This window comes from Felis catus, chromosome A1 (genome assembly GCF_018350175.1).
Source record: "Felis catus isolate Fca126 chromosome A1, F.catus_Fca126_mat1.0, whole genome shotgun sequence".
NCBI classification, from domain to species: Eukaryota; Metazoa; Chordata; class Mammalia; order Carnivora; family Felidae; genus Felis; species Felis catus.
Window position 1 is genome coordinate 238995273 of NC_058368.1, and position 139899 is coordinate 239135171.

At 56.3% G+C, this 139899-nt stretch overlaps 3 protein-coding genes and 2 long non-coding RNA genes across 19 annotated transcripts in view; 3 read left to right on the forward strand and 2 right to left on the reverse strand.

Moving 5' to 3' along the window:
- Window positions 1–19516: 19516 nt before the first annotated feature.
- SLC9A3 (solute carrier family 9 member A3) lies at window positions 19517–63860 on the forward strand. 5 transcript variants are annotated; one of them, XM_045039537.1, is made up of 17 exons: window positions 20300–20980; window positions 44953–45255; window positions 48426–48586; window positions 50446–50524; window positions 51133–51310; window positions 51920–52140; window positions 53062–53264; window positions 53724–53813; window positions 53912–53982; window positions 54959–55088; window positions 57206–57321; window positions 57965–58094; window positions 58305–58481; window positions 58719–58791; window positions 59384–59482; window positions 59804–60047; window positions 61664–61793. In XM_045039537.1, the coding sequence occupies exons 1-17, from the start codon at window positions 20773–20775 to the stop codon at window positions 61665–61667; spliced, it is 2487 nt and encodes an 828-aa protein (XP_044895472.1). In that variant the 5' UTR covers window positions 20300–20772; the 3' UTR covers window positions 61668–61793. The 5 variants fall into 5 exon arrangements, with proteins under 5 accessions (XP_044895467.1, XP_044895464.1, XP_044895472.1 ...); XM_023239980.2 differs by having other exon boundaries at window positions 20310–20980; window positions 59369–59482; XM_045039532.1 differs by lacking the exon at window positions 59804–60047 and having other exon boundaries at window positions 19517–20980; window positions 61664–63860.
- A 4604-nt stretch (window positions 63861–68464) lies between these two features.
- On the reverse strand, window positions 68465–90811 carry EXOC3 (exocyst complex component 3). Of its 6 annotated transcripts, XM_045039563.1 has the most exons (14): window positions 90689–90750; window positions 89847–89903; window positions 89014–89204; window positions 87917–88136; window positions 79209–79890; window positions 77337–77454; window positions 76376–76501; window positions 75239–75339; window positions 73431–73541; window positions 73188–73338; window positions 71791–71913; window positions 70295–70456; window positions 69750–69877; window positions 68465–68980 (listed from the first exon to the last, which is right to left on the reverse strand). In XM_045039563.1, exons 3-14 carry the CDS (start codon window positions 89155–89157, stop codon window positions 68809–68811), a joined length of 2238 nt encoding a protein of 745 aa, XP_044895498.1. In that variant the 5' UTR covers window positions 89158–89204; window positions 89847–89903; window positions 90689–90750; the 3' UTR covers window positions 68465–68808. The 6 variants fall into 6 exon arrangements, with proteins under 6 accessions (XP_044895498.1, XP_006928189.1, XP_019668819.1 ...); XM_006928127.4 differs by lacking the exon at window positions 89847–89903 and having other exon boundaries at window positions 90689–90810; XM_019813260.3 differs by lacking the exons at window positions 89847–89903; window positions 90689–90750 and adding an exon at window positions 90327–90541.
- On the forward strand, window positions 90743–94968 carry LOC109492498. Its single transcript, XR_002146392.2, has 3 exons — window positions 90743–90824; window positions 92440–92498; window positions 93567–94968. It is a non-coding gene; the product is annotated as an uncharacterized LOC109492498 (long non-coding RNA).
- The window catches only part of AHRR (aryl-hydrocarbon receptor repressor), a 96972-nt gene continuing 52024 nt past the window's right edge, over window positions 94952–139899 (reverse strand). For 3 of the 6 annotated variants that reach the window (XM_045039550.1, XM_045039541.1, XM_045039545.1), the window contains 9 exons: window positions 116886–116975; window positions 116769–116778; window positions 116460–116545; window positions 109395–109524; window positions 107749–107864; window positions 103615–103814; window positions 100009–100070; window positions 99693–99831; window positions 94952–98825 (listed from right to left, as the gene is read on the reverse strand). In XM_045039550.1, the coding sequence (XP_044895485.1) occupies window positions 97772–98825; window positions 99693–99831; window positions 100009–100070; window positions 103615–103814; window positions 107749–107864; window positions 109395–109524; window positions 116460–116545; window positions 116769–116778; window positions 116886–116975 (1887 nt within the window). In that variant the 3' untranslated portion in view covers window positions 94952–97771. The remainder of the gene's footprint in view (window positions 98826–99692; window positions 99832–100008; window positions 100071–103614; window positions 103815–107748; window positions 107865–109394; window positions 109525–116459; window positions 116546–116768; window positions 116779–116885; window positions 116976–139899) is intronic. The other 3 variants (XM_045039553.1, XM_045039557.1, XM_045039555.1) reach the window with 2 other exon arrangements.
- On the forward strand, window positions 97587–100367 carry LOC109492505. Its single transcript, XR_002146398.2, has 2 exons — window positions 97587–97725; window positions 100330–100367. It is a non-coding gene; the product is annotated as an uncharacterized LOC109492505 (long non-coding RNA).

The window sequence follows — 139899 nt, forward strand, 5'->3', positions numbered from 1 at the left end:
CCACAGGAGGCCGACTGCTGGACCAGCCTGGGTCCCGGAGGGGAGGGGGGAGGCTTTGCTCCCCAGGCCCTGTGCTCTTATCTGTGGACACTCACTGGGCCCTTGTCATCAGACATCAGGCCGCGTGTGATCAGTGGTCCAGGTGGGCCAAGGACCTCCACAGGGCCATGCCTGCTGGGCTGGTGAGGCCCCTGGAGCAGGGGGCCGATCTGGGCTGGCGGCTAAGAATCAGCCTCGAGAAGGCTGCCCACCCAGACACGCACCACAGGCTGCCTCAGAGGGGCCCCAGCGTCTCTGCTCCCGCTGTGATGCTCGCATGGCTTCTCCACCCGCCCTGGGGCCCCATCGAGGCCGCGCTTCCAGAAGCCACAAAGACCTCGTCCACCCCGAGTTATCCGAGCAGCTAGTGGTGTGTCTGCCTAATAACCAAAAGGCGAAGTAAGCCTAAATACTTCTTCTGCAACCTTGTGGGAATGCAGAAGCTTTCCCCAGCGCAGACTGATGAGCGGTGTGAGACCCGGAGCCGGAACCCGGCCTTCCTGGCACGCCGAGGCCCAGGCGTCTGCGGCCTGGCGGGGAGCATGGCCATTCCCCTGCACCCCGTGCACCGTGCTCCCCGCGTTGGCTAGCTCCCCCTGCAGCGTGCAGGGACGCTTTGGGGCACCAGGGGACCAGCACTGAGCCAGACAGAGAAACCCTGTCCTACGGGGCTCCGAGTGAGCTGGGAGAGAGCCCGGGCGCGACAGGAAGAACAGATGCCATGTCCCGTGAGGTGGGTGTGCTTGGGGGGGCACCATCCCCACGGGCGGAGGTGGGAAGGCCACCCCACACTGCGCCCTGTCAGGATAGGCTTCGAGGGCGGATGGCTCCCACAGAGGCCAGAGTCGGGGGGGAGCGGTTAGAGAGGAGGCAGGGGGTGAAGAGACCAGGTCTCAGGTGTGCTTTGATTCCTCCAGGGTGGGGGGGGGGGCGGCAACAGGGGGCTTGTGCCCACCCACCTCTTAAGAGAATCACTGTGCCTCCCAAGGGCACCAAGAGCCTGGACCAGACCAGAGGGATGGCCCAGAAGCAGGGGCAGCTGAATGTCATGCTCCTGCCTGTCCTCGGATGGCCATGCTCTCAGACGGCCTAACACCCATGGCCAAGTTCCGCTCCTCCTTGGGGACTAACTAAACCCCATTTTCCCATCCAGACATGCTTTCTGTTGTCTTTTCGTATGTTTCTCAAGGCTTGATTTTTCTAGAGCACTTTTAGGTTCACCGCAAAATTGCAAGGAAGGTATGAGGATTTCCCACATACTGTCCCCCTAAAATGCACAGCCAACCCCATGATCAGCCTCCCCTGCCAGAATGGTGCATCTGTTGTAATTGATGAACCGACGTGGACACAGTATAATCACGCGGACCCCATAGTCCACGCTAGGGTCACTCTTGGTGCTGGGCATTTGATGGGTTTGGACAAATGTACAGTGACATGTGTCCGCCATTATAGCATCAGAGTACTGTCACTGCCCTAAAAGCCCTCATCTCCCCCCGGTTGCCTCCCCCAACCCTGCCACAACCTGCAAATGCTGATCTTCCCACTGTCTCCGGAGTTTTGACTTTTCTCGAACGTCACAGAGTTGGAACCATACGGTAAGTAGCCTTTCCAGGCTGGCTCCTCTCGGTAGTACGCATCTATGTTTCCTCCAAGTCTTCACGGCGTGACAGCTCGTTTCGTCCTGGAGCTGGGTAATGTCCCACTGCCTAGATGGACAACAGTTTAGTTGGACATTCAGCTCTGAAAGGCATCCTGGTTGCTTCTAAGTTTTGGGAAATTATAAATAAAGCTGCTGGAAACATCTGTGTGCAGGTTTTGTGTGGGCTCCATCGGGAACACAAGCAACATGGTCGCCCATCTTCTCGGGCGATTATCTGCCATCTGTATGTGTGCGGAAGCGTCTGGAAATGCCTCTGGCCCATTTTTCAATAGCATTGTTTGTTTTCTTATTGTTGAGTTTTACATAATAGTCCTTCATCATATGTGTCTTTCCCAAATATGTTCTCCCCACTGTGGCTTGTTTTCTTGCTCTCTTGACGTGGTCTTTCTCAGGCAGGTCGTGCATTTCAGTGAGGTCGGGCTTCCCTCTTTCAGGGATCGTGCTGGATCTAAGAAGTCATCACCAAACCCAGCTAGGTTTTCTGTCCCACGATCTTCTAGGAGACGTACAGTTCTGCATTTTACTTGTAGGTCTCTATCCGTTGAGAGTTCATTGTTGTGAAGGCTGTAAGGTCTGTGTCCGGACTCATTTTTCTTCACGGGGACGTCCCGCCGTCCCGGCAGTTGCTGACGGGACCGCTTTTGTTCGACTGTGTTACCCGTGCCCCTTCGTCAAAGACCGGTGACTGTGATCACATGCGTCTGTTTCTGGGCCCTCTGTTCCGTTGCACTGATCCGCTCGTCTGTCCTTTCAACGATCACCGTGGTCTCACCTGAGTCTTGAAGTCGGGAAGTGTCAGTCCTCGAATGTTCTTCAAGGTCGTGCTGGCTGCTCTGGGTTTTTTGCCTCCGTATAAATGTTAGAATTAGTTTGTCCTAATCCATAAATAGATTGCACCCTTGGATGTTAACGCCTGTGTGACCCAACCCCCCCCCCCGCCCCCCAAGGCTGCCACCTCCCTGCCCCAGCACACTTTCCCCTTCGGGGCCTGGACTCAGGAGATGGAATCCACCTGAGTATACCTTTGAACACACCAGTGACTAGCAGGGATTTCCCAGGGAATGAACACAAATTTTGCTTTGAAGCCAGCAGGCCTTGGATCCTCCTGGTCCGAGTGGGGTCAGGGGTTCACGCTGCGCAGGGAGGTCTCTGGGGCTGAGTGGGGAGCGCGACCCCGCCTGCATAACAGCGCCCTGTAGCAGCACTGCCGGCAGGACTGGGCCACAACCGCTCCCTCTGGCCTCCCCTGGCGCCAGCACCCTGAGGCGCTGAGTGTGTCCTGGGGGGTCTGGAGGTGCTCCGGCCTTAGGTCCGAGACCACCAGGTTTCTAACTCTCCCTTACTGAAAGCCATTAACTCTCCCCAGGGAAGGTGACCCAGGTCTCAGGTCCACCGGCCACAGCAAACCTCAAGCAGGACTCCTGCTGGAACCCTCGCCTCCTGGGCCCCCTACAGGGCGTGTGCGCTATCTCCCTGGAAAACCCGACCGCGTGAGGGAGGGTCTCTGAGGCAGAACGCAGACCTGCTCCAGCCAGGCGGTGCTCCCAGGCAGGGGCCCCCGGGAGGCCTGTCCATGATGAGACATATCGGGCATTTCAAGGACAGTATCTGCTTAGTCGTGGTGGGAAACCGCAGCTCGCTGGGCGCCGGCCTGGCCTGCACCGCTCCCGGTGGGACCTGTCTTTGGGGACCTGGCCGGGGCATCCAGCCTGGCGGAGGTGTGGACGGATTCAGGGCTCTCAGGGGGCGACGTGCGGTAACAGCCCGACTTCTCCCGCAATCTTGAGGCGGGTCTCTGCCAGCTGCCCCTCCTGCACCCAGAGTCATAGCGGGTGGCCCGGACCCACACTCAAAGCCCCCGCAGCCCCTTTCACCATGAACAGCAAATACAACGTGGCCTCGGGGACTCGGCCATTGCGGTGAAACAGAACGATGCATCATGATCACGTGCAATTTACCCCAGTGTCACCGGGGCTGCAGCTGACAGGCTCCGCCTGCCAGCCTCCCCCCAGCCCCCACCCCCAAAGCCTCACCATCCCTGGCCCCACCCCCAAGGCCCTCACAGCACCCCAAGACCCCAGAGAGACGGAGAGGCCGTGTGGTTTCCTGTTGGGGTCAAATGCTGGACGAGGATGTGAGCCAGCACCTGGGACATCAGTGCACCCCCCTCCCTGGATGTCCTGCTTGTGACAGGAGTGCTCTAGACTGCAGCAAGCCCTTTCTCCCATCTCAGACTTGGGGTCTTACTGACCAGCTGGTTCTCAGCAAAGGACACCCCCCAACCAGAACCTCCTCCGGTCCTCACCTTTTCTCCCTTTTCCTCCCCACCTCCCCTCCTCCAACTCCCAACCCCCCATCTGGTCCTCATCTGACCCCTAAGCCCTGCTGACCCTCACCCCCACCTGGCCATCCCCTCACCTGGACCACCTCACCTGCCCCTCCCTCCATGGGCCTCCAGCCCCAGCAAACCTCCTGACCGGACACAGCAGCCCAGCAGGTGCCACTGCATATGCGCCTTACCCCTCAGCTCGGCCCAGGCTCAGGTTCCTCCAGAGCCATCTGGTCCCCTGTGGGTATGTTCCCCAAGCTCGGGGTGCCCCTGGCCTCAGCACGGCTCGGGACAGCCATCCAGGAACAGAGCTCTCCTCTGACCAGACCCTCCCCACCACGAGGCCGGTGCCCTTGCAGAGGCCAAGGATCAACTCTTTATGGGCGGAGATGCTCTTGCGATGCCCTGGCCCACTGCTCACCTCCCCTGCCCGGTACTGAGATTATCGTTATCACTGCGGGGAAATGACAGCGTGTCTGGGATGCTTTCAAAACAATCAGAGACGTGGGGAGGGACGCGGTGACTCTGGCGGAGCTCTGGTGACTTTGGGGGCAGCAGGTCAAGGAGAAAATGCAGAGTGTGGAAGTCAGGGCCGGGCTCTAGAGATTCCTGCAGGGAGGGAGGAGAGAGACACCGAGGGAGGACCCAGAGTCCAGACATGGGCCTGGAGCGTCTTCTCTGCCTGCTGCCGGAGGGGGACACAGCCTCGGGCGGCAAGCACAGACAGGTGCAGAGTGGGCCCCCCGAAATTGCTCCTCTGCTTTCAGAAGGGAGGCCCAGGAGGCATCCGGGACAAGTCTCCGAGTGGGGATGGGGGCTCAGATGGGCAGGGGAGGGGAGGGCCCAGCCAGGCTCGGGGGCCAGGGGATCGGAGCTGCCCTGGCAGGCCCGGGCCTGTGGCCTGAGTCTGGCGTGCCCTGAGCCTGCCTCTGCGTAGAAGCCGCCGTTGTGGCCGTCAAAGGCACCCTCTGCCGTAAACGGCTGCATAAACATTAATTAGCACAAGTTAATATATAATTCTGCACCCCACGGGTATCTCGCCAGCACCAGCACCATTGTTTGATAAGGATTTAACGAGAAGGAGGGCAACGCCGATAAGAGCCTTCTCTCGTTGTGAGTGGCCTCACGGTCGGGATGAGGGGTGTTGGGGGGCACTGACCCCGCTGCTCTGCCGGCCGGACAGGACCCCGCCGCAGGGAGCCTCTGGTGCTGCCCAGGCCCTGGGCACTGCCACCCACCCTTGTCCAGGTCTTTGGGGCAGTGCCCCAGCACGCACCGTGTCGCCAGTTTTGGGGGGCTTTTCTATTCTCACTATTTTGAATTTGCAGCTTCGATGAGGGGCTTGTCAGCACAGGTGACCCACAGGAGCCCGGGGCCTTCCCATCTCTGTGTGCTTTTCCCTCTTGGCTCACCGACAGCAAGCCCAGGAGACAAGGTCAGGGGGTGAGGGACTTTACAATGAGGGACCGTACATTTGCCGGTACAGACGGTTCCCTTCCTGCAAACAGGTTAACTTGGCAGGTAGGACACAGCACATGCATTTGGGGGTGAGGAGAGAACCGGGTGTGTCAGAAACTGGGCTCCTAGCCTGTCCCAAGTTCGGGGAATGCGGCACACGGGCCATTTATGGGCCCCGCTGTCAGCGGGGAGCAGGGACGGTGACTCAGCTCTCACCCGCTGCTCCTCAGAATGATTCTGCCAGGGTGGGGTAGGACGTAGTGGGTGGGGCCCAGCCTTCCAAGTAAATGGAAGAGGAATAATTCAGGGACCCCTCCCCCCACCTGCCCTCCACCTCTGGCAACTCCATCCACGCAGCCACTCTGTGCCAAAGCCATGAGTCCCCAGCTGTGTCAAGGCCACAGCACACCCCATCCCTCCTGGAGGCAGGCAGAGTCAGGCTCCCCCTGACCCTCTGGGCACTGCCCCCCTCCGATGAGCTAAGATGGGAAGAAAAGGTGGAAAGAGATTCATGAACGCACATGTCTGTCAGAGAATAGCTCACGTAGACTATTCCACAGATGAACTCCTAGCTGAGGGCCCTGCTCCAAGATGCAGGGGCGCCTGGGTGGCTCAGTCGGTTCAGCGTCCAACTTCAGCTCAGGTCATGATTTCACAGTTCATGAGTTCCAGTCCCCCATTGGGCTCTGTGCTGACAGCTCGGAGCCTGGAGCTGCTTCGGATTCTGTGTCTCCCTCTCTCTCTGCCTCTCCCCTACTTATCCTCTCTCTCTCTCTCAAAAATAAATAGAAAACACACACATATATATACAAAGATGCAGGGACACAGAAGTCATCGTCCTTGATTTCAGGACAAACACACACACGCACATGCACACAGTTTTGTCTCAAACCTCTGGTCCCAGCCTCGTGGACAAGCTTCCCATACAGATGTGCTTGGTGAGTCAGTCCCCACCCTGCCTGCCTTTGTCTCCTGTGCTCGGGCAGGTGGAGAGCACTGACCCTGGAGACACATGTGGGGCCCGGCATGGGAGCGGCATACAGGTGGTGGGAGCCGGGCTCTGGGAAAAGCCGGTGGAGAGACCTTGGGAGAAAACCTGCAAGTGCATGTGTGTTTTCTGGCCAACCAAAGCCACAACTGTCACACGCATTAGATGCACCCCTGGGGCATCGTGGCATTAACAAAAAAGCGACCATTGATCTCAACAAACTTGTAAATAGCGTGGCCAGCTGGCTGCTGGCACTGCGTCAGGAGGCTGTCCCCCCAGTGAAGCTGCTCTCCTACCCAGGCACTTCCAGGTAGGAAGTGCCTGGGACGCTCCGTCCACGGGGGTGCTGGGGCGTCCGGAAGCCACCTCATCCACACGCACGGGGGCGTGGGAAAGACTGAGCATCGTCCTGGCTCTCATCCTCTGTCTCCAGAAACCTGCCACGTGATGGGCCTCAACAGCTGGTCAAGGGCCCTCTGGGCTTCCTGGACCCCCTCCCGCTGCTGCCCCGAGTCGGCCCCTCTTAGGCTGTTGCTTCTCCCTTCAGGGACTCCAGGCTCTGGGGGGAAACGCGGACGCCCCTGGTGCAGCGATGCTGTCACATTGGGGCCTGCGGGTGGGACCCGCCAGGAAAGGGGTGACAGCTTGAGGGGGTGGCGTATTGCCCGCTAGCAGAATACCTATTACCCAGGGCCGTCCAGGGAGTCAGGAAGCCAGGACACTGTTCCCACCATCACCCTCCTCGGAGCCAACCAGCCACCCTTGGCTGCAACCCGTCTAGCTCAGTGTGTGGGGGGGGGGGAGGGGGGGGGGTTCCTTCTGGCTAAGCTCTGTTCTTGCCTCACCCCCGGGCACTGGTTCCACTGGGACCGGCACCAGTGGCCTTCCATACAGACAGACGGCCCCCCTTCTGTACGCCTGCCTCCGTATTCCCTGATCCTGGACCCTGGACACTCACGTGGAGCCAGCAGCAGGCTGGGTGCTACCGCCATCACTCCGTCTAACAGAAGAGGCACAGAGAGGCTCGGTAACTCCCCAAAGGCAACACAGCCAGCCAGCAGTCGGGAAGGGATTCCCTGAGGCTCTCTCTCTCTCTCTGCATATGCAAATGCCCACGTGCAGGGCAGCTGGGGGGTTGGGGGGGGAGGGCTGGCTCTGCGAGCCTGCGATCTGGGGCGAATCACGGAAGCCTTCAGCTTCCTTGCTTTAAAATGGGATTAGAACGTGTAGAGCGTAGATGTTAGGTCTGCCTGCTGCGTGGGGTTCCCATGGGTATCGAATGAACCCGGGGTGGGGACACAGGCAGGGGTCAGCAGCTAGAGCTGTCATTATTTTCCTGTATATTTAATACCCGATCCCCAAATAAGGAAGTGCGGGGCAGAACAATGGGCATATTCACTGGCTGCCGAGGGGCCCGGTGCTAAGTCTGCAGCCCAGCGGCCCCCAGTGCTGCCCGAAAATCGGCCGTGCCCTGTCTCTGCCCATCATGGGGTCACACACTTCTGAGAGCGGGGTGCGTAGTCTCGTGGTGGGTCTGCGTGAATGCCGGAGGCTGTGTTCGATAAGGGAGACCTTGGTCCCAACCCAAACAGAGGAGCTCAGCAGACTCCAAGGAGTCCCCGCGGTGACGGTTTGTGCCGAGGGCCTGTGCCGGCCAGGCGCAGAGCGGTTCGCGTTTGATGTGGTGTCAGAATCCAGAACTTCTGAAAGAAAACACGCAGGCGCTCTCACGCGAGGGAAGTGGCGAGCAGGCCTACGCCCCCCTCGGCTTACGGGGCTCGTGGGTCCGCAGCCGTGGCCAGGCGAGCCTCGGCTGAGACGGGCCCCGGGGACCTGAGGACGCGGCTCTTCCGCGGGACAACCCCGTGCGCACATCCAAGGAAAACACGCTTGTTTTCGCAAGCAGACGTAGCAGAAGCAGGCGAGATTGATTTTTGAAAATATTATTCCTGAAATCTAAACTTGTGGCTGGGGTTTGCTGGCACTGTGGCTCTTTGGGCATCTCGGGTTCCGGACACCAGCCTTCACCCTGGGGCTATTTTCTTCCACCCCAAATCTCAAAAGCCGGCTGTGGTGGCCTCCGTGCCCGTGGCCCAGGAGGTGACCAGAGGGGCGGGGGCAGGGCAAAGGCTCCTGTGCCTCTCACACCTTCCACACCCTGTCCTGGGCCACTAAACCGTGACTCAGACGGTGCTGGATCCCCGGTTCTTCCTCAGGATTATACTCAATAAACCTGGTAACTCCTATTTATGGAAAGAAGTCCCAGTTTATACCCAACATGGCTGTCTCCTTTACAGTACAATTGACCTCGGCCCAGCCTGTGACCCTGGGCGCCCCTGCTGCCCGGCCCTGGGTGGGTGCTTGAGGCCAGGCTGTGAGTTCTGTCCTGCAAGGTCTCAGGAGGGGTGAGCAAGCATGGGGCTCCAGGGGCAGGTCCTCTCCAGCAGAGGGGAATGGAGGCTGGAGGGGCCCGGGGGGGCTCCAGTCGGAACCCCCTGAAACTGGTGGGGGCCAGGAACCCCACAGCCCACTGCCCTAAGGGGTCTTCTCGATAAGGGCTCAGGATGTCTCTCCCTCGCCTCCTCAAGTTGGGCTTTGACAACACCGGTTGGTGTTGGCTCAAATTGCCTGGGGACATCGAGGTCCAGCATGTACAGGGCAGGGAAGGAAGGGCAGTGAGGGGCCACGGGACCGGCTGTGCGGGCATTCAGCCACGTGACCCGGGGCAGACCCTGCCGCCTCTCTGTGCCTGTGTTTCCCCATCTGCACAAAGGGAGGTGCAGTCCTTGCTTTCGGCTCCCCTTCGTCCCGCTTTCACTCCCGTTTGACAGACGGGAGACTGAGGCAGAGAAAACCCACATGCCTAACCACAGTCCATAAACCCCACGAAAGCCTGTGTCTTGTGAGCTGTGCAGTGAGCACCCAGCAAACCCTGGTGCCAGGGACACAGCGGCTGTGCTCCCAGAGACACGGTGATGTCCCTGCGAAGGACACAGACTCACACTCGCCGCCTTTCGGGACAAGCGAGTCTGCTCCCAGGTGGTTCCACGGCCCAGCGCTGCTGCCCTCTGGATGTGGGGCCCTCAAGGCCTGGAGGAGGTGTCCACGGGGAGACCCCGGAGAGGGCGCAGGGAGGGACAGTGCGCAGAAACTGTGAGAGTGGCCTCGAGGGGACGAGCAGATGTGGAGTGCCCGCGCCTTCAAAGCATGTCTGTGCAGCCCTCGTTCGGGACGGTCCTGTGCGATACGCGCCATGGGGACGAAGGCGGACCCACTGAGCCGCCCACAGGGGCCTGGCTCGTCCCCATTCCTGCCTTCCGCGTCCTCAGGAATCCAACACACACCCCAAGAGGGTAGGATCCCTGTCCGGGCCGAGGCTGGGTCAGGGAGCCTGGAAATGAGCATTCAGATGACTAAGGACTGCCCTTCCCTCTCGCTCTGCCCCTGACCTCTGACCCTTCACTGAGGAGGCCAGAGGGCCGGTGCATGCTCCCTGACCTCTCCTGGCCCTGTGGCCCACAGTGAAATGCCTGGGTCTTTAGGGACCAGGCGGCCCCTCTTGGGTCCTCTTCTTCCGGTGGGGATGGGCTTCTTGAGAGGGCTCATCTGTGTTCGGGTGTCTCTCTCGAGTGTCTGAGCAAACAGGTCTGCTCAGGCCTGGCCCAGCACAGGATGGCCCCTTGACGGGCGTGCTGCACTTGTTAGCGGGGTAGGCCTCCGTCCCACGGCCGCCCCAGGCCTGCCCAGGGACAGGAGTCTCTAGGGGGTCTCAGAGGCCTGGAAGTCCCAGGTAGCAGCAGAGGCACAGACTGTGGGGGACAGAGGCATGCCCGGGGCTGCGGGCCCCTCCCGCCTGGGCACCGACGCGGCCCCCGCGCGGAGCCGGCCCCTGCCTAGAGGCCGGGTTTAGGGCTCTGCCAGAGCCACAGGGGCAGCGGGCACAGGGCTCTCGCGTGCGGAGCTGGGCTGATGGTGAGAGGGATTCCCCCTTTCCCAAAACAGCAGCGGGAGCCAGGGGGAGCCGTGCTGGCACACGGTGTCCTCAAGGGTGGGAGCAAGCGGGTCCTCCTCTGCCCTTCTGACGAGGGCGGCCCAGCTTCTCTGGGGGCAGGAGGGCGCCCGGCGGTGTGTGCCGGGACCTTGACTCTGTGCCCCAGGACAGTGAGTCCCCCCAGAAGCCGTCCCGTGCCAGCCAGGTCTTGCATGAGCGACATTCCCATCTGAAAGGCTAATTTGTGTAAATGCATGCTCTCCTAGGAATGTGCCTTCCCCACCACACACGCTCTGCACATTCCTCTCTGTGAAAACTTTCCACTGTCAGGTGAGTGCTGCTGGGCCCGGGGGGAGACCGCATGCTTATTCCCCCAGGAAGCCCCCTCCCACGCCTCTGTTCCCCATGTCTTTGGGTGTGGGTAGTACCTGAAGTAGTCAGAGTCCTTGGTGGGGAGGTCAGGGACAGAGCGGCCCTGACCACAGGACCTTGGTCGATGCTCTGAGGCTCAGCGAAGCAGCAGAGGATTGGGCTGCACTCTCACAATCAGTGGGTTTCCGAACTCAGACTCTAGCCACTGATCCTGCCTGTGAAAAGCCTCAGCTCCCACCTGAGCCCCTCTGGGGCCCTGACGTGCGCTTACTGTGAAACCCCTGAAGACAGGACCCTACAGTGGGGAGCACATGGCATGCTTCCTAAATGGGGGGGGGGGTCCCATTGGTGCCAGTGACAGGCCTCCAGGGGCAGCAGTGGCAAACCAGCCATCCTACTCCTGCACTTGCCAAGGACAGTGCTCTGGGCTATGCTGCTTGGTGACGGGGTTCCGGCTTTGGCCATCACTCTTCCCGGCAGTGCACAGTGGAAGCAAAACGGGTGGAATGAGATTCAAATGGGGCCAACGGTGACCCTGCCGCCTGCCCTGCTCCTGTCCACACCATCCTTGCCTGAGCCACGGATGGCCCCAGGGCCTGCACCCCTCAGGTGCCCTTCCCTCCCAGCAGGATCTCCAGCGGCAGGAGGGGGTGGTCAGCAGGGGGCAGGTTCAGGGCAGGGACAAGTGTCCACCTTGGCTCCTCCCCTCCGCGTCCCCTGGATGTCCCCAGCACCATCTGGGGTGCTCAGACCCATGGCTCACTCCGAGACCTCCCGCCCTCCACACGCCTGGGGGCTGCCGATCAGACTTCAACCTCTGCTTCCACTGAAGAACGTGACTCGAAGGACAAATGCAGGGAAACACATAAGGGCCAGTTTTCAGAGCACGATATTTATTCCCATCAACAGCTCTAAAGTTATTCCCATCAACAGCACTGCCATTCTTTGCAGAAATCTCCCCGGATTCCTTTTAGAAGAAATGCTATCAGGAGTGAGTATGTGAACAGAAGTACGTCCATCCCCGTGAATAGGGGCTCATCCCAAGAGCACCCAAGGCCTCCGGCTCAGGTGTGAGCAGCAGTCTCTCAGGAACACAATGTGCATTGTCCTTCCCCCGGCGGGCAGCACCGGGCCCCGAGGCCCTGGGAGCCTCCTAAACCCTCAGCACACACCCTATCAGCCCTTAGACAAACCCCAGATGCCCCACTCACCCCTGCCCGGCTATTGTCATCAGCCTTTCGGTGTGTGTTTGCTCTGGGCCTGTCCTGATACTCACTATTGATCGCCAGGAGAGGTGGGGCTGGGGCTGGGCAGGGAGGCCAGTGGCTCGCGGGCCTACGGGGAACTGGCCCACCTCCAGCAGCCTCAGTGAGAGCCCTGCAGGCTTCCGGTGCTGACGTGCCAGCTGTGTGTCGCTTCCATTTGGGAGGTCCGAGGAGTAGGGAACAGGTTGGCATACCTGCCCCGGGTTACCCCCGGTTTCAGGGATCGGCATTCACTGTGACGCCAGCGGGGGGTACCGATGGGTCCAGCTTGGAGCCCCGCCCACTGTGTGCGCCACAGTGGTGGCCACTTGGGAGAAGCTGAGGCTCCTCGATATGAATAAGACGGTGCCCAAGGCAGGCGGGGGGTCTGGGCCAGGCGGGCCCCCAGAGCTTGCTCTCCCTGATCAGGCTTCTGATCACAAACACCTGGGGGCTTCCGGGCTCTTCTGGTTCAAGTGGAAGTAGAAGTGGGAGCATCTGCGCTAGGATGGGGTGAAAACGGCGTGGTTAATCGACTCCCTCCTCCTTCAATAATGTCTACAGAGCCACAGTGAAGGGGCCTCAGAGGGCAGACCTGATGGTGACAGGGCCCAGCTCCTGCTTCCCACAGCAAAGGGCAAGAGTGCAGGAGGGTGAACTGAGCACCAGCCTGTGTTCAGAGGGCCGTCCACTCCCGGCATGCACAGCCCTGCAACCCTGGACGCACTGTCCACACCATGCCAAAGGGCATCTGCACGCAGCGAGGGTGGGCCAGTCCCCAAGGTCTGCTGCACATGGGCGGTGGGGTGAAGCGGGCTCAGTGCACGCGGGCGGCAGGGTGAAGCCCTCACTCAGCTGCCTGCTCCCGCTTATGCGCCCAGCTGCTCTGCCACCCCCTGGATGTTTCCAGGGCTCCAGAGTCCTCAGCCAGCTCTCAGCCTCGGGGTCTAGCTGCAAGGACTGCTGCGCTGTCTTTAGGGGTGAATTAGCACTCGGGAGGGTGGGCTTGCAGGACTGGAAGGGGAGCCAAGAGCAAGTCTCCTGCAAAGCGGGCAAAGCCATGGATGAGGCAAGATCCAAAGGCTCTGTATGCCGCCGCACACACCTCAGAGCCCCGGGGACCCCTGGGCTTGGGCGGGGAGCCCAAGGAGAAGACCTGGGTGATCAGTCAAGTGTGAGACGCTCCAGGGACACCAGCTGCTGAACTCTGCATGAACAATGACTTCCAACACAGTGATGCAGTGGGGTGGGCACACTTGGATCTCGGGGAGGTGGGTGAGATCCAAACTGTGAGGTCATCTGTGTCTCCAGGCTCAAGACTCATTTCCCGGCATTTACACACGGGGGTCCCCTTCCCACGTGTGGACCGAGCAGTTCGAAGGCACGTCTACGCTACATGCAGAACTCAGTCCAAATAAATGTTTGCTGAAGGGGAGTGAATGTAAAAGGAACACTTGGGGAAACTAACAAGGCCGACGAGGGAGAAGGAAACATTGGAGGACGTGGGTACAGAGCAAGCTTACTTTTCTTTGAGCAAAGTCTGGGTAAGTGTCGACACACAGGAGTCGCGTCCCTGGCAGGAGCGTTGCACCTGCCGCGGGATAGCCGTGTGCTGCCCTGGTGGAGAGTGAGCCCTGCCAGGCCCAGGGCTGTAGGCTGCAGGCCGCACACCGGCTAGCTCAAGGCAATAGTTAAGAAAGGACGTGTGAAGACAAACCCTGTCACACTTGATGAGAAAGCAAAAAACACACTTTCAATAGACGACTAGATTGAAAGCAAAAGAATGGAAAATGATGCACCTGTCAGGTGCTGACCGAAAGAAAACTGGGACCACTGTATGAATGTCAGCAGACATCAGGCAAGTGTCTTTGAGATAAATGGGGACAGTCCATACGACAAAGAGCCAGTGCAGCGTGAAGACACAGCCATCCTGTTAACACAGCCTAAATCACAGAGAGCAAAAGCAAATACACCCGAGACGACACAGCCACCGGCACAGATGACGATTTTAACACATCTCTTCGTTACTGAAATCAGTAAGGATGTAGAAAATTCGAAGAACGCGATGAAGCAGTTTGGCCAAGTGGGCAAATATGAAACCCCAGAGCACACGTCCTCACCGCGGGCACGTGGAATAGTCCCCGTGAGAGCCCAGACTCTAGGTCGCAAAGCAGGCGTGAGAAATGCAAAAGGGTTGGAGCCATGCACGTTCCCTGGCTGTGCCGGAGCGACACGGGTCTCGATGGCAGAAAGATCACAGCAGCAACCTGCGAGCATTCCGGAGGCAAATGCTGGCACGCACAGCACTTCTGAGTGACCCACGTCAAAGGGGAAATCGCAACAGAAAGTGGAAAATATTTTGAACTGAATGAGGCAAACCCAACATATTACAACCATGGGGTGCACCAAGAAGGTTGTCAGAGGGGACTTCACAGCTTCTTGGAGAAGTCATGGATTTAAGAAAGAGAAACACTGAAAACCAATGACCAGGACTTCCAGTTCAGGAAGCCAGAAGAACATCGAAATTAGAGCAAAGAATGAAAGGAGGGGAAAAGGCGTCTATGACACAGAGACATACAGTAGAGAGAATCAGCAAAACCCAAACCTGGTTCTGTAAACAACAAGAACAAAACAACCATTACCAGCGTGAGGCACAAACAGGGAAGCAGCACATTACAGACACAAAAGGATATCGTGAACTTGACAAACATGAAGTTTAGGTGAATTGGGCAAATTCCTTGAAAATAAAATTCACCAAAATGGATACAGCAAGAAACAGAAAGTCTGAATGGCCGTGCATTTAATAAGGTAAATTCATAATTGAAACTCCTTCCGCCTAGAAAAGCATTCACTGGAGAATTCTCCTGTGTCTTGAATATCTTTTGTTGGATTTTTTCCCCTATGTACTTCATATTTTTGATGCTGTGTAATAGTGTTTCTAAATTAGTTTTTATTTTCTGGAAAGTTTCTTGCAGAGTATAGAAAGAGAACTGATTTCAGACCGGTTTTGAAGCCAGTGAGCTTGCCAACCTAACTCATGAATTCCAGTAATCCGTCCCCAAGTCGCGGGTGTCGCATGTAGGCGACAACCACACGTGCATGACTGACCCTTTCCTCCATCGTGCCCGGACGCAGAGTGAGGAAGGGTCCCTGACGGAGACCCCTGTGTGGCTGGGCAGCACCTGGGGGCACTACCCATGTCCGCAGGAGTTATTTACCAGTTTGCGAAGAGACTTCCTCCTTGTGTGTGTTGTGAGTGGATTTTCAATTTTACCGAGGGCTCTTTCTGCCTCCACTGGTACATCCCTGAGCTTCCTTCTTCAGTCTGTTCACAGAGGAGCTACAGGAATGGCTTTTCCAATATCAAATCCCCCTTTCTTTCCTGAGGTGCTCAGCTTGCTAAGTCCCTGTTTCCTTCTCCACACCTTTCTGGGTTCAGTTGTGAATCCTTGTGTTTACGATGGTTCCAGTCTTATGCCTGAACGGGGTGGGTTTCTCGGCCTGGCTGGCAGGGCCTGGGGGGGCGGGGGTGGACTGGTGACCGGGCTCTGGTGGTCTGAGCCTGTGACCCCATCTGATGGGTTTTTACGGGGCCCCAGAAAGGAGCTCAGGCGGGTGGTCTGCACTGGGTCTGTGCAGGCGGCACAGGGTCCCAGGGCCGTTTGTCGGGAGGGGGCACTGTAGTCCCAGGAGAAAGTCACAGCCTAGAGACAGCACGGGGATGTCAGGGGGCACGGTCCATGGTTGGGGTCCCTCCCAGAATGGAGGTCTTGCTTCCAGAAAGGAGAGGGGAGCCTGAGACCCTGCAGAGTAAGAGGCGGGGCCCAGAGATGGGGGCCCCCATGAAGGGGGGTCACCTGTGTCCGGGGATGCCTGGATGTGGCCAGAGTCCGTGTGAGGTCAGTGGGCAGAGGGGCAGGTGGGGGACCAGGGAGTGATCAGATGTGGTTGGGGGGAAAGGCTCCTGCAAGAACGCAATGGAGTCCCCAGAGCCACGGTCATAGAGGATCCCTGGTGTCCCCAAAGGCAGGGGAAGACAGGCCAGGCTCCCCGACTTGGCCAAGCCAGTGGTGTGGAGTGGGGTGTGGAACAGGGGTGCTGATGGGGTCTCTGACGGGGGTCAGGATCCCAAGGGAGACAGGGATCTGGGGCCCTGGGGGGGGGTGGCTGGGACCTTGCGGCAGTGCCCTGCCCCCAACCTGTCACCCCAGGCCCGGGAGCCTCACCACAGCTGACCCCATGGTGCACAACCCCATCAGTGGACCGGTGTCCTGGACGCACTGCTGAGGTGGAAATGTTGGAGCTGCTGTTTGGGACGAGATCCCAGCCTGCAGTTTGCCCCGACGCTCCTTACCTGCAAGCTGGGCTCTAGGTTACAAAGACCCGAGGCTCATTCGGAGTCTCGACAGACAGACCACAGAAGACCGGTTCCTCCCAATCTGTGAGAAACACAATTTCAATGCAGCAATCACACAAGAGACAATGAATATGCCGTCGTGATGGTTTGGGCCGGCTCCATCTAGACGGGCCCTGGCACACAGCAGGTCCTCAGCAAACAGATGAAGAGCAGTCCCCGCAGAATTACCGGCTTGGAAGGCGGTTACACGGTGTTCCTGACCCTCTTTGGGAAGAGCTGCCGTGTGACCACTTGGGGCTAGAAGATAAGCTTTGGGGGATGAGGAGTGTGTGCGAAGCTTTAGAGTGCTTCGCCTCGTGTGTGTCGTCGGCAAAAGCAGAAACAGATCCTAAACCTTGGTTTCTTTGTGCACAAGATGTTTTCAGAAATCATACGAACGAAATGCGTAACCCGAAATTACCGTGATGGACTAGATGGGACGTTTCTCACTTCTAATTTCTTGATTTCGAAGCTCATTTGCTCCAGAAGCTTAGGTAGAATGCAGGTGGTTTGGGGCTGGCTACTTGCATTATTTTAATTGTTTTGAGCATGTTGTGTGGCCATGGCCCTTCCGTGGGTGCCATGGACTGAACTGTGTCCCCCCCCCCCAAATTCATAAGTTAAAGTGCTAATGCCCACTGTGATGGTATTTGAAGATGGGTCTTCGGGAGGTAATAGGGTTAAATGAAGTCATACGGGTGGGGCCTAATCAAATAGGGTTGGTGGCCTTATAAGAAGAGGATGAGAGAGACCTTCCCCTCTCTCCCTCCCCTCCTCCTGTGCTCTGGGGAAAGACCTGTGAGGACACAGCCCTCCACAAGCCAGGAAGAGGCCGTCACCAGAACTGGAACTCGGGCAGAACCTTGCTCTTGGACTTACAGCCTCCAGAAGTGTGAGAAAAATAGATTTCTGTTGTTTAAGGTCCCCGTTCCGCGGCGCTCTGTCCTGGCGGCCCAAGCAAACGAAGACAGTGCACGTGCGGGCAAGCCCGCAGGTGACCCAGGCCGCCGGGAGGGTGGGGGCAGGGCGGCCACCGCACGCAGGCCTGCCCCGTGGCCATGGTGAGTAAGGTGGTTATCAGAACGTCAGGCGCAGGCAAGTTCCTGAGGACACTGCCCCAGACACCCTGCCACTCCCCGCGACCCAGGGCCCCAGGCACATTCGGCCTTGCTGTTGTGTGCGTTGTGCACACCACAACTCTGACAGGCGCACTCACGATTCTGCCCGCTGTGGCCTAGCGTGCCGCAGCCCCGTCTGAAACCACACCTCAGTCAGAGGCAGAGAGGTCGTGGGGGCACCCGAGGGGGGGGCACCGATGGACACGTGGTGTCCTCACCATCCTCAGGCACAGGCACCGCTGCCCCAGAGCCTTTTAGGAATCTGAAGCACAGGTCTGTTCACCCTCTAGCGCCCACAGATCCCGCCACACAGCACTGTCAGGTCGCACCATTTCCGGGGCTTGCTTCCTTCTGACCGGGCCTCTCCTGCCCTTGTCCTTGGGCATCCTGTGGCCACCTCTGCAGCATACCATCTGAGGGACGGTCCCCAGCGCCGGCACTCACACCGGACCCGTGAGTCCACACGATAATGCTCAGCTACCCTGCCCTTTGAAGTGCTTCCTGGATCTCAGAAGCAGCACCCTCCCCCCGCCACCCCACCCCAGGAGAATTGCCGTGAGCTCTTAGGACAGGCTCTCGGTGAAAACCCCGGAGGGTGGAGTGGCCAGAGGGTCATCAGGCATCATAGCACATGCTGTTCTGGTGGGAATTTGGCCTTCCTGTGGAATGCAAGGGCACCATCTTCAAAGAGGACATTCTCCCTAAGGGTTTCACTCAAGAACCAGGAGAAAAGAACAGGGAAGGGTGTCTGGGCTAGGGGTGACCCCAATCTTGTCCAGCTGGCACTATCTCTGGGACAGGAGGCTTAGGATTCCTGGGGAGGGAAACAGACACGGGTGAGCTGGGAACAACTCTCCAGCTCTCCTCAGCCCCCTGCGCAAGGCCACCCTAGCAGCTAGTCACGTGCTCCCATCACAGATGAAGTGCTCAGCTCAGTCCGCTCCCCCTGCCCCTTGACCCTGGCCCTCCTCCCCTACCAAGGGTCCCTGGGCTACTGCAGAGGACCTTACAGCTGGCAAGTCCTCAAAGGACACCCAGTGAAGACTGAAGCCCTCTGCTGTATCTTCCCAAATAGTCACCCACCCATTTTGTGCTCAGCAGTCCAGCCAATTCACCCTGTTGGGCATGATTTGAATGCACTTTCTCTCTACCACACTACTGATGACCACCTCCCATCAGCCAGAAACCGGGGAGAGGACCCAAGGAATAAAGCCACCCAGCTCAGCACTGTCCAGCTCAAGCCTCCGGGCACCCGGACATATATTCTGGTGTTAGAAGATGCATGCATCTGTCCATCTGCCGATCAGCCCACCCATCTGTCCACCCACCCACCCGACTTCTCCTGAGTGCTCCTGTATGACAGGTACTATTTCAGGAAGGGGGGTTGCAGCCATGAGCCTTGTGGGCTTTGTGGAGCCCCTCACCCATGGAACAGACACTCCACGGATGGGCAATCAGCAAACAGACTGAGTGGATGATGTCGGAAGGCATAGAGGAACACGACCGGGAGGGAGGGGAGTTGGGATGTCACAACCGTGAGCTGAGAGATCAGCTATGGGAAAAGGAGAAGGTGACATTGCAGCAAAGACGTTGGGAAGCAGAGGGGGTGTGCCAGGGGAGGTGCCCAAGAGGGCAGCTTGGAGGTCAGAGAGAGGCCTGAGTCCTGGGAGGACTGGGCCTTCCCGCTGAACTGCAGGCTCCAACAGGAGAGCAGGACAGAGCAAGTGGGGGGGGGGCGCACAGGCAAGTGTGGGGGGGTGCAGGCAATTGGGGGGGCGCAGGCAAGTGGCGGGGTGAAGGCAGGTGGGGGTGCAGGCAAGTGGGGGGGTGCAGGCAGGTGGGGGGTGCAGGCACGTGGCGGGGCACAGGCAGGTGGGGGGTGCAGGCAAGTGGTGGGGTGAAGGCAGGTGGGGGTGCAGGCAGGTGGGGGGGTGCAGGCAAGAGGAGGGGGTGCAGGCAAGAGGAGGGGGCACAGGCAAGAGGCCTTTGCAGCAGCCCGGTAGCGGCTGGACCTGCTTGCTGAGCAGTGGCTGGGCTTCCTTTGTATTTTGAAGGCAGGGCCCACAGGTGTACTGAGAGACTGAAGGAGTCAGGCCTGCGTCCTGGGTCTGGGGCAGGACAGCAGGAAGAAGGGGCCGCCCAGCGCTGAGGCCGCAGGGTGGGCTGGGGAAAGGAAGAAGGGGGGCATTCGCCTGGTCAAGTCTGAGGTGCCCATATGAGCCATCACGGATTACTGCTCAGGCAGGGGGGCTGTGGCTAGTTGCCACTGGAGGCCAGGCCCTCAGGTAGAAAGGGCATTGGGGTCTGAGCCTCCCAGCTGGGCTCTGAGGGCCGGGGTGGAGGGTCCCTCGGGGAAGGAACAGGGCCACCATGCAGGGGGCAGGGCAGAACCACTTGGATCGGGCACCACCCCAGGTTTGGTGGGAGAGGACCTGGTTTCGGATGACTTGTTCCAACTGTTAGGAAATGCAGGTGCATATTGAAGACATAGCTCAAGGCTTGCGCCTGGCCCCCTTCTGGACCCTGGGGCCTCCAGTGGGGTCCACAAGCCCCAGGCCCTGCATCTCTGGATAAGCTTGGGGCCAATGTGCCCGCAGCTGCCCCAGGCAACTCGGGAGCGAGCTAACGCCACTGAGGGGCGCCCGAGACACCTGGAGCCCACCAAGCCCCCAGCCAAGCCCGCAGGGACCGGTCGCTGCCGCGATCCCCACCTCACCCCGCTCCGGGGAGTCGCGCGCCTGGACCTCCCGGCCCGCGCCCTCCAGCCCCTGGACAGGGACAGGGTGGAACGGGGAGGCGCGCGGGCCATAGAGGAGGGAAGTAGAGGGGCCCCGCTCGCGGGAGTTCGGAGAGGAGGTCAGGGAGACCAGTCGGCCCCGGGTGGGCGTGTGCAGGCTGGGCTGGCGTGCCAGGAGCGTGCGACGGTGTCCGTGCTCGCGTGCGCGCAGCGGGGGCGGGAAGGCCCCGCCCCGGGGCGGGAGGGGGCTGCTGGATTAAAGGCCACCGTGGCGGGCGGGGACCAGGACAGGAGCCCGCACCCGGCGAGCGCTTGGCTCCGCGCCGCCCTGAGAGAGTCCCTGGAGGGGGCGGGGGGCGCGCCCCGCACGTCCACCCGCCCGGGAGCAGCAGGACCCACACGACATGCGCGTCCGGAACGGGCGCTGAACGGTGGCGGCGATGTCGGGGCGCGGGGCTCCGGGCCCCAGGTGCGGGCTGCTGCTGGCGCTGCTGCTGGCGCTGGGCGCGCTGCCGCGGGCGCGGGGCGTCGAGGAGCAGTCTGGGGGCGCGAGCCAAGGCTTTCAGGTGGTCAGCTTCAAGTGGCACCACGTCAAGGACCCGTACATCATCGCGCTGTGGATCCTCGTGGCCAGCCTGGCCAAGATCGGTAAGAAGCCGGGGGTCCCGGCCCCGCCGCGACTTCCTCCCGCGCTTGTCCCCGCCGGGTCGCGGGGTGGGGCGGGGCGGGGCGGGGCGGGGGGCTGTCTGCGCGACCCCGCCCGCGAGTACGGAGCTGTGCTCCCGCGTTCGCGCTCCTGCGCCGGCTCCGCAGTCTCCCTGGCCCAGCGGCAGCCACCCCGCGGTCGGGCCTGGGGAGCGCCCCGTCGGCCCCACGTAGGCAGGCCCGCGGGTCAGGCGGGGCGAGGCGGGGACCGCGAGCCTGGCCGGGCCCGCAGCGGCCACGCTGGTCGCCGAGAGCGACCTGATCCCCTCCAGGCGCGCGCCGCCCCGGGTCCCGGGGTCCCGCGGTCGGGGCTCCCTTGTGCCGCACCCCGGCCTGGATCCCCGAGCTCCCTCGGCCAGGGGTTGTGTGTGTCGGGCTCGTCCAGCTGTTTCGTGCGGGGAGGCAGCGCGAGCTCTTGCCATCGAGCCCTGGGGCGATAAGGAAAGTGGGGCCGCTCGAGATTCAACCCGGCAAAATCCTATTTGCGGGAGCGATTTTTCCGTTGACAGTGCTTCTCCTCCCAAACCCCTGGTCTGTGGGATTTCTCATAACTCGCTTCAGTGAGCCAGCGGGGGGGGGGGGGGGGGGGGGCTGCTGGTCGCTCCCAGCCAAGGTGACAGGAAGGTCAGCTTCTTAAAAGCTCGTGGGGACCAAAGTTTCAACGCGTTGGGCACCGGCAGGGAGGGTCTGGGGAGGCGGTGGACGCGCCAGTAACTGACTGGGCGGAGTCAGGGGAGAGGACACCGCCCCAGGGATCAGCGGGAGGCTGGGATTTGGGAGTGGGGAGGGGCAGGAGAGGGGAGAGGGCTCTCCAGGGCCTTGGGCTCTGACCTTTTCAGCCGGCTGGAGCGTCGTCGGCTCCGGGGACAGCGTGCGACAGAATTTGAACCTGGGGTTTGGATGCCTGGAGGGCGGGCAGCACTGGGTTCCCCGGGTGCCCACCCACCGGCCGGCCGCCTCCCTGCCCTTCCCTGTCTGCTTTCTGCTTCTTGAGGGCACTGTCCATCCCTCTGCCTCCTCCTGTTTTCTCAGGCATCTCTTCCCTGGCCCTGGCTGCCCGGTCTGGTGCTCACTCTGTCCCACGCTGGGCTTTCTGGGATACCGGAGTAAACCTGAGCACCAAGGTCTCATCCGTGTGTCTCCTCCGGACACCCCTGCTGGGGGCAAAGGACGCTGGCCGCTTTCTGCCGGTCATCTACTGGACAGGTCCAGTCCCGGGCCGGGGCTCTGAGAGGCCTGTCCTGACTAACACTCACACTGCCTGCACCACCACCACCCACCCCTCCCCCCCAGGAACTGACCGTTTCTGGGGCTGAGTGGGGGCTCTTGTCCTCTGCCACCTTTTCTCTTCTGTGAAACCACCACCGTAAAGATGACAATGTGCGCGGGGTGAACCCGTGACAGTCTGGGGAGCCACACAGGGACATGGAACACCCTTGTTTCCTGAAGCAAATGCTTTCTTTGCAAAGCTGGGGCTTCCCCGAGTCCAGCCGTGGCATCTGACATTCCAGTGACAGCCGCCCGCCCAAGCTGCCCGTGGCCCTGAGGGGAGGCTGCCGGGAAAGGTCTCACTGAGCAGAGTATTGGCCCCAGGAGTTCGTCACCCACCTGGGAAGAGCTGTGGACCTGTGAGTCTCCAGCGCGGCCAGACTTGTCCTGAGGGGGACCTCTCCGGGGCAGGGTGGCCACCCGCTCCAGCCAGTTCTGCTTCACAGTCAGAGCAAAGCCCAGAGTTCGTTTTCCTGCCCACACTCACTTAAAAGGGCTTGTTGTGCAAGCACCACATGCTCATTCCATTGTTGTCTGGGATTGCTGACCCCCCTCGAAGGGGGAACAGTCAAGCCTGGAGACCAGGGGTTCTAAGGACAACATGGAAAGGACCCCAAGGGAAGGCCTGTGGGGCTGACCCAGCCTCCCCCCTTCAGGGCCGTCCTGCTCTGGGCCAAGCCATGCCCCGGCCCTGCCCACACCATCCGTCCCTCGGGCTCAACCCCTTAGTCCTGTAGCCTGGAATCTGCTGCACTGACCCTGCCCAGGTCCTCAAGGTCCTCCTGGTGGCTCAGGATGGTCCTCGGGTGACCCCCACCTCGGCCCTTTCCTTTGCAGTCCCCCAAGCCCCTCCACTCTGTCCCTTTGCCCATCGTCCCTCAGACATCGTTTCTCCATCCACCTTGGGACCCCACCCCCTGCTGCCTCTGGCCTTCCAGGGCTCAACATCCAAACCAAATCTTAGCAAACAAGCCGGCCCTACAAAGCAAGATCTACATCAAAGAAAGCGGTCACCTCACCTCAGTGGCCTGCATTCACTCTTGACCAGATCCACTGAGCTCCAGCTCCACCTCCTCCCCGGTCAGGACCCCCACCCACCCCACCCCCATGATCCATTGTTCTCTGCAGAGAGAAGCAGAGACCTAACCTGGTCCATGGTTATACCCCAGGGGTTCCCCAACGACTGGCCCACCTCCCTGCCCTGTGGCATCCCCCACTTCCCGACCCACATACCTGGCCCCAGATCAGGACGTCACCCAGGCCCCTCCCAGTGCAGCCAGCACCTGCGCACAAGCCCCACAGAGCACTCCTAGCCACGCCTTCATATGCATCCAGGTTGGGACCCGAGGCGGAGGCCGTGTGGTGGTGTGTCCAGCGTGTGCACAGATGAGGGCAAGCTTTGGGTCCCAGCGTCCTCCCTTCTTGACTCCGCAGTCCAGGGCTCATGTTCATGAGATTCTCAGGCCCCTTTGGTCATTGGAAACGGTCAGGCTATTTCGATCTCAAGGTGCAGGAGCAGGAGAAGAGAGGGGTTTCTACTGATTTCCAAGCATTTGCCAAATGTCTTACCAATGGTTCCAGGTGTTTATTTTAGTTTCGGTCAGATTTCTTCCAGCCACGGGTGGTCAGGGCAACAGGGTGAAGGGGCCTGGAACAGACAGGACAATTAGGTGCGGGGACGAGGGACAAAGCAATAATTCATGCCAATGTTTTGAGGCAGCTGCTCCCCTCAAGCAGCTTTGGCCAGAGGGCAGGGTCATGGCCACCAGAAAGCTGGCCCAGGAATCTGTGGGCCAGGAGTCTGTGGGCCCAGGAGTCTGTGGCTGCTGAGGTCACGGACCCACAACCCCTAAGACCCCATGTCTAGGGCTCAGCAAAGGACTTACTGTTTGCATCTGGACCTCCAGGGGCCCCCTGCCCATAGCTGCATCTTTAGGAAATTCAGAAGGGGAGTAGGGTGCCACTGAGGCCAGGGAGCCCATGCACAGGTGAGGCCTGCAGGGCCAGAGAGGTTGAGGGACCCACTGCAGCGGGACAGTGTCTGCCCCTGGGTGGGGGGTGATTCCCTCCTCTGGACCCCTGGGGGGGAGGCCTGAGCCTGCAAAGGCCCAGGGTCTTGGGCCTTGGACCAAGCTGGGCCTTTTCCCCTTAACTGCATTCTCTCTCCTCAGACCTTCCTTCGAGGCCAAAGGCTGGGCCAGCACAAGGCCCACGTTGGCCATGCATAGGTCGTGAGGCAGCAGAGCATGGGGTAGAGGGCCCGCTTGGGTGGTGGGGATCCAGGTGGCTTCGGGAGACAGAGCTCTGGAGTTGCCACCAGGAAAGGTGCCTTCTAGAGGAAGAGGCAGGTTAGAATGTTGGAGGCCAGAGGGGAGACCAGAGGGAGGCAGAGGGGAGGCTGGAGGAGGCCAGACCAGCACAACCAGACCCTGGAGAACTTTGACCTCTGCCCGGGTGGCACAAAGAGGAGGGAATTGAACAGACCTGGGCTCTCAGATTATTGCCTTGGTCGTAGGTCAGGGAATGGACATTGGCGAGGGGGGGCGGGCACCAGAGGAGATTCTGGGGAAGGGGCAGTTGTAGGTTGACTGGGTCCATGTATTCCCAAGCATTAGGTAGGGGCTATTTCAGTGGACAGATGTGGCTCAGGTATCCAGCTGACAGCCGGGTGGGTCCAGGGCAAAAGGTGGGCAGTGAGTCAGGTCAGGGAGGAGCCTCCTGAGGGGGTCGGGACCCTGCCGGTGAGGAGACAGGCCCGAGCCATGAGACCCCTGGACAGGACGGGCTACGCTTGTAGCGGCCGAGGTGAGGGGCAGTGTTGGTGTGGGTGGGCCAGTGAGAAACCCAGTCTGAGGCCCCCTGAAAGTGCAGTTCGCGGTGTGCAGGGGCCGGAGGCCAGGGGCCCCTGACTCTGGCTGGCTGGGAAGTGGTGGCCTCACCCTCTGAGCCTGAGAATCTGTGCTGTCTACACCATGGCCTCTCCCGGGAAAGGGGGCGGCCTGGGCTCACATCCCACCCACTCAAACCTGGCAGAAACACCCCCAGGAGGACCCCAGTGGCCGATGGGACCGTCTGGCTTCGAGGGCTGGAGGCTCAGGGGTGGTGGCAAGTCGCCTCTCCCGGTCCCCGTACCTCCAGCACCCTTGAGGCTTTGCAAGCCCTCCCCTCGATGTGATGCCTCCCTCTTCACTCCTGGTCTTGGGGGAAGAGACCCCGGGGGGGTCTTTCATAACCAGTGCGAAGACCAGGGCCTGCTGTACAGCGTCCACAGCCTCGGACCCATGTTGAGCCTCCACAGGAAGTTCTTCTTCCCAGTTATGCTCCAGCTGGAGCGCAGCCCTGGGATCACGCCTTCCGGTACGCTAGCTGCTGGCTCATCGATCCAGTTTCTCGGGCCTCGGGGCCCCGTGCTCCTGGCCCCAATTCTCGTCGCTTCCAAAGTGCTTTTCCTACCGTTATGATTTCACCCTTGAGTGGGGGCACTTACGCCGCAGGCCTGGGACGTCCCTGGGTATCCACCCACATACTCCGTTGTCTTGCCCAGGCACCTGGGGAGCCGGGGCCACTGGCCCAGACACCCCGCCTAATCCACTCTTTCTCTGAGGTACAGCCACAGGGGCTGGGCCTCTGCCCCAGGCACATGCCCAGGCTGTGGGGGAAGCCAGGGGTGGGTATTTACCTCCTGGCGTTAAAACCAGAAGCTTATGGGTTTTACTTCATGTGCTCTGGTCCTAGGACCAGGAGCCCCTGGGGCTGAGCCTCACCCTTGTCCTACTCTCTCCTGTGGGTTCCAGGGCGCTCTCCATCATGCTCTCCTGCCTGCCTCCACTGAATTTGCCTTGCTCCTCTCGGAGGAATGCATGAGGGGATCTGGAAAAGGAGGAAGGGCAGGGCAGGTGCCATCCTCCCAGCGGTAGATGAGCCAGTGGGCCCTAGTGGACCCCAGTCCTGGCAGGACCCAGTAAGTGGGCCTGGAGTCGAGACCCATCATCCAAAGCCTGGAACCAAGGGCCCTCCCAAGAGCCTCTACCAGATGGAGGTGTAGAGTCTCACTTTTCAGGAACTGCCCATGGGGGAATTAGCCCCAGGCTGTAAAGCAATCCATGGGCATTTGGAGCTAAGGTATAACACTGAAATATTCCAAGGAAAGAGGGGCAAAGGTTGGGAAGTGCTGATAGCATCCAGTCCTGCTTGCTCATGGAAGGGACTCCCCAGAAAGGCTCTGCCTGGGCCAACTTCCTGTAAGCAGAGAGGTTCTTGGCCTTATTCCCAAGGCACCAAGCCCCTTTGCGGGGGTCTGGACCGTGGTCAGGGGAGTGCACGGTGCTCTGTGATCTAGTCGCAGACCTGTCTCTGTGCCCTCCTGACCTGTCCCTCACTCAGCCTTGCACTTGGTTTCTCCGCACATGTGTCAGGACACCCCCCTCCCCAGTTCTTGCCCCTCGAGGATGGGGCTGCGGGTTCCTCTATGTCCGCATGGGTTGGAGGAGAGTTTTCCTGTCACACAGGCCAGGCTCCTGAGCCGGGGGCTGAAGCTTGCGTTCCCACCCACGCCCACGCACCGTCCCCCAGTGTCCGAAGCCCTGCTGATATCGAGTTTTACCTGGAGGGGTGGCCGGGGCGGATGAGGGACGGGGCTCTGCTCTCTGCCACCTGCCCTGCCTTGGCACCTGCTCATGGCTGCCTTCAGAGAAGGCCCCTTTGGCTCCTCCTGGCTGGGTCCTGGGACAGGCCTGTTCCCAGGAGCACAGGGCCCATGGCTCTGGCCACTGTCAGGCATCGGGTCCGAGTCTCCAGGTCTTGGGTGCTTGGCTAGGTTTGAACAGAGCCTGCTCAACCAGCCTCTCCGCCCTGGAGCCCAGACCGGGTGGTTTCCCGCCTGGGCCGTGGGCAGCACAGTTGGGGTCCCTGTCCCCGGCACCTTCCCTGGGCGGGTCTCTGCTCCCACCCTGTGCCCGCGCCTTCCCTCCTATCCTGCCTCCCAGCCCTCCCTCCTGACCTTCCCTGCCTCTGCTTTCCCATCTTCTGTCTTCTCTCTCTGCTCAGGCCAGGGAAGAAGGGGTGCTGAGTGAACCCAGGTGCTGCGAGGGCCCCTCCCCACCCCGGCCCTGCCTGCAGAGCCTGTGCGACTGGAGGATGACAAGCTCAGGGGCCCCTGGGCTGGGGGGCAGGTATCCCATTAGTGAAGGCGGAGGGGCTGGTGGGGCCACAGAGGCCCCAAGAGCCGTTGGGACAGGAGCGGGATGGCCCGATGGGTGTGTGGTGGCTTCCATCCTGGCTGTGGCCCTGGCATGTGTGGCTCCCCTAGATTCCAGTGAAAACCCAGACGCCACCTGGTCACGCAAGCTACCTGGCACCTGTCCTGCCTTCCAGCTCACCCCCGCGCCTGAAGCCCCCACCCAGTTCTTTGGTTCAGCCAGGTCAGCGCTGTGAAGGCAGGCACTGTGTCCGGCTCGTGCCGCGTTCTCAGTGCCCGGCACCCCGCCTGCCCATCTGCGTGGCTGAGAGAAGGAACGCAGCCCTGAAGGCCGGCTTCCCGTTTGTAAGTTTTGCCCAGACCATCCAGGCTCTGGGCCTGGGAAGAGACTCCTTACCTGAATTCCTCCCCCGAGTTGCCACACAGCCTTCTGAGAACACCACGCCCGTGGAGGCGGGCAGACCGTGGACAAGCACTGCCAGCGTCTGCTCAGGGCACGGAGGGCGCGTCGGGGCTCAGGGTGGGGAGCTTCTCGGCCCACACGGTGCTCACCTGGGCAGGCCGGGTCCCCAGAGGAGGTTGCACCCCGCCTGCACTAACGCACACTCCCCCACCAGCTGACAGCTGCTGCCAGTTTACCCCCAGTCACGCCTTCCGGAACAGGACAGAGCAAATCCGCTGGGTCACGATGCGCGGGCTCCAGGGACACAGGCGTCTGCGTGGGTGCCAGCGCCCTCACGCTCCTGCGCTGAGCCTGGGACTTGGGTCCCGGGCGGGTCAATTCCATCAGCACAGCAACAACTTTTGGGGGGCATAACTGGTCTGATTTCCTTTATTGAAATCTTGAAATCCTTGATTTTTAGCAGCTGCAGCCCTGGCTGCCGGACGAGGCCCCCTCAGTTTAGTGCTCACTTGACAAACGTCAGGATGTGGTACCAACAGAGCAGCCCCAGACCCCCCAACAAGTGCAGGTTCCTGTGGGGGACAGACGGATGACATCATGGCACAGGATAAATGGCGTCATGTGCTATAGTGAAAAACGAATGAGGAGAGGCGGACAGTGCAGGCAGAGGAGAACCAGCCCCGTAACGAAAGCATTTTCAGGAGTGGATCAACCAGTGCAAAGGCCCTGAGGTGGGCATGTGTAGGTGTGTCTGAAGAGCAGCAGGGGGCGGGCGGGGGGAAGCCAGCCAGTGGGGTGTGGACGGTGAGCTCAGGGGGGCCAGCAAGGCAGCCAGTCACAAGCGTCACAGGGAAGAGGGGCCGCCGAGGCTTCTGAGCAGAGTTGTGCTTGGCTCCACCGAGAGCGACAAGGCTGCAGGGAGGGAGGGGTGGCAGCAGCTCAGAGCTGTCACCTCATGAGCTGGGCCTTCCCTGGGGCATTTGTAATGCTGGCACAACCCCTCTCATTTTATAAGGCTCTTCCCATAAACATGTGCAGAATAAACGAGTCAGAAACCATCCATATGCGCTCGGGTCTGATCAGAGGTTAAGGTCACAGCCTGCACCTGTGAGGGTCCATGATGTCTTGGGCCCTGAAGGGCCCTGGCCAGGCCATTCTGCTTTGGCCCCGGCACCTCCAGTGTCCCAGAGGGCACAGGACTGGCGGGCGGGTCAGGTGCAAGGAGGCTGAGGGTGCGCGACGCTGCCCCACCTGACCCCCACCGCCCATTGCCCGCCAGGGCCCTGTGTCCTTATGGCAATGACGGGTGGTGTCTGCACAGGCGAGGGCCATGCTGGCCACCCTCCAGGTCGTGCGAGGTGCCCCAGCTGGGCCAGGGACCTGGGGCTTAGCCTCACACGGGCCTTCCCTCGGAGCTCACTGTGTCTCAAGTCCACATCTACAAGCCAAGCTTTCATCCATCCACTCTGGAAAGAAGTGAGAGCCCCGTGCTTCGCTGGACACATAGGGTCAGAGTCCGGGCTATAGACTTCCCATCTGAGGGGCAGCGGGGATGAGCTACGCAGGATGGGAGGGGGCCAGCTGGAGTGAGCGGGGTTGGGAGCAAGTGGTCCAGGTGAAGGCAGCAGCCCAGGGGGCCCAGGTGGGGGTCGAGGCCACTGGGCTAAGGATGGAGTCTGGGGGTCTGTGGATGGATGTGGCCTCGGCAAGCAGATCGGCTCTGGGAGGCATCCTGTGAGCCCCTCGCTGGGACTTCCAGCCTCTGGGGGCAGGGTCAGCCCTGTGCTCAGGAGGAAGGGTGCAGGACTGTGGGGGGAAGGGCCGAGTTCTGTTTCTTCCTTTCCTGGGTGAATCAGGAAGCCTCTGAATTCACCACCCGCAGAGCTATCATGCTAAAGTCCAACCGTGGGGCGCTCTCAGCCGGGGAAGGGTTTCTTGCAAAGGCAAAATAGGAAGTTGCAAATGCCTGTTTCTGGCAGCTTGTAGAACAACATACAGGGTGGAAAACCACCAGCTCCTGGGGGTTCCGTTTCTTCTTGGGTTTAACAAGCCCCGGAGCTTGGGGTACAGTGGACGTGGGCCTCCCAGCCCGCCACCTACTTTCCCTTAGAACGCAGCCCTCACACGCTGGGTGCTCGGTGCAGCTCACCTTTGGCCCGCCAGCTAGACGTGGACCCGAACAGGGCAGCCCCACAGGAGGACCACACGTGTGCACTCACTTGGTGTCCATATGCGTGTGTGCACTGCTCCTGTGTGCTGGCTCGTACAAGGTGGCTGACGATCGTGTTCCCCACGAGGCGGTGGGCTCGAGGCTGCTTGCTCCTGGGGTCCTGTGGTACCACGTACACCTCTGTAGCATCCACACTCCCTGTGGGGGCTCGGGGAGGAGTGGGCAGACATGGCAGGTGCTCAGGGGGTATTTGGTGAATGATCAAGTTATTGTCGCCACCCCCCATGTCCGAGGCAGTGTCCCCATATGGACTGTCAAACGCTGGACAGAGTCCCAAGGGAGGCTCCTTGCCCAAACCCAACAGAAGCAGCTGGGCTTCCAGGGGGTGGGCTGGGGAAGATCCTGGGGTAGAGGAGGGGGCCGAAGCCGCCTCTTGGCCACCCCAGCGGAAGCGGCCCCCCCAAGAGCTGTGTCTTGGGGCCACAGAGGCCTTTGCAGCAGGCCCCTGGAGCAGGCCTGGGAACAGGTGTGGTCAACACCAGGGCTAGGGCAGCCGCAGCCCCCCTCCCATACTTCACAAAGGCCAATTCAGAGGCCAGACTCCCCGGAAGTCAGCTAGTGTCGCCCTGTGTGCTCAGTGACAGCAGAAACTGCATAAGCGGTCAGGGTGCAGTGGTGAAGTGGGCCGTGCCTCCGCGTGGGGTGCTGCCATCCTTCCCGCGTCCTGTGGCGGCACAGCCTTCATTCTGGTCCTTTAGCAGAGGATCGGGAAGGGGACCAGCTGCCTGTGTGACCCAGGCTGGGCCAGCCTCAGGCCTCGGTCTCTCACAGGCGGCTGAGGAGCTCGGAGGGATCAGTGAGCTCGGTCCAGCGCGGTCCCCCAGGGCTGGCTCCAAACAGCTCGAACCGGGGCCTCCGGGGGCTGGGCTGCGGCCAGGATCCAAGCTCAAGGGTGTCCAGGGTGGGAAGCAGCGGGGAGGTGACGGTCACCATTCCCGCACAGCCGCTGCCCAGCCAGGCTCCTGGCGGCTGGCCATGTCACACATCCGTGGGCAACCCCACGGGACTCCAGGGCCCTCCCGGGCCTCCCGACCCGTGCCTGCTCGGTTGCTGCATCTGGGGGATGCCTGCGGCCTTGCAGTGGGCTAGCTGCCCTCCTCTCCAGCAACCTGGCCTCCTCAGCAGGGACGTGGCTGACCACATTTCCCTCAGATGTGGCTGCATTGCGGAGGTTAGCAGGTGCGGCGCGCAGATGCATGGAGGGTCCTGCAAAGGTGCCTGGGGGACGTTCTGTGGCCTGGGCGGTCCCAGCAGGGGGCCCGGCCATAATAACAGGCCCACTGACACCAGCTGCGTGAAAGCGAAAATGCAAAGACAGCCACACGGCAGCTACAGACGCCTGTGTCCAAGACGGCAGGTGAGAGCCAGGACCCAGCTCTGGGGGCCCGCGTCCTCCCACAAGTGGCAAGCATGGGACTCGGCAGTCCTGCCCCCACACGCCCGCTGCCTGCAGGCTCCTGGTGCCGCCCTGTCCCTGGAGTGGGAACGATTTTGTGGCTTCATCCTGGTGGGCGCTGGCTTGTACCCACCAAGCGCAGCTGGAGAGGGTGTTCTGTGGGTTCCGCCAGGCCTGCGAGGGAAGCCTGTGTCGGCCCCTCACCCGTGTGCCTCAAACCGCGGCCACCAGCGTGCCTTTTCTTCCTCCTCCTTTTCCCCTCCCCCAGTGCAGTGTGGCTAGGATTGGGGTGGGGGTCACCTGACCGCCATTTACAAAATACAGTTACTGACCAGAGCAGGGGCCGGGGGTCCAGGTGTGGGCAGGTCTCAGCACAGCCCTTCCCGTGCACCTTCCCCCCAGAGCTTGCGTTTCTGGGGGTGAACCGGAGAAGGAAGGCGGTTGGAAGTTTCTGAGAAGGCCCCCAGTGTCGAGGGTACAGCCTCTGTTGTCAAAATCCTTTACTCATTAACTCAAAAACGCCGAGAACATTCCGACGGCTGGGGTGCCTTCAGCCCCGGGCCGGCGTGAGCCTTGGCCTGTGCCCTGCATTTTGGGACCCCAAAGCCTGGAGGAGCATGTCTTTGCCCAACACCCGCTCTGGCTCACCTGAGGTGCCCCACGAGAGGCATTGGCAGATGTGGGATGGGCACGTGTGGCTGGCCGCCCAGGGACAAGGATGGGCCCTTCCCACCCCCCGCCCCCTGACGATGGTGTCCAGGGCCGGGAAAGCTGAGCCCCGCGCCTAGCGCTCCGGGACCCTCTTCCCACCCCCCATCCCACCACAGAGTCCTCCAGTGGCACAGCGGGTGGAGACTACCGGGATTTGCCTCTGCACCTCCCCCTCCCCAGGCCCCCACCTTGCCCTCAGGGCAATGGGCCCTGAGGCCCCTGCAGCTGGCTTTCAGTGTAGAATCCTGGTTTTCTTGTGGCCTGAAGATTAGTTCGAGTGTCACGAGCTGCGTGAAGCTGGGGAAGCGTTATCTGTCCCTGAAGAACAATGGTGCCTTCCCAAGCCAGGGGCTGGCGGGCCACTCCTCAGACCATGGCCGGGAGCCAGCACGGAGCCCAGCGGAATCTCGGAAGTAGACTGGACACAGTGTGGTGGTGTCTGCTCCCAGGAGAGGAGCAGGAAGGAGGTTCTGTCCTGGGGTGGCTGAGGGCAGGCAGCCTGTGAGCTGAGCGGGGCCAGCACGTTCCGCCCCGGCCTCCTGCACCAGCCCACAGGGCCACGCTGTGCTGTGTTCAGCCTAAATCCACATGCCGGGCCCCAGCGCCTATCTGCGGGAAGCGGGGGTGAGTTCTCTGCTTTCCCAGAGACAAGGTCTTCCTCCCTGGCATCCTGTGCCTTCATCAAGGGGAGCAGGGGAGGGTCTGTGGTCCCCAGGCAGCCTGGCAGGAGCTGACTGTCCCGCCCACCAGGACTGCAAGGGGAGGCCACACGGGGCCCACGGAGGGTGTTTGTGGGTGCCGTGATGGAGGTGTGAGCGCGCCCTGGTGAGGACACGCGGGCCACAGCATCCTCAGAAACCTTGGAACCGTCCCCTCCCGTGGAGCTCCTGTCCTGGGAGGGCCACACGTCAGGCTGTTTCCCGGGAGCCTCTGTCCCAGCAGGGAGGGGACGGGGGCGGGGCGTGCAGGGGCCTGCGGCGTGCGCCCTGGCGGGCCATGTGGCTGCGTGGCCGTGTGGCCCCAGGCAAACCTTCCCCTCAGAGAGGCTCTCGCCTGACCCGTCACGAGGAGCGTGCAGCTGTCCGCTGAGGCCAGCTTCAAGGTAGACCTGAAGCCCCAGCCGCGCCACACTGCACGGGCGTCGCATGGGCCTGGCTCTGCCACAAGCTTTGCCACGCCACGTGGTTCCTGGGGGGGTGCTTCTCCCGCCCGCCTGCCCGCACTTGCTCACACAGCTCACACCCACGTGTGCTCACACCTGCACCCTGCACACCCACTCGTGCCCTCTCCTGGCACCTGGCCTCCTCGCTGCTCCTGCCTCACACACTAGGAAAGCTCCGGGCACCGTGGCGCCCTCCACCCTGTGCCACCCTGGCAGCCAGAACCCCACACCGCACCACCCCAGTCTGGAGCTGCCCCTTCCCCGTGGGTGGCAATAAACCCTTTTCGGTGAAACTGAACAAACTTGGTTTTGTTCAGACGAAACCTGGCAGTGTGTGAGCGCAGTAGAGTCACGACAGACCGCTCCCTGGCCGGCACAAAACCGCAGGCCGCTCACCCCCGGTTGTCCCTCGGGGCGAAGAGCAAGGGTGTTGCCTGGCCTACCCACCTCCCTCCCTCATCCCTAAAACACCCTCACGTCACCTCCGTCCCGGGCCTGGCCTCCCAAGCCTACCTCACAGCGCAAAGAAATCCCCCACACCTCAGCAATGCTGATTTTCAAAAATTAATAGACCTAATTTTTTAGTGAAGGTGAAAATGTACGCAATAATTGAACAGGTGGCACAGAGAGTTCCCCATACCCACCGGCTCCCCCTCCCCCCTCTCCCCAGCCCCCAGTGTCCCTATTGCTGACATCTGGCATTGCTGTGATATATTTGTTGCAGTTAATGAGCCAATATTGATGTATCCTTATTAACTGAAGCCCATGGTTTACATCGCGGTTTGCTCTTGTGTTATGTATCTTACAGGTTTGAACAAATGTGTCATGACGTGTATCTATCATTATAGGATCGTACAGAGTATTTTCAGTGCCCTGAAAATCCTCTGTGCTCCACCTATCCCTCCCTTCCCCCATCACCTGGCCACCACTGATCTTTTTACTGCCTCCGTAGTCTCTGCCTTTTCCAGAGTGTTGTAGAGTTGGAATGCTGCTGTATGAGGATTCCAGGAGGTAGCCTTTTCAGATGGATTTCTTCCCTTTAGCAACGTGCATCGAAGATTCATCCACGGATCTTCCTATCTCGATGGCTCGTTTATTTTAGCGCTGAATGACACTCCACTGTGTATGTAGCACGGCTTTGTGATCCATCCAGCTACTGAAGAACAATCTGGCAAGTACGAGTAAAGCTGCTGTAAACATCCATTTTCAGGCTCTTGTATGGACATAAGGCTTCAAGTCCTCTGTGTAAACACCAGGGAGATGATTGTTGGGTCGTATGGTGAAGGTATGTTTAGTTTTGCAAGAAACCGCCAAACTGTCTTCCAAAGTGGCTGCACCGTTTTGCATTCCCACCAGCGAGAATCTCCAGTCGTCTGTGTTGTGGATTTTAATAATTCTAATAGATGTCTAGTGGTACCTTGTTGTTTTAATCTGCGATCCCCTAATGACGTATGATATTGAGCTACGTTTCCACGTGCATATCTTCTTTGGTGAGGTGTCTCTTTAGGCTTTTGGCCCATTTTTAAATTGGATTGTTTGTTTTCTTACTGAGATTTGAGTTCTTCGTGTGTGGGGGACACAAATCCTTTATCAGGTACATGTTTGGCAAATATTTTCTCCCCGCTGTGGCTTGTTTTCTTGCTCTCTTGACGTGGTCTTTCTCAGGCAGGTCGTGCATTTCAGTGAGGTCGGGCTTCCCTCTTTCAGGGATCGTGCTGGATCTAAGAAGTCATCACCAAACCCAGCTAGGTTTTCTGTCCCACGATCTTCTAGGAGACGTACAGTTCTGCATTTTACTTGTAGGTCTCTATCCGTTGAGAGTTCATTGTTGTGAAGGCTGTAAGGTCTGTGTCCGGACTCATTTTTCTTCACGGGGACGTCCCACCATCCCGGCAGTTGCTGACGGGACCGCTTTTGTTCGACCGTGTTACCCGTGCCCCTTCGTCAAAGACCGGTGACTGTGATCACATGCGTCTGTTTCTGGGCCCTCTGTTCCGTTGCACTGATCCGCTCGTCTGTCCTTTCAGCGATCACCGTGGTCTCACCTGAGTCTTGAAGTCGGGAAGTGTCAGTCCTCGAATGTTCTTCAAGGTCGTGCTGGCTGCTCTGGGTTTTTTGCCTCCGTATGATAAAGTAACAGGCTGGAATTTTTTATTGGGATCGCATTGTGTCCGTGGATCGTGCCAGGAAGAACTCGCCGCGTGACCGTGCTGAGTCTTGCCATTCGTGCACGTGGACTCTCTCTCCATTTATATGGGTTTTCTTTGATTTCTTCGTCCAAGTTTGCAAGTTTTCATGTAGGTTCTGTACATATTTTGTTAGATTTCTACCTAAGATTTTTTTTTGGTTTTTTGTTTATTTTTCTTTTTTTGGTGTTGATGTAAATGGTGTTATGGTTTACATTTCGAATTCCATACCTTTATTGCTGGTTTATGGGAAAGTGATGGACTTTGTATACCCTGAAGTCTTCCATCACTTTCTGGGATTTTCTGCACAGACATCATCTAGGACTCGTTCTGCCCCTGCCCCTGACCCTCCCTGCCCAGGGGGCCAGCCGCCTTGCCTTGTGTGCCTGGCTTTGCTAGCACACGTTGGGCGTGTTAGGCTATCTTGGCCAGGACCATTCATGTGGGTGCACAAGGCGGGAAGGGGTTGTGATATGACTCACCAGCTGTGGGTCTCTGGCCAGGGGAGTTAGCACAGAAAGCCTGCCCCACCCCCACATGCTTGCTCTCTAAGTTCTGGTGTTTTCCACCAAAATTTCGGTGCTGAACGTTGTGACTACACAAACTGTCTTCATAGCCATGAGATAGCATGGGACCATTTTTCCGTTTCCAGGACATCCTTTTGTTTTACCCGAAGTCATTGACTAATCTGTTGTTGTTCGCACAGTTTTCTATGGATTTAAGTGGTTCGGCTCCAAACTCCCAGAAGGCTGCTGCACGTGGCAATGTGCTCCGGGCCCCTCCCCTCTGCGGGCACAACACCAGCTCCCCCACACTGGGCACCCCATCTCCTGAATCTCGTGCCTTCTTGTCTTGGGGAGAACCTCCGTTTGGTGGGTTCATTCTCCACCAAATGTGGTTTCTCCCTCTGTTACTTCTGGGGACTGGCTGTGCAGCAAGCTGAGCCTTGACAAGCAAGCATCAGGAGCAGACCGACCCCTCTGGGTGAAGCCTGGAAGTCAACTTCCTGCCCAGGAAGGAGGCATCACTCCAGGCCCCTCCAGAGTTGGTGTCCTGCCCCTGGCCCAGTGCCTCGTGTGGGGTTTCCTCCCTCTCCCCCCCAACCTCCTCCCTCGCGTGGGGTCTCCTCCTTCTCCCCCCCAGCCTCCTCCCTCGTGTCGGGTCTCCTCTTTCTCCCCCCCCCCCAGCCTCCTCCCTCTCCTCCCCCAGCCTCCTCCCTCATGTGAGCTCTCCTCCCTCTTCCCCCCAGCCTCCTCCCTCATGTGGGGTCTCCTCCCTCTCCCCCCCAGCCTCCTCCCTCATGTGGGGTCTCCTCCCTCTTCCCCCCCAGCCTCCTCCCTCGTGTGGGGTCTCCTCCCTCTCCCCTCCCAGCTTCCTCCCTCTCCCCCCCAGCCTCCTCCCTCTCCTCCCCCAGCCTCCTCCCTCATGTGGGGTCTCCTCCCTCTTCCCCCCCAACCTCCTCCCTCGTGTGTGGTCTCCTCCCTCTCCCCCCCAACCTCCTCCCTCGTGTGTGGTCTCCTCCCTCTCCCCCCCAGTCCCCTCTCGTGTGGAGTCTCCTCCTTCTCCCCCCCCCCCAGCCTCCTCCCTCGTGTGTGGTCTCCTCCCTCTCCCCCCCAACCTCCTCCCTCACGTGGGGTCTCCTTCTCCCCCCCCCAGCCTCCTCCCTCGTGTGGGGTCTCCTCCCTCTCCCCTCCCAGCCTCCTCCCTCGTGTGTGGTCTCCTCCCTCTCCCCCCCAACCTCCTCCCTCGCGTGGGGTCTCCTTCTCCCCCCCCCAGCCTCCTCCCTCGTGTGGGGTCTCCTCCCTCTCCCCCCCAACATCCTCCCTCACGGGGGGTCTCCTTCTCCCCCCCAACCCTCCTCCCTCGTGTGGGGTCTCCTCCCTCTCCCCCCCAACCTCCTCCCTCACGTGGGGTCTCCTTCTCCCCCCCAATCCTCCTCCCTCGTGTGGGGTCTCCTCCCTCTCCTCCCGACTTTGGGGGTGGGATCCAACTGGCCATCATGCTGAGTCCCTGGAGACAGAGTCCCTGGAGCCCTGTGCGCCCGGGGTGTTTGTGGCTGTCGGGTCAGTGCCCGTCTCCTCTGCTCTCGTCTCCCGATCGTCCCTTGTTCTTCCCCTTTTAGGTTTCCTCTCCTGTGTTTTGTGTCCTTGTCTTTTCCCTCTATCTCTGTCCCCTCAACTCTTCTGTCAAGTACTTCTGCTCTCATATTTGAAAAGAGGTTTGAAATCTCTGGATGTACTTTCTTATCAAGGGTGCGACCCTCCTTTCGTCGGTGTGGATAGCGATGGTGATACTCGAACTTTCCCTCACTCGCTTGACTGACCCGCTTGACTCGCCAGTGTCTTCGTATCTCTCCTTCCTTTTGGCCAAAAAATGAAAAATAAAGACAATGAGTGACACCCAGCCTCCCCCCTTTTCCCCTTTTGTTTTCATCAGGCTTGGGGAAGACGCACTCAGTCCACCTTCCTTGTGAGAATCTGATTGTCATCGTCCAGCTTCCCAGAAGGGTCTAGACTGTCATCTGACCTTGAGGAAATCGAGTCTGGAGGGATAAGATAATCATAGCCCGAGAAGCGGCAGGACAGGTCCCTCGGAACAGAAAGCCCTCACACATGCAGAAACCGTGGAGGCACTGCTCCGTGGGGAACCGGGCACGAGGGGTCCGCAGGGGCAGCACCTGGCCAGGCCACTCAGCAGGCTGTGCCTGTCCTCTTGAAGGGTGTCCCCGCGGCTCCATGTGCCTCCGGGAACAGCTGGCATGTGTCAGCGCTGCTGTCCTCAGCGGGGCCCTCCCGGCCGGCAGCTGCCCCGTGGCCTTCCCACCTTGGGGAGCCCTTCACCCTCCTGCAGCACCACGTCCATATCAAGAGTCAATAGTCCCCACCATTTCCTGCTGCTCTGCGTCCGGGCAGCGGCCCATGACAAAGTCCCAGCCTCAGGGGACGGTGCTAGGAACGCCCTGATAGTGGTGACCGTGGCGACACAGCAGCCACGTGAGTGGGCACAGGCTCGGTTTACGACACCTTGGGACGCTGCCCACACATTATCTGCACCAAAGATGTCCTCAGAGAAAATAGCCTCGCTGGAATTTTCACACGAAGGGATAAAAGGTCAGTGAGACCTACACCTGCTCCCCCACAGAGAACCCGTTCATAAAATCCTTGGAGCCTTTCGAGGGCCCCTCGCGGCCCCCCAGCCCCACCCCAGAGTGAAGCATCTTTGTATCTTTGTCTGGTGGATTTTACAACGAGTGTGACCATCGTGGTCGATCTCCGAGCCTCCAGGCAACCACCAGGCCAAGACTAACTTTCCATGTCCTTGAAGCGGAAAGCTCTGAGGAACAACGCCTTTCTGGTCTGTGAAGCCTCCGGGGCCACAGGTCCTGTGGAGGCGGAGGCACCAGGTACACGGGGCCCGGTGGCCCGCCACACCCTGAGCAGAGCTGGGGTTCCGTCCGTGGTGCCGGCGCGGGGATCTGCGTGGCTCTGATGTGGACCCTTTCTTCCTCCTGCCGTTGCAGCTGCGGTTCCACGAGCCATTTTGTTAAACAGGGTCTCCGTGACCGGGCCACCAGCTTCCTGCAGCAGTCACGCCCTGTGTGCCATCGGATCGGTACCACCAGCTTGATCCGTGGGGCTCTACGCAGCCCAGGCTGGGGCGGCCCCCCGCCCTTCCTCTTCTGAGGTCCTCTCCTGGCCCCAGCCCCGTCCCCGGCCCTCCCCAAACCCCGGGTGCCCATCTCATGTCCTCCAGGCGCCCCACCGCCCCCACTGCTTCTCCCTGGACCCTCAGCCTTTCTCACACTTATTCCAACTTCACTTGAAGACCGATCGATAGAAATAGAAACCAGATAGAAATCCAATCTGAGGGACTTCTCAGATCTGCAAATTTATGTCTTTCGCCAGATGGGCGACATTTGGGGCCATTCTCTTTTCAGATTTTCCCCACCCCCTCCTCTGTCTCCTGGCCTTCCAGGACTCCATTTACACATGTATTGGACCTTCCGACACTGTCCCACTGGTGGCTGATGCTCTGTTCACGTTTTTATCTTTCTCATCTTTGTTCTTTATGCTGGACAGTGTCTACTCATCTAACTTCGAGTTCACTGTCTCTCCTCTCTCTGTCTGCTGTCAGGTCTGTCTATTGAATCTCTTATTTCAGATATTGAACTCTTCGATTCTGGAACTTCCATTTGGTTCTTTTAGGTTTCTTTTACGTCAGGGGTCAGCAGACTATGTCCCGTGGGCTGGCCACCTGTTTTTGTAAATCAAGTTTTCTTGGAGCACAGCTGTTCGTGGGTGTTATGGCTGTTTTTGTGATGCAGCGGCCAAGCTGACTAACTGCCGAACAGACCACAGAACCTACACGCCTAAGCAATTTGCTATCTGGCTCTTATTGAAACCAAATCGCCAACTCCTTTTCTCTACTGAGATTTACTAGGTTTTTATTCATTACAAGTATATCTTCCTTTACACCCTTAAGCATAGTTACAGTAGTTTTTTTTAAACCCTTGTCTGCTAATTCCAATGTCTGGATCACCTTGAGATCCCCAGTGATGTCTGGGTCTCATTCTCCTGTGTCTTCATGTGTCTGGTAATTAGGGATTGTTTCCAGGACTATAGCTCATACGTGGTAGAGACTCTGTATTCCGCTGTGCTCCTCTGGAGAGCCTTGATTTCTGTGGTGGTGGTTGGTGCTGTGCTGTCATTTGACCAGGAATGGACTGAGACTCCAAAGAGGTCTCCCTGTGGTGACAGGAAGTTGGTACCTGCCTCTCCCGTGTGTAATTCAAGGATCAGCCAGGAATTTGGGACGAGTTCACACATAGAATGTTGGCCTCTCGCTGCCCAGCTGCCGTGGTCACAGTCATCTCTGCCCTCCGCTTTCTCAGCCCAGTAAGGCTACAGTTTTAACTGCTCTGGACGACCCCAGCTGGGGTCTGCTCTCTGGAAAAAGCCATAAAAAACAGGGAAGTCAGGAGAACGAAAACAAAAAAGAAAACAGGGAACTCGCCCATTGCCGCCCTTTCCCTCAAGGTTTGGAGCCCGCCAGTGTCTGCCTTCTCTCCGTCTCTCCTCAGTGCCTAAGCTGCCATTTGACATGTTTCTTCCAGAGTTCGTGGTTGTTCCCTAGGGTCGGTTGGTACAATGGTGCTACCCCACCAGTGCCCGGCCCCGAAGGTATAATTGTCACAGGTCCTGCTCCCAAACTTTGATTGAATTTAGAGCCAGTCATGAAACCATAAGAAAGCAAAGCTTAAGCATGGCATCCTTTAAGGTGGACTACCACAGGAGCAACCTGGCCCAGGAGGGCTGAGAAGGAGGGGGTTGCTCAGGGAGAAGGACGCTGCTGTGAACGTCGTCCTGGTGCTCGCTGGGCTCCGGCTCCAGCTCCCGTCCCCGCACGCCTTCAGCTCGGACATGCACGCTTGGGCTCAGTGCTTGAAGCTGGCTGGGGCCCAGCCTTCCTTCTGTCCTCACTTCTGTTCACGATGGCTCCAAATGAAAGAATCTGATGCTTTCCTAGGAAGCTATTAACAATTTTCGTTTTTTAATTTAAAAATTGACAAAGTTTGCTTGAGTTTTGTAGGCACGCAATGTCTAAAGTGTCTCGTGGCTTGTGAGCAGAAGGGCCAATCCTGAAAGGCCTCCTTTGCTCTCGAAGCTCTACTCAGGGTCCTGGAAACAGACCCTCCCTGGGGAGAGGCCAGGCCTGTCTGACAACAACTCTGAGCACTCATCTGGAACATCCTTGCAGGCAGGAGGTGTGGGGTCAGCTAGGTAATATTTGAGGACACTATAAATATCTTCAGCTCCTGCCCTGGGCTTGGCAGCTGACACATTTGCTGTAACTAACTCATACCTTGGTGCCTCTTGAGGTAGCATGGAGGTCAGAGAGGGGGGTCTGTTCCTCTCCCCGTGGGTGGTGGGGGGGGGGGTTAAGCCAGTCCCGTCCTAGGAAAGCGTGGAAGGAACCTCACGCTCGTCTGTGGAGTCAGTGCTGGGGAAGTCACGTGCAGGGGTGTGCGTGTGCGTGTGTGTGCGCGCGTGTGTGTGTCTGTGCCCACCTGTGTCTCTGAGCACCTGTGTGTGGACCCGAGTGTGTGATATTTCAGGCCCAACCCCTACACGCCTGCCCCCCAGGTGAAGGGGGTCCCCTGTGTACTCCCAGCGCTTCTCATTCTCTCTGGGAATGTTTCCACTGCTCGGTCTGGTTACTTTGTCAGGCAGCGTTTAATTGACCAAGGCTCGTGCGCGTTAAAGTAAAACCAAAGGATTTACTGTGCTGTTGCATTTGCGTGGACTCAGCTGAATCTTGCTGAGAGATCCTTGGAGGCTGTGGCCACGTAGGGCCTGACCCCAGGCCCTGGGTACCCAGCTGCATCCCGAGGGGGCGTGACACACGTCAGCGATGACCTTCCCGGGGGCCTCGGCACCCACTCTGTCCAGGGCCTGCTCCAGAAATGGCTGGCTGGCAGGCCGGCGCCTCCTGACCTTTAACATCAGTCAGAGGCTTTGTAATTAGAATGAAAAGTGTGTGTCCCCTGTGGTTACCACCCTGCAGCCAGGCCGTTCGTGCTTAATTAGCTGTAACTCTCCCGGCCTCGGCAATCAGTTACCTGTGGGTTTGGGAGTCGCTTCATTAACGTTCCCTGGTCGGAAGGGACCGGCCTCGGCAGGGGAGCTCCGGACCCGGCCTCACTCAGCTCCCCGTAGTCTGTGCATCTTGGTGCGCTTTGATTTTGTCCTCTACTGTTCTTGTCACTCTGTCTTGTCAGTCCTAGGAGTATGCACCACGTGCCCTGCCTGCATTAGCAGCTCAAATATTTGCCGAGCTGGGGTTTACGCCGCTAAGCTGCTGCTTCTCCAGTGTTCGAGGCATGTGGGGAGCCGCTTTCTGCAAAGCTTTTCTGCAAAGCTTTTCTGCCCGTGGCTGTGCCCGGGGTCAGCACAGCATGGCTGGTGCACATCCTGAATCGCTGTCTGCCCTCTCCCTCGGCAGGGCGCATGGGAAAGCCGGCTCTGTGGGCTCCTCAAAGGCTCAGACGTTCCCTGCCTGTCCAGCCTATGAGGTTTGGCTTTTCCCCAGAAAATGCCGTGGGATTTTGAGGCGGAAGTTTGCACCACCTAATCGTTTCCCAAGGTCACAGCCACCCTGTTGGCACATGGCCTTAGGACGCGGGGCCTTTCTCCATGGTCATGGCTCAGGCTCTGGGCCAGGCCAGATGTGGAGGCCCTGAGCTGTGGGTCCTGAGGAGGTCGTTGGGTCACTGCTCAGATTTGCCTTTGCCGGATCCTTCTCTAACGAGGTGTAGCAAACAAGGGTTGAGAGGGTATTGGGTCTTTCCACCTGCCGCTGGAGTCTTGGTGGCCAAGCCCACTTGAGCACGCCGGGTGCTGGGTTTTCTGGTGGCCGTGGTGAGGCATGTGCCTCTCAGATCCTGCTCCCCCTCCCTCTCTCCCTCCCCACTTCCCAGAGGCCCAGCCCCCCCTCCCCCTGTGGGGTTGCAGCAGAGGCCATGGCCGTGCAGTGAGCGTCCACCCTAGAGTCAGGGATTTTTCACAGTGACCTGATGCGGGAAGAAGGGGTCTGCCTGTGGTGACTCAGCCTGACTGGGAGCCACATCCCTGACTGCGTCCCTGCAGTTCGGGCCAGTGACCACAGGGCATTTCCCCCACAGGAACTCGGCTTACTGGCTCCTAAAATGCCCATTATATGCTTAATAGCTGAACCACCTGCAAATTGCCACTTAAGAGTCAATCAAGTCTTCCGTTTAATTAGCTCATTACAGTGCAGCTGCCTTCTGGAAGGGGTCACGGGCATGGGGAGAGCCCGCCTGCAGGGCTGGCCTCTCTCACCAAGAATTCCCAACAACCAGAGGCCTTGGCTGGTTGAAACTGTCACCCTCCCTCGTGCCTGGGCTGGGTGGCCGGAAGTGCAGAAGCCCAGAAGGCCCGGCCCTGGCTGCCAACATGATGCCAGCTGAGAGCACGGAACGAGGGTCCCAGGAGGGCGCCCAGACCACAGGACAAGGACAGCAACATCCCGCCCCAAACTCTAGCTCACGTGAGCCCATATGGGGCAGAAGCCGGAATCAGAAAGTTGCCCTGTGCCGTGAGTGCGTGTAAAGTGAGGTCAGGCACGAATAGGGCGAAGAAGCAGCTGGCGGCCATATGATGTTGTAGGAAAGAGAAGGGGGAGGACACCTGGGGTAAAATGTGACCCAAGAAATGGAAGGGAAGTCCCCACAGAGCTCAACCTCCCAGAAAAGGGCCAACACAATCTCAGTAAGATGGGCGCTCCAGCGAGGACGGCAAAACGGGGAAATTGTAAAGAGGATTTTCATGGGTCAACACCCATTGTTAGACCTGAGAGATCATTGACCAAGGGTAGGAGACCTTAGAGCGCGAGGCTGGTGGAACCAGAAGGTCTGAGAGGTTTCCACAGACTCGGGGGGAGAGGGGAGGGGACACGGACAGCAGGGAGGTGGTGCCTGGGGTGGACAGAGTGGCACGGTCCAGGGGCAGCGGAAGCCCGGATGGGGGGCTTCACTGGCCAGGCAGCTGCTGCCACCTGGAACGCATCCTAGGAATTCTTCTAACCTTTTCTCTGAGTCTTAAAATAGAACAAACACAATAGAAGGAGAAAAGGGCCCTGGGAGGTCTGTGAGCCTGCCTCACTCAGAGTACAGGCCTCTGCACCCTAAGGTCTTTGCAAGGGTGATGGGCCACGGGGCCCAGGCAGCCGGCTGTCAGCAGGGGGACCTCCGGGTCCCCCCGAGTCCCACCAGGGCAGGTTAAAAGGCAGCCGCACTTCAGGCTCCAGCACCTTGAGACAAGCTGGGTGAGGCAGCATGGAGGGATGAGGGGATGGGCCACGCGGGGCCTGGGATGAGGGTGCCCTGGGCTCAGGAGCCGCTCCCTGCAGCCCGACTGTCATGGGAGTCTCTGTCTGCCCCAGACCCACCCCTCAAAGGCAAGGAGACCCTGAGGAGGGTGTCCCAGGGGCCAGGTCCCGAGGGGACAGCAGTCGACAGTGGACTGGCAGGGCCTCCTGGCCACATGAGTGGGGCCGGAGGGAAGCGTCCACAGACGCAGACATGGAGCCTCACTTCCCAGGCCCGTGTCTGTCCTGTGGGCTGGGACAGCCCCTCCCAGGAGGCCGGCCTGTCCACAGAGCCACCAGGCAGCCCCCACTCCCAGGCGTGAACAGGGAGAGCTGCTTCTGGTCTCCGTCAGCCCCAGAGCCTGCTGCGTTTCCAGAATGAAATCTGCCCGTGTGGGAGGGGCCCGCGGTGGCCCTGGACCAGAGGCTTCGCTCGGAGGGGTCCCGGCGCCCCTGACGGCCCCCTCCCCCGCAGGCTTCCACCTGTCACACAAGGTCACCAGCGTCGTCCCCGAGAGTGCACTGCTCATCGTGCTGGGCCTGGTGCTGGGCGGCATCGTCTGGGCGGCCGACCACATCGCCTCCTTCACACTCACCCCCACTGTCTTCTTCTTCTACCTGCTGCCCCCCATCGTGCTGGACGCCGGCTACTTCATGCCCAACCGGCTCTTCTTTGGCAACCTGGGCACCATCCTCCTGTACGCCGTCGTGGGCACCGTGTGGAATGCGGCCACCACCGGGCTGTCCCTCTACGGCGTCTTCCTCAGCGGCCTGATGGGTGAGCGGGCATGCCGTCTGCAGGGGGGTCCTCGGGGTGGGGTCCCCGGTGCGGGGTCCTTGGGCTGGGCTCTGCGGGAGCAGGCTCTGGGCACTCCACTTAACAATGCTCGGTACAGAACACAGACCCAAAAAGGGGACGAGTGGTTGGGGTGACAGATGTCACCGGTGGGTCCACTTAACCCGCTTGGCATGTTTACAGTAAGGTTTAATGAATGAACAAGAGCCTGTCCAGGCAACCCCAGGCTGAGGTTCGTGTCCTGCCTGGGAATGACGTCCTGTCCAACCAGGCTGGCGGGTGGGTGGGGTGGGTGAGTCGGCCAAGCTGCTGTCCCTCCCCCTCAGCAAGGAGGTGGGGGTGGGCCTCACTCCCCTGCCAGCAAGCCTCCAGGGAGAGGGAGGAGAAGGCCCCTTGGGCAGAGGCCGGTTATGGAGCCTGGTAGACACCCACCCAACCTGCAAGAAAAGCCGCGCCAGCTTCTGCACAGTCACCGGTGCCCCTCCTGCCCCTGCCAGTGTCTCCTGCAGTTTGGGTTACTTAATTCAGCCCTGGCGTACGGCCGAGGTGCGCCCCACCCACCCGGGAGCTGGCCATTATCTACCTGGGAAACTGGAACAGGTGAGGCCAGGGGCTCAGCTGAGGCCTTGCGCAGATGTGCACGCAGCCCTAGACGCTGCCCGTTCCGGGGCTGCTGTGGCTGGCCGCTTGCATCATGGGTCTACAGGGTTAGCTTCCGGCATTGGGGGCGACCGATGAGAAGTGGGTGCTGGCACCACAGGCCCCAAACACCACCACCTGCCGAACCAGACTCCCAGGGACGGGCCCGGATCGGTGGTTTCCGTCCGGCTGAAGGAACAGCCTTGCACAGCATTCCTTGTGTGGATCAAGGCCTCAAAACCTTGATGACAAAGGACATGCATTGAGAAAGAGAGGCCAAAGGTCCCCTGACGGGAATAGTCACCTCACCTGTCCCATTTGTCACCTTGGGACTTTGTCCTCACCCCATGGGGAGCACGTATGCTTCCTGGAGCCCCCACTGCCATCTGGCACCGCCTCCAGGCTCAGCCCAGAGAAACCCCCTAAGGTTGACATGGGGCCAAACACGTCTGTCCGGGCCTTGGAGGTGAGTAAGCCCCGGGTGCATTTACTGGTGATGCCTCTAGGTGGTTGGGTACATCTAGGATGGCAGGGCCATCTCTAGCCACTGGACACAGGGGAGAGTCCCGGGGTTTAGAGCAGGAGTCCCTAAGGGGACCTGTGTTCAGTCCTCAGGATGCAGCTGGTCAAGGCTAGGCATCAGCCAAAGTCACAGATCAGAACAGCACCCAGGGGCCAATGAGCCTATCCTGTCCCTAGACACCCGGAGCAAGGCATCTGAGGAGTTGGGGAGGCAGGGACCAATCGGTCTCTGTAGTCCAATGGGCGGGGCACCCCTCTGAGGAAAAGTCACCCTAGGCCAGGCCATAGGTAGGGCTGGCAGTGGGTGTCTTGGATGGGTGTCTGGACGGGCCAGCCAGGGCTAGGCCCAGCAGAGGCTTCAGGCAGAGAGGGCCAGTGGGTGGTAGACTGTTGCCCCAAGGAGGAGAGCAGGCTGGCCCCGGGACACTTCCTGCTTGGAGTGGCTGGCTTCCAGAATGTACCACCGGGTCTGTCTGGGCCTTAGACAGTGAGAGACACACGAGCCAGGAGGCGTTTAAAGACGGGACGGCCCCAAAATGTGGAATGTGCATGTGGAGTCCCCGTGTCTGAAGCCAGGAGGGACTGTGTTCTCACCTCTGCCTCACCAACAGTGCCTGGAGGTAGAAAAGCAAACCCTACGATTCCCATTTCAAAAGGCACATTTTAAACCCTTTGGAAGCTGGTTCTAACACCTGCCACTTCTTCGGGACACAGACTCTGGAGCCAGGCTGCCGGGTTTTCAGAGCTCACGGGGAGCTCCCTCCAGGGCCACGTCTCTCCGAGGAGACAACCTTCCAGGGGGCCCTGCGTGGCCCTAAGGGAGAGCTGGGCTCCTGCGGAAGCCCTGTCCTAGACCTGGAGAGGGCCCAAGTGCCTGGAGGGGTAGCGGTCCAGCCCACGCATGGCCTCTGTGTCTCCCCACCCACGTGGGCCTCCCCGATACCCTCCAGGCCTGAGGTCTGGTTCAGTGCATTCAGGCCGGGAAGGCGGCTCAGTGCCAGGAAGGCTCCCGGACAAGGCCTTCCTTGGAGCAGCCCAGCTGAGAGCAGGTGTGAGTCCTGGACAGAGCCGGGATGAGGCAACCGTCCTCGGGTCCCAGAGGTCGTGTGTCCGGTGCGGACTGCCGTGTGGCTGTGAGTGCAGCCTGGTGCCGCTTTGGAGACTGAGATGTTGGAATGTTGGAAAGTGCATCTCAGCACGACCCTCGCCCCCAAGGGCACCAGGAACCCACTGGGCCATTTCAAGAAGCAGAGCGGAGCTCACTCTGAGGACCTGCTCCTCCAAGGTCCCTTCCTACCCCTCCCCCCACCCCCGCCCCACTCTGAGCCCTCGTCTCCCTTCTTGTCCCTCAAACCTCCCTGGTGGCCCCTCCTACTGGAGTCCCCCAGGATTTCCCCAGGCCAGTTGTGGTCCCCCAGGACCCTGTGAGGCCTGCCCCTCCCCTGCCCCCTTCCATCACTTCCCCCCAGGCTGGGTCCTGGTGGCTCTCATCTGGGCGGAGACATCACTTTCCAGGGAAGCCTTTCTCCCATGCCTGTTGAGCCCCTGACCCCCTTTCCAGCCCTAACCCTGGACCGCAGACGGCCCAGGGCAGGGGTCTGATCCCATGCTGTGCATGGCCGAGCCCCCAGGTCCTTCATCTGCTCACAGCAGCCTCCCGGTGGGCCCCCCAGGAGGGAGTAAGCAGGCCCCAGGGTGGATGAAGGGAAGAACGAGGGGCAGTCAGTCCCCAATGGGGGTGAGACCAGCCTTTCCTGAAGGCTGTGGGAGCCCATGGGAGGCAGGCAGGCAGCTCTGACCCAGGTTTCACAACCAGCCAGCCCCAGGCCCAAGAGGGAGTCCCATCTGAGAGGCTTCTGAGCCGGCAGTCAGGAGGACGGAAGCCTGAAGAAGCCCCCGAGAAGGCCAGGGGAGTCGGTGTGCGGGGCTCAGAGGTCCTCGCCCAGCCGGGCCCCGAAGGGCTCTCCTTGACGGCCCTGCCTGTCCTGCAGGAGACCTGAAGGTCGGGCTGCTGGATTTCCTCCTGTTCGGGAGCCTGATAGCCGCCGTGGACCCGGTGGCCGTCCTGGCTGTGTTCGAGGAGGTGCACGTCAACGAGGTCCTATTCATCATCGTCTTTGGGGAGTCACTGCTGAACGACGCCGTCACTGTGGTGAGCGGGTGCTGGGCGGCCCCAGGGCCTCGGTGCTGTGGGCGGAGAAATCAGCCTTGAGGAGGTGCCGCGCGCGAGAAGCCTGAGAGTGGGTGTGGGGGGTGCTCTCCCTCTGCCCCCCGCCCCCCACCGCTCTGACTGGAGGAGGTTTCCCCCGCAGCCCCATCGCATGCTGTCCCCTCTCTCACTTCCTCCCAACTCCGAATGACTGCCTGTTCAATCGGTTCTTCGAACACTCTTCTCCCGTCTTGATAACACCTCACTGCCAACCCCACCACCAGTTGCCAGAGCGGGACGCCTCTAACTCCGGGTCCAGAGTCGATGCCCCTGGCCCTGATTTCCCTAAGGGAGCCACTAAAGAGACAAACAGTGAGATCTCGCCAGAACCTAGGAGGGAAGACGATCGAGCGCTGACCGTACCCATGAAGTGCCTCAGTCTCCAGGAGGGAGGCGGAGCCCGGGAGCTCGGCGGGGCCGGGGCGGGTGGGCAGGGGCGGGAGGACTCTCGGTCAGGGTGTGAGGCCACAACAGATCCGTAAAGTGAACAGAAGGTTCATGAAATGTGGGAGCACTGTCTCAGCATCACAGTGGCCAGCACGGAGTTGTCGAAACCCAGCCTGAAACTGGGCTGCTACCTCTGTGCAAGTGCGTTACAGGTAAGGTGGAGGCATGCACAGAGCACCTTCCCTGCACAGGTCAGCCGCGTGCTGCATCTCCGAGCACCTGCTCTGGGCCAGCCCCACCAGCCTGTCGCCTCTCCCCAAGGGCTTTGCAGAACGTGCAGGTCCCTCTTGCTCTAAAAGTACCTGTGGCCTAAGAAATTCTCCCTCTTCGTGTTCCTTCAGGGTTCAGGAGAGTGACAGACCCTAAGCTTGTGCTGCACCAGATTTCTTCTGTAGCAGATAAGATGTTCTCGGGGGAATTTGAGAATTAATTTCAAACTTAATCAGAAATATCAGACACAGCTCCTTCGAGGCTGGGCTGCTCTGTGCCGTGGCTCCGTTTCTCTGGAGAAGCTCTAACTCATGCCTGAGCCACGGAGCTCTCCGCTTACAGCTGGCTTGAGCCTTGTCTCCCCTCTCACCTGCGTTTCCATGGAGGCACCCAGGCTGTGGTCCAGCCCCCAGCACCCTTGGTGACTGTGTGCCCACACTCTGCCCAGCACCCGAGAGTCATCAGGCCTGTTGTGCGCCTCCTGTTGTAGAAACAGCTCCACACCCCGCCTTTTGGGGTCCTCTGTCCCCTTGAGCAGACCTGGAGAGTTCAGGCTTGGGGCTCAGAGATCAGCTATTTCCCCAGGAACCTGCATCCTACCCTCGGCCCCTGGGTGTGGAGGGCTCAGCATAGGACACACAGCACAGCCTCCACAGCTGTGGCCTCGCATGCCCTTCCTGAGCCTTTCATCTGCAACATCTTGGTGGAATGAGGTTTAAACGTCAACATGCAAAGACACCAAGGGGTGTGATCCTATAATCGGGAGTTAACGCAACAGCAAAGTCACTAAAAATGAAACTCTGGCTTCATCTTGGAACATGAAACAGAATTAAATGTAGCGGGTTAAATTTGTGGTCACCCCTGCTTTGCTGATAGTAGGAAAGGACGACATTTGCTCGTAAAGGTTCTAGTTCCCTCTAGAATGTTCTTCTGCCTCTCGTATCCCACCCGCTGGCTCGTCTTTGGCCTTCATCTTCTTTTCCGTGATGCTCTGTGATGATTTCCTCCCGGCGATTTTTTGTTTCCTGAACAGGCCACCATGGCCTGCTTGACCCAGACCAAGTCCTCAAGGCCCGAGGCCTGAGATCAGGTGAGCACTGGCCGAGGTCCGGCCTAATGTCATGCTTGCCTCTCTGTCCCCCCAGGTCCTCTACAACGTGTTCGAATCTTTCGTGACACTGGGTGGTGACAAGGTGACTGGCGTGGATTGCGTGAAAGGCATAGGTGTGTGGCTGGTGGGTCCGCACACCTGGGGAATGTGGGGGCCATGTCTCTTCTCCAGCATGTGGATCACCTCCAGGCTTTGACACCAGGCCTGCCCCTGGGACCCACAGCCTGTGTGGGAAAAGTCTCGGTGGCCATCCCTCCTGTCCCCAACGTGTTTTATGAAAACAGTTTTGTTGGGTCCCGCCACCCTGGGGAGGCAAGGGCTGCAGCCCCGTTAGGCCCACCAGAATGTCTGGTTGGAGGACATGGGCCCTGGTGTCCTGGGTGGTTCTGGACAAACGTTCCTCTGGGCAGGGACAATGACAGCCTGGCTGTATCAGGGGTGCAGGGACAGCCCTGCCCAAGGCCCCCTTGTCGGGCTTTCTCCATGATGGGGGAGGGGAGCCAGGCCTCCCAGCTCTCCACGTGCCTGGTGGCCTCTCAGGGGGAGAATTGGACGCTTGTTTGCTGAGTTATTGGCGCCTCTGTGGGGGTTACCAGGCAACCCACGATGAAAGGAATGGTCTGGAAGGACAGCCGGTCGGCCGTGCCCACACGCAGGGGCCAGCCACGCCCGGCCACAAAGGGCCTTTCAGGCGGCTCAGCCAGTGTCCTCGGCCCCGCAGTGTCCTTCTTCGTGGTGAGCCTGGGGGGCACGCTTGTGGGGGTCGTCTTCGCCTTCCTGCTGTCGCTGGTGACCCGCTTCACCAAGCACGTGCGCATCATCGAGCCCGGCTTCGTCTTCGTCATCTCCTACCTGTCCTACCTCACCTCCGAGATGCTGTCACTGTCGGCCATCCTGGCGTGAGTCCCCCTCGCTCCCACGGCCCAGAGCGCCAGAGCCACACAGCTTGTGGGCCACGGGCCGTGCTGGTGTGCAGGGGTAGGGCAGGGCCCACCCACAGCACAGCCAAGCAGCTGTGCCTGGGAGGGGGAGGGGGGGTGACGGGGGGAGGGAGAGGGGCCCCTCCCTCCTGGGGCACAACCTTGTGGGTCTCTTCCCAGCCCCCATCCGCCTGGCCCGCTTCCCTCTAAGGGGTGAGAAGCCACTGTGGGGGTGAAGAATCTGGTCTATTCAGGTTTTAAATAAGGAGTTGGTGTTTTCACAGAATTGTCCGTGAGCTCTGCCTACACCCAGCCCCTTCCGGGTGCTCTGGGTGGGAGGCTGGCTGGCACCCCCACGACCCGAATCTGCCCTGGCACCTCCCCCCAGAGCCAGCCACCGCCGGGCTGAGGACAGACGCTGAGGCAGCCCACTGGGTGGCTCAGGGCTCAGATCTTGGGGTGTCGGGGGCCGGGACTGCACCTGGTCCTAAGCAGAGCCGAGCACGCCGACCAGTAGGGTGGGCATGTGCCCAGACACAGGCCAGAGTCTCAGCCCCCAGCCTCACTGTGTGCCCGTCCCGCCTCCAGCATCACCTTCTGCGGCATCTGCTGTCAGAAGTACGTGAAGGCCAACATCTCGGAACAGTCAGCCACCACCGTGCGCTACACCATGAAGATGCTGGCCAGTGGGGCAGAGACCATCATCTTCATGTTCCTGGGCATCTCAGCCGTGAACCCCCGCATCTGGAAGTGGAACACGGCCTTTGTGCTCCTGACACTGGTCTTCATCTCCGTGTACCGGGCCATTGGTGAGGACGCTGGGGGATGGTGGGGACCAGGGAGGGGGGAGGGTGTGGGGGGCGATGACAGGGATGCGGGGGAGATGGGGGGTGGGAATATGGGGGCGGGAGCACATGGGGGGCAGGAGGGATGGCTGAGGGACGCTGGGCACAGTGGGGGCAGGCGCTGGGGCCCGGCTGTGGAAACCAGGCACGTGGTGTTCGAGCACAGCCCTCTTGCCCGGTGAGCGGCGGGTCTGGGAGCTGCTGGGGAGCCTCACCACGGCCAGGCCGTGGGTTATCTTCATCGAAACTCCAGGCTTTGTCACGGCTTCGGCACCTTGAGATGGAGTTAGAATAGCTGGGGGTCAGGGTGGAAGGTTCTAGAACCTAGAGGAATCCATCTGGTTTCCTGAGGACTCATTGCGGATGCAGTCACTGATGAGCAGATTGAGGCTCATGTGAGGCAGGAGTCCCCCTGCCTGCTCCGGCCCTGGTTGCCACTCCCTGGTGTGCGGTGCCGGGGCGAGGCCACCACCCACTCTGCCTGAGCTCACCAGGGCCTGAGGGCTCCAGGGAGCGGCTGACAGAGCAGAGCAGGGTCCTGGTCCTGGAGGCAAGAGCACAAGGCCTCAGTGTTGCAGCCCGGTCACAGGGACACCTGCAAATTCCCAGAGCTGCGGGGAGCAGCTTCCAGCCACAAATGCGGGGTGCAGAGTATCCCCAGCGGCAGGTTGGACCTGTGGCCAGGAGAGAGCACTGGTGTGGACAAGAGGGTTTGGGGAGAGTAGGGCTACAGCGTGCAGTTTCCCTGACCCCTTGCCCGGGACAGAACCTGTCACCGTCACTGCCCTTGGAGGGGAGTCCCACATGTTGTGCCCCCAGGGCGGTGGCTGCCACTGGCCTGAGGCCCTCGAGGAGCCTGGAGCTCAGTGCGCTCCCCGCCCGCAGGTGTGGTCCTGCAGACCTGGGTCCTGAACCGGTACCGGATGGTGCAGCTGGAAATCATAGACCAGGTGGTCATGTCCTACGGCGGCCTGCGAGGGGCCGTGGCCTTCGCTCTGGTCGTCCTTCTGGACGAGCAGAAGGTGAAGGAGCGGAACCTCTTCGTCAGCACCACCATCATCGTGGTCTTCTTCACGGTCGTCTTCCAGGTAGGGTGGAGGGCACGTGGCCGCCGCGCCCCCGACCTCTCCACGCCAGCGGGGCGCTCTGTCTCTAGCCTCTCCCGCCTCCAGGCCCTAATTGGTTTTTGTAATTTTAGTAACTAGGAGACGTTTTGTAGGTTTTCATGTGGCCCCACAGGGGACGCAGCACGATTTGGCCTGAAAATGTTCTTCCTGTGCTGCCGCTGGTTAACGAAGCCCCAGTTAGGGTTTTATTGACCAGACACGCCCAGGAAGGTGTCCCACTTCTCCTTGCTTTTGGGAAGTCTAAGGAGCTGATCGGGGGACCCTCCGAGCAGGTCAGGTCTGTGGATAAGGGCGGCCCATTTCACCCCGTGTGCCTGTGGAGGGGGTGCAAGTACGGGTTCACACACTGGGGGTGCCGTGGGCCAGGGTGGGCCCTGGGCGGGAGCCTGCCCGCCGTCTGGGTCAGTACCTGTCTTCCAGGGCCTGACCATCAAGCCCCTGGTGCAGTGGCTGAAGGTGAAAAGGAGCCAGCACCGGGAGCCCAAACTCAATGAGAAGCTGCATGGCCGGGTAGGGGACTGGGGTGGGGGAGGGGGGCAGGGGCGAGGCAGGGCAAGGCAGGGGTAGCCCTCCGAGTGATGCCAGCCCACTTCTCTTTCCTGTGAAAGGCTTTCGACCACATCCTCTCTGCCATCGAGGACATATCAGGGCAAATTGGACACAACTATCTCAGAGATAAGTAAGTGGCTTTAGGTGCCCCTGGTTGGACTGAAATGGGGAAATTTGGAGGCACATTCGTCTCTGCCCTCAGTTTTAACTGGAGGACCCACTGGGTAGAAAGGGCGGCTGACATTCCCCATAAACCAACCTCACAAAGCACTGGCTGACTGAAGAACAAGGATACTTGCCAAATTGTCTGAGACCCCCTTCTCCTGGGACTCCTGTTTCCCAGGAACCCCACCCCCTTGACCCCCGACTGCCCTCGGACTCCTCCTCCCCCTGAAACCCCTCTCCCTCTGGGATCCTTCTCCCCCAGGACCCCTCCTCCTGCAGCGCCCTCCCCTTGGGACTCCCCCCCCCCCCAGACCTCTCCTCCTCGGGCAACCCCTCCCCCTCAATGTCTAGCTCAAGGCCCACTGGACCTCAGCCAGATGTTCCTCTGCAATTCTGGCCTGGCCACATCCTCTTCTGCCCCAGACCACTGGCCAGTATTCTAACTGTGCTGGATTTAAAGCCTCCTTCTGGCCAGCCTGTTTCTCTCTAAGTGTGGGAGCTCAGAGGGTCCTCCTGCTCTAGCCAGTCCCTCTGCAGGTAAAATATGTCCCTCTTACTGTAGCCAGGGCCCCAGGGCCCTGTCCTCAGCCTGCCCTACCCTTTCCAGAGTGTTAGGTAACCGTCAGGTGGAAAACGTTGCAATATTGTATCAAATGAGAGAACAGAATTCAGAATTCTAGGTTCTGACAGGAAGAACACTGATGGGGAAATAGAGCCCCTGAGGGTTATTCCTGTTATTTTAAATCTCACCCTCAAGGTTGTTACCGTAAATAAATTTCGGAGGGGAGGGGCGGGAATCTCCCGGGTCTCAGCTCCTGGGAGACCACGTCCATTACAGGTCTGGGAGTGGGAGAGGGGGCCCGCTGCTCCCTGCCCCCACATGCTGCCAGGGTCCCACGATCCTCCCAAGTGTTAACGTCTGTGTTGATCTGACCCCCCAGGTGGTCCAATTTCGATAGGAAATTCCTTAGCAAAATCCTTATGAGAAGGTCGGCACAGAAGTCACGAGATCGGATTCTGAATGTTTTCCACGAACTCAACTTGAAAGATGCCATTAGCTATGTGGCTGAGGTACCAGAGCATTCTGTCTGTTCTCTTTGTTGGGTTGGGGGCTAAAACAACACGCAGACATGGGATGTGGCCAGCCATGGGGTCTAGGGCAGTGGGCCTGCACCTCACATGCACGTCTGTCTGCACCCTGAGGCCCAGGCAGCCCCGTGCGGGGGTTGACGTGTTCATGGCGCAAAGCCCTGAGAATGGCTGTGGGAGCTGGGGCACAGAGCCCTCTCCTACAGCTCCCTGCAGGACGCCTGGTGGGTCTGAGGTCTGAGGCCAGGTGGGGCATTATGGAGTCGTGACTCCCCCCACCCCCACATAGTGCACACAGACATGCACATGCGTGCCTACACGCGCTCATCCACGTACGCGCCTGCGCACAAAGGGGAATGCAGCAAGGAGGTCTTGAGTCCTGTGGGGTCAACATGGGACATGCCTGGTAACAGGCTGTGGTTCTGAGGTGGCCTCCACATCCCCCGGCCCTGCAGGTAAGCAGGACCCTCCCGCACCCACAGAACCCCTGCCTTCCGCAGGCAAATGAGTCCGCTCCCGTGTCCCTGAGGCTGACGGGCCAGAGAAAGCTCCCCACCAACCAGTGGCTGGTGGGTGCGTCCAGGGTGTGGGGACAACGAGCGGGCTCGGGAGCATGTGGGGGGTCAGGGACTAGCCCTGCTGCACGGTGACGCTCTGGATCTTGCTGTTTCTGATGCCACATGCCCTGTGCCAACTCACAGCCACTTGGTCAGTACAGGATGTGTCCAAGTGACTCGGTCATGGCAGGGCTCAGGTCAAATCCCACTCCTCCCGCCCCCCCTCCCCAGTGGCCACATGCCTCCAGGAAGTGCTTCCTGGCTTCTCAGTGCACACATGTGACCATCTCTTGGCCATTGCGTTGATCACCCAGCTGCCTTTGCCCCATGTGTGTCCGCACACATGGCCCTTAGGCCCCAAGGTCACGGGCATCTCATCAGCTCAGGCCTACACAGAGCCTGGTGAGCTAGGGGTCCACATTTTCATCTGGAGGGACGGGGCCACCTTGGCAAACCCCACGGACCTCACACGGAGGGCACAGCCAGAGCCCTGGAAGTACCTGTCCCTTCAGAGCGGAAAGTGAGTCCTCCAGTGGGCTTGTCCACCCCAAATATATAGCCTGACACCCCAGCACAGCCTGGGGTCACCACAAGGCAGAGAGGGGCAGGGACACAGGGAGATGAGGAAAAGGAAGGGCCTCTACACTGCCCACTGGGCTAGTGCCGACCCTGGTCCCCCCGAAATCCCAACCCAGAAGCTCCAGGCACCAGCAGGGACAAGGCCATCGTCTGTCTGCACCTCTGAGCCTGGGCTGGGAAAGTTAAGAGCACGAACCTCTGCCTGGTGGGACTGAAGAGGCCTTCGTGGCCTAGAGCCTGGTGGGACTGGCAGGAGGGGCTGTCCCTCTCTGCTGGCCAAGTCCTAAGTCCCTTGGACACTCCAAGGCCCCCAGCCCCCACGTGGGATGTGCAGGCTGCCGTCAGGGCCCCTGCTGCCCAGCACACTGAGTGCCCCTGGCCCGTGACGTGGGCTCCTCCCTGGTCAGGCCTGGCTCTGCCGGCTCAGGTCACAGCAGGGGTGATGTGTCCTCCTGGGCTGTGCCTCTGAGTCTCCTGCACGGCCACGTCAGCCCCTCACTCTGGTGCCCTCACAGCCCCATGCCCTCCCCTAAGGGGCCCTTGCTTTCTCTCTGTGGCCCCCTTGGCACATGGCCCCACACTCCCACCCAAGGAGAGTGGCTGTTTTTGACTTTCATTCATGTAGGGCTCTGCTGTATGTAGTTTTGATCTGATTCAATTCTGGACAGAGACCTGGGGGTTCCCTTCTGGGGTAACTGAGGGCAGCTGGTTGGGACCCTTAGTGGGGACAAGGGACACATCCCCAGTCCTGTGGGGAGCCGCGGCGTTCCCTGGTGCGCCGTGCCCGCTGAGGGGCTGGGTTCTTCACACTTGCTTCTGTCTTTAGTTTTTCAAGCCACCAGCCACCAACCACTCGGCTCAAGCGAGCCCTTACCTGCGGCCTGAGCTCTCCAGAGGCTGGTGGTTGTCTGGCCTCCAGGCACTCCACGGTGTGGGCTGGCACAGTCTGCCTCCTCCCCGCAGGGAGAACGCCGTGGGTCCCTGGCCTTCATCCGCTCCCCCAGCACTGACAACATGGTCAACGTGGACTTCAGCACACCGCGGCCCTCAACCGTGGAGGCCTCTGTCTCCTATCTCCTGTACGTGCCCACATTTACACGGGCTTCTTCCAGAAGCCACCCCTCACCTGGGCACCTCCCGCCACGACCCTGGAGGCTGCCGTGGGCGGGGATCTCCCCTGACCTGCACTTCCCAGGCTCTCCTAGTCACAGGCAGCAGGGCCCCTCTGGGCACACACTGGCCAGTGGGCATCTTGAGGCAACTGAGAGTGTAAATGGGGTGTGCGTCGGACCCCAGGGAGGGGCGCAGAGAGGAGCGCAGGGTGTGGACACGGGTGCCACGAGTTCCCCCTGCACAGATACACTTGCAGTAAGGTTAGTGTCTGCCCTGGTGTGAGACTAAGAGAAGAGGAAGCCGGCAGGGCAGAGGTTAGGGGCTGAAGCCCCATCCCTGGTCGCCCCCACACTGGTCCTGGACTTAGGACCTCCCTCCTGTGCTGGGCTGTGCTGCTTGGCTGGGGCTTCGTCAGCTGGTGTGCAGGTGCTGGGCTGGGCTGAGTTAGGGGGTCAGGGAGCCCCGGGGGAGGGTGGGGAGTCCTCTTGGGGTCTGGCTGAAACCCTGAGGGAGAAGACTCCCAGGACAGGCCTTCCAGGAGGCTGGAGGTGTCCGGGCTTATGGGGTGAGGGGCCGGAAGGGCGGGCGATCACTGTGACCCCCGTGTAGGAGGGAGAACGTCAGTGCCGTGTGCCTGGATATGCAGTCCCTGGAGCAGAGAAGGAGGAGCATCCGTGACACAGAGGACATGGCCACTCACCACACGCTGCAGCAGTACCTGTACAAGCCCCGGCAGGAGGTGGGTGTGCGGAGCCCGGGGTGGGGTCCTCACCCTGGCACGGGGGTCCTTGTCCTGAGTGCAGAGAACACTCAGGCCCAGACGGCTGGCAGGAGGTGGGGGGGCTCAGCCTGGGCCCTCACACCCCCAGTTCTGTCTGGCTGGCTTTGCAGGGGGCACCCAGCCATGCAAGGTGTCCCCAGTGTGACCGCCCGGCTGCCCCTCCCCCAGTACAAGCATCTCTACAGTCGGCACGAGCTAACTCCGAACGAAGACGAGAAGCAGGACAAGGAGATCTTCCACAGGACCATGCGGAAGCGCCTGGAATCCTTCAAGTCGGCCAAGCTTGGGATCAATCAGAACAAGAAGGCAGCGAAGCTGTACAAGAGGGAACGTGCCCAGAAGCGGGTGAGGGCGGCAGGCACGGGTTGGCAGAGGGACCGTGGGCTCACACCAGGGCATCCCCCAGGGACAAGCCTGGGCAGAGACTGCACCACTCACCTCTGTAGCCCCCTCACAGAGCAGGAGTGGCCCTGGACGGCTCCAGGCGGCCCCAGCGGGGCCTCGCCCCGGAACGGCTGGGGCAGTCAGGGTCCTGGTGTCGCTGTGCCCACACCTGCTAACAGTTTTCCTTTTGTTTCTCAGAGAAATAGCAGCATTCCCAATGGGAAACTGCCCATGGAGAGCCCCGTGCACAATTTCACCATTAAGGAGAAAGGTACTGGCTGGGGCCACAGCAGAGCGCTCACCAGCGGGGACGCAGGGGCGTGTGATGGGGCGGGAGAGGTGTACGGAGCACCGTCCTGCCAGGGGGACCCTTCCCTGCCCGCAGGGTCCTGCCTGTCCTGCCTCGGGTAAGGAGCTGCTGTTAGGGCCCCAGCCACTCCGCTGGGCGGCGCCCTTCAGGTGGGCTCCACATCCCCTGTCCCAGTCTCCACTCATGTTGTAGCCACAAGAAGTTAGTGCCCCCCCCCACCCCGAGTAGGCCCCCTTCTCCAGGGTGCTCCGTCCTCCAAAAGGCCAGGCTGGCTGGGGAGGAGGGGCCGGGGCAGAGGGGTGGCACTCACCGCGGCCCCTGTGTAGGAGGGAAAACCTCCCGGTGTGGTTTTGCTTTGTACAGCCCTGTGCTGGCTTGGCCACCCGGGCACTGCCACCCAGCGAGCTACCCAGAGGAGGTGGCTAATGACAACCCCCGGGGCACTCTGCAAGCTGGTCAGGGTGTCAGTCAAGGGCACTAAATGGGGGCGTCTGTGCACCCAGCCCACTTCCGTCATGCTGCCTTCCCTTGCCACCAGATTTGGAACTTTCAGACCCAGAGGAGGCCCCGGACTACGGTGCTGAAATGGGTGGAGGGATCGAGTTCCTGGCAAACGTCACACAGGACACCACGGCGACAGACTCCCCCTCAGGTGAGGGGCAGGCGGGCTGGCCCTCCTCAGGTCCCAGAAGTGAGCATGATCACTGGTCATTGGATGGGGACTTCTGGGCCCATGTGGGGTGTGAGTGGCAGGCAGGGTTCTCTGCTCCAGAGAAGGGAGCCGGCACTTGCCCTGCCTGCCACGTGTAGAGGGACGGCATGGGATGCAGAGCATAGAACCCGAGACCTTCCAGGTAACCTTCCAGGTGCTGGCTGCAGGACGCGCTGGTGTGTGACCCCAGGGTGGCACCCCCCCCTCCCTGCTGCCCCGGCTTCACCTGGGGAGCTGACCAGCTGCTGCCCTTTCTCCTAGGGATTGACAACCCCGTGTTCTCCCCGGATGAGGACCTGAGCACCCTCTCCAGGGTGCCACCCTGGCTGTCGCCAGGGGAGACTGTGGTGCCCTCCCAGAGGGCCCGTGTGCAGATACCCTGCTCGCCGGGCAACTTCCACCGCCTGGCACCCTTCCGTCTCAGCAGCAAGTCCGTGGACTCCTTTCTGCAGGCCGACGCCCCCGAGGAGCAGCCCCGCACGACCCTCCCTGAGTCCACGCACATGTAACTCCCCCCCACCCCCCCTGACGCCTGCTCTTTCCTCAGCTCCTCTCCCTCAGCCGGCCGCCTCTCTTGCTCTGAACCTGAACGTCTGCAGACTCTCCAGAAGCTTTCTTCCTCCTTCTAAGCCTCTTTTCCAGCCACATGTTTCTTAGGAGATCGTCTGAGTCTCAGCTCCTCCAACTGAGATGTCAGGATCCAGAGCTGTTTCAAGATCTCTTTAACCCATGTGCTCAGCCCACGAATCTAAGTCATGATCTCAGAGGGGCCTAAGCATGGCGGGGGGGAGGAGGCGGGGCGAGGGTCGCGTGGGAAGGGGAACACACTTTTGTCCCTAAAGGCCCCAGGGATTTGCTTAAAGCCCATGCGACAGAAGTGAGTGGAGGAGAGCAACAGGCCCCTTTCAGCATCTCAAGAACTCAGGGAAAGGACACAGGCAGCGGAGGGGCCGGCCACACAGCCGGCGAGCCCACCGACCAGACCAGCAGCTCTCCCGGGAGAGGAGGGCAGAGAAGGCGGGGGCAGGGGTGAAGACGGGGCGTGAGGGGGCAAGGCAAGGGTGGTAGGCAGGTGCAGCTAAGTGCAGGTGTTCCGGCTTCCTTGCTGGGTGCCTAGAAGGTGCTGTCCTCGCTCTACTGTCCACAGGGAAGGGGATTCAGCCCCTCTGCAGGGTTCAGGCTCATTCCACATTTCCTTCTGGTGTCTGGCGGCCACCTGGGAGGAGACAGGAAACAGGAGCTGGTACCCGAGGGGCTCTCACTCAGGAGGGCAGGAAAGTCTTGTTTCTGTCTCCTGTGGACACGTGGACAGGGGCGTCTACCAGTCCGGCGGGGGAGCGGCAGTCCACCCCTCACTGTAGAGTGTTCTAGCAAATCCCTGCCTGGTGCAGTATTTGCTTTACGCACAAGCTGAGATTTCTTCAGGGACGTATGCCCCTGGGGACTCCAAGTGAGCTTGTGGGAGAGGCCACGTGGGCAGAGTCCCTGCTTTTTCCTGGCTTCTGCCTCTGAACCTCCTAACCTTCCCCTCTCTCTTCCTTGAGCCCTGCTTGTCCCTGGAGCGGGACACCGGTGTCCGGAGAAGCCACGTGGCTAGGACCACTTCCTGGGCAGGGTAGCTGTGTCTGGGGTGGGCTTTACACTGAGCACCTTCCTGCAGAACAGGCACCTGCCGAGGGGCTGCAGGGTCAGGTCCTCCGCCGACCCTGTCACTGTGGACCGTGCTGGCTACACAGCCAGGGCGTGGCCTGAAAGTGCCCCGGAACCTCTCAGGTAGTGGGGGTGGGGGTCGGGCTGGGTCTGTTGGGGACCCTCCTGGCTGCACAGCCATCCTGGAAGATTAGAGGGAAGGTTCCACGGCGTGGGCTGGAGGGTCCCTGTGATTCACGTGCCCGTTGAGGGGACGTGGCAGCCTCCAGGTGTGGGGGCGCCAGCAGTCAACTTGGAGGGTTGGCGATGGCCCCCTACCCGCAGTTTGTGCCGAAGGCCTGACGGTCTGGGATGGGGCGGGAAACCCGCCCAGCGCAGCCTCCCGGATCTCCCCTTTCCACCCCGTGCCCCCGTTCCTCCCCGAGGGCCCCTGCCAGGTGCCCTCTGCGCTCACGCCGTCTCCTCCCGCAGGTGACACGGGCTCCGACGTGCCGCTGACCGGACGCTCGTCCCCTCCCGCCGCCGAGAAGCCCCCGCTCCCCGCGCGGTCCCAGTGGCCGCACGCCCCGAGCCCCGCCCCTCCCGCCGAGGGCCCGCCCACCGAGGGCCCGCCCGCCGAGGCCCCGCCCGCCGAGGCCCCGCCCACGGCGCCCCCCGACCGCGAGCCGGGGGCGGGGCCGGAGCGCCGTGGACTGCCGGGCGCGCACGCGCGCTCGGCGGCGGCGCGCCGCGTGCACAGCCGGCGCTCGTTCCAGCGGCCCCGCGCGCGCCGCCGCCCCGCGCTGCTCAAGCTCTCGTCCCTGCCGCCTTCGTGCCACGCGCCGCCGCACGCGCTGGAGCAGGAGGAGACGCCGCTGTGACGGCCCCGCCCTAAGGTCTCCCGCATCCGGAGTCTAGGTGCTGGGATAGGGCCGCCAGCCGGACTCTGTGGGCTAGAATGGGTCCCAGGGGACCGGATGTGCCCCCGAGGCCTGACCCTGGGAATTCCTCGGAGCCACCTGCAGAGAGGCCCCCGCGGGCTAGAAGTGGACCTGGACCCGGGCAGGGCCTCCTCCAGCTTCTGGGAGGTCTGGGCTGGCGCCCTTGCCAGGAGACTCTGTTGTGGGTCCTTGTGCCCACCTGCCCTGGTTGTGAACTGACCTGGCGCTCGCGAGTTACTGTTTCCACCCTCACCCCTGAGTCGGGAAGGGCCCTGCGCCCCCAGAAGCCTGCCTCTGTGTTTGAGTTCTTGCCACTTTGTGTCCATTCTCTCATCAGCACTGCCAGGGAAACTGAGACCCAGACAAAGTGGGATTTGCCCATCCTGATGCCAGCCCATGATTCTGGGCCCAGGCAGGGCTCTCACCCCCAGGGAGACCAGGGGCCCTGGTTCCAGGAGCAATTTGCAGGGGTTGGGGATGTGGGCAGCCTAGGCCCTGTGTGATGTCTTCATGTCCACTTACCAGATCTTTGAACTACCTGTCACCTTAGGACTGTAGGTACGATTGCAGACACATCTTTTGTTTGCTTATCCTTTTTGTGCCGCGACCCGTCTGGCCCTGGCCCAGGTGTCAGTGTGGCAGCCCCTGGGCTCCAGGTGTGGCCCCACCCCCACCCCCACACACCTGGTCTCTGGCCTGAGCTGTCCCACCTGACCCTGTGAGACGCCCCCGCTGAGTTACAAGTTGCAGTGGCCACGTGGGCTCGCCCAGCTCCTGCCAAGGAGAATGGGGCCTTCAGGGCAGCTTAATGGGGCCCAGACCTTCACAGGCCTGAGGGTGCCCTGAGGGTGCTGTGGCACAGACCCCCTCCACCCCTTCCAGGGTCTCAGGGACATGGCCTTGGACAGAGTTCCTCCTCCCCCGACCCCCACCGCTGTCCAGTCCTCTGGAGGGAGACCACTGTCTGGCCGTCCTTGGGGGAGTGGTCGAGAGCCTAGGGTTGAGGAGTCTGCCACAGGGAGCCGGAAGGTGGGGGGCCCCCTGTGCCCTTGCCTGTTCCTCAGACAGGGTTTTGTATGAGAAAGAGGTGTTTAAGGACCTCAGGGGCCTCAGGACTCTCCCAGAAGCTTTTCTAAAGAGGCCAGGCTCAGCCTGTTCAGGAAAGGAGACTGTGCTGTGCTGCGACCAAGTTCTCATGCTGTAGATTCTCACAACCATCACGGGCCAGGTCTGCCAGCAGTTTGTAGTGTTGTAGTAGTGCACACGGAGTCCCTGATGGAAAAAGTCTGTATATAACCTGCTGTTCATGGCTTTGTGTTGAGAAAAACCAGGAAGAGTCCCCGTAGCATCTCTTCACCGACACAAAGCCCATCGAGATCTGCGTTCCGTAAATCACACACACAGGATGGCGCTTGCTTTCCCTACACGGTGCGACCACTTTGACCAACCCTGTGAGCACGAAATTCACCCATTATCTGCCCGTTAGTGAGCCCAACGGACTGCTCCCAGCCCAGCCTCACTGCTCAGCCACAGCCATCGATCACATCCCCAGGAAGGCACACACTCTGTCCACTCCCTGTGGAGAGTTCGTCTAGAGCAGGATGGGTCCTGGCGCACCGGGGCCCCAGGGGCCACAGCCCAGCTGGTCCGGCATCTCTAGCTGCCTTAACAACTCACCTGGACCGCTGGACCCGGATCCGATTCCCAGCTGCGGAGCCAGAGGCTGAGTCAGGGAAAGCGACTCAGGGGCACCCCACTCAACACCAGAGACAGTAAACCGCCTGGTGATGCATCTGTTTGACAAATGTCTCATGGCTCAGCTGTTGGCTGGTGTTTTCTGTGGTGGGCGGGCAGTTTGTTGAACTGCACAGGGCCAACCACATCCATAAGGGAACCGAAGTTCCAGGTCGGAAACCTCCCTGGCAGAATCTCACGCGGCAGCGCTCGAGAGAGGTCTGCTGTCTCCTCTGTGGACACGGTGTTATAAACCCTCGTGCTGTGGATACATTTCATAAATGAGAATCCTAGCTGTCCTTGTCATTGTAAAACAGAATGTAAACAAAGTCTTATGAATGTATTTCCTTAGGAAAACTGTTGTAAAATTTTTTATTAGAAAAGAATTCCTATTTATTTAATACTGAACCTTGGCCTACTTTATGGTAGACGAAGGAACATGACTGTAGGGGTCGCTATTTCTCACTTCTGTATTTTCTTGAAAATAATTTGGTTACAGTGCTTCTATACCGTGTACTAGTGGTCTTCTATTGTGAAAGGAGATTTAAAGAATTTCTTTGAAGCTGGAAATGTATGTTAATTAGGAGTGGTGAAAATTGTGTATGTTAATTTTGTGAATGTAAATTAAGTCGAATTTTGTGTAACCCTGATCACAGAACGATGTGCCTTACAGCAAGCGCTGCTCCGGACGTGTTGGGCAGGGGCCCCATCACAGACCCTGTCAAGCCTGCATGATCAAGTCTATTAAAAATGTTTCAAGGCACTTTGGGCACAAACTTTGTTTATAAACGAGAAATCATATCGAGGAGAATTTAAGCAGCAGTTTCTGCAGGCAAACACTGCTCTGGCACTAAAATGAACGTCGACACAGTTGCGTGCGGGTGCGTGCCCGTGGGTCAGAGGCAGCCCCTCTGGCTGGTGCAAGGACGTTGTTGGACAACGCGAATTCTGGCCCACCCAGGCCTCTGAGAACTGGTTCTTCCCAGAGACACGGAGACACCACTGCTCACTTGCTTACTCAAACTCGTCACTGCACACGGGGCAGGTGCCCAGAAAGGGCAGAACAGTACCCACCCAGCCAGAGTCGGGGGAGGAAGCACCAGAGACATTAAAGGAGAGGGGTGGCCCAGGGCTGAAAAGAGGTGAGCAGGGACAGCAGGGTCCAGAGCCTGGAGGCAAGGAGGGTCTCTGAAGGGTCATCATGAGGCTGATGGTGGCGGAAGAAGTGCAGGGAGACCCATGAGATGGAGCTGTGCACCTGTCCCTGAATGTCCTGGGGAATCCTGTCCCCGCCCCCCAGGTGGATCTCACCCTCTCAAGGTGGCTCCTGCCTCACCCCCCACCAGGTGGAGCCCCTCCCTGGTGGATCTCACCCCCCCAGGTGGCTCCTGCCTCGTCCCCCACCAGGTGGGGCCCCTCCCAGATGGCTCTTGCCTCCCCCTCCACCAGGGGGAGCCCCTCCCAGGTGGATCTCACCCACCCAGGTGGCTCCTGCCTCCCCCCACCAGGTGGGGCCCCTTCCAGGTGTATCTCACCCTCCCAGGTGGCTCCTGCCTCCCCCTCCTACCAGGTGAAGCCCCCCCCCCCAGGTGGCTCCTGCCTCACCCCCCACCAGGTGGAGCCCTCCCAGGTGGATCCTGCCTCCCCCTCCACCAGGTGGAGCCCCTCCCAGGCAGATCCTGCCTCCCGCTCCACTAGTGGAGGCCCTCCCAGGTGGATCTCACCCCCCCCCCCAGGTGGATCCTACCTCACCCCCACCAGGTAGAGCCCCTCCCTGGTGGATCTCATCCCCCCAGGTGGATCTCACCCCCCCAGGCAGATCCTGCCTCCCCCTCCACTAGTGGAGGCCCTCCCAGGTGGATCTCACCCCCCCAGGTGGATCCTACCTCACCCTCACCAGGTGGAGCCCCTCCCAGGTGGATCTCACCCCCCCAGGTGGCTCCTGCCTCGCCCCCAACCAGGTGGAGCCCCTCCCAGGAGGCTCCTGCCTCCCCCCACCAGGTGGGGCCCCTCCCAGGTGTATCTCACCCTCCCAGGTGGCTCCTGCCTCCCCCTCCTACCAGGTGAAGCCCCCCCCCCAGGTGGCTCCTGCCTCACCCCCCACCAGGTGGAGCCCTCCCAGGTGGATCCTGCCTCCCCCTCCACCAGGTGGAGCCCCTCCCAGGCAGATCCTGCCTCCCCCTCCACTAGGTGGAGGCCCTCCCAGGTGGATCTCACCCCCCCAGGTGGCCCCTGCCTCTCCCCCCACCAGGTGGAGCCCCTCCCAGGTGGCTCCTGCCTCCTGCCCCCACCAGGTGGAGCCCCCCCACCCCAGGTGGATCTCACACCCCCTGGTCATCCTTGAAGTCTTGTGGCACAAACACATCTTTTAATAGTTAAAATTTTAGATGTTTATTATAAAAGAAAATGGCACACCAATGCTGAGTCCATAGATACTTTTTTTATAAGAAGAATCTAACCTCTTATTGTAAATTTACAGCCGTTTCAAACCTGATAGGATGGTCTCAAGGAGTGTGGGTTCTAGGACCGCCGTAATACTACAGACGTGTTGCCTTATGACCAAGAAATCCAGGTGTGGGCAGGGCCTCGCTCGTCCAGTCCCATAGGGGAGTTCTCTGGCCTCTGCGGCGTCCGGTGCTCCGGGGCTGGGAGGGACGCCACCTGACCCCACCCATGTCCGTCAGGGCCCCACCTGCACTCTCCCAGACCTGCTGTCCAGGGAGCCCATCTCCGGGCTTCTCCTCGCCGAGTCCCGCGTCTCTTCCCAGGTGGCACTGGTGTCCCCGTGGCATGCCTGGCTGACGGGCGCCCCACGCAGGAGGGAGGGCGGGGCAGCCAGAAGCCCCCACGTGGCCCACCCTCCCTGGAAGATTTCCTCTGGACAGAAAGAAGTGTCTGTGCTTTCAGGCTCCGTGTTTTGGGGTCACAGCTGTTTGGGCTGTACAGTGGTGGGCTTGAGAGGGACAGCACCCCCGGTGAGCATCAGCTCGCAAGACTGCACCCCAGTCAGACAGACAAACCAGGAGCCCTGTGAATGAAACTTGAGAGTCAAGGAAATTTCCTCCCTGGATGCACCTTCTTCCAACTGAACAGCAAGAGAGCGGCCCCGAGACTCAGCGAGTCTGCAGTGGCCCGATGCGAACCTGTTTCCGGTACCGGCTGGAGGCTGCTGTCCCGTTAAGCCCACTTTTCCCAATGGACGCTTGGCACCAACTGGCCTGGAGGTGACCCTCCCCCGGGTGTCACCCAACCACCAGGACGCGACCCTCTGCTGTCCCCACCACTCCCACCGCATCCTGGCCAAAGTGCTGCCTTCAAAACCACGAGTCCCCAGGGTCTGGGACGCGCCGGCATCTGGCATTCACTTCAGGCAGCCAGTGCTCAGCCCACCATCGCCGCAGGCATCCCGGAAGCAGGTGTGAGCAGGGACCGCGGACACCGGAGTGACCATCACACGATCAGGGCAAGGGGACCGGCCAGAACCATGTGCATCACTGGGGTCTGCTGTCATTGTGTGAAGATTCACCCCGGATGTTTGCTGCAAAGTAACATGGAGTGAAAATTCTCTCAGCTGGTGGAAAAATAGATGTATTTTTATTATTATAGGGACAATAATTAACGATCGTTAACTCTTCGCTGTATGCGCTCAAAAAGCATTGGGCACTTGCTCCACGCAGGCATGAAGACGTCATACTTAGCATGTACACGAAGAGACAGGGCGTTACTACGCATTTGTCGAAAAGTTACGCCTCTCCTGAACCAGTAACGGTTCTAGGAACTGCATCCATGTTTAGTTATTTCATCCCGTTTAGGCGTGGATTCCTTCCAGAAAAAGTCCTACGTGTGAATTTTTTTTTATCTCGCGAAGAGGAAATAAAGGTGGTTACCAGCTTTGCACCTTGAACGTGGCTGGAGAGGAAGGGAAGCCCACGTCCCAGAGACTCAGACTCGGCTGCTCAGAGTGGCCCCCACCGCACTCACGAGGGGTCTGCAGTCCCTGGGCCCCTGAAGCGAGGGTGGGGGAGCAGGGCAACACCCCGTCCTTCATCGTGGCCGGCACCGCACGGCGCATCTGAGGAACCCCCTTGGCAAACGGCAGCGTGGGGAAGGGTCAGGACCCTTCACACCCCACATACAAGTCCCTACCGTTCACTCTGGCGTGGCTTGTTAATTTGTCACGAGATTAAAGACTAATGTGCAAACAAAGCCACTGCTGAGGCAGTTGCCGTGGAGATGGTTACACAACAGGGGTCTACAGGATCCCATGTCAGGCGTAAGCACAGACCCTGAAGCACGCACCAGATAAACGTTCGCGTTCACTTCGAGTCTGTCAGACCTGATGCTCACGACGTCTCCAGCGAGGACCCGCCCGGCCATACCCACGGGTACCAGGCTTGTTCCTACGGGAGGGCGGACCAGAGGGGCGCCTGTCCAACCTCACCCGGTAGGACTCTCAGCACGAGGGGGCTCCATGCAGAGCTGCGGAACACAGGCCCCCTGGTCCGGGCTGACACACGTCCCTGGGCTGCACACCTGTCAACCAGAAACTAGCTTCCGGGCCCTGGAACCTTACCAGGTCACCCCGAGGAAGAAACCCTTCACAACCAGGAAGCCTTCATTTTCCTGCAAGAGTTTAGACTCTTTTATTGAGCGGCAGAGTTTTGGAGGTGTTTACACCGTGCAGAAATGAGGGGAGACCCAGGGGTTAAGGGGCACAGGCACCATGAGGCCCCCTCAAACGACAAGAGAGGAGAAGCCCAGAAGAGCCATGACCATCAGAGAGCTCACTCGTCAAGAAGCCACGAGCGCGGTCCCACCAGAGGCAGGCGTGCGGGACCTGGGCGTCTCATGTCCCTCTGGCCGCCACGCATTTCCAAGGGTGGGGGACGGGCACAGCGTCACAAGGCCGGGGCCACGGGTGGGGGACGGGCACAGCGCCACAGCGAGGCTGGGGCCCACGGGCTACTTGAGGAGCTTCGCCACGTTCAGACTGGGGACCACGATCTCCTTGAAGATGGGCACGTAGTTCGGGTTTGCCTGCGTCGGGCCCTGCTCCAGCGTCTCGATGATGGTCTGCTTCATGTCCCGGCTGGTGTCCCCCCGCATGGCCAGCAGTGCACCGATGTGGTCATCCCTGTGGATGCGGGGACACCAGGGCTGCGTCAGGGGTGCACGCACAGCCACTGGCCCCCAGGCCCGACTCAAACTCCCCCAGTGCTCTCCCCACGCTGGCCTGGCTCAGCCAACCCCAAGGCCCCAGAGGGGGCTGGACAGCTGCAGACCACTCGTAACAACAGCAGAGAAACCAGAGTTCTCCTCTCACTGTGGCCTTTTCTTCAAGCTACAAGCACAAAGCTTTCTAGACTGTTCTCCTAAATTTTTAATGGACTGCCTGCTTAGAGCAGGAGGACCCTGGGGAGAACAGGACCACCAGGCCCTCCTGCTTGAAGCCCAGAACACTGGCAGAAAGGGAAGACACTGGCTGAGTGTCTTGGTCGAGTGTGGCACGTGTCCCCTCTTCTCTGAACCCAGGAGCACAAGAGGAGCTTCCTGAAGCCACCTTGCTGTGCACCTTCCCCAGCAAACAGAGCGTGACCGACGCCCCACCTGTTCACTGGTGCTAACCCCAGGAGACGCGTCCCATGTTGGGGGCCTGTGGGCTCCAGGGCCTGTGGAGGGCCAGGGGAGGCACAGAGACATTGCTGTTCTCTGCAGTCCACTCTACTCCTGGCGGTCGCCCCCCCCAGTCTGTCCCCACAGGAACCCAGACCCCCCTCCCCGCCCCCCCAGTGGCACTCACACCTGACAGCCAGGCTCTCCCATCTTCCCCGTGACCCTAGGAATGAGCCTGCTGCTCTGTGCCATGAATTCTAGCTGGAACAGGAAGGCACACTGGCCCTTACCTGATGTCTGGGTATTTGCTGACCAGCGTGGAGACTTCCAGATAGAGAAGAGACGGGTCTGTCAGCTTAATAACTTCTGCGACGGCAGTGATGGTGTCACAGTACCCATCCGCATCCTCCCCAAAACCCTGGAAGACAGGGCGCCAGCGGCTGAGGGCCACAAAGGGGGACCCCTGACGAGTCTCTGTCAAGCCCTCACTTTGGCTGGCTCCCCACCTCCTACGTAGGTGGCTCTGGATCCAGCTCAGGATCCACAGTGGAGCCCTCACCAAGCGCTCAATGGCGGTGCTAGCGGCAGGAGGGCGGGGACAGTCGACAGGGAGTGAGCCCAGGACTGCCCATGAGGGTCAGGCTAGCGTCTGGCTAGCGCTGCCCCCCAAGGGTCTAGAAGCCACGCCCCAGCGCATGAAGCCTCAGCCACAGGGTCCACCAGACCTTCCCGTTCACACAAGAGAGACCGACAGGGCGCCCGGTCCCCGACCAACTGGCCTATGGCCCTGGGGGTGGGGACGATGAGAAAGCCTCGGGGCCCAGGCGGCACTCACGGAGGCCAGCTTCCGGAACAGGTGGCGGAGCTGCGCGGCCTCCCGGACCATCCTCTCTGCGCCCTCCTTGCGCTCCTCTGCGCTGCGGAAGGAGATGCGCTTCTGCATGACGGCCCGCAGGTACTCCAGCACCACGCGCCGCTGCGCCTCTGCCGTCATCCTCTGCGGGCAGACACAGGGTCAGCGAGGTCCCTGCGGAGGTCCACCCTCTGTGGAGACCCGGGCGGGCGAGCCCTCGCCAGTCGCCGGCAGAACCCTCCAGCGGGTGCACATCCGAGGTTTCCACTGCATCACCTCGCTGAACCACAACCCCGTTCGCTACGGTGCTTTCCACTAAGTGATGAAAGGAAACTGGAAACAAGGTTCTCTCACGAGACACGCGCCCGCCAGCCGCCCGAGAGGAGCCATCCAGACAAGACCCGTCTACCATCCGGAGGCCTGCACACAGCAGTTGCCAGACACCGGCATTCAATCGACACAACAGATGTTTACGGAAGTAAACAGTGGAACCAAAAACTGTGCAAGCAACGGACGAGAGGGCTGCACGCCGACCTCTGACCGGCCAGAGGCTTCCTGGCAGGCGAGGGGACCGGTCAGTCGGGGGTTCCGACCACCGGGCCTCCCTACAGGTATCACTTTTAGTGGCTGAGTCACGAGAATTCCCTGTAAAATTAGTCCTTAGACAAGGGCTATACTGGGTCCCAGCCAACGCAGCAGGACAGGAAGACACGAAAGGTGCGAGGACCAGAAACGAAAACAGTGTCTCTGTTAAAATGACACAACCACGTACGTCTAGGTCTGAAAGGGTCCAGAGACAAATCCTAGAAACACTCACAAAGTTTTACAATATCTGAACGTGAGGTCAGTGTATTAAAACCACTTCCATAAGCCAGAAGCAAACTTCTTAAAATATATCACTTTTTACGGTACACAAGCACGGCCCAACGCCCTGGCAGGACACGCGAGGAAGGAGTGAGGAGAGACGCCCGGGCCCTGCAGGAGGACTTCATGCAGACGGCCGAGGGACACGGGGGCTCGGGCACACGGCTCCTTCCTTTGCCCATCTGCAGCAGGGCTCCCAGGTCCTCACGGGGCCTGGCCGCACGGGGAAGAACCCTTGGGCCTCTGCCGGAGTGGAAACACAGCCAGGCTGCCTGTGCCCGGGACGGGGATCCGGAGAGGGAACGGCTGCTTCACCCTGGTCCACAGCCACTGCCTCCACCCTCCCTGCCAGGGGTCCCCATCACGAGCACTGCCTGCGTGTGTGGCCTTGTGCCAAAGACGGTTTGGTGGGGTGCCAGGAGGCAGTAAGGCTAAAGGAACAATAGAAACCCCTTTAGACGCTGATGTGTCCTCCCTGCCTCAGGTTACTGAAACCACCTGTGAACACCCAGTCACAGAAGAACTGGACACTGAGTTCCACACGAGACGCCATGTGGGCTCCAACATGCAGGTGAGCACACGCCAACACCAAGTGGCTGTGCCCGCGCCCTTACCTTTTTATACGGCTTTTTAATTTTGGCAAAGTCATTGAAATAGTCTTCCACGGTAACACAGATGGTGTCCACGGCGTTGGACCCCAACAGCCACTTCCTCGTCATCAGCTCACTGAGATGTTGCTGAAAAGTGAAGGACAGAGAAAAACGTCACTTGGACGCTGTCCCCAAGTCACGTGTATCGGGAGGAAGGTGCTGCAGAGCCTTGGTGCCGTTCTGTGACAGCAGACACACTCACGGGAAACCCCACTGGCCCGCGATCCACGAACGCGTACCTTAGCTGCGGGAGGTGGACGCCACACGTGACCGTCATGCTGGGCTGCGTCCTCTACGCACGCCTGCAGTACACGTGCTGCCTTTAACATTCACGAGCATTTACTGCTTGATACTCTGCAACTCATTTACCCCAGCCTGACGGACACTTACAGTTTTTCACACTTGGCAGTTACAAAGAAGGCTGCGACGAATTTGTGTTTCCGCAGGTGAAACCCCAAGAGCGTAACTCAGTCCACAAGTGTGCAAAGTGAAGCGTCAGTAGCCCTCCAGAAACTGCTGTCTGCACGTCTGTCCCCAGGCCGGTGACAACACGGACAGGTACTGCCGTGTTTAACCCTTGCTGTCCCGCTAAGCAACAGATACCACTTGGCTTGAATTTGCACATCCTGAAGGTCAGGGAGATAGGCAATTTTGTTTTGTATTTAGGACACTTGTAAAAACCCTTTTCTGTGAAACTTGGTCATCCTTTACTTTTCTCTTAGAGTTGTTACTTTATTTTGAAATGATTTCAAACGTATACATTTCATCTGTTTTCTACGCCATTTTCAAGAAAGTTACAGACCTCACAAAACGATCCCACCAATCACCCCAAAAGCTCCTTTCCAGCTACTTCCTTCCCAGCAGGACCTGAGATCGATCACAGTTTTAGTTTGTTCAATATATTCTGATTTCTGCGAACATATCTAGATAATGCTAAGCCATCTAACCTGACTTGCTGTTCTCGGTGTATTATCCCTCAGATGTGATGCGAAACGCACTTTGTTAATGGCTTGTTTTGTGTTTTCACTCAAAGCTGAGACTGGTCTACGTGATGCGTGTGCAGTGTGCACATATTCTCAATTTGGTTCTGGTTTCGAGAACTCGCTAATGAACGTAATCCGTCTGCACACTTGCCCCCACTGAGTCACCTCACAGTGCACGGGGTCTCTGCTCAGCTGTACATTGGAAGGGCCCCAAACCTGGGCCTCTGTCGTACAGGCGTACGTCACAGAGATGGAAAAAGCCCTTTGACAGTGAGAGAGGTGAAGTCGAGTGTCAGCTGGGTGCGTGTCCCCGAGGGCACACAGGACGGCAGCCCCGTTTTCAGCCTAGAAACGAAACGGCAAAGAAGCGGCTCCCACCTCCAGGTCCAGGAAGACCTCCTCCAGCAGGCTGCCACAGCCTTCCTTCGCAATGGCGTCCAGAATCCCATCCATGCTTGGCTGGCTCAGAGACACGCCTGCTTCCGCGTCACTTTTCAAGTACTTCCTCTTTAAACTGACTATGGATTCTCTACGAGGCAACAGTTACGGCTCCGTGAAGTGGCCGAGCGCCCTTACCCGCTCCGCTGTTGTTTCTGGGCCGCCCTGTCCACGGTCACTTACTTAAAGGTCTGGCAGTTGTTGATGATGGCGATCACATACTGCACGTAGCAGTGCGGGTGCTGCCGGTCCCTCAGGTGTTGTTCTTTGTACGACTGGGTTTCGTCCTTATATCTGGAACACACAGCCCCCAGTAAACATCAGTCGAGGGGCAGGTGGGTGTGCCGGGCGCCACGCTGACATCACACCTCAAAAATACATCTGGCACCGCTCACACCTGAGCAGGCAAGTCTTTACGAATAAGGTGAGTTTTGGGATGATCTGTAAGACCAGGGAAGCTGATCACTTTAAACGGACTCTTGAAGATAAATCTTCTATCGGGCTTTAAAATATGGTTCAGGATTCTCATTACACAAATATTTAGAAATATTTCTGAGTAAATGGGAAATTATTATTTCATCGGACATACACCTTGCCTAGAAATGCATACAATAGTGTTGAGAACATTATCAAATATTAAATAAAATTTCACTTTCTGAAGAAGAACCAATAAATTACTCAAAAATAAATAACTCATTTGAGGTCAAGAAAACAAGCAAGTGAGATCACTACACGCTTTATTTCTGAATTTGTTAGATTCCCAAACACGTACAGGAGTAGAATAGCACAACGTACCGTATGTATGTTTAAAAGACCTTAAGAAAGAAGCAAACTGAAAACTGCCAATTACAGAGAAATAATTAAGCATTTATTCTGCCTTTCTGTCCGACATGTGGTTCAGGTAATCAAGCTTCTGAGGCTGATGAGGAAAGTTTCCTCTTTCTGCTAACAAAAGGACTAAACAAGGCCATGATGTGCAGGTGGGTGACTGACGGGGACTCTCAGTGAGGGGCCCAGCTGTCGGCGCCTGAGCCAGCAGAGGACACAGGGACGTGCATCTCCTCGTGTACACACTGCCTGTGCGGGCTTCTTGCCAAAGGGCAAGGTGATAAAGATGAAACCCACAGCCTTTAGAGCCAACACGTGGTTGGCAGGTGGATGGCAGTCAGGGTTAGGCACTGTGAGATAATCTGACACGTGTCCACAGGCCAGTGGCTGAAAGAGGGGCAAGGCCGCACTCGAGGACCCGAGACCTCGCAATGCAGACCCTGCCGCTACCCCGTCTGAATATGTAACTTGAAAGAGGTTTTCCTGGATCAACAGGGGGACGGGGGGACCCAAATACAAATTTGGTGTCAGATGATCCCAAGAAAGGATGCTCATGTGTACGTGGGTTGATGGCCCTACAGTGAGATAAGAACGCAGGAAATGAGGTGCCTGGATGTCTGGGATTTGCTTTAAAGTCCTCGGGGTGTACAGATGAGGTGAAGGGGGCTTTAAAGGGACAGCTTTTGAAGACGGATGACGGGTTGAGGTTTTTACACCTTTCTACTTCTGTAGAGGTTTGAAAATCTCCTTTGTGAACAATGCAGAGGGAGGGAGGGGTCCTGGAAACACACCCCGAGACGGCCAGGGCCGACTCCCAGTGATGGAATGTGGAGCCACCACCGAAGGAGTCTCCCCCTCCTGGGCCAGGGGCAGTTCAGACAACAGGAAGGACGCGTCTGGAGGAGACTCTAATGACGGCGGTCCTGACCTCACTGCCCAGGAGACCTCACTGCCCAGCGGACCCGTCCAGACTCTCAGGAAAATGGCACAGTCCATTCCAAAGGAAGACAGTAAGAAAAGGCTTGTTTCAAAATAACAAAGGTCACTATAGCAAATCCGGGCTTCAAGCATTTTTTAACACCAGGCGTATCGGGATCAAAATTTTGCTTTTAAGTTTTGAAAACATACACTTTCTAAATCAGCACGCTGGCAAAAATACATACCTGCTCAGGAAAGAATTCATTTGCTGAAGACACAGAACTAGTACCTTTGTTTTCAGGTCTTCACTTATCTGCGCAGCAACTTGGAGATTCTGTTCAAACATCTAAAAATTGGAGAACTTATCAATTGTCATATAAACTCACGAGAGTTTCCCATTACATAAAACCCCTATCTGCCAATTGGTAGTTACAGTCCACATTCAGGGAAAAAAAAAATGAAACTGCTTGAAAAATAACAAAGTTAGTCAAACAACTTTCTCACTAGATAGAAAAAAACCAAGTGAATCACTTCCTAATTACCTGCAAACAGGCTGGTCTCCGCAAAGAGGGAAATGTATATGTTCCCCAGACAGGGAGGCTGGGTGTGGCTGGGGTCACATGGGTGCCGGGGGTTGGGCTAGGATTTGCCACGGGGATTCCTTACGAAGACTTAGGAGGGCATACCCTGGACTGAGGGGAGGCAGATGTACAGAGACAGAGAAAGGCCAGACGGCCAAGCCAACTCCAGGCCCGTGGCACACGAGGCCTGTCAGGACACCAGTTTCCAAGATAAGGGAAAGGGTGGGGCCCCATCGGATGCTGACGGTGTCACCCAGAGACAGACGCCCGCATCGCTTACTTGTGCCCAGCTGGTGCCCAAGCACATGCCACTGATACGGTCCCACACAAGTATCAGATCACGGCTCAGCCCCCCTCCTGCCAGAAAGCTTCCTCCAGGAAGAAAAGCCGACAGGAAAGAAGCTGGGGGCGCCAGCAAGTGCCAGGCATCAAAAAGTAATCATAAGAAGGCATGATTATGGCCAAAACATAAAGGACCCCTTCCCAAATCCATCAGGCGATGTTCAATCAGGCGGCATTCATGAAGACAAATCTTGGACATTTCCGACATGAGGAAACGTCAAAAAGCAAACTCCTATCTGAGCACCACACGCAAATAACACGTAATTAGGTTCTAGTTCGAATCCGAACACCTCACGGAAACTAAAGCAACGGTGGGCACAACTGCTTCAGACGGAGAAGGGCCTGAAGTACGAGGTGGGGCTCCCTCTGTCTTTACTACAGGGGCGGCTTCCTGCTGATCTGCAGCACCCACAGAGCCCACGGACAGCCCAGGAATGACCCTCGATGGTGCGACAGTACCTGGAAGACAATGGCAGGGAGTGTCGTCTGGTAGTACCCGTCTTGGTCGGCTTCGGGCTCCGTCTCTTTCAGCCAGTCTTTCTTGTCTGTTTCTAGTGCTTTCCGCAGCCAGGCAATTATGTTTGACTAAAAGAAGTCCAGCATCGCAGAGAAAGAAGAGAAGAACAGGTCCCTCTGAAGCAAGGCAACGTCCTCTCTTCAGGGGTGCAGCAGCAGAAACCAAACTCAGGGTCCCGGGAGTCCCCGTTCCCACATGAGCCGTGCCACAAGCCGCCACCATGGCAGGTGGGGCCTCCACAGACAACCTTCCGGGCGAGAACCTCACTGCAGGCCCGGCCGGGCCGGTCAGAAGTACACAGAAGCACAAAGGCTGCCATGCTCCCAGCAGACCCGTCCACGAAGACCGCACACCAGCACTGTCGCTTCAGGACACAGACCCCACCCTGCTCAGCACCTCAGTCAGAATGCTATCTGCTACTCGGGCTCACCTTGTCCAAGGAAGCAGACCTTGACCTCCTCCTGTCACCGCAGGCCACCTGGGGGTCTTGGGCGGCATCTGGTCCCCAACTGCTACCACCCTCCCACTCCTGGGCTCAGCTCTAAGAGGCTGGCTGGCACCACTGCCCGTCAGCAGGACATCCAAGGGCCTCCCAAAGCCTCCAGGGGTAGGACAGACTCACTCCTCACTCCAGCCGGAGGAGGTTCAAACACGTACCTCAACCTCCAGACCCAGTGGCCAGAGGACAAGCCGCCCTCCTCATCTAACTGGCCACGTGCACTTCAAGACCCAACTTCTCAGAAACAGAGCCTGCACATCCTGAGGAAACCAACATCAAAACAGGTCTCTCCCCTGCCTTCTCTTGCCCACCGGCTTCGGTGACGGCAGCTTGACCCAGAGAGCCCACATCGTGGTCTACGTGAGGGACACAGCCTGGCTCGGGACCACACAGCACCTACTCACAGTGAGAGTCGACATGTATGTGTCAAGCAGCTCAGAGACCACATCTGGAGAAAGCAAAGGCTCCAGGGTGCTGACATCCACTTCTGGGGCCAGCTCCGCGTTCCCCATCATCTCTGCACTATGGCAAAACCAGGTACGAGAAAGAATAATTACTAGGAAGACAGAAAACACTCAGGTAAGTGCTCCTGGTCTTGTCATACACGAAGCCCCCCCCCCCCCCCACAATGCCACGCCAGGGAGGGGAGGCAGGGCTTGGGGAGAGTGCTGGGCGAGAAGGGGCCACATGAGGCGGCTCATTCCCTGGCCTCAGCCGGCTGCACCCACATCACTCAGGACAGAAACCTTGTGCGAGGAAGAACTGTTTTTTCTACCCATAGCACCTCCCCATGGGGAAGGCCAGGGCCTGGCAAATACAAGGTGCTCAGTAGACAGCTTCTATCAAACAAGGGAGTAACACCCAAGTACAATAATTTAGAAACCAGACCCTGAAGTTAGTGTTGCTAATCTATGCGGTTCATAACCTAACGTGAGTCAGCAAAAAGTGTCAATACGTTCAGGCGACTGTGCTTAAGAAGACACGGATGGGAACTGAGTTCCAGAAAAAAGTTTCCATAAAGAAGTTAGTATCTAGAAGTTAGTATCTACGTGTGGCTAGTCCTCAAAAGTCCGAGGTTTAAATGTTCAGAAAACTCACACACCTTATGCCGTGTTCCCTAAATGTGTATTTACAATGAAAACGCTGAGTACTAACAGCTAGTCCACTATGTGTAAGAAATACAAGGTCTGGGGCGCCTGGGTGGCTCAGTCGGTTAAGCGGCTGACTTCGGCTCAGGTCATGATCTCACAGCCCGTGAGTTCGAGCCCCATGTCGGGCTCTGTGCGGACAGCTCAGAGCCTGGAGCCCATTTCGGATTCTGTGTCTCCCTCTCTCTGACCCTCCCCCGTTCATGCTCTGTCTCTCTCTGTCTCAAAAATAAATAAATGTTAAAAGAAAAAAAAAAAAAAGAAAAAAAAAAAGAAATACAAGGTCTTCCTCAGTGAACTTCAGAAAATTCTGTAACTATTAAAAGACTTTTCATCCTAGATTTACATCCAGGAAATCTTAAAAAAAAAAAAAATTTTTTTAATGTTTAATTTATTTTTGAGACAGGGAGAGACAGAGCACAAGTGGGGGAGGGGCAGAGAAAGAGGGAGACAGAATCCAAAGCAGGCTCCAGGCTCTGAGCTGTGAGCACAGAGCCAGATGTGGGGATCGAACTCACAAACCGTGAGATCATGATCTGAGCCGAAGTCAGAGGCTTAACCGACTGAGCCCCCAAGGCACCCCTCACCCGAGATTCTTAGATCAACCTCAAACCAATCAAGCACAAAATAGCTCATTCCTTTTGTGAAGTGATAAAACCACAAGGCTGGAATGCAACGAGAACAGACTTTTCTCGGCTACTGGTGAGAGTAAACCAGACTGGGGGCACCGGAAGCCAGGAGGGCGGAGTGGTGCCCCCTTCCCAGCCACGTGACTATGCAGGTCCCGGGACCTCCTGTGCCCACGCGTCCCCACCTGTCCAACGGGGTGAAATCACACACTCGGGGTGCCACCGCAAGGAGGGAATGGGTCAGTGCACAGCGGGCTCAGTATCCTAGAAAAGCGCAACACAGAGCCGCTCAATAGGGCCTGGGCATCAAGGGCACCACCTAAACACAAGGGCGTTCACACAACCAGAGTCTGGGCCCTGACCTCAGGGAAAGCCCACAAACAGGCCAGAGAGGAGACTTTCGTCGGCAAGAAAACAAAGTCTGAGGGTGCCGAGCACACACCAGAGCAAAACAACTCAACTCTACGTGAACGAAATGCAAGAGTGAACCTGGAGTTACCTTGTGTAGGTGTTCAAGACCCAAGTCAACAGGCTCACGATCTCATTGGCTTCCAGGTCTTCGGACGCGAGCTCCTGCATCCGCGTGCTCAGGGCCTGGTGGTACATGCTCAGGAGGTTTCTGAAGATTTCATAATGCGGGGGGAAACACTGAACCATCAGGTTTTTGGCAACAATGAGGTCATCTAGCACGTACTTCCGTATAATTTCCAGGTGGCGGACGAGCCACATCTTGTCTGACTCCCTGGTGTCTGCCTGTGTGCCCTCAATTCTAGTGGTCACAGTTCTGTCCAAGATGGCAAACATTTTCTCCTTCCAGTTCTTGGGCCTCCCGGGAGGAACAAAACCAGTTTGCTTTTTTCGGTCGAGTATGCGCCTATCAATTTTTTCTTCCCTTTCGATGATTCTAACAACTGAGACCAGCAAGGTGGGGTCACGGCGAACAGTGACCAGTGACCTCTGCAGCACCATCCACAGCTGCTTGGCCAGCTCGTCCGAAAGCCCCTGTGTGCTCCCGAAGTAGCCGTGGATGAGGGTCATGTCACGAGTGTTCCCACTGTCCATGCGGTACTGCTCGTACATCAGTCCGTCCCGGGAGCACTCCAGGTCCATCAGCTTCCGGTGGGCCTGCAGGAGTGCCCCCTGTTCTATGAGGTCCTGGGTCTCCCTCACAATCTCGGGCACTAGGGAAAAAGGCACAAGATGGCACTGTGAAAACCACACAAAAGGCTGTGCGGGACGCTGGGAAGGAGGCAGAGGATGGGGACCTGTCTGTGCGGGATGCTGGGAAGGAGGAGCACGGGCCCCTGTCTGTGTGGGAGGCTGGGAAGGACACAGAGGACACAGCATGGGGACCTGTCTTGCCACCCAGACAACTGCACTGGCAGAAGCTGGGTAACTACTTGGACTGTGGAGTCTGTGGAAGGCCAGCAACTTCCCAAAGAAGGCTTGGTGGTAAACTGAGGTTAATTTCAGTCTGTCGCAGCTCTGAGCACAGGAGCAGCTCCCCAGGCCCGGCCCAGCCCGCCACATGCTCTTGAAGCAGCTCGCACACAGCCCTAGAAAACCTGGGTGAGCAGAAAGGACCACGTCCTCCAATACTAAGGATCTGTGTCCCCACTGCTGGCTGATCAGGGAGATGCAGACACGGAGGTGGAGCCCACTGTTACTACAGGCCCACCACCAATGTTGTAACCCTTCTCTCTTCCACCAGGTGACTTCTGGGGGATTTAAAGAGCCAGTGCCTCTTTCCCCCTCTGTTTTTATTCCCTTCTCCCTCCAGACATAGGTCCAGGCTCAGCAGACCTGAGAAGACCTTCAATACTTCTTGGTCTGATCTGCAGCACAGGGACAGCCTCCAATAACCAAAACACAAGTAATAAACAAAATCACCCCCTGGGGAAGAGGAGCACCTGATTTCAGAGTTCTCAGGTTACCAGACTCAAATGCCCAATGTCCAACGAAAAAAAAAAATCACAAGGCATCAAAAGTTATAGGAAAGTATGGAGATTCAGTGGAAAAAATTACCCAACACAAACCATCCGTGAGAAACACTAGGTGGTTGGTCTACCAGACAAAGACTTTAAAGCAAGTCTTAAATGTGCTCCAGAGACTAAAGAAAGAGGTGCAGAAAGTCCAGAAAATGATACAGGAACAAAATGCAAACATCAATGAAGAGCCAGGAACCCTAAAAGGAAACCAAAAACCACCCTGAAAGTGAAAACATTTATCTCAAGTGTACAAAGGCGGGTCTGATGGTCAGAAGGAAGACTGCGGACCAAAATGGGACAATGGACATTACCAGGTGAGAGGACCAGAAGGAAAAAGGACTAAAGGAGAGTGACCAGAGCCTCGGGGGTCTGTGGGCCACCATCAGGTGACCAGCACGCACACTGTGGGCATCCCAGAAGAGGGAAAGAGAGAAAAGGGGGCAGAGAAATGATCTGACTAGTGGTCAAACTTGCATTTAACTTGATCAAAGACAGGTCTATGAACATCTGAAAACTCACTAAACTCCAAGAAGAAAAAACTCAGAGGATCTAGAACAAGACATGTTACAAACACACTGCTGAAAACCAAAGACAAAGGGAGAACCTTGAAAGCCGTGCGGGGGAAGCAGCTGGCTGCCTATGAGGGAACCTCAGTAAGACAAGAAGGTTGTTCACCGTGGAGGCCTGACAGCAGGGGGCTGGGACAGTCGAAGACTGAAAGGAAACCACTGTCACCTGAGTCCCACACCCAGCAAAACTATCCTTCAAAATGAAGGAGATATGAAGACACTGCCAGACACACACAAGCCGAGGGAGCTCGTGACCCCAAAACCTGCCCGGAGACCTCCTGGGAGCCCTGCAGGTGACAGGAAAGGATGCGGGACAGTAATGCAAAGCTGGGTCGAGAAGTACAGATTTCGGTAAGGGAAATACATGGGTAGCTGGAGAAGCCAGTGTTATTGTAACTTTGGTTTGTACCTTTGCTTTTTGTTCTAAGTAATTTAAAAGACTAATACAGCTAGGGAAAAAATTACTTGTTCAAAGATAATATTACTATAACTGGTTTATAATTCCACATGATTTGAGACTAATACATAAAAAAAAACAACCAGTGAGTCTGTTTTTGGACAACATATAAAGATGTAAGTTTGTGACATCGACAACTGAAAAGGGGTAAGGACGGCATCATGTAGGAGGAGGGTTTTCATCTGTTACTGAAGTTAAGCCAGGATAAATTCAGAGTATTTTAACTTTATTTTTTAAATGTGATCCCCATGGTAACCACAAAGAAAACAGCTATTGGATATATAAAAAAAGGAAATGAGGAGTAATTCAAACATTTCACCTCAAAAAAATCAACTAAACACAAAACAAGACAATAATGCAGAAACGATAGACACAAAGGCTGTAGGCACACAGAAATCAAATGGGGAAATGACGGAAGTAAGGCACCCACTATCAGGGATTACTCTACATGTAAGTGGATTAAACTCTCCAATCAGAAGACCAAGACCGCAAAAGGGACAAAAACACAAGATGCAGCCACCTGGCATCTACAAGAGACTCACTTGAGATCCACAGATACAAACCGTGTGAAATGAGAGGCCGGAGGGAACACTTCATGTGAACGGTGACCAGATTAGAGCAGGTGGCCCTACCAATATCAGGCAAAACAGACCCCAAATCAACAAGTTTACAAGACACAAAGAAGGCATTATATGTTAATAAGAAGCTCTTTACAGCCAGAAGATACAATTACAAACATTTACGCACTCAATGAGAGACCACCGAATTACACGAAGCAGAAATCCGCAAGACTGAGGAATAGACAGTCCTGTGATCATAGTTGGGAGACTTCGATGTCACTCACAGTAACGGACAGGACAAGCAGTCAAGAGAGAAGGACATAGAGGACCTGAACCACACAAGCACCGACCTCTAACAGACACCCAGGGGACACTCCACCCAGCAGTGGCACACCTGTTCCTCCAAGAGCACGTTTTCCAGGACAGACCATATCTTACACCACTAATTAAATCTCAGTAGATTTTAAAAGACAGGTATTATACAAAATACCTTCTCCAACCATGATAGACGAAGTTAGAAATCTTTAACATTAGAAAAATGCACAAATCTGTGGACATTAAACATATTCAATCACTGGATCAAAGAAAAAAATCACAAAAGAAATTAGAAAATACCTATGAAAACACAGCACACCAAAACTCATGGGACCAAGGAAAGCAGTTTAAAGGAGAAGTGTATGAACTCTAAATGCTTACATCAAAGAAATGGAAAAATGTCAAGTCAACAACCGAACTTTATAATTTAGGGAACCAGGAGAAGAGCAGGGTGACCCTAAGGTCAGCAGAAGGAAGGCAGTAAAGAGGAAAGCGGAGAGAAACAAAACAGACAACAGGAAAAGAACACAGAAAATCGACAACACCAAAAGGTGGTTCTTTGAAAAGATCAACAGTTGACAAACCTTTGGCTAAATGGTCTTAAAAAGAGAGAGAAGACTCAAATACTAAAATCAGAAATGAAAGTGGGGACATGGCTGCCGATCCTGCAGAAATACGACCACAAGAGTCCTGGAAACTGTACAACGACCTAGACAAGGGGCACAAACCCACCCAGACTGACCCTGAAGAACAGGAAATCTTTTTTTTTTTTTAAGTTTATTTATTTATCTTGAGAGCAAGTGTGAGCAGGCGAGGGCAGAGAGAGAGGGAGGGAGAGAATCCCAAGCACGCTCCCCGATGTCAGCGCAATCTCGGAATCGTGAGATCATGACCTGAGCCGAAACCAAGAGCGGGACCCTTAACCGACTGAGCCTCCCAGGTGCCCCTGAAGAAACGGAAAATCTAAACAGACCCATAACTAGTAAAGGGAGGGGAAGTGGGAGCTAACATTTAACGGGTGTAAAATTTGTTTTTTCTTTCAGTTTTACTAGCATGTGACGGGCACGCAACACTGTCCCATGCCTGTTTCACGGGAGGAGTCCGGGGGTGGGTGGTCATGACAGCTGCACAACAACATGAAAGCACTTGACACCACAGAACTGTACACGCAAACAATCAGGCTGATAAACTTTCCACCCTGTGTATCTTACATTAAAATAAAGTGGGGGGGGGGGGGGGAAGGCTGTGTGCACAGTACTCCTGAATTACAGGTAACGAGAAAAGCCTGAAGGCCGTCAAACCAGCACATCTTGGCTTCCCAGGGGAATTCTACCAGACATTTAAAGCAGAAATCATACCTATCCTTCTCAAGCTATTCCAAAAAATAGAAAAGGAAGGAAAACTTCCAGACTCATTCTATGAAGCCAGCATTACTTTGATTCCTAAACCAGACAGAGACCCAGTAAAAAAAGAGAACTACAGGCCAATAACCCTGATGAATATGGATGTAAAAATTCTCAATAAGATACTAGCAAATCGAATTCAACAGCATATAAAAAGAATTATTCACCATGATCAAGTGGGATTCATTCCTGGGAGCAGGGCTGGTTCAACATCTGCAAATCAATCAACGTGATACATCACATTAATAAAAGAAAAGATAAGAACCATATGATCCTGTCCATCCATGCAGAAAAAGCATTTGACAAAATTCAGTATCCTTTTCTTTTTTTTTTTTTCAGTATCCTTTCTTAATAAAAACCCTCAAGAAAGTCAGGATAGAAGAAACATACTTAAACATAAAAGCCATTTATGAAAAGCCCACAGCTAATATCATCCTCAATGGGGAAAAACTGAGAGCTTTCTCCCTGAGATCAGGAACACGACAGGGATGTCCACTCTCACTGCTGTTGTTTAACATAGTGTTGGAAGTTCTAGCATCAGCAATCAGACAACAAAACGAAATCAAAGGCATCAAAATTGGCAAAGATTAAGTTAAGCTTTCACTTTTTGCAGATGACATATTATACACGGAAAATCCAAGAGACTCAACCAAAAGCCTGTAGAACTGATACATGAATTCAGCCAAGTCACAGGATACAAAATCAATGTACAGAAATCAGCTGCATTCTTATACACTAATAATGAAGCAACAAAAAGACAAAGAAACAGATCCCATTCACAATTGCACCAAGAAGCATAAAATACCTAGGAATAAACCTAACCAAAAATGTAAAAGATCCGTATGCTGAAAACTATAGAAAGCTTATGAAGGAAATTGAAGAAGATATAAAGAAATGGAAAAACATTCCGTGCTCATGGATTGGAAGAATAAATATTGTTAAAATGTCAATACTACCCAAAGCTATCTACACATTCAGTGCAATCCCAATCAAAACGGCACCAGCATTCTTCTTGAAGCTAGAACAAGCAATCCTAAAATTTGTATGGAACCACAAAAGACCCCGAATAGCCAAAGTAATATTGAAGAAGACCAGCGGGAGGCATCACAATCCCAGACTTTAGCCTCTACTACAAAGCTATAATCATCAAGACAGCATGGTATTGGCACAAAAACAGACACACAGACCAATGGAACAGAATAGAAACCCCAGAACTAGACCCACCAAAGTATGGCCAACTAATCTTTGACAAAGCAGGAAAGAATATCCAATGGAAAAAAGACAGTCTCTTTAACAAATGGTGCTGGGAGAACTGGACAGCAACATGCAGAAGGATGAAACTAGACCACTTTCTTACACCATTCACAAAAACAAACTCAAAATGGATAAAGGACCTGAATGTGAGACAGGAAACCATCAAAACCCTAGAGGAGAAAGTAGGAAAAAACCTCTCTGACCTCAGCCGCAGCAATTTCTTACTTGACACATCCCCAAGGGCAAGGTAATTAAAAGCAAAAATGAACTACTGAGACCTCATGAAGATAAAAAGCCTCTGCAGAGCAAAGGAAACAATCAACAAAACTAAAAGGCAACCAATAGAATGGGAAAAGATATTTGCAAATGACATATAGGACAAAGGGCTAGTATCCAAAATCTATGAAGAGCTCACCAAACTCCGCACCCGAAAAACAAATAATCCAGTGAAGAAATGGGCAGAAAACATGAATAGACACTTCTCTAAAGAAGACATCCAGATGGCCAACAGGCACATGAAAAGATGCTCAACGTCGCTCCTCATCAGGGGAATACAAATCAAAATCACACTCAGATATCACCTCACGCCAGTCAGAGTGGCTAAAATGAACAAATCAGGAGACCACAGATGCTGGAGAGGATGTGGAGAAACGGGAACCCTCTTGCACTGTTGGTGGGAATGCAAACTGGTGTAGCCTCTCTGGAAAACAGTGTGGAATTTCCTCAAAAAATTAAAAATAGGTCTACCCTATGACCCAGCAATAGCACTGCTAGGAATTTACCCAAGGGATACAGGAGTGCTGATGCATAGGGGCACTTGTACCCCAATGTTTATAGCAGCACTCTCAACAATAGCCAAATTATGGAAAGAGCCTAAATGTCCATCAACTGACGAATGGATAAAGAAATTGTGGTTTATATACACAATGGGAATACTATGTGGCAATGAGAAAGAATGAAATATGGCCCTTTGTAGCAACACGAATGGAACTGGAGAGTGTTATGTTAAGTGAAATAAGTCATACAGAGAAAGACAGATACCATATGTTTTCACTCTTATGTGGATCCTGAGATACTTAACAGAAGTCCATGGGGGAGGGGAAGAAAAAAAAAAAAAAAAGAGGTTAGAGAGAGAGAGAGCCAAAGCATAAGAAACTCTTAAAAACTGAGAACTAAGGGTTGATGGGGGGTGGGAGGGAGAGGGGGGTGGGTGATGGGTATTGAGGAGGGCACCTTTTGGGATGAGCACTGGATGTTGTATGGAAACCAACTGGACAATAAATTTCATATTAAAAAAATTATAAAAAGAAAAAGAAAAACAAAAACAAAACACCAGCACATCTTCCCAGTAAGATCTACTCCTAACAAAAATACATATGTAACACAGCCTCATTCATTCCTCAAGGGAAGGAAATTATTTTCAACCCCTGTGGATGGACTGCTTCCAGTAAAGTCACGTTCTGGTCATCTGGCGTTAGTTTTACAAGACTGGAAGGAAATCATAAGGAGAGAGATTAACTAGCAAGGTGCCAGCTGGGTGTCACAAAGGAGAGTCGGGCGTGGGGACTCCATGCTAGTCCTGGGGACAGCCACCAAGAGGAGCTGCCTCCTTAGCACCCGCTGCAGCTGTGCCGTTCGCGTAGCTATGTGGGAGGCAACTTGGAAGGTGGCCCAAGGTATCAGACCTCGGGAGGCTGAGTGCAGAGCGAGGGGTCAGACCAGGCGCGAGAGGGCCAAGGAGTCAGAGCCTGAGGACGCAAGCTGCCAAGGTGCTTTGCAGTGCCACAGTGGTGGGAGACACGCGGCCTTGTGATGTTCAGGGGTCAAGCAGAGTTTAGGGAAGGACACAAAGAATCCACGGACACCAGACATGGGATAAAGGAAGGTTCGGCATCAGACTATCCCAAGGCCTCTGGCTGGGATGCTGGTGACCCTGATAAAGGGGAGGGGATGAGGGTGGCGGGAGACAGACTCTGGACTGTGCAAAGTGGACAGAGAGCCCGGCCCAGGTGACTGACACTGTTCCATAAGGCTGTGGAGCGTACTTCTTCTCAGTAATGAGGTGTCGGGACACGGCTCCGAAAGGGCCACTCCATACTCCCTTTCCCTGCGCCACTCCGCCAGCCCCCAGACCCCCACCAGGTCCCAAGGTCCCCAGCGCTGAGCTGCCTGACGCCGCAGAGCAGTCCCTCCTCTGCCCTCCCCACCCTTGGCCTGTGAGCACTCTCTTCCACCTAGAAAACGCTACTCTCCTAAGTCACCTCTCTCTGGGAACTGGACCCTCTGTCTTGTTCGCCAGGATGCATCTTCTCCTTGGCCTGTCAGGGCCCCCTGGTCTAACAGCCATACTGTGGCCAGGGGAGCGAAGCTCCCATAGCACTTATTTGACTAACCCGTTTCTGTGCCTCTGTCCTGGCAAACAGAACGACAAGCATTCTCCTGGTCTTTGCAACTGGTCCCTTCGTCCTCAGTCCAAACAAGTAGTCAACTGCTTAGGCGGGAATCAAACCCACTATCCGTGCAGAGGCAGGTCTACAAAACACCCTGCACGAAAGCTGGGTCCATCCCCGCATCACCCACAGAGCTGTGGGGAAGAGCACAGACAGCACGCTGCCCCTGACGCCCAAGGCACCCGCCCTCCTCAGCTGTCCCCCCAGCCACCTGAGAAGATGTTCTTGAGGTTTTCCACGGCGGCAGCAAGCTGGCTGTGCCGCACGACAGCGTCCTTCACATCCTTGAGGCTCTCAACGGTGTTGATGCTCTGCCTCCAGTCTCTGCTGACATCGGCCAGGGACCGCTGGATGTCTGTGACGTCGTTCAGCGCGCTGTGGAGCTGGCTCAGGCCTGTACGCACACCATCCAACTGGGACTGGATCGCAGCCTAGGGGAGACACCCAGGGGAGATGCGTCGGGCTCTGCACCGGGCCTGGAGCCTAAGATATTCTCTCTCTCTCTGTCTCTCCCCCCTCCCACCCCCCGGCCCTCTCTCTGGCTCACGTCTCATGAGGGACAGTGCCACTGTGCAGAACTGGTACATCTGAGATTCAGACTCCCTCCACCAGTGATGCCGAATGGCCACGAGCAAGCTGTACAGCCAGAAGGCAGGGGGCATGAAGGAGTGGCAGCAGGTGGAGGGGACAGGGAAGGGAAAGACCAGGTGGCACAATCAAAGCCAGGAACACACCTGACCCAGGAGTCATAAACTGCAGGTAGAAATCATTAAGACGATGATAACAGACTGCACAAGGTTCCTAAGTCACCAGTGATAATCATCTGTTAATCCCACAAGTTTCTGGAACAGATAAAAATTCTGACTACAAATGTAGCGGGTCCAAACTATTTTTTAAATGAAAGGAAAACTACCATTTTAAATAAGTCTAACCGGCCTTCAGATGCTTCATTTTGGGACAAATGAATGACCCTCACCTGTCTCATCAAGCCTGCCATTGCCTGGATGCTAAAAGCGTTTTTGGCTGAAGAGGTGACCTTGCAGCCTCATTCTCTTAAGGGTGTTCCTTTGGGACTTCCAATATTCCCACAATCTCCTTTGTGAATCTACTGCTTGGTAATACAGGGTTGGAAGGAATGTGTTAAGGAAAGGTGATGCTCCATTCTGCCTCTTTCCAGATCGTCACAAAATCCAATTTAATTTAGCAAAACTACAATGAAGATGTTGTGCAGAAACCCAGAACTCAAAAGAAAGAGATCTGTCCTGATTGGGAGTAAAGCCGACGCCCATGGCCTCTCTGGTCTCGTACCTTCAATCTGGCCTCCACAGAGGCCTTTTTCCGGGCCTCTCTTCTGCGATACTGCTCGACTTTATCCAGCTGGTCCGGGCGCTGAAGCATCCCAGCAACCCTCTGGACCGCTGTCGCAACAGCCTCCCGGTCTGTTTCCTTCATGATTACAAAGCAGGTGGGATGTCGGCACCTGTCATGCTAGAGGTGTCCTGTGAGGGTGGGGGGAGAGCGCGGGAGGAGGTCAGGGAAGGAAGAAATATCAGGTACAGAACTCATTCCCCTAACAGTCAGCTGTTCACAATGGAGCTGGAAAGACAGCATTTGAGATCATTAACCCATTAAACCCGAAAGCTAAACCGGGATTACGAGCTCCTTAATACGAAATGCAAACCTTCAAAACTCTGATATGAAGACAGTTCTACCCCTAAGTGGAGCAGAGGCACTCACAGGTATGAACTCTGATCTCTGAACAGAGAACGTGTCCGTGGGGACTTCAGACCCCTCATCCTATCAGATGTCGGTCTCCAAGGGACTTCTCCTCCCTAGACAAGGCCAATTTCTGGAGCCTTCACAGAACCCTTTGGCCACATCGGTGGGGCGGCTGTGCCCAGAGGCCTCGGTGAGGACGCGGAGGCACAGGGACAGCACACACCTCAACATGCCTCGCCCCTCCCCTGCTCAAGTCCCGGCCCACGCCCTAGGGTTCCCCTCAAAACTCACTGCCGTCTGTAATACCCAGCATTCTGCTGCCTGCACTGAACAGCCCAATAACCAAAGATGGGGGGGCAGAAGGCACCTGTGCTCAGGTACAACGTGCACAGCACGGACGCTTGCCTGCCGGGCAAACCTACCTTCCAACCCAGCTCCAGAGCTCTATTCCTGGCACCAACAGGGGTATCTGGTGAGGCCTGCCAAGTGAGAGGGTTTCATACACACGGGATCCCCTGACCTCAGCTATTAAACTCCTACTTCTGCGCATGTTTTCTGTATACAGCTTCTTAAAGCGGAAGGGCCATCCTCTCCCTTAATACTTTACTCCTCATTCCCACAGCTTTCAGAAAAACCCAGAACTGCACCGACTATCTCCGCCATGGGCTCTGTATCAGGTAATCACTGGGTGCAGGATGCGCCTTTCTGCTCCTCTTTCGAAAGGCACTACGCTGCAACCAGTCCTTCCCACCAATGCCCACCAATGCCGAGAATCTAACGGGACAGAAAAATGCGCAGATGCCAAAGGCAACCAGCCTTAAATTCCACCATCCGAAGGCAGGCGTTTCCTCCTCGGCCGACACTCACTGCAGAGGTAACCCGCGCTTCCACCGGCCGCACACCTGCACGGTTTTCCGCATGGGGCGGGACGGTAACCGCAGAAGCGGGCCTCCAGCCGGTCGCAGGTGCGCACAGCAGGCCTCGGACGGCCCCCTGCGGCTGTCTCGGTGCCCCCCGAAAGCTCCCCAGCGAGCGGCGCTCTCGGAGTCGACAGGCCCCTACCCACCGGGGTGAGGGGCGACATCGCGGCCTCAACCAAGCCTTCCCGGCCACAGAGCGACCGGGCCGCGCCAGTCGAGAGCCCGGCTGTGCTGCCCGTTTCCCCGCCCGACCCCTCCCATTCCCCCCTCCGTCCCCTCCGTCCTCGCACCGCGCCGACCACCGCCCAGGAGCTCGCGCTCCTCCGCCGCCGTCTACCACTCACCGCCTCCACCGCCGCCGCCCGGCTCTGGGCCCGGAAGTAAGCCGCCCACAGACACTTCCGCTTCCGGTCGCGCGCCGGAAAGGCGGGGCCTGAGCTGTCAGACCTGAGGGGTGGCTGTCTCCTCCCACCGGGCGAGGTAGCCTTCAGGACCGGGTCCCGGCCCGGGTCGCTCCCACGGGGGTGGAGTGAGGAGGGTCCCTTCCTCACTCAGCCCCTCTTATTCCAGCCCTTCCTGTCCTCTCCCCTCCGCGGCCCCAGGCCCGCTGTTCTGTGCACCTGCCAGTGCCTCTCCTTGGGCACCGTTCTCAGTACTCATCTTCACTATGGTCTCTTTCCCCTTGTGTCCTTTCTGTAACCCTCTGTGACCTCCTTCAGTGAGGGAGCCACTGTGCCCCTCCATCGCTCCGCCTCATCTTGAGTATTTTCCGCCCTGGTTTCCATTACTGGGGCTCTGTGTATTTATTTGTCCACATCTGTCTTTCCTGTTACAATGTGGCAGGGGTTTTGTGGCCTTCGCGTGCCCCAGCTCCTCCCCAGACCCGTGACTGGCATAGGGCAGACATTCAGTAAATTAATGAACAAGGTGGGTAACGGTTGGTAATCAGTCACATCTGACTGTCTAGATCAACACCCAGCTTGTTACTTCGCAGCTTCTTGGCTGTTGTTACACCTTGGAATCAAAAATGAGCCCAGCCCCTCAGGATCAGCACATCTCAAGATCACCCCTTGTAATGAGTACAGACAAAACAGAAGCCCACCTGGGAACAACCCGCAGTAGGACTGGTTGTCACAAAATGCTAAGAGGGTGGAGGCCAAGCTGGGGGGTGGGGGGTGGGTCTTGGGGATGAGGAGTGTCACTGGGCAGAGGTGCAGGGGTGGGAGGTAGGGGGGGCTGCACTAGCTGGAAAGAAGAGGAGGAAGCAGGTCCCTGAGTTACTGTGTGAGGAGAGGCCCACTGGCCAGAACTAACTTCCAGAATGAGCGAGAACATGTGTTAAGCCACTCAGATTTCAGGGTTTGCCTGTTGTGGTAAGAAGCGCTATTTGCCTTATACTGACGGAAAACAAATCCTTTCGCTACATTACAGTTACTAGACCGTACAGATGGGCACCTCCTGAAATCCTGCCAAGATCAGTCAAACAGGAAGGAGACCGGAACATGGCAGGCATGGGAGCCAGCAGGGAGGAGAGTGGGGGCAGCAATGCAGGGATGGGGCGCACAAGCGTGTGCACACACCTGGACACAAGGAGGGTGGGGGAGGGGGATGCAGGTGTGTGAGCCCCCCCCCCATTGCTGTGGTCGTACAAACCGCAACTTGCCATCAGCTGAACGTCTGAGGAGGGGCAGGCAGTACTGTGGCACGATACTAACTCCGAGAGTTGACCCCTTTGTGGTTTCATCTGTACCTAGTAATTTATGAAAATATATTACTAAGTTGAACAATGGATGGACACAAAAAGTTGAAATTATGTTTGAAATTGTGAATGCAAAGGTACTTTGAAACTAATGAATAAAAAATTTGCCAAATTTATCAAAGCTTTTAGGACTTATTTCAAATTCGGCAACATTTAACATACCACCTGGAGCTTTGTGCTGTGGACATCTGTGTTTGGAGATAGGGCTCCCTGATAACTTCCTCAGCCAAGATGGGTGGAAATGAGATGGTTGTTAAAGGGCTTTAAGCTTTTTCCTCCTTAAAACTAAAAAACCAAAATCTTGATTAAAATTTTTTTGACTTCTCTTTTTGGCAGACCGAACAGCCTCCTGTAAAATGTCGGATGAAAATAGCGAGCCCCTTTGAAATGCACAGGTGAGCCCAAGCAAGCTCAGGAAAGCATGATGGGCGACTGCCCTAGGGCAGGGACAGGTGGGGGTGGGAGGGACCTGATGCCCAGGGTGGGCTTTCACATCCACGTGGGACAGGTGGGGTCTGGACAAAGGGTGCAACCTCTGTGTAAGAGTGGATGGGGCAAACAAACAACAAAGCCCCAGAACAGTTTCTCCCAGGTACTGGGAACCCTGAGTCAGGGAAGCTCCCCACCCAGGAGCTCATAGCTGCGGGCCTGCATTTCACTTGGGAGTGACCCCTCCTCATCCTGGAAGCTCTCACTGAAACCTTTTGGCAGAAGCAGCCCCAAGGATGCTTGTAGGAAAGACCCCGGCCTTGGCAGGAGTGCAGAGTGGGGTGCAGCGGCTGGTCCTTGTCTGTTCTGGGAGAACAGGGACCTTGATTTGCTCTAACTTACACCTCGTTAAGAGCACATGTCAACGATAGCCACCGAAGCAGAGTTGTAACTTCCAGACAAATCGGGGGAAGGAACACAGGAAACACAGGCAATCCCCTAGGGACATAGGAAAGGCCAGAAATACCAGAGGGCCTGTGTAACTAGACAAGAAGTAGAAACACATGCAAATATACCAATTATCAGAGCGCAAGTAAATGGACTGTAAAACAGCCAAACATGGAAGGAACGGGATGGTCAGTGTGCAGGGGTTTGACGTGTAGTCAGGGCCATAGAAAGTTGATGGGGCAAGATAATATCAGACTAAGTAGGCTTTATGTCAGAGGCACTCAGTTATTTCTTAAGATGCTAAATGCATAAGCCATAAAGAAAAAGACATTTAAAATTTTAACCTCTTGGGGCACCTGGGTGGCTCAGTCGGTTGAGCGTCCGACTTCAGCTCGGGTCACGATCTCACGGTTCGTGGGTTCGAGCCCCACGTCAGGCTCTGGGCTGATGGCTCAGAGCCTGGAGCCTGCTTCCGATTCTGTGTCTCCCTCTCTCTCTGCCCCTCCCCCATTCATGCTCTGTCTCTCTGTCTCAAAAATAAATAAACATTAAAAAAAATTTTTTTAACCTCTTGTATGCTATTTTAGAGAATCTCTAAATGAAAAGACAAGCCACAAACAGAGAAAATCTGTAACTGAGGAGACGCTGCTATCCTGACATAACGAGAACGTGCAGAGACCAACCAGATGGGCACACGAGTGCAGGAGAGACTGGAAGGGGCCCGAGCAGCACTCCCGGCTGGAGGCCAGACCAGTGGTGCCTCCCTGTGTCCTTAGGAAGGCCTTGGGGCCCCCTCCTGCCCTGCAGCCCACATGAGCCTCAGACTGCAGCCCAGGGTGCTTCCCTCATGGGCCCTGCTGTGTCCCCTCTCACCCAGGCCTCTGTGACCTTGTCCCACCCACTCCTTGCCCTCTGGCTCCCAGACTAGCCCCAGCCCTGCAGGCTGCTGTTCTTGTGACTCTCAGTGTGGCCTTGGTCACCTGGGCTACACTGCCCCAGTCTGTGCAGTGCCCGTGTCCTTCTGCCTTGCAGAACTTGGTTCTGTGGTCACGTGTCAGCACCCTATCCCTGTGCACACTCAGGGATGTCAGCTCTAGCACAACACCGACCTCTTTCTTTCCTTGCTGCGTCCCCGGCACTGTCACAGGCCCACTCAGCAGAACCTCAACAGCACCGCTGGTGGACATAAAACAACTACCAACCAGGGCGCCTGGGTGGCTCAGCCAGTTAAGCATCCGACTTCGGCTCAGATCATGACCTCACCGTTGACGAGTTCAAGCCCCACGTCGGGCTCTGTGCTGACAGCTCAGAGCCTGGAGCCTGCTTGGGATTCTGGGTCTCCCTCTTTCTCTGCTCCTCCCGTGTTCATGCTCTCTCTCTGTCTCAAAAATAAATACAAACATTTAAAAAAACCCACAAAAAACAACTACCTACCATTCTGCCCCCAGGTGGACAAAACCAGTGTGCCCAGTGATGCCAAGTGTCGCAGCGACAAGAGGCCTGGTGGGGGCTGGTGGGGGCTTGTGGACTGATGTCCCTCAGACTTCATACTCGAGACCTGCTCTGCTGGGCCATGGGGACGGGACCAGTGCCCCGAACAAAGAGGCTGCACAGAGCTCCCCAGCCCCTTTCTCCACGTGAGTGCAGTGACTTTATGGCCCTTCACCGGGCCTGCAGCACCCTAATCACAAACCTGCACACGCACACACATGCACACACTCACGGGGGCCAGGTGTCTGCTCCCTCAGGACAGGTCAAGTCTGGGGGACCCGAAAGGCACCTGGGAGGGTCCCCCATCCCTCAACGATGGGTAAGAGGGGGCTGGTGGGTGGAGGGAGGGAGCTCTGCTGAGGCCACAGCACGCGGCGCCAAGCGCTCAGCCTCCTGCCTGCATCTTTGGGCCCCAGCATTTTATTTTTGCCTTTTATCCAGCAGTAAAGGACTGTCTTAGAATGAAATGAATCAACACACCGAAGGAAATAGTTACTTCATCTGGAAAATCAAGTAGACATTTCTGTTTGTGGTAAACATGAACTAACGTGATTTATTTTATATCAATATTGCATATTGAATACAAACCATACTATCAGGAATATATTTGAAAGCTGTTTCTAAAGGCACTGAGAAAACAGTATAAAAAGTTACATTATAATATTTCCATTTAAAAAAATTCAGCAAGTCAGTCTAGATATTAAAAACTTTTCTCCCCCAGTAGAAACTATAAAAATATACAATTTGTGTTCATCTCCTCCTGTCCATCCATTCTCATGTTACATTTGATTTTCATATGTTTTCAGCTACATAAGCAAAAGCTACAAGACACAGAAAACCCTAACCCTGTAATTGGTACTGGTAATGACATTTAAAGAGGAAGTGACCACATCTGCACCTCCTACGTGCCATCATCTTCCCACATGATGTTTCAGGAAGGGTGTGGCTGTGAAATAACGAAAGTGCTGACTCAGGGTCGTTCTGCTGGTGTTGACCCAGGAGAGGAGGGGACCTGGGCCCAGAGCGTTCAAGGGCCCCGGGTGTATGAGGGGCATCTCAGGAGGGGCCCGTTGAGTTCAAGGCCCCGGGTGTAGGATGGGCGTCTCCAGAACACAAGACCTGCAGAGCTAACTTCCAGGGGCCAGACTCTCTGTCAACAAAGCAGGACCTGTCCACCTGCGAACTGACCGCTTGTGGGGAGGGGGTGGCGTGGGTGCCACGGCCCTCGGGGACAGGCGTGACTTGCTTCAGGGCGGCGTCTCGCCTGAGGTTCTCACCTGCCGCTCCTCTTTGGTTATGCTGGGGCCTGGCTACAATGTGCAAGCATGCCATGATGTCTCTGAATTCCACCTTTTCAGTCCTGTTTTCTGAGGTACCTGCTACATGTGTGTCTACTGCATTCTGACATGGGGGAGCCCTAGTGCATCGCAGGACATGGCCCCAGGCAGCCAGCCTGGGCCTGGGGTGTGGCCTCTCCATTGATGAAGTGAGAGGGTCAGTGACCTCACAGATGGGGACCCCAGACAGGTGCACAGTCACATCTGACAGAGGGCCAGGACCTGGGCTCTGGGTTTGACTAGGAAAGAAGGAAGAAGATTCTGCAACTCCACCCCAGGTCTCAGGGAGTAAGTCTCCAGATGCCCAGAGAGCACAGGCGTTTGTGCCCTGCAGCAGAACCGGGTGAGGAGGGCCTGGGGCCAGCCAGAGGTCCCCAGGTGTCCCTGGGTGGTTGTGCCACCATCGTAATGGCCAGGGGAGACTCTGGCAGCAGAAGTGAAGACAGCACAGCACCAGTGTCACCCTTTGCAAGGCCTCAGTGGGTGAGGAGAGGCTGCTGGGCTGGCCTTGTGTGTCCCAGAGGGCCACGCATTGACCACTCCACACCCTGGGCTCCAGTGGGTGGCCTCCCGTGTCAGCCCCAGGAAGAAGCCCTCAGCTCCCAGCATCCCGCATGGGGGACCCTCCACAAAGCTGGCAACAGGCGCACCGGTGCCCCAGGGTGTGTCTAAGGGTCCTGCCAGCTAAACCCCGAGTTCTAACAAGGCTTCAGCATTAGCCCAGCTGAACATTGATACCCCAAAGCCCTAGGTGATGGAGAAGAAGGCCCCACACTGAAGGGTAGAATGTACCGATGGCGGAGCAGCAAGTCCCTGCCTGGAGGCTCCTGCCACCTCCTGAGGCTCCCAGATGGGGGTGACTTGGGGGTGACTTTAGGAACAGATGCCCTTGTCCCTGAGGAGCAGGTGTGCGTCCACCACGGTACAAGCGGGCTCGGTGGAGACCTTCATACCCTGATGGCACACCCCTCGCTGATGGCACTGGCGGGGCGCGGAGGGGGCCCATCTCTGGTGGTGACCGTGGGGTGACTGGGACTCCACCTTCTGATTCACAACGTTGTGTCTGGGGATCCTACAGTTGGGATGTGTGGGTGTACAGTTCTAGAAAACAATTTCTGTCTTATCTCTAATGATTCTTCCTGAGGTGGTAATTGGAATCCCCATTTGAAAACCTGTATACAGCCAGCAACACAGCCTCCATGGACAACTTGACTTTTTTTTTTTTTACCTCTTTTCTCTACGTTTCGTCCTTCTCTCTGCTTCCAAACCCAGACTCTGTAAACTCAAAATTACACAATGTACTGGAGACAGATTAGCATAAACCATCTTCAGAGGCCCATTAAAAATCCCAGAGACTTCCAGAAGGAACAGGATATCATCCTGTCAATTTCCACTCTGGGTGTGGCCTCAACCTCCACCATGAGGTCGAGGAGCACGTGCTGCGTGTAGTAATGAGGGCAGGACCTGGTGCAGACAGGCTCTTTTGCCTGGAACCTTCCAGATTCCTTCCGTGAATGGGGGCATGGTCACCTGTGGCTCAAAAGATTATATCCCTAATTTGTACCTAGGGTGTGGCTGCTCTCTTCAGTCCACTCCGTGGAGGCGTCGACCCGCCTCCACGGTGCAGGCGGAGCTGGGAGGTGAGCATGGGGATCGCGGGAGACCACACCGCGTGACTGGCCAGGTGCCCACTGCGTCCTGGAGAGAGGGGTGTGCCCTGCCAGGCTGACATGTCTCGCTCTGGCCACTTTCTGGAAAATTGTGAACGGACTTAACACCACTTGGCATTGAAGGACTTGCGTGACATTTTACAAAGTACGCAATATGCTATTGCACACGCTGCCCACACCTAAGGAGGCCTGGACTTGTGCAGCTTTGCAGAACGGCTCCGACCCCCCACCTGCCATCGCAGCTGAGGGTAAGTCTGGGCGTGCGGAAGAGGCTAGCTTTTAGAAACACCCGCCCTACGGCAGGAAAGCACACTCGGGGGCTTTGGGGGGCATCAGTGTTGGCAAGGCACTTCTGGGGAACATGCCGGGCACCCCACCCTGGCTGTGGCTTGCCCATGGGGGTGAGTCCAGGGGCTCGCGCTTGACAACGGGTGTGGTGCCGGGAGCTCTGCAGTCACAGCCCAGTGTAGGGGGCTGGTGACCGTGTGCACAGAGGTGGCGGGGAGGATCTGGCTCGGGAAGGCCACGCACGTGCTGCAGGCAGGCACAGTGTGCGGGGCGTAAGGGCGCCGGCTCCTTGCCGGGTCTGAGTGGAGCCCTGCCGCTCAGGTGAGCCCCCAGCATGCTGTGCCCCAGGTGCGGAGCATACAGGTGGGGTCTGGAGTCTGACTCTGTCTTCAGGTGTATCCTGGTAGGGAAAGTGACCAGCTGCCTCTTGGCCACACCGCCGGCTCCCAGCCACACCTGGCCTGGGGACACGAGGTAGCCGTCTGCCGCGTCCTCAGACCCAGAGTCGTTCTCCAGCTTGACGGGCACATCAAGTGACAGCATGGGGTTGCACGGGGCTCCCGTGGGCACCGGCCCCCCTCGAAACTTGGCGTCCTCGGTGGAATAGCCCCCCGCTGCGAGACGCTGTCCTCTGGGCGGAGGGAGCCCATTGTCCGGGCTCCCCTGGGGAAAGGGGCAGCTGGGCAGAGGGGGCCCCTTGCAGCCGTCCTGCAAGGCTCCGCTCGTGCGGCTGGCATAGGCACTGGGAGAGTGGCTTCCTGGGTGACGGCCGGGTGAATTCCGGAAAGCAGTAACCCCACTGCTATGGACAGTGCCCTGAAGACCGGGGCAGGACACGCAGGAGCCACGGGACACGGTGTGTGTGGAGAACGGGTCACTCTTACTGGGTCCCAGCTTCACGTTGGTGCCACCATCTGGACCATGTTTCCCTGTCATCCAGTTCAGGTGCCTCACGGGTCCAGGCGCCTCAAAGCAGCAACTATACGCAGGTCTTTCCCTCCGCCCCCTGGCTCCGGGAGTGCTGCCAGGCACCCCCCCGTGCTCCTCTCCTCCCCTGTCCCTGCAGAGAGGAGAGGACCCATCAGAGCAGGAATGAGGATCATCGCACCGACTTGGGTGGGGTCTCCAAGGGAAGGCACTGAATTGGCATGATACTGGCTGAACCTGCGAGGGCTGCAGTGTGCTGGGGCCCAGCCACACCCCTGCTTTCGGCCCACCCAGCAGCCCTATGACCCTGGCACCGGCATCCTCCCGTAATGAGCCTCCCCTGGCCTCTTGGATGACCTGGGGTGCCGGGCAGGAGCAGGGAGGGCGTGTGCCACTCACCCCGCCCTAGGGAGGCACCTCGATGAGGCGTACACCTTGTGTCAAGGGTCAGACACACCCAGCCCAGACGCAGAGGGCCCTGTCGAACTGTAAGGCAGACAGATGCCCTCTCTCCAGCGGCTTCCGTGAGCCAGACCCTGCTGCTGGCACGCAGGCCTCCACCTCACCACGCCTTGCGGTGTCAGGGCTGGCACCTGCTGTGACAGGGGAGACGGTGCCCCAGAGGAGCAGGCGGAGCCCTGCAGCCACACAGCCAGGCCAGTCCTCCAAGAGGAGACCCCCTGGTGGGGTGGGGGCTGGGGCGGGGGCCCATGGGAGGAGGGAGTGAAGAGGGTTTCTGAGTGAAGGTGAGGGCAGAGGACAGGGTGGTCACCCACGGTCCCGGCTTCAGGTTGAGGGTGAGTGCACAGGTCGTGACAGCCCCGGCTGAAGCACCTGCTGTCCCCTGCCACACCTCAGACATGTGAGGACAGCCCCCAGGTGTGCCCCTGTGCGCCGCACTCCCTCACGGCGAGGCTCGCCTGTCATGAACAAAGCCACCAGACCAGCAGAGGCGGCTCTTTGCTCCCTTCCCGCACAGCTGGGCCACAGCACCACTTACCCGGCGGCCCCCTCGGGGCCAGAAACGAGGTCCGGGCTGCTCCTGAGGCAGGGACATGGGGCTCTGGCTGGAACCCGGGCCCAGCAGCCTGCATCCGCTTGTGCCTTGAGCGCTGAAATGTTTTCTCCAATGCCCCTCCCTGTCAGGGTTTAGACGGGGGAGCGGCAGTCACCACGAGTGGCTCAGCACAGACACCCACACCCTCCGGGGCGTCTCCCGGGAATGCACCCCAGCATCAGGAGGCAGCGAGAACCCCCGAGGGGCACAGACACATTTCACCCGTTTAAAACAGTGACACGGTGCGTTCTGAGAGTACCTGCCAGGCAGTGGGGTTTTCCATGCGATGCTGGGTCACACAGACTCGAGGCGGCTTTTGCTCTGCGAAGAACAGATAATAGCAACATACGTGGAGACAGCGTTTTTGCTGCCGGAAGGAACTAACACCGTGCCCGGTGCTGCTGTCACGCCTGGGAGGGGGCGCAGTCATAACTCACACTTTCCGGCTCTTTCTAGACTGTGAAGTCTCTCCGTGGCTACAGATTCCAATTCACATCACTCATCAAGCCAATAAAGGGCTAAAGAAGTTGCTTCAGAAAATAGACTTACACCTAAAATGCGCTTTTGTTTTTCTCCGCAGGACCAGAATGAAAATACAGTCAATTTTTGTGATTTCCACTCATTGTGTTCCATTAACTCACCACGCACGCTCAGTGACTATGGAACCGTCTTTCCTAGGGCAGTGAGCACCCACTCACTCACACAAATCACAGAGCTCCTCGTCTTAGATTCTAAGCAAACTCAGCCTCATAGACACTATTTCATTATTTTCAAAAGAACAAAACAAGCCTCGGAAGTGTAAAGTGACTTCCTTGAGGCCACCTCTCTAGCAGATGTCAGCCTTGGACTCAAGTCCAGGCCAATGGGCCTCAGAACCACAGATCTCTATCCTATATGCTGGTCCCTCTCCATCCTCTGGCCATAGCTCTAAGGACCAGAGACAGGGCAGCAGAGGGGGGGAGCAGAGATGAGGGAACCAGAAATGGGGGAGCACAGAGGGGGGAGCAGAGATGGGGGAGCAGAGATGAGGGAGCAGAGACAGGGGAAACAGAGACAGGGAGCAGAGACTGGGGAGCAGAGACTGGGGAACGAGAGACAGGGGAGCAGAGATGGGGGAACAGAGATGAGGGAGCAGAGACAGAGGAAACAAAGACAGGGGGGCAGAGACTGGGGAGCAGAGACAGGGGAGCAGAGATGGGGGGCGGGGAACCAGGGACAGAGGAGCAGAGACAGGGGAGCAGAGACCGGGAGCAGAGATGAGGAACCAGAGGCAGGGGAGCAGAGACGGGGACTACACTGTCATCCTCATCTGCAAACAAGAGCATCTGGTGACAAATTCTTTGGCACACTGCATGTTCACAAACGAGTGCTAAATCCCTTGAATAGGACTTTGGAGGACAAATACTTTAGTGAGTTCGTGAATTGATGCCAGCTGCGGGAGCGCTGGGTGACTTGTGAGCCACAGCCCCCCCCCCCCCCCCCCCCCCCCCCCCCCCCCCGGCGTAATCAGCCTGCACTTTCCGGCGCAGGCGCCAGGGGGCAGTAGGAGTCCTCCTTGCATGCCCCCAGGAGCGAAAAGCCAAGGGAGGGTAAGATTTCCCTCTACTTGGTTTCAGGGCTGGAAAAATGGGAAAGAGGAAGCTCAGTGTGGGTTTCAATTATGACAAGCCAAAAAAACCCACAGAAAAACAAAAAAAAAAGGTTAAAAACAGAAAGCTCTGGGACGGTAAATGAAGGTGGGAGTATTTCAGAGTGAGGGGCTGGCAGGGGAGGGGAGGGACAGGGAGAAAGCAGGTGTGGAGACTGGTGGCCTCTGCTTGCGGGCCCAGGTCGTCTCAGGCGGCACCCTCTGGGGTCTGGCACCTTGGAGAGTCAGCTTGCTTCCTCCCTCGCCTGCTTTTAGTCTTCTCCCTCGGGTAGGGCATGTTTAGGACACGGTGCATCTTTCAGAGGGCATATATGTTTATTTTTAAACGTTCCAGTAATTTCCGTCTCAGCATGCTGGCACGGCCACTGCTCAGGGTGGCTCTGTTCCTGGGAGCCACCCCCCGGCCCTGCACCTGAGACCAGCAGCAGGGAGGTGGGGGCTCGTGACCTGCAGACCAAGGCAGACCATGCCACACGGGCAGAAGGGAGAGCCTTCTGAGCCCCCCTGCCCGGAATGGGGGCCCTCCTTCCACTGCAGCTGCTGTCAGATTTTCTCACCATCTAAAGGTCAACTGGAATTAGTCAAAGGTTATTTGTGGACACTGAAGAGGGACGGACCCTCACACCCACAAGAGGGAGAGTCACAAAGAGAAGACCCCTGGGCACCACCTGCCATCCTGGCGCTGCGTGGGCAGGCAAGCAGGAATCCCCTAGATGGGCCACAGAGCCCTGGGACTCTTCTGGAGGGGACCCGGTTGTGGGGGAGACGCTTGGCCAAAGACTCTTCATCCGGACGTCAGGAGACGTGTAAGTAGGACCACAGTACTCAGGGCTAAGAAGGGGATCCTGGTGGAGGCAGTGTTCCCACTGGTGATGTGGCTTCCAGGACAGAGGCACACACACCGCACCCAAAGTGACCCACGGAGGGAGGCAAGCAAACGTGTCACAGAACTAAACCTCATCGGCCATCACAGACCTGAGAGCTGAGGGGTTTGGACCAGCCCCCTTCTGCACTCAGGCCCATCCCCATCAGGCAGTGGTTTAAGGGACCGATACCTTCCCTGGGGAGGCACCAGGACCTAGGAAGCCAGACACTCTTGGGCAAGGGAGGGGAGAAGACGTAGGCTGTGCACCTACCTCCTAAAAGGGCCCAACGGGGTTAAGGGGCAGGATCTGAGGCTGAGGCTCTCCCTGTTGGTGGGAGACAGGAGGGGGGACAGGGGCTTCCTGGAGGAGGAGATGAGGTCTGGCCAGTACGCACAGCGTCACAGGCAGGATGCAAAACACACAGTGACAGCATGCTGGCGAGGAGGGTGCTGAGCAAGCCTCCCTCCTGGGGTGAGTGCCCTGTGGCCCTGGCAGAGGGGTCTTTGCAGCTGGAAAGCTATACTACTTTGATGTAACTCAACCTGAGAGCCCAGCCCTCCTCCAAGCGATTGGGTCTAAGCCCTGGTGGGTCTTAGTCGATGCAGCCCTGCAGCGGGGAGCTGCTGGCTTGGCTGAGCCCCACTCTAGGGACAGCCACTGAGGGATAAAGAAGTGGGTTGGGGACTCAGAGGTCTGACATATTGCATCTGTAGCAGGTACAGTCAGATCTCAGACACCCTGCCTCCCCACCCCCCTCCCTTGGTCTTACTCATACTGTGTGGAAAACACAATTCACAGATGCACATTTTGAATCACTCTCAGGACACTGACCCACAAAACACAGGCCTAGTCTGTTCCACAAAGTTTAGGTGTGAATCGCCTAGAAAACTCGATGTGGAGTGTTTTCTAGCACTGAAAAGCCGAGAAAACTCGGCTGGGCAGAAGCGGCAGCCATGTCCCCACTGCCTGGGCACCGGTGCCTCCTGCATCGGTCCCTGCACTAAGCCCTGTGCGTGGACGGAGGGACCGCACAGAGGAAAGAAGGCTGCGGCCCCCCACTTCCCACCCCATGATGACCAGCGCTCAGGGCACCTGCTTCGAGGCCGTAACTGGGGGATCAGGGACACAGTGGTGCAGGCGCTATGTGGTACCACCACTCGCAAATATTAGTGTGAAAGCACTTCCTCTGCACACTCTTTCCTACATAACGTACTAGCTTTAAAACCACCAAACTTCTCAAGTTATTGCTCGCTGGAAATGAAGAAAGAATAGAAGATTCTAAGTGCCAAGGCTCTTGTTTTAACCGCCAGCAGCAGTGAGCGTGGCTGTGTTTTAAGGGACTTTCACTCACTTCGTGTCCACTGAGCCTGAGACGTCCACCCTGTGCTTCACTCTCAGAAACGCACTCTTCATTTTCATCTCCGCCACGGAAGGAAGGAGGACGGGCACCACGATGCAGAACAGTGACAGCCGAGGGGGCAGGACCGTCCCTGATGGAGTCTTCCTCTTCTGTCCAAACAGGAATTTTAGTTTTCCTTGAAACTGCATTGTCTGGTGTGTTAAAGACAGAAACGGAGGTGTGGTCACAGAGCACATTAGCAACACCATCAGAGAATGCAGAACTTACATTCTCAGGAATAGAAATGCAGAGAAAAATCTTATCCTGAGCCACTTAGGAGACACAAACCAACAGTTCTTCCGCACTTGGCCTCCTGGGTATGTGGACTATCCCCAGGCCTCCAGGACAAGTCACAGTTTCTCTGGAGTCTCCATAATCTCCTTTAACTGAAAAGCATGTTCTCGTGTGCACATTTATGTGTATGTGGGGGTGTGGGTGTGGGAGCTGAGCCTCACACTCTGGGCGCTCATGTGCATCAGCGTGAGATGCCACTGGCCCATCGCAGAGCCGTCAGCCACCCCTGGCAGGATTTGCTGGAGGAGGTAGTCTCTGAGGGCTGTTCCAGATTTGACTCTCCATTTCAGAATTGTCATTCCTTCACTCATGATGATAAAGCTTGGGGACAAGTTCATTTTATCCAGAGTATATGACATGAGTTAAAGAGCCAACAAGTAATTTAGGAGTTTGTGATAAAAGAAAATAAAAGATCCTTCTACAGTGGAAAAGCTAATTTAAATTACTAAGTGACTTCAGGGCATTCCTGATGGAATGACCCCACAGGGCACGTGGGTGGCTCAGTCCATTGGTTGAGTGTCCAACTGTTGATTTAGGCTCAGGTCATGATCGCAGTTTGTGAGATCGAGCCCTGGGTCAGGCTCTGTGTAGAGTGTGGAGCCTGTTTGGGATTCTCTCTCTTTCCTTCTACCTCTGTCCCTCCCCTGATCATTCTCTCTCTCTTTCAAAGTAAATAAACATTAAAACAACCCCACGATGTGTCCTTTTCTCCCCTGTCCTTCCACCCTCTCCTCATCCCTCCCCTCATCCACCCCCTCATCCATCCATCCGTCCATCCATCTACCATCCATCCACCATCCATCCATCTACCCCTCTATCCCTCCATCAATCCATTTTCACCATCCATCCCCCCTTCTTCCCATCTTCCATCCATCTATGGATTCACTACATGAACAAACATTTGCAAAGCACCCACTGCTTGCTAGTCATGTGCTTGGTGTGGAGGATTCAAGGCAGTTGTGTTCAACATCCAGCTCACCAGAGGGAAAAAAAAAAGCCCTGATTTGTTATGTTTGCCAATTTCTTTGGTGGAAATATTCCCATCACGGCTGATTTCAAGCTACCAGCTAAATATCAACTAGACCTCCAAATTTCTGATGTTGTAACACTGGGTTCTCACGGGCAGCCTTAGCCAGTGGAAACAGAGTGGCTTCCAGAGAGTCACAAGGGAGTGCCGGGAAGAGCCCTAAGTCATGCCCGCTCCCCTGTTCTCAGTGCATTCCTTGTAAATGCCTGAGGTGTTTCCAGTGTGTGCAGAAATGAGTTTCACAAATTAATATAATGGAACTTTTTTCAGATAAGTGTCTTTGGGTTGTTTCCTCTATTCAGTGCATCGTTTTACAGTTTCATTTTAACCTATATTTTATTTTATTAAAAAAATTTTTTTGATGTTTATTATTTTTGAAGGAGAGAGAGACAGACCGTGAAGGAGGAGGGGCAGAGAGAGAGGGAGACACAGAATCTGAAGCAGGCTACAGGCTCTGAGCTGTCAGCACAGAGCCTGATGCAGGGCTTTAACCCATAAACCACGAGATCATGACCTAAGCCGAAGTCAAAGGCTTAACTGACTGAGCCACCCAGGCGCCCTCTTTTTTAATCTATATTTTAATTTATGCATGATTGTCTAGTAAAATACCTCCAGTGTTATGTCATCTGGAAATAAGAATTTCCAATTTACTAGGAATTGGTTACCCAATTTTAAAAAGTGAACATTCCTTATCAGCCAATAGATAGGACAAAATATTATCAAAATAAAAGACTTCATGCTCAACCAATCACCTGAATAAAAGATAAGCCATTATGTGTACGCCTGGTAGCAGCAGACTTGGGACCATGTTGCAAATAAAAAGCTGCTTCTCTTGTGAAGGTCCCGGTGGGGTGAAAAGGCCTGCAGAAATGTGCAGTCGTGTGGGATGCATCTGCCGTAGGGCTGGGCCTGTCCTGGGTCCTCAGAGCTGGTTCCAGAAACATTCCCACTGTCACCCACCAGCAACCTTCTTCACTATCCCCGTGGATCAGGGAAATAAGCCCAGGGAGCGTGAAGCCTCCATCGCAGTAGCGGATGACTGAGGCCAAAATATTGCCACAAATGACACATGGCCACTGGGAGGCAGCCTGGATGGAGTGATTCCCTCAGCTGTCATCCCTCTGGGTGGGTAAATGCACAACCACCTGGCAGGGTGGGTTCCCAGAATGGGTGATGTGGGACCCTGGGAGGGCAGCATCTTGGGTGAGGCCTCCAACCTGGAGAGGGGTCAGCCAGGTGAGGCTCCCGGAGAAGCACATGTGAAGGCAGAGGGGGTCCTGAGTCTTGGGGAGAGTCCCCAAGACCACCCCAAGTTCAACTCACTCTCGCTGGTCAGGGCGGAGCAGAAAGTTGGGGAGGCTGGGCAAGAAGAGCTTCAGGAAGGACATTACTGGGGTGCTGACATCTGGGAAGGGGCCTGGGTGTGCAAGGGAGGGACATTTTTATTTCTTCTGCTCTTCTGAAATGATTAAACCTGTGTCATGTACGAGCAATGTTTTTATTTTAAAAAAAATTGTTAATGCATAAAGACCAGCCAAGAGGAGAGGGTTAATGGAAAATACTGTCTCCCCCGCTGAGCCTAGCCTGTGGTGGGGCTATGCAGTCAGTGGGTCTCTGATCTCAGGAGTCTGCTCCTCAGCCCGGCACCCACAGACCACTCAGATGTGGAACCGCTAGGGCGTGCATCTCCGGGGGGCCCCTCAGAAAGCAGCGAGGAACCTCGGGGGCTCGCGGTCTGCACGGTGGTGCACACGGCCGGTGTGAACACAATGGAGAGGAGCCCACACGAGGTGGGACAAGCCAGCAGGCAGGACACCCAAGAGCTGCTGTTGACTGCTGACGACCGGTGTGGGCTCCCGCTGGTCTGTGGGTGCCTCTCCAGGGCTCCCCCTTTTCAGAGCCATTTGGAACCCAATCCGGAGGAACGCCCACTGTCCTCTGCTCGCCTTGCCTCCAATACAGGCTGAGCCCCTCTGGAAACCCCCAGCCCAGCCCTGCGGAGCACTGGAGGCGCATCTCTCCTGGGGACCACGGCCCAGGTGGGAAGATAGAACCCCGAGGGGCCCACAGTCCAAGGGTGGAGGCTGGGGAGGAGGGCACGCTGTCATGCGGGTGGGGGCAGCTCCGCACACATCCGAGGGCCCTGCCCAGGGCGCTGATGGCCGAAGGACACGGGAGTGGGGGGAGCTGGAGGGGGAGGGGGTCCTGGGGTCAGAGGTCATGGTGTTGAGCTGCTGCGGAGGGTGGGGACGCTGGGACTGCTGGGAGCGCGAACCCCAGGAGGCTGCCTAGAGCCGGCTGGGAGGTGCAGCAGCGGGGGCGGGGGAGACGCTCTGTGGAGCACAGCTGCGGGGGTGCGGGGGTGGGCAGAGGTCTGGGTGGGCGAGCCTCTCAGCCCTTGGCCGAGGAGCCCGAAGAGCAACGGAAACGGACACCCCAAGCCTCTACTTGAAAGAGAAGAGGTGAAAACGGCAAGCCGGGGCCGAAGTGGGGGCTCGCACCAGGTTGCGGGGTGTGCTGACGACACGCTGCTAAGGGGGTTTCAGGGAAGGCGCGACCAAGCCAGTAAAGCCCAGATCAGAGTCTGGAGGCTTCCTCCCGGCCGCCGGTCCCGCCCCGGTCCTCGTGCGCCGCTCGCCACCCCCCTCCCCCAGGGTCGGCATGCACCCCCCGCCGCCCCCATCCCCGGAGCCGCGTGCCCGCCCGCCCCCTCCGCTTCCTCCACCCCGCACGTGCGCCTCGGGGCGCCAGGGGGCGCGACTCACCAGGAAGCCCGAGGTGCTGTCCAGCAGGCAGCGCACGCGGCACACGAAGCAGCGCGTCAGGAAGGCCGAGAAGTCCGCCTCCTGCGCCCGGAGCAGCCGCCCCAGCACCGCGTCCTCTGCGCGGGCACCGGTGCGGGGGTGAGGGGTGGGGGGGAGGGCGCGGGGGTGGGGGGAGGAGGAGAGAGACCGAGAGACCGTAAACACAGACTGACAGCACCGCGGTGTGCACACGCGCTCCCCCCTGCACGCGCACACACACACGCACACACACACACGCCTGCCCACCTTGCCGTGTGCGCGCGCACACACCCTGCTTCACACTCACAGCTCACTTTACACACCCACAGCCTGCCTCCTACACCCACACCCTGGCTCACACATCTCGCCACACATACACTCACACACACACCTGCCCGCCACGCATCCCCACACGCCCACCCCGTGCACACAAATGCCCACCTCTACACACACCGCCCCACCCCCCACCCCCTTGCAAGCACACACAGGTGCACGGGTGCTCCCCTGAGCACCACTGGCATCCCGCTGTCTCCCCACCCTCGTCCTCACAGACACAGCCACTCTGACCGAGCTGGTCTTCCTTGTCCTTTGTCCCTGGAAACATCCCTTCAGTACGACTGCAGGGGTGACTGGGGGTCAGCTGTCGTGGGTCAGCTGTCGTGTGTTTTGAGCTTTATAAAATGATACTGTGTTGGCACCTGGGGTTTTTTGTTTTCACTCAACTTTGTGGGGTAAATCTTGCTGTTGTCTGAGGTTGTGGTGGAAGCTTTTCTTGAGTCGTTTACAACTTCTGGGGGAGTGTGTGGAAGAGCGGCGACCCCCGTGGACGCCACCCCTTCCCCTGGCCTCCTGTCTGCTCCACGACCTCTAGGGGAGCTGGCCCGGTCGTGATGGGTCAGGGGCCACGGTCAGGAGGAAACACTTGCCCACAAGGGGCAGTGTCTCTGAACAGGATTTTTTACAGGTAAATCTGACTTGGGCCTAGGATTTCCAGAGGGGAGCTTGCCAGGTGACAGACAAGCACTGCCTCATTTCCTCAGGTGTGGAGGATGCGGGAGGGGTGGCCCTGGAGAGGGGAGGAGGGTGCGGTGGGGGGGGGGCTGGAGAGGGGAGGAGGGTTCAGGATGGGGGGCTGGTCAGGGGATGATGATGCAGGGGGGGGCCTGCAGAGGGGAGGAGAGTGCAGGAGGGGGGGCTGGAGAGGGGAGGAGGGTGCAGGAAGGGGGACTGGAGAGGGGAGGAAGGTGCGGGGTGGCCTGGAGGGGAGAGGAGGGTGCGGGAGGGGGCCTGGAGGGGAGAGGAGGGTGCCGGAGGGGGGGCTGGAGAGGGGAGGAGGGTGCCGGAGGGGGAGCCCTGGAGAGGGGAGGAGGGTGTGGGAGGGGGGTGCGGAGAGAGGAGGAGGGTGCCGGGTGGCCTGGAGAGGGGAGGAGGGTGCGGGAGGGGGAGCTGGAGAGGGGAGGAGGGTGCAGGAGGGGGGGCTGGAGAGGGGAGGAGGATTCGGAGTGGGGGGGGTCTCCCAAGGAAGGCGAAGCAGGACGAGAACGGATGGTGGTCAGTTCTCCGGAGGCGCCCATGCCTTTCCAGGAACGGCCCCAAGTCTCAGGCTCACTGGGGACCCGAGGACCCACCTGTGTCTGAGTGCAGGGGCTGCCCAAACACCTCCTGGGGAGGGTCCATGGCCCAGTGCAGCTGCCGGCAGAAGTCCTGGCGGTCGTCCACGTGGATATAGTCATAGATGTTCTGGTGCATCACGTCCGTCTGCAATATTGCAACAACTGTTCCAACCTGCTTTATTCCAGTGATTAGTCATTGAAGAGCTGTCTCAGCCACAGCTGTGAAGAGAAGTCTCACAGGAAAGGCAGGCCTCTGGCTGGAGGACACTTCCTCCCTGGGAGGACATAGGTGTCCAGCCTGGAATGCCAGGCCCCCCACCCGCCCGCAGCCCCCCACTCATCCACCAGGCAGTGCCCTTGAGGGCAGAGCAGGAGGCTCAGAGATCAAACACCTGGGCCCAGGGTAACCACTCTTCTCCAGGACTGGAGAACTCATCAAGCTGTGTGTCTATCATGGGGACACTTTGTGTCATATCACAAAAATTTATTAGGAAAGTGTCCTTAAGAAGTGAGGTGGGAACCGCCAGGTGAGACCAGAGCCATAAGGTGAGACAGGAGCTGCCAGGTGAACTGGGAGCCATCAGAGCACATGAGAGCCCGGCTGGGCCTCCTGGCCAGGGACTTCCTTCATCCTGGCTCCTCTGTGCCTGGCCGCTGCTCCCATCCATGGTACCACGAGGACCTGCAGGTCCCTAGCCCCCTTTCTGCTCCTCTGTCCTCCCACCTACCTGAGCCCTGAACACAGAGGCTAGCCCTCGAAGGCACCGGGTCCACACTTGGAAGCTGCATTTCAGGGCACAGCGGCCACAACTGTGGGCTACGAAGACTGGCTTCCCAGGAACGTGACTATTTTGACCGTTAGCAGACGTATTCAGAGTGTGTTGATAAATGACGAAGGCCATGCACATCTCCCCGCGACCTTCCCTTAACCTTCCCTCACTCATTATCCGCACGGAGAGCCTGGCCCAACAACACCTGAATAACCTGGCAGGTGCCCTTGGCCTCTTTGGAAAGAGCCATTTCTAAGTTTGCATCATTTCTCAACAGGATCATTACGAAAACTAGACGGAGGGAAAGTCCCTGAAGAATCAAGTCCAGAAACGAGGCTGCTTTTTCAGAAAGTAACCAGTATACTCACCCAGATGGATGAGACCCGCTGTCTGTTCAAGGGGCCCTACTCTTGCCCATAGCTGCATGGCTAAGGCTCACTGGATCTCTACAGGTCAAACAACCTCAGGAAAGCAGAAAAGGAACACGACCGTAACTCGAAGGCCACACTACAATTACCTGTGCACTCCTTCGTCCAAAGAGATGTCTTCAGACAAACAAGTGCTCACAGGCCAGAATGCTTGTTGTCCCTGGTTATGGTTGGCCACGTCAGAGGCTCTGGGTGTGAACGTCAGGCCAACAGGCAGAGACCAACTCCTGGTGGAGGCGAGGGCACCAGGCTTTCCCTCCAGCTCAAGACCTGATGGCTTCCACTCACCTGCCAGCTCCCACCTCATCTGGTGGCCCTGTGATCGCGCGTGCCCTTCTCATAGGATGCCTTCCTAATAAAGTGTGATTCAGCATAACACTTGGCTGAAAAGTGCCCACATCATATGCATACAGTTGGATGCGTGAGTTCCCAGATCAGGAAACAGGACACAACAGCTTCCCAGAGCCCCTTCCCTCCACCCCCCGGGGCGGTCATGGCACAGACTGCCCACACCGTAGGCCGGTTATGTTCGTAAACGGAATGCTGTTCTTAGTGTCCGTCCTCTGTGGTTGCACATCACAGTTGTAACGTTCTCCCACGCCGCGTGTGTGGCGCCAGTTTCTCGCGTCCGTGGGGTGAGTGTCTCCACCTGATTCCACACGCCGCTGCTGTGTCTGAGCGAGTCACGCCCAGGGGTGGGGTTCCTGGGTCAGGGGTGGCAGAGGGCCAGCATTAGCGGATGGCACCAAGCGCCCTTCCAGAGTGAGGGCGCAGATCCACACGCCACTGTGGCGGTGCGTGCCAGCGCAGTCGCTTGACATTGCGGCCGACGCGAGGCGTCCCCAGCCCTCTTCATCCGAGCCTCTGTGGCGGCTGCCACGGTTCCGCACCGTGGTCTTCACCCGTGCGTCGTGAGCCGATGAAATTGTGTATCTTCTCACGTTTTTGGTCTTGAGGTGTGCGTGTGAACACATGTACGCGTGTCATGTGGGAATGTGCGTGTCGCCTGTTTGTGTCCTTCTGTCAAATTTCCATTGAGCTGTCTTGCTGATTTGTGGGTTCCTCATCTGCTCTGGACATGGGTCCTCTACTGTGAGGGCTGTGATGCCAGAGCCACTACTCCCTGGCCTGCCTTTCTGCTCTCTTAGTGGACCTCACACGGCCAGTTCATCTGTCTGTCTCCTCATGGGTGGGGTCTTGCCCTCATCATCCTCACCCATCTCCTAACTGGGTCCTGAAGCTTCTAGAAACTTCTGCCATTTATTTATTGTGCATGCTATGAGGTAAGAGCTAGGATCAAGCTCTCTTTAAGTTTTTTAAAATGCATTTATGAGAGAGAGAGAGAGAGAGAGAGAGAGAGAGAGAGAGAGAGAACCCCAACCAGTCTCCATGCTGACAGCACAGAGCCCAATGTGGGGCTCAAATTCATGAACCGTGAGATCATGACCTGAGCCAAAATCAAGAGTCAAATGCTTAACTGGCTGGACCCCCCAAACGCCCCCAGGATTCATTTCTTTCCCGTGTAAATCCAGTTTACCCAGCTCTGTTTGTTGGTAAGATGGCTATCTCCCCACCACGGGACAGCGCCCCCTTCATTGTAAATCCCACACAGGTGCACACGTGCCTGCTGTGAGCTTCCAGTTCTGTCTTGGGGTCTGTTCATCTAGCAACTGGGTCCTACCCGAAGTCTCGTGTCCGGTGTGTAAGTCCCAGTAATCACTACTCCTGCCCCCTGGCCCTGGAGACTCCCAACTTTCTGCATTCCCAAAAGCACATCTATCTCTACCTAGAAGAGCTGCTTAGTTTTTATGATAATGTCATTACCTCTGTAACATGATCTGACATCTTTATAATGATAATTGGAGTCCTCTGATTCACGGATATGGCATGTCGTTCTGTTTATCTGGTTCTTTAATTTCTGTAAATAATGTTTTATATTTTCTGTGTGAGGTACTAAATACCACTTCGTTGACTCATTACTGCGAATTCTATATTCTTCCTCCTGCTGCAAATGGATGGCAGCTTCCCCTCTACAGTCTGATGAATGGAAAAGACCACTGACCTCCGAGCACTGGGCAGTCGTAGTTCCCATGGGAAGTTTGTAACAGGCACTGTCTTTCGGTCATTCTCTCGCGAGCTTTGGTGGGTGACCCCACGCTTTGTAGAATCCCAGAAGGTTGCGTCCTTGGACGCCCTGTTCATGTCTCCCCACACCTGAGTTAATTAATGGAAAGGATGTGTGGGATTAACATGTAAGAGGGGTTCTGTGGCTTAACCAAAACAAGAGAGAGACCAATGGCGAGGGCATGATAAAACCGGAAGAGACGTTTCTGACTCAGGCAAATTGAAAGACATAGCCAATGTGGACACTTTCTAGGTTGGGCAACAAGGGTATAATAACTACTGTGACATATCTGACTGGTCTTAGTCTCCCTTAATCTCCCGGAGTCTGCTCCCTACCAAGCGGGGTCAGTGACAAGTGGTGGAGAGATCAGTAGAATAAGTATTCAAATAATGTATAAACAGGGACGCCTGGGTGGCTCAGTCGGTTAAGCGTCTGACTCTTGATTTTGGCTCAGGTCACGATCTTGTGGTTCTTAAGTTCAAGCCCCACATCGGGCTCTACACTGACAGTGCGGAGCCTGCCTGGGATTCTCTCTCTGCCCCGCTGCCCCCCCCCCCCCCCCCGCACATGCATGCATGTGCTTCTGCACATGCGCTCTCTCTCTCTTTCTCTCTCTCTCTCTCTCAAAAAAAAAAAAATGTGGAAAAACAGACACAGCTTTGGTCAATTAAAGCCAGCCTTATTTTAGCTCTAAACTACCGTTTCTGGAGTTAAGAATAAAGTCATGACCAGTTTTTACAGCCCGATCCCCGCGGCCCTCATCCTTTTGTGCAAATTGCACACGCACCTGTTACCTAGCCTGTGGAATTCCCAACTGCGCCCATGCCCTTGCCCTGGTTCAAACGGGGACAGCTCTCCCCCAGCTGCCAGCCTGGGGGAGAATGGACCCCTTCTTGAATCAATAAATGTCAACGGCAACTAAAACATGCATCTAAAACCTAGCTGTTCATCAAAATGACTGCTGAACCTGAAGATACTGAAATAATTGGTTCCTGACTTCTGCTAAGTATTTTGCACAAGGAGCTCATGACAGCACAAAACTGTTCTGATATTTTCTCAACATGTTTTACATAAATAGAGGCAATGCCTGATTTAATGGCATTTGGAAACAATTTCTTTATAATAGAAGGCAAAATTTTATTTTACATCCAGCACTTGCAGAATAACCAAGCTCCAAAAAACAGACTCTAGTGAGCACGTTCAGACCTGGGACCAAAGCCTCGCCTCAGGACACTTGCACATCACCAAAGCCACCTCCCGGATTATGGCTAAAGGTAGGCAGTTCTGGATGTGTCTGGAGAATTTGCAGGGCAACTCAGCAGACAGTGATAGGGACTGAAGTTGAGTTCTGAGCATGGAAAAGGCAGCCCAGACCACGTTTTTCTAGAATCAGACCCCGCACACGCAATCGAAGAGACAAAGAGAGTTTGCCATTTGGGGGCTGGAATCACGTCGTGTCCGCAGCCTGGTGCTGGCCATCTGTGGGTCCCTGAGCTCCAAGCTGCACGAGGGGGCCCTGAGGCCAGAGAGCTGTGCGAGCACAGCAACCTTGAGAGCACACGTGGGAGGGCTAAAGAGGGGAGGAAGGGCCTCAGCTGGCCATCCAGGTGCTCATGTGTCTGGGGCGGGTGATGCATTCCCCCCACTTCACATCCCCCAACACCTGCCCCGCAACCTGCCCAACACCTCTTCAGGAGGTGGAGGTGCACACAAGGACACAGTGATGGAGCCCAGTTGTCACCCACTGCCAGGAGCAGCCAGTGGGAGAAGAACCACGGGCCACCTCCCTGAGGCGTGGCTCGTGGTGGGGACGCCTCCCCCCTTGCCGAGTGTCACCAGGTGCCAATGCCCCGTGCCCTGCACATGGAAGAAGAAAAGGAGGCTCAGAGAGAGAGGAGCCAAGGCTTGTCCCCATGGTGTGCAGGGCAGCCCCAGAAGCACCTCCTGGAGATCACACCCACGGCATTTTGTCCACTTGCCACGCGGTGGCCCTGTGTGTGGGGTCCTTGCCGGAGCCACACCTCCACGTGCTGCAGGGGCCAGTCCAGGCCACAGGGTCGGCTGTCACCAGCGGCTGCCCTGTGGAAGAGTGGGTGTGTGCACGTTGTCTGTCCAAAGATTGTCCCGGGGCCAGCGGCAGGGAGAGGCCTGGTCAGTGGCAGCCATCGGTCCCAGGTTCAGGTGGCAGGAAAGCAAATGTAGAGGCGTGTGTAAGACGAGACACTTCTCGGAGTCATCTGTGCAGTGACAGACACTTCAGTTTTGGGAATGATTCAAAGTGACAGTCTTCATGGAAATTACATCAAATGCTCCGAGCAGCCTCAGGGGCCTCAGGCAGACTTGAATTTTCATGTGTCAGGGACCCCCATTCTCAGGTCTTGGCTTCCACCGCCCTTTGCTTCTGGGCATCCCCTTGCTTTTCCGCCCGTCCTGTGGGATCTTTGTTTCTAATTCCATGTACTGCCTCTCAGCTCCTTTCGTCACTTGGCTCTGATCCCGGATCCTGCACACATTTCCCCTCCGCTGGCGAAGGTGCTCTGGGCACTGCAGGAGGGAGGTTGGGTCCTTTGAGACCACACCCAGGCCAGGTCCGCCTGCAGGTAGCCTCCCCCAGAGTCTGGCCAGCATCCCAGTGGGCATTTCCTGCTGGCTAGCCCTGGCCTGGGGCACCTCGGTGACCTCTCCACCACCCAGGAGCCATGGCCTCACCCTCACCCATGAGGGTGTCTCCAGAATGTGCTCCTTGCTGGGGTGCCCAGCCTCCTGTGGGCCCTGTGGCCCCTCCGCTCGCTGTGTCTCTGTCTACGGCTGTACCCCCTTAGGATCCTGTGTTAATGATTCTTTTTTTTTTTTTCCAACGTTTATTTATTTTTGGGACAGAGAGAGACAGAGCATGAACGGGGGAGGGGCAGAGAGAGAGGGAGACACAGAATCGGAAACAGGCTCCAGGCTCTGAGCCATCAGCCCAGAGCCTGACACGGGGCTCGAACTCACGGACCGCGAGATCGTGACCTGGCTGAAGTCGGACGCTTAACCGACTGCGCCACCCAGGCGCCCCTGTTAATGATTCTTTATACGAAACTCACATTAATTCTTTATATTAAGCCAGTCAGATCACTTCACAGTTTCTGTCTCCAGGTAGGACCCTGACAGACAGATACACTGTATACCTCACTTTTCAAAGTTCTGTTTTGTTCTTTCTCCAATCTGCCTGTTTGTATATTGCATGGAGTGTGTTTATAATTTTGCACGAAGAAGCCCTCTTCAGAGGGGACATCTTTTTGGGGACGGCTGTGGCCCTGCAGCTAAGGTCATGTTTCTGCTTCCTGGTGCCCCACGTTCTCATCTGTCCACCACTGGCTCTGACCTGGGGCTCTGAGCTACACAAGAGTGTAAATTTCGGGGCGCCTGCGTGGCTCCATTGGTTGAGCGTCTGACTTTGCCCCAGGTCATGATGTCACGGTTTGTGAGTTCTAGCCCCGCATCGGGCTCTGTGCTGACAGCTCACAGCCTGGAGCCAGCTTCGGATTCTGCCCCTCCCCTGCTCATGCTCTGTTGTCTGTCTGTCTGTCTGTCTCTCTCAAATATAAATAAGCATTAAAATTTTTTTTTTAAGTATGAATTTCGATTTGGACTTGAAGCTCAAACTTTGGATTTCTCATGAGCGACCTCCTTTCCTTCCCAGAGGCCAGGCCCTGAAGTTTCCTTTTCCCTCCCTGGGCCATGGGTGTTTTTTTTTTTTTATTTTTTATTGTACCTTTTCTTGGAGGAGGATCCAGCGTTTGGTGGGTCTCAACCCCAGAGCCTTGCCCCAATGTCTGGAATCATTCAGCCTGGGCAGGCCTGTGGCAACAGACCAAATGAATTACCTGGACATCAATAAGGGCATTTCCAGAACACGTTATTTCCCGAATGTGCCCCATCTCTGGGGTTTCAGACAGTGATGCTGTGGCAAGGTCGCGGCCAGCAGAGGTCAGTGCCCAATACAGTTGTGACACCCTGGACACCATTACATCTCTCTTGTGACCTCGAGCCCTAGACCGCGCTGGGATGTGGAAATCCTTACCTAATAAAACCTGCGTGATAAGAAAAGCCTGGTTTTACAGGTGTGTGAGGCTGGAAGACAGTAAGCGTGTGCAAACAGTGGGACCCGCCACGCCGCAGGCTGGAGAGCTGTGTTTACCTGGTGGAAGCCCAGATAGTCCACGATCGTTGCTGACGCGTAAAATATCATGCCTTCTGCACTCACAACCAGGGCAAAGCCATCGAGAGACTAGAAGAAACAAGAACTTGAGTTGGCTCCTGCCCACATTCTCAGAACCTTCACAATGAGAAAGCGCAAGCATTGTCTCTGCTGCATTTTCGACCATTTCTCCTGGTCCGTGGTCTGTATTTATAACCTCCAGAAACACCCACTGTTGATTTATTTATTTGTTTATTTATGGCCGTTTTGCAATAGGTCCCAAGTGTGCAGATGACAGGGGCGCTTCATCATGGTTTATAAGCCTCAACACTGTGTTCTTCTTTTTCTAATGATTATAAAACTCATCTTGTACAAAATACAAATATCATCATGGAGAGATGAGGCTCCCAGCAGTACCTGAAACAAAACAGGAGCCTCACTTCACTATATGGACTGTCCCTGTTCACGCACTTTCTTCCAGACTATGTTCTGGTTTTCCTAAGTGTTTTTATCATGAATAAATATCGAACTCCATCAAGTGCTATTTCTACATCTACTGAAACAATAACATAACATTTCTTTAGTCTATTGATGTGGAGAATTTCATGATAGGTCCCTGATGATGAATCATTCTTGCATATTACAGGATAAGCCTTATCGTCGCTTCTAATATGCTCTTGGAAGTAACTCACTTTGCTGCGGAGACGCTCATCCGTATTTAAGGAAAAGCTGGCCCACGAGCATGCCTCCTGATTTTGGTGTCAGGATCACTAGATACGAGTCAGGCCCCTCTCCCTCTTTTCCATTTCCTGGGCCTACTTATTGAAGGCAAGGATAACGTGCACCTTGAAAGTTTGGTTTCACTTCCAAGAGCATTCAGCTTGGGGATGATGGGAGACAGCAAGTGAAAAGGGGAGGGTTTTAGCACCATGTCAGTTTATGTAATGGTTGTTAGTGTATCCAGGTTTTTAATTTTTTCTTTATCAATTAGAGCATCTTAAAATATCTTCCTCTTCATTTTAAATTTGTTAGTGTCTGCTATTCACAATATTTTTATGATTATTAAATCAGTTATATCCATAATTATTTGCTGTGCGTGCATGTATGTAGAAAAGTGCGGCATGTGGCTACGCTGTGCCTGACTTCAAATCTTTATTCAAAAAGCAAGCTTTGTAGCTCCGCCCTGCAGTGATTTCCCAGAATCACCAGTAGTGAAGATGCACAAGAGAACACAGCCACCGATTTACATGATCAGTGAGCATTTCATCTATCCTCTATCTATCTATCTATCTATCTGTCTATCTTCTTCCTGCTCACCATCATCATCATTACGATAAAGAAAATGATAGCTGGGGGCACCTGGGTGGCTCAGTCGGTGAAGCGTCCGACTGGCTCAGGTCATGATCTCATGGTTCCTGAGTTCGAGCCCTGCATCAGGCTCTGTGCTGACAGCTCAGAGCCTGGAGCCTGCTTCGGATTCTGTGTCTCCCTCTCTCTCTGCCCCTCCCCGGCTCGCACTCTGTCTCTGTCTCTCTCTCAAAAGGAAATAAACATTAAAAAAATTTAAAAAAAGAAAAGCTAGCTCACACGGTGCACGTGAGTATTGGGTACCCTACATGGAATGTCTCATTCAATTCTACATCACCTCCATGCAGCAGGAGGTTGCAACTCTACTCGGCCAGTGCAGAAGCTGGAGGTGAGGGAGGGCATCCGGGCAGTGGAGTTCATAAATATTTCAATTTGTATCTTTAAAATACAGACATTTAGAGACTTTAACTTCTATGAAGTTTGTAGTTATTGGCAGTATCTCACAATACTCATTTCCCTTAATTCTTGATCATGTAGGATATTTTTTCTTTTTAAATTTTTGCTAATTTGTTAAGTGATAAATTATTGTACTATTTACTATAATTTTCATTTCTTTGATTATTAATGGGATGGATATTGATGAGATTCCACACACTCACTGTTAGCCTGTAGTTCTTGCTTGGCAAACTGCTCATGCATATCATTGGCTAATTTTTCTATCAGGGTTTATAAATATCAATTCCCAAGAGCTTTTAAACTGCTAATATTGAAGATCTCTAGGCATCCGAGGACAGCAGCAGCCACCTAACCCCAAATACCCTCGCTTATAAATGATGGAAAACAACAAGAAAAGTGACACTACACAAATCCATGCCCTTGTCCTGATGAGACCACAGGGAGCTGGTAACTTGCAGAGACATATTGGCAGAAAAGAGAGTACTAAATCCTAGTGAGCTATGAAAGGAAGAGAGTGTAGTTTCTCCTTAGGAAACTAGAGTAAAAGAGCCAATTAAATCCAACGTCAATGGAAGAAAGAAAAAAACAAGAGTGAAAAAGTCAATGATATTGTTTAAAATTGTCAAATAATGAACATCATCAACAAAGTCAAATTTGGTTCTTCGAAAAGATTGATAAAAGATCAATACAAGATCAATAAATTTGATATACCCTTAGCAAATTTTATCAAGAAAAATACAAGTTACTGACACCAGGGATTTACAATCATGACACAGCCAGGCACCTGAGTGGCTCAGTCAGTTAAGCATCCTACTCTTGATCTCGGCTCAGGTCTTTTCTTTTTGTAACAAATTCAAATTTCTTTTTTTTTTTTTTTTAATGTTTATTCACTTTTGAGAGGGAGGAGGGGCAGAGAGAGAGGGGGACAGAGGATTTGAAGTGGGCTCTGCACTGAGAGTAGAGAGCCTGACGCAGGGCTTGAACTCACAAACCACGAGATCATGACCTGAGCCTAGGTTGGATGCTAACTGACTAATCCACCCACGCGTCCATCAGCTCAGGTCTTGATCTCAAGGTTGTGAGTTTGAGCCCCTCATTGGGCTCCACACTGGGCATGGAGCCTACTTGAAAACAACAACAACAACAAACCTTCCCACAAAGAAAACTCCAGACCTAGATAAAACAAACAAACAAACAAACAAAACATGGGGCACCTGGGTGGCTCAGTCGGTTAAGCATCTGACTTCGGCTCAGGTCATGATCTAGTGGTTTGTGGGTTCAAGCCCCGTGTTGGGCTCAGTGCTAACAGTTCAGAGCCTGGAGCCTGTTTCGGATTCTGTGTCTCCTCCACTCTCTGCCCCTCCCTTGCTCATGCTCTGTCTCTCTCTGTTTCTCAATAATAAATAAACATTAAGAAAATTTTTTTAAACCAAAAAAAACCCATAAAATGCCTAGGAATAAATCTAATAAAAGATGTACAAGACCTGAATAATCCAGGAGATATGCCATGCTCCTGCACTGGAAGATTCCACATGGTTTAGAGAGCCCACTCTCTAAAATCGGTCTATGGTGTGATGTGATCCCAATCACAATCTCAGGAGGGTTTTCTTCCCTTTGCAGAAATTGTCAAGCTGATTCTAAATTCTATATGTGCAAAGGGCCCATATTTGCCAAAGCAACAATGTTAAAGAAGAACAAAATCTCAGAACTTACACTGACTTCGTGACTTAGCATAGAGCTGTGGTAGCCAGGACAACATGGCATTAATGTGTCTGGGACAGCTGGTTGTCCGTATGGAAAAAATGAACACGGACTCCTATCTAATTCCACAGAAATTAATTCAAGACATAGCTTAGGCCTAAAGATAAAACCTCATCATCATAAGGTTTCTAGAAGAAAACAAAATGTCTTCATGAGTCTGGAATAGGCAGATTTGGATAGGACACAAAAACACTAGCCCTTCATGGAAAAACTTGATAAACTGGACTTTATTAAAAGACACAATTTAAAAATGTAGAGACAAGCCACAGGGCACGAAAACAGTATTCGCAGCACATTGACCAAGGACCTCATTCAGAATATATAAAATTCATAAATGGATAGCAAAAAGATGAACGACCCAATTTTTTTAAATGGGCAAAAGACTTGAACAGATACTTTCCTAGGGAGATGGAAGAAAGGCCTGTCTATGATGAAAATGTGTCAACATCATTAGTCATCAGGGAAATGCAGATAAACATCACATTAAGATACCATTTCACAAACACTGGGATGGCTACAGTCAAAAAAACAGACAACACGAAATGTTGGTGAGGATATGAACCATCACCAGTAAGAACGTAAAATGTGACAATCACGTTGGGAAATGGTTTTGAGGTTCCTCATAAACATGAACATGCACTCTCCCCATGACCAGAAATTCCACTCAGTGCTTACCCAAGTGAGATGGGTGTGCTCACAAAAACACCCTAACAAGAATGTTCATAGCGGCCTCCTTCCCAACCGTCACACTCTGGAAATAACCCAGCAGCTACCAGCCCCACATGAGGGCTATCACACAGAGAAAAAGAGCACCCTGCTGACCATGGGGCCTGTGCATCTATTTATAGGGAGCCCAGGGGCAGCCCAAACAAAGCAATGGGATAAACACCAGAAAGCAGTTCCCTGGTGGTGGCAGAGGGAACCACATTAAATGAAAGTAGGAGAAAGTCACAAATAAATTTGAAACCCTAAATAAGTGTATGTTTCCCTAGGAAAATACAATGTATCCATTAGAGACAGAAACCTTACCTGACTGATTTCTCTAGAAGACACAGAGGAAGTTACCAAGGATCCAGCCCACAGATGGCTTTAACATGTAACCACCAAGTCTTAAAGATCTGATCGCATCAATGCCCCATAAATTGTCCCAGAGCATAGAAAGTCAGGGAATTTTTCCACTTATTTTCAGAAGTGTAACACTGACACTTAACTCTGATCAAAGAAAAGTACAATAAAAATAAAATTACAGACCTTTAGTTATTGATGAGAATGTACAAATAAAATATTAGCAAACAGATTCCAATTTCACATTAAGGAAACACAATACACATGACCAAGTGAACTTATTCCAGGAATGCAAGGTTGACTCAACATTAGGAAACCCATTAGCTTAATACACATTTATAGATCTACCGGGGATAGTCTTATAATTATCTCCACAGATGGTAAAAAAGCTTTCCACAAAATTCAACATTTATTCTCTATAAAAACTCTTAAGAAAATAGGAATTATAGGCACATTCTTAACATGATAGTGCTTATGTGGGTGCGTGTTATTTCTAAGTCACCAACTTACTTAGTGGGGAAATATTCTAGGTGTTTCCAATAATACCAGGATGCAACACAAGGATATCCATGATCTCCCATTCCAGCGTGTGCAAACTACAGTCCCAGTTATGGCCTGGCACTTGGTTTTGGGAATAAACTTTTACTGGAACACAGACACACTCATTCATTACTTATTGTTTGTGGCCACTCTTGCACTGTAACAGTGGAGCCGAGTGGGTGCAACTGTATGACCCACAAAGCTGAAAATATTTAGCATCTGGCCTTTTAAGAAAATGTTGGCTGAGTCCTATCCTACAGTGACCACCATCAGATGGAAGTGTTAGCTGTTATAGCGAGACGAGAAACCAACAGGAGGCATAAGAACTGGGCAAAGTAAAATGACTGTCTACAGATGCTATCACTGGATATCTGGAAACTCCTAGAAAGCCAATGATAAAATAACTAAAAAAAAAAAAAAAAAGATGGGCAAAAGACATGAATAGACACTTCTCCAAAGAAGACATCCAGATGGCCAACCGACACATGAAAAAATGCTCAACATCACTCAACATCAGGGAAATACAAATCAAAACCACAATGAGATACCACCTCACACCTGTCAGAATGGCTCACGTTAACAACTCAGGCAACAACAGATGTTGGCGAGGATGCAGGGAGAGAGGATCTCTTTTGCATTGTTGGTGGGAATGCAAGCTGGTGTAGCCACTCTGAAAAACAGTATGGAGGTTCCTCGAAAAACTAAAAATAGAACTACCCTACGACGCAGCAATGGCACTACTAGGCATTTACCCATGGGATATAGGTGTGGTGTTTCGAAGGGACACATGCACATGTTTATAGCAGCACTCTCAACAATAGCCAAAGTATGGAAAGAACTCAAATGTCCATCGATGGATGAATGGATAAAGAAGATGTGGCATATATACAATGGAATATTACTCAGCAATCAAAAAGAATGAAATCTTGCCATTTGCAACTACGTGGATGGAACTGGAGGGTATTAGGCTAAGTGAAATTAGTCAGAGAAAGACAAAAATCATATGACTTCACTCATATGAGGGCTTTAAGAGACAAAACAGATGAACATAAGAGAAGGGAAACAAAAATAATATAAAAACAGGGAGGGGGACAAAACAGAAGAGACTCGTAAATATGGAGAACAAACAGGGTTACTAGAGGGGTTGTGGGAGGGGGGTTGGGCTAAATGGGCAAGGGGCACTAAGGAATCTCCTCCTGAAATCACTGTTGCCCTATGTGCTAACTAATTTGGATGTAAATTAAAAAAAAATTAAAAAATAAAACAAGTTAAAACATTAAAAAAATTAAAAAAAATTAAGTAAGGAAGCAGTATATAAAATTAGATACCATATTCAATAATCTTTACATACTAGAAAAATAACCAAATTAGAGGATCTGATGATAGATAAAACCCCATTTACAAACACATTAAAGAAGATCCATTACTTGATAAATAAACTTAACAAGAAAGTGTAAAACACAGGGGCAGAAAGCTTTAAAACTTCTCAAGACACAAAATTATATTTGAACAGATGGAAAGACATCCTTTGTTCCTGGACAAGGCAATTCAGCATTGCAAAAATGCCCGTTCTGCCCAAGTGAACCCCCCAACAGACTGCCACCCTGTTTTGGGAGCAGGCGAGTCGATGCTACGTGCAGGCAGGAAATGTGCAGTCATAGCTACAAAAGACAGGAAAAGTGAGGAGGGAGGGCTGTCTCATTCACACACCGAAATGTGGGGCCGACCTCTGTAGTCACGACGGCTGGTGCTGGTGTCAGTGACCAGTCAGTGGACTGCATGGCGAGTCCAGAAACAGGCCCCAGCTTAGACGGAAATGTGGCATAGGAAGCAGGTGTCACCGGAACCACTGGGACAGAACGAGCTTTTCAATAAATGGTGCTTTGTGAAGCTTTTGTTATCGTGCTTTGTGTTTGTCCGTCTGTCCGTCAGGGCTGGAGAATCATCTTCAAGGTGGTGTTTGCCCCTTCAGGGTTACCAGGTTGATGAGCTCACAGTGGCTCCCGACATGGAGAATCACCTTATTCCCATGGCCACCGTGGCTCGCTCCTTCTGCTGCAGACAGAGTCAACTCGCTGTTGCTTTATTTAGAGTTCTTTCATGTAGTGTCTCGACGAGGTGAGTTCGTTTCTCCTTTGTGCCCTCCATCAGGCTTCAGTGCACGGTTTTCTGACCTCACAGAATTAGCCGCGACCCTCTCCCCTTCCGTTCCGTGCTCTGGAACTTGGTTTTCTGTATTCAGGTTCGCTAAAACTTGCTTGTAGAAACGAGTGGATCAGACACCCCCACCCCTAGCTCCGCTCCCTCTCACCAGTGTGACTGACTCTGTTCAGAGTAACATCACATGTACCCACGAACAGCTCCCTCCCAGCTGCCACAGGGCAGAAGCTGGGTTCTGGGGAGCCTCCCTGCTCCCCGCTCCTGCTCCTGCAGGAATGTAGCTATTGCACGGCAGAGGATGGAACCAGCCAGAGTCCCCCAACATCATGATCCTCCACGGCGCTGCAGTCAGGCCTCCGTCTCGTGGAGCCACGCAGAACCTGTCCACAGAGTGTGTCTTCTTCTGGGTGATGCCTTGTCTTTACTTTGTTTTCAGATAACACCGTTGTAGGTTTTCCGCCTACTTCATTCAGGTACAATGTGACTCTTGCCTCAGATGTGTGTTTTCTGTGTTGGGGGTAGAGGTGTAGGAAAAATGCACCTGCCAACCAGAGCTAGTGTGTTCTGCCGTGTTCTGGTGATGGGACGATGTCACATGAAGGTCCCAGGAAAACCCTCAGGGCAAAGGACCAAGCCTTCCAGCTTCACACAGAGCCTGCTCCGCTACAAAGCCACACATCCAGCCGCCAAAGTATTTCAAAAAGGGAAGTGACAGCACTCAGGAAAATGTAAAACACACTTGTCAGAGCTCTTCGAGAGAGATGCGGTAAAACGTCAAAACCAGCCCCAAATGCGCCCGAGAAGCTAGGTGCCCACAGGCAGTCAGGATAGGATTTCTGCTGCGAAATGACCCCCTCCAGACAACCCTGGAGTGGCCTGGCTCCTCTGTGACTTGGAAGTTTCAAAGTTTTGGACAATTTTCTGACGCAGAGGCACACACACTGGGGCGATGACTCTGCAAAGGACTCAGCTTTTGTGCTGAATTTTCTGGGCAAGAAATCCCCATCTCACGTAGCCCTGCAGCCGTGGCCACGGACTTAAATGGTCCTTGCAAAGCCCCCCGCCCCTGAACCCCAACGTACTTCTGAGGAACAGGAAATTGACCTCATACAACATAGGTGTCCACCAAAACACCTCTAAGAATCAAACTGCGTTGTCATTTGAATAAATGTCCAGCTCCAGACAGAAGTGTGTGGTCCCACATATCCTAACACCTTTGAGTGGTGAATGGAAAGTCCAGGATCTGCCTGGCTCTCATCCTAGGGGGCTATTTGAGAGTTTGTAAATACGCCTAAATCAGGCGCCTGGGGGGCTCAGTCAGTTGAGTGTCTAACTCTTGATTTTGGCTCAGGTCATGATCCCAGGGTTGTGGGATCGAGCCCCATGTCCAAGCTCCGCACTGAATGTGGGGCCTGCTTAAGATCTCTCTCTCTTTCTCTCTCCCTGTGCCCCTCCCCACAACCTCCATCCATGCTCTCTCTCTCTCTCTAAAAAATTAAAAAAAAAATATATATATATATATATACATATATATATATATATGCGCCTGCCTAATGCCCTGCCCAATGCCTCTGTTCTTGGACACACAGTGTTTTGGGGGAGGCACCTATGAACATTTGGAATTTGTCTGTTTACATCATTTATCAAAAGACCTGCCTTCACTGCCTGAGACAAAAGAAGTGTGGAGGCATGTGACGACATTAAACACACTGCCAGCCTACGGGGTGGGGGCCTGGCTAAGAGGAGTGAGGGCACCTGGCACCTGGCACTCACCACCAAAGAGCTGGGCCCCTTTCTGCCTGGACGTGACCTGGCCTCCCTCCTGCCCCACGCTTAGCCGAGGCCCTGGGGGCTGGAGCCCACGGGGGCTGGTGGGTTTCAGGGTGGCGGGGCAGGGAGAACGGGCTGGTACCACCCACTTCCCACGCAGTGACGGGGACACTTGGGTAAGTCAGGGCGCTGCCGCCACAGCGGATCGCACCCACCGGTGCTGGCGCAGCCTCCCAGGATGGGAGCAGCCAACCACGAAGCCCCTGCCGTCCTACCCCTGGGACTCGGACGGAGGTAGGTGGGGCCACACTGGGGTCCACGGACGGCTGGTTGGAAGACCATCGATCGTGCTGATAGACTATCAGAGTGACTATTTGCTGTTGCCACTACCCTGAGGTCGGGTGACGTGCTCAACGGGCGGGCAGTCAGACCAACTGCCATGTGCTGCTGGCAGCGGTGACCTCTGAGGGGTCTGGCGGCGGGGGGTGCGTGGCCCTCGGCCCCAGCCCCTCCTGGAGCGCCCGCTGCTCGGCCATCTCCCTGAACGGCTCCCCCGAGGGGAGGCTGCTGCACACTGAGCCTGTCGTGCTAGCAACGGTTCAAAGACCGAACGACGGCTCAAGGCTCGAGTATATAAAACGCCTTCTTAAAAAAGATTTTATAAGATTAGTCACAACCAAAAACAACCTTAATTTTAACTCACAAGGCAGAAATTTTTTAAAAAAGAAAAAGGACCATAAAATGCCGTTTGCCGAGTCATATGGATTCAATATCGGATTGACGTTCTGGTCCAGAAGCATCATGCCAAATACTTTTACACATGTGGGACCATCTTTCAAATATGCATCGCCAACGTTTGTTTTCTCCCGGTCTCTTTTTAATCCTACAAGAGTTTTGTGTTTTCTCAAACATGGTACATGGAAAATGAGGTCACTTTTCCAAGTGGAAAAAAGGATTTGGTCCCAAACTTAAGACTGAACTTTTTTTAAGGGGCAAAAAAGTCACATCTCTATTCAATTACTGAAAGTCACGAAACGTGCACCTGCAACTCAGGGGGCAGCAGGGGTCATGGCAGGTGAGGGCCCCGGGTGCCCGCGCCTCCCACGCTGCTGGCCCTGCCGCCCACAGCCCCTCTGTGGGGAAAAAGGCAAAAACGTGCGAAAAGCCCGGGACTTCCCTTGGCAAACCCGTTGCATATCCTGATCTCGTCCAGTCCCGCGGCAGAAAAAACAGCCAGCAAGTACTTCAAAGATCGTTCTGTCAAGGTCACGGCAGAGGAACACAACGAGGGAAAATGGAACAATTCTAACGGCCCCTCATCGCTCCTCCCTAGAATAAAGGGACGTGGGGAGCCAAGCACTCCCCTGAGAGCCGCGGCCATGGCTACGGGGCAACAACACAAGGCCCAGCCCGCGCCAGTCACGCGAGCGAGCGGGCACCAGGCAGCTGCCTGGCCTTGCTGGAGGCAGATCACTCGCGGCCTCTCCATGGGGCCCGCGTGCGTGCGAGGGAGCGGAATGACTGGCTGTTTATAGATCCCACAAACAGTAAACTCAGCCTTGAATTTCTGCCACGAAGCAGCAACGGTGCTTGAAAACAGTTCTTGAAAGACGCAGTTGGCTGACCCCTCGTTCCCTCGCTCTAACCCGGGCCCGGCTCTGGGTAACCCGCTGCCCTGGGCTCCCCGGGGCCTTCCTTTCCACGGGAACCACAGAAACCGGGGGAGGGGAGGTGCCGGGACAGGGCTCTCAGCAAGAACCACCGCTCTGCAGCAGCGGGGGTGGAGCCCAGAACTAGGTGCCGGCTGCCATGTCCAGCATCCACTGTCTTCCCTTCTCTGGGACCATGCTGCTTCTTCACGGACCCTTCAACCTTGTGCTGCCTTTTCAGCTGTGCAACCTTGGCCAAGTTAATTAACCTCTCTGGGCCTCAGTCTCCTCCTCTGAAAAATGTGAATGACAGCAGTGACCACCTATGAGGGTTAAACGAGCCCTGCCCAGCATAGAGTGAGCAAAGAATCCATATTGTACTAGAATCCATAGAATCTGTACTATAATTAGAATGCAGGACATGTGATTTGATACCAGAAGTGTTGAAATCATTTCCTAAAGTGAGAACAAAGCCTATATTTTAAAACTGGGATCTACTTCCTGAGTACAAACATCTTAACGTGAAGTTTGGTTGATTAAAAGCCAGCCCAGTTAGGGACAATCAATAAATAAATGCTATTGATGAGTCTGAGGGTCCATCTGGAGGAAGCAGGCCTGTCCTCGCAGGCGTCCTGATGGCTGGAGGGTTGCACTCACTGACCCTGAAATCTCTGACCTCACTCTCCGAGTATGTTCTAGACCACCAGCCTTGGCCTGGCTACCATGGGTCACTCCAGACCTTCTGGGTCAGAGCCTGCCTTGGACAAGTTCCAGACTTTCCTTCACACGTGGGCAGCTCTACACCCAGGAGAGCCTGATCCAGCTTTGCCCCACTTTGCCCCCCCACCACTTCCGAAGAGCAGGAAGGAGGGGTGGTGCTGGGGCCTGAGGTGGCTTGGTGATAAAGCCCTCCAGGCAGAACACCACCAGCAGGAGGGAGAGCTACAAGGGTAACCTGTAGACCCGCAGGGTGCTGGCAGCCTCCTCATGAGGGGGGAGTCAGGTGTGAGCCTGAGCCGGCAGTGGGCCATCCCCCAGCATGCCCGGGGAGGGATGCTCTGAGACAGAACAGGCACTCCAGCATCCAGGTGACAGGAAGGTTCTCAGGTTCCCAGAGGTTCAGCTGCTGCCGCACGAACCCAGGATGACACAGAGCTGCCTGGAAGGTCCTCACAAATGCTGGCTCCTCCCAGAGTAATTAAAACTCCACATGATGGCTCAGGGCTGCAATTCCTCAGTGTTCCACAGATTCAAACATTGAAATGGTAACGTGAACAAGAGTTAAAACACGTGACATCTTAAGTAAGCATGGCCCATGCTCCTCCCATGGGGCTTCCCTACCAGAGGCTGGCCCAGTCTCCTCACCTTGTGCTGAAATCACCTGCTGGAGACCCACTCAATGGCTCAGAGCTCAGTGGGGGCAGGACCTGGGACACATGTGTCTAAGCCTAGGAGACCCTACAACCAAGCAGGACCAGAGTAAGCACAATGGTCACTAAGTGAGAGGGACCCAGTGAGCCCAACTCAGTGGCTGAGGATAGTCAGAGGTTTATTAGGATGGTCAGGGGTTCCAGGTGGATGGTCAGGGTTCATGGTGGATAGTCAGAGACTCATGGTGGATGGTCAGGATTTATGGTAGACAGTCAGGGGTTCATGGTGGATGGTCAGGGGTTCATGGTGGATGGTCAGAGGTTCATGGTGGACGGTCAGGGGTTCATGGTGGACGGTCAGGGGTTCATGGTGCATGGTCAGAGGTTCATGGTGGACAGTCAGGGGTTCATGGTGGATGGTCAGGGGTTCATGGTGGACGGTCAGAGGTTCATGGTGGATGGTCAGAGGTTCATGGTGGATAGTCAGGGGTTCATGGTGGATGGTCAGGATTTATGGTGGACAGTCAGGGGTTCATGGTGGACGGTCAGGGGTTCATGGTGCATGGTCAGAGGTTCATGGTGGATGGTCAGAAGTTCATGGTGGATAGTCAGGGGTTCACGGTGGATGGTCAGGATTTATGGTGATTTATGGTGGATGGTCAGGGGTTCATGGTGGATGGTTGGGGGTTCAGGGTGGTCAGTCAGGACTTCATGAGAGACAGTTGGAGATTTATGGTAGACAGTTGAGCGTCCATGGTAGATGGCCAGGGGTTCATGGTGGACAGTTGGGGATTCATGGTGGAAAGTCAGAGAACAAATGGTGGATGGTCACAGGCTAATAGATGGTGGGGGGGATGGTTCACAGTGGAGAATCCTGATGACCTAAAAGCCACAAAAAGGCCAGGCCCACTCAAGTCCCAGACACCCAACCCATCCTCAGAGATGGGACCAGGATCCATGCACTGACCCCGCAGGAAGGCCACTGGATGGGCAGAAGGCACAACCTCACGGGCCAGGGCAGGACAAGGTTGAGAAGTGACACAAGCTTGTGGGCAGGGTCCTCAGGTCAGCCTGGGACACCCCATGCATATCGTCAGGCTGGCAGTGGGGCACGGGCCCATAGACAGTAAGGAAGGTAAGGTGGAGGGCTGTACTAGAGGGGCAGGGAGCCAAGCTTGCCCTCCTGGCGTGAGGCCTCTGCTTTCCGTGCTTATTCGTGTCTGGTGAGCCCCTGAAAGAAACTGAAAGGGGCTTCAGAAGACTGGGTTCAGCAGCCACAACAGAAGACAATCAAAGGCAGATTCCTTGGAGGAGAAAGACCAAAGGAACACCCAGGAGGCATAGCCGCCGGTGCTGCAGACTGCTCCGCAGGGAGACAGAAACAGGCGAGGCTCTCTCGAGGGCCGGGCAGCCCGCACTCCGTCACCTGCCATGGGCCTCCAGAACCACAGCAGCTCCTGCCCCGGTAACCCCACTTACACCCTTCAACAGTCAGAGACAGACTCGCCCCTCTTAAGCCTGTCAGCTTGAGGGAGCCGGGCCTGAGCAGGTGGGAGGTGGCCAAGGAGTCAGGCCCCAATCCCAGGGTCCCTCTGTCTGTGTCCCAGTCCTTCTTGGTGGGCCGGGGCTGGGACCCCCAGCTACTGTGCTCTCCCCCCATGCCTGAAGGCCCTGTCCTGTCCTCCCAGCCAATTCCTACCGTGCCCCTCTTTCTGCACCAGGCAACCCCAAGTCCTGGCCATGAGTTTGCTGGGGTTTTGTGCCTGCTCTTCCCAGCCTGTGTGTCTGGGGACTAGTCTCTAGGCCAGCAGAGTAGAAGAGCCACGGAGGGAGATAGGCTCCCGTGTCTCTTGAGGTCCGATGTGGGGGACAGTGAGTTTCTAGGTCTTTCTTTAGAAGAGCCACGACCTGGAGGTGGGAAGTCCCTGTGCCATGCCAGCACTCCCTGTAGCTCCTGCCAGGCCCCCAGACGGTACCCCGCATGAGTCACCATCCCGAGGCCCCAGGAGTGCCCGGGAACTGCTGGGACCCCTCCCCTGAGGACATGCTGCAGCCCGCAGTTCCGTACCCTAAACACAACCCCTTTCATCCACATCCCCACATGCAGTTGGTTCAATAAAACATGGACACAGAGCTTCCTGACTCCTCCTCCCCAAAATCAGGCCCAGGAGGAGAAAAGGAGGAGCCCCAGAAAGGCCATCTGGGGCTGGGATGAGGAGGTGAGGAGGCGACTGGGGCTGCAGCCCGGGCAGGGGCTTGGGGGCAGTCAGAGAAAGGCGGAAGGAAGAGATCTTGTTCTGCTGTGGTCCCTCCCCGCACTGCCCAGGGACCGCCTCCCTGGTGGGGCAGGCAGGGGTGAGAGGGAGAGGGCCAGCTGGAGGAAGCAGCCCAGGTGGGGGCTCCCTCCCAAGGGGGGCCGGCATCCCCTCCCCTCCTTGGGCCTTGCCTGCCCCAGCACACAGATCCCCGGCAGAGCAGGGACAAGGCATGCAGGGCAACACAGGGGGCTCAGGATAGAGAGGAGCGTGAATTTAAAAAGTACATTTCGGGAAATAAGAAAAGACATAAGCAGAATAAAACAAGAAGCATTACAAACAAATCAAATGGAAATAGTAGGCATGAAACTGGAACCAGAGAAATAAACCAGTCCGGGATCTGGTGTGATGGACAGCACCCAGCAGTCGGCCGGGAGGAGCCCCCTCTCCTGAAGGGCAGCGGGCGGGAGGGGGGCGGGGGCGGTGGAGACCAAACAGAACGTGGAAGAGAAACCAGCAGATGGGAGGGCGGCTGTGGAAGTACCAACATCTGGATAAGAGCAGCTCTAGAAGATGAAAGCAATAGGGGAGAAGAGCTTTATCCGACGTGAAGACAGAAATAAAATGTCCAGACTGAGGACCACAGACCTCAGATGGAAGGAGCCAGCACAGCCAGACCCACAGTGGCGCAGGGACATGTCACAGCACGACCCACAGTGGACACAGGGTCACGTCACAGCCAGACCCACAGTGGATGCAGGGACATGTCACAGCCAGACCCACAGTGGATGCAGGGACATGTCACAGCACAACCCACAGTGGACACAGGGACATGTCACAGCCAGGCCCACAGTGGACGCAGGGACATGTCACAGCCAGACCCACAGTGGACTCAGGGACATGTCACAGCCAGGCCCACAGGGGACGCAGGGACATGTCACAGCCAGACCCACAGTGGACTCAGGGACATGTCACAGTGAGTCCCACAGTAGACACAGGGACATGTCACAGCACAACCCACAGTGGGCGCAGGGATATGTCACAGTGAGGCCCACAGTAGACACAGGGACATGTCACAGCACAACCCACAGTGGGCGCAGGGATATGTCACAGCCAGACCCACAGTGGACGCAGGGACATGTCACAGCGAGGCCCACAGTGGACGCAGGGACATGTCACAGCCAGACCCACAGTGGACTCAGGGACATGTCACAGCCAGACCCACAATGGACACAGGGTCATGTCACAGCACCACCCACAGTGGACACAGGGTCATGTCACAGCACGACCCACAGTGGACGCAGGGACATGTCACAGCCAGGCCCACAGTGGATGCACGGACATGTCACAGCCACACCCACAGTGGATGCAGGGTCACGTCACAGCCAGACCCACAGTGGACGCAGGGTCATGTCACAGCACAACCCACAGTAGACACAGGGACATGTCACAGTACAACCCACAGTGGACACAGGGTCATGTCACAGCCAGACCCACAGTGGGCGCAGGGTCACATCACAGCCAGACCCACAGTGGATGCAGGGACATGTCACAGCCAGACCCACAGTGGACGCAGGGACATGTCACAGCATGACCCACAGTGGATGCAGGGACACATCACAGCCAGACCCACAGTGGATGCAGGGTCACGTCATAGCCAGATCCACAGTGGACGCAGGGTCACGTCACAGCCAGACCCACAGTGGACGCAGGGACATGTCACAGCCAGACCCACAGTGGACGCAGGGACACGTCACAGCCAGACCCACAGTGGATGCAGGGTCACGTCACAGCCAGACCCACAGTGGATGCAGGGTCACGTCACAGCCAGACCCACAGTGGACGCAGGGACATGTCACAGCCAGGCCCACAGTGGGCGCAGGGTCACATCACAGCCAGGCCCACAGTGGGCGCAGGGACATGTCACAGCACAACCCACAGTGGACGCAAGGATATGTCACAGCGAGGCCCACAGTAGACACAGGGTCATGTCACAGTCAGGCCCATAGTGGATGCAGGGACATGTCACAGCCAGACCCACAGTAGACGCAGGGACATGTCACAGTGAGGCCCACAGTAGACATAGGGACATGTCACAGCCAGGCCCACAGTGGACGCAGGGACACGTCACAGCCAGACCCACAGTGGCCCAGGGACATGTCACAGCGAGGCCCACAGTGGACGCAGGGACATGTCATAGCTGGACCCATAGTGGACGCAGGGACATGTCACAGCCAGGCCCACAGTGGACGCAGGGTCACATCACAGCCAGACCCGCAGTGGATGCAGGGACATGTCACAGTCTGGCCCACAGTGGACGCAGGGACATGTCACAGCTGGACCCATAGTGGACGCAGGGACATGTCACAGCCAGGCCCACAGTGGACACAGGGTCACGTCACAGCCAGACCCGCAGTGGATGCAGGGACATGTCACAGTCTGGCCCACAGTGGACGCAGGGACATGTCACAGCTGGACCCATAGTGGACGCAGGGACATGTCACAGCCAGGCCCACAGTGGACACAGGGTCACGTCACAGCCAGACCCGCAGTGGATGCAGGGACATGTCACAGCCGGACCCACAGTGGACGCAGGGACATGTCACAGCATGACCCACAGTGGGCGCAGGGACATGTCACAGCCAGACCCACAGTGGATGCAGGGTCATGTCACAGCCAGACCCACAGTGGACGCAGGGTCATGTCACAGCCAGACCCACAGTGGACGCAGGGACATGTCACAGCGAGGCCCACAGTGGACGCAGGGACACGTCACAGCCAGGCCCACAGTGGACGCAGGGTCACGTCACAGCCAGACCCGCAGTGGATGCAGGGACATGTCACAGCGAGGCCCACAGTGGACGCAGGGACATGTCACAGCGAGGCCCACAGTAGACGCAGGGACATGTCACAGCCAGGCCCATAGTGGATGCAGGGACATGTCACAGCCAGGCCCACAGTGGATGCAGGAACACGTCACAGCCAGACCCACAGTGGACGCAGGGACATGTCACAGCGAGGCCCACAGTGGACGCAGGGACATGTCACAGCCAGGCCCACAGTGGACGCAGGGTCACGTCACAGCCAGACCCGCAGTGGATGCAGGGACATGTCACAGCCGGACCCACAGTGGACGTAGGGACATGTCACAGCATGACCCACAGTGGGCGCAGGGACATGTCACAGCCAGACCCACAGTGGACGCAGGGACATGTCACAGCCAGACCCACAGTGGACGCAGGGTCATGTCACAGCCAGACCCACAGTGGACGCAGGGTCATGTCACAGCCAGACCCACAGTGGACGCAGGGTCATGTCACAGCCAGACCCACAGTGGACGCAGGGACATGTCACAGCGAGGCCCACAGTGGACGCAGGGACACGTCACAGCCAGGCCCACAGTGGACGCAGGGACATGTCATAGCCAGACCCACAGTGGACGCAGGGACATGTCACAGCGAGGCCCACAGTGGATGCAGGAACACGTCACAGCCAGACCCACAGTGGACGCAGGGACATGTCACAGCGAGGCCCACAGTGGACGCAGGGACATGTCATAGCCAGACCCACAGTGGACGCACTGCAGGGGAAGCACTCCAGAGAGAAACACACCCAGGCCACAAGGATCAAAGAACACGACCCGTGCCGGGCAGGATTCAACTTCAAGACAAGAGTTGACGTGCAGTGTCCAGGAGACCAGAGGCCTGAGAGCATGCCGTGAGCCCAAGAATCAGAGAAAACCAACTTGAACAGGTCTTTTCTAAGGGCAATCCCCGTAAAGACAGGGCAGAATGTGTAACTTTTAAACTAGCACAAGAAAGCTCATGGAAGCCTGGAGAGAAAGGGAGGAGGGAGCCACAGCCCTGAGTGTGAAAGACAAAATATGACGTCACAAAGCAGCCCCAAATAAGGGTGATTGCAGTACCCAGAGGCTAAACGCACCCGCGACAGGACACAGTGTGGGGAAAGGACCCCCACACACGTCTGCAGGAGGCACGTTTAAAACGAGACCAGAGGGTGGTGAAGATCCGCCCGGCAGCAAGGATCCACAAGGAAGCCAGGAGCAGGTTTATTTCTGATGCAACAGAATTTGGTGGGACGAAGGACAGAAGTCGAGTGGGCAAGATTTAAGAGCCTGTGTCAGAACCGGCCCGCCAGGCCCACCCCAGAGCAGCCGCTCCGAGCCCTGCTGTCCTTGCGTGGCCGTGTCCCAACTGTGCATAAACCCATGAGCTGAGCCAGGCGGCTGTGCGCCCCCCACACTGACTCATGTACCCAGCTCTGTCTCGTGCAGAGGCCTTTCCGTCCGGTCTCCTCTCTTCCCCTGCTGATGGTGGGGCCTTGGGCTCCAGGCTCCACGCCTGTGTTTCCACACTGCCCTGGTTCCAGTAGGAGACCCTCCTCCTGAGAAGCTACTCTCCAGGCCCAGCCCGTCTGAGGCTGCTCTTCTCCGCCTCACCCTCCGAACCCGGCAGGTGGCAGGCCTGTGGGGCCTAGCAGGACATCACCCTGCTCCTGCCTCTGCACACGCTTCCGCAAGGCCTTCCAGCTCCAGCGCTCCTGGTGAGGCCTGGACTCCTGAGGCTCACTGCTTTTCTTGGTACCTGCTCCTTTTCTCTGGGAGCATTTGGGGTTTTCTTGTGCTGGGGCGTGGAATCTCAGAAAGGCGGAACACGCTGGTCCTTTCCACCCACCGTGCTGGCCACGCAGGGGGACCTTCAGGCCGGAAACCCAGCCCGTGGTTCTGGGAAACCCTCCTTGACGGCTTCCTCCCCCGATCTTTCTGGAACTGGAGCCTATGGGGCCCTCGGGGACGATATTCTCCACCTAGTTTCCTCTCCCTCTTGGAGAAACTGAAGTGACCCTTCAGCGTCAACTCTCCCTCTTCGTACAGCTCCTACGTTTGCTCTCATACTTGTAATTCTTGAGCTCTTTCCCAAACTTCAGAATATTCCCTTTGTTGGCACCTGTTTCCATCTCACGGACACTGTGTCTTTGCTCTTCTCCCCAAGGAGCCCGACATCAGCTGGTTTATTTCCCTGGGTCACCCGAGCTGCCTCTCCTGCTGAATCCTGAGCGAGCCTCTTGTCTCAAGGGTCTGTGGCCCTCATGTGCTGGAGTTTACAAGCCGGTGTGGGACAGCCACCAGGACGTCCACACACACGACAGAGTCCTGGTGGGGAAGCCCCGACATCGGCGTCTTCGGGTCCTTCCTCTAGGCTGTTGGGCTCCACAGAGGGGCTGCGCCAGGGTCAGTGCCCCGTGTGCAGCCCCACCACCCATCTCGCCACACTTGGAGACCCCGACCCTCTTGTGCAGCGTGGGAAGGCTGTAGGCCACGTGCGCGCACTGAGTCTCTTTGACCGGAGGGGCCGGCGTGCTGGTTGTGTCCTGCCTTTAACTGTAGAATCCTCTTGAGGACAGGGGTCCAGGGTCCAGCGCCTGGTCACCACTGTGCACACGACTTCCACAGCTATCTCTCTCATTCAGTTGTCAAGGGCTTTGCAAAATTACGAAGGAGGTACTGCCTCCCTGGTACACAGCTTTTCCTTTTAAATTCACCCAGTTAGGCCCATTTGCAGTCGATTCCCATTTCTCCCCCAAGCAGCCGCTCACGCTGCCTCTCAGCCTACACTGCCTTCTGGCTGTCCTGTGTCCCCACACCTAGGCTTCACCAGGACCCGTGCGCACATAGCCTCTGACCTCACATAAGGGCTGGTTTCCCGGAGAGGCCCCTCGGTGCACTGTGAGGCTGGGTGCACGCCCGGCTGTGGTTCGGCCCGGCCAGCCTTCCCTTTGACGCGTCAGATGCTTGGGGTCCTCTGCCCCTTGGTTTCTGTGTGAAACGCTTGGAGGAAACCCTCTGCGATGCTGGTTTTGCCCGTGAGAACCAGTGTCCTTCAGGCACCCAGCCCCACGGGCCATGGCACGCTCCTGCCACGTTCCTGTTTTGGTCTGGCCGGTGGGAACGGAAGGCCTCGGTGACTGTGTCCCTGAGCCTGACGCACACCGCTCTGTCTAGCCATCCCCAAAGGCTCTGAGGCCTGAAACTAAAGTCCTGAAAGTGCTCTGCAGGTGACAGCAAGACAGGCCTCTGGCTCTGACACCAGCCCCTCACCTGCCAGGGCCACAGGACCACCTGGATAGGACCCTGGCTCAGACGGAGTCCCTCAAGGGGATGCAGTGGGGGCCAGTCCCGGCTCTGTCCTTGCTAGTGTTGGGACACTGGGCAGCTTACAGAACTACTCCGTTTCCCCATCTGTAAAGGGAGGCAATGACAGCATCTGTCTCGTATGCCTGTCGAGGATCAAGTAAGTCCTCAGGGCTCCAAGCGGCCCTGGCGTGTTGGAGCTGAGCCCTGGCTCAGGGCTGGGGTCTCGGAGTCAGGAGAGGCCTGAGTTTCTGTCCCAATCTGTGCTCTCACCTGAAGCACGTCCCCTGCAAAATGGACGGTTGTACGGGCTGAATAGCGGCTCCCAAAGACACGGGCACACAGGGACTGCAAAGCAACCTCATTTGGAAATGGAATCTTCGCAGTTCTAATAAATTAAGGTGAGGTCACTCTGGGTTAGGGTGGCCCCAAATCCAATATGACTGGTGTCCTTATAAGAGGGACACAGAGACACAGGGAAGACTGACTGTCAGCAGAGGCATGGGACACACTCTCCCCTAGAGCATCTGAAAGAACTCGCCCACCACACCTTGCTTTCAGCCCAATGACACTGATTTCGGACTCCCAGCCTCCACAACTATGAAGAGTACATTTCTGTTGTCTGAGCCGCATTCAGTCATGAACTTGAACTGCCATCACCACCACACACTGCTTGGGCCACTGTTGTCCTCAGGAGCTGGAGGAGAGGTGCCCCAGCCCCACGTGGAGGCCAGTGCCCCAGCCCGGTGCCCTCTGGGAGGACAGACCTCACTCCTCAGACCAACAAGCCCAAAAGGCAGGTGAGCATGCCTGTGTGCATGCAAGTGCCCGAGGGAAATCTGCCACCGGGGAGGAACAGGGGCCTGGTCCTCGGTACCCCATTTTCTCTCCCTTCTCTGCCCTGACCATGTGCTCATGCATAGAATCACCACCGGACAGTGGCAGCTAAGCTCTAAGAGAAACACAGGAGTTCTAGTCAGAGGACCAGGAAGAGGGTCCCAGGAGGAAGCAGGTGTGGAGGAAATCCTGCAGAGGAGACGGCGGGGAAGGGACCCGGGCTCACCTCTGTGTGTGAGCTGACGCAGTCCCGGCTCAGTCCAAGGGGTACGTGTGTGGAGCACGTCCGGAGAGGCAGACCAGCAGAGCCTGCGCAGAGAGCCAAGCTGGCATGGGCAGCGTGCTTTCAAGGAGCGGGCCTGCTGGCCAAACCTGCCCCCTGCACGGCCGCTGCCAACACAGGACCGAAGACAAGCACCACCTTGAGGCTGTGACACCCAAGGCTCCCAACACATGTGGAATGTCCAGGGCTCAATCTGAATTAGTTCCTTTTGCTGCTGCAGCAAATTATTACAGACCTAGTGGCTGAAAACCACACACTTTAAATATATCAATATAAACTAGTTAAAAGTGAAAGGAGGGAACAAGATATGCCAGGCAAACATTAATCAAAAGAAGGATTGGGGCGCCTGGGTGGCTCAGTCAGTTAAGTGTCTGGCTCTTGATTTCGACTCGGGTCATGATCTTACAGTTCGTGAGTTCAAGCCCTGTGTTGGGCTCTGTGCTGATAGCGTGGAGCCTGCTTGGGAGCCTCCCCCTCCCTCTCTCTCTGCCCTTCTCCATGCTCATGTGTGCAAGTGCGTGTGTGTGCTCTCTCTCTCTCTCTCTCTCTCTCTCTCTCTCTCTCTCAAAATAAGTAAATAAATAAACTTTAAAGAAAAAAGAAGGCTGAGGTGGCTATATTAGTATCAAACAAAGTAGACTTCAGAGCAAGGAAAATCAGGAATAAAGAGGCATGTTATATAATGGTAATGATAGAAGGGTCAATTCATAAAAAAACGTAATGATCCTAAATGTGTATGCACCCCTCAACAGAACTCCCAAACACATAGAGCAAAAACTGATAGAACTGAAAGGAGAAACACAAAAGTCCACAGTTAAATTAGAAGATGCTAACACTGTCTCTCAGGTTGAGACCGGACAGAAAATCAATGTGGATATAAAAGACTTAAACACTGTCAACCAAGCTGATGTAACTGATGCTTGTAGAACACCTCACCCAGTGACAGCAGTCAAGTGTGGGCCCACTTCCTGGTTCATGGATGGCTTTTTGCTATAACTGCACAGGGCAGAAGGCACAAGGGTGCTCTCTCGGGCCCCTTTTATAAGGCATAAATCCCATGCATGAGGCTCCACCCTCATGACCTAAGCACCTCCCAAAGGCTCTGACCCCTAACACCTTCACATCGGGTTTCCGGTCTAATATGAATTTGAATTATATTAATTGGGGGGAGGATATAAATATTCAGTCCAGAGCAATAATCAATGAAGCCAATAGCTGTGTCTTTGAAAAAAAATCAATAAAATGAATAAGCTTCTAGCCCAACTGACTAAGAAAAAAATGGAAGTCACAAATTACCAATGAAAATAGAAAGGATATATAGCTACGGAACCTCTCATAGACTCTAAAAGGACAACATGGGGAAACCTTGAACAGTTCTGTACCCACAAATTCAATGAAGTAGAGGAAAC

Coding starts and splice junctions, on each gene's coding strand:
- EXOC3 (XM_006928127.4), bottom strand. CDS start 89,157: ATGAAGGAAACAGACCGGGAGGCTGTTGCGACAGCGGTCCAGAGGGTT. Junction 73,542..75,238: donor ATGAATTCTTTCCTGAGCAG/GTATGTATTTTT, acceptor TGTGTGTTCCAG/ATATAAGGACGAAACCCAGT. Junction 73,339..73,430: donor AACAACTGCCAGACCTTTAA/GTAAGTGACCGT, acceptor GTTGCCTCGTAG/AGAATCCATAGTCAGTTTAA.
- SLC9A3 (XM_045039529.1), top strand. CDS start 20,773: ATGTCGGGGCGCGGGGCTCCGGGCCCCAGGTGCGGGCTGCTGCTGGCG. Junction 53,983..54,958: donor CACAACTATCTCAGAGATAA/GTAAGTGGCTTT, acceptor CTGACCCCCCAG/GTGGTCCAATTTCGATAGGA. Junction 59,483..61,663: donor GGCGACAGACTCCCCCTCAG/GTGAGGGGCAGG, acceptor CTCCTCCCGCAG/GTGACACGGGCTCCGACGTG.